Source organism: Heterodontus francisci, chromosome 30 (genome assembly GCF_036365525.1).
Source record: "Heterodontus francisci isolate sHetFra1 chromosome 30, sHetFra1.hap1, whole genome shotgun sequence".
In the NCBI taxonomy this organism is placed as follows: domain Eukaryota; kingdom Metazoa; phylum Chordata; class Chondrichthyes; order Heterodontiformes; family Heterodontidae; genus Heterodontus; species Heterodontus francisci.
The window spans coordinates 24,704,494-24,848,672 of NC_090400.1; the positions used below are offsets into that span (position 1 = coordinate 24,704,494).

Consider the following 144,179-nt stretch of genomic DNA (forward strand, 5'->3'; position numbering starts at 1 on the left):
CTATGACCTCTACCACCCAGAAGAACAAGGGCTGCAGGTGCATGGGAACACCACCATCTGTAAGTTCCAATCTATGTCGCACACCATCCTGCCTTGGAAATATATTGGTATTCCTTCATCATTACTGAATCAAAATCCTGGAACTCTCTATCTAACAGCACTGTTGGTGTAGCTACACCACACAAACTGCTGTGGTTCAAAAGTTGGCTCATCATCAGCTTCTCAAGGGCAATTAGGGATGCGCAATAAATGCTGGCCTTGCCAATTGTGACTACATCTTGTGAATTAATAAAAAATGGCTAACCTTACAGAGTGCAGTTTCTTAAGATTTAAAAAGCAATCAAACTTATCCAGAAAAATAATTTCTTGACCTCAAAAGGCTTCCACCGTCTCAATATTGACTTGATGGCATCAGGGTCTCGATAAAACAAAAGAAAAGAGAGTGCATTAACAGTATAAAATGCCTTTCAGGGCATCTCAAATGTTTTACAGCCAAGCACTGTTGTAATGTAGGAAATATGGCAGCCAATTTGAGTGGATAATCTGTTTTAGTGATGTTGGTTGAGATTAGATTAGATTAGAGATACAGCACTGAAACAGGCCCTTCGGCCCACCGAGTCTGTGCCGACCATCAACCACCCATTTATACTAATCCTACACTAATCCCATATTCCTACCAAATATCCCCACCTGTCCCTATATTTCCCTACCACCTACCTACTAGTGACAATTTATAATGGCCAATTTACCTATCAACCTGCAAGTCTTTTGGCTTGTGGGAGGAAACCGGAGCACCCGGAGAAAACCCACGCAGACACAGGGAGAACTTGCAAACTCCACACAGGCAGTACCCAGAATCGAACCCGGGTCCCTGGAGCTGTGAGGCTGCAGTGCTAACCACTGCGCCACTGTGCCGCCCATATTGGCCAGGACACTGTGGCGAATTCCCTTGCTCTTTGAACAGTGCAGTGGATCCTTAATGTCCACCTGAAAGGGCTGGCAGGGCCTCAGTTTAACCTCTCATCCAAAAGCCAGCATCTCCGACTGTACAGCACTGCTTTGAAGTGTCAGCCTAGATTTTGTGCTCAAGTTTCTGGACTGGGACTTGATTCTACAATTTTCTGACTCAGAGGCAAGACTGCCAATACTGAACTATAGTTAATATCTGAACAGGAACATATCCACAAGGGCACAGTAGCTCCTGGCAGCACAATGATGAGGATGACATCGTGGGATAAGGTTAGTCTCCTGATCAGCTTATGCTTACTGAATAAAAAGGGGGCTTCCTTCAGTGAGGTGCTGTCCAGTCATTGGGCATTATCTATGGCAAATTTGTTTTCTGCCAAGTACTTGGATTTTGTCCAGGATATTGATCTTGGTAAGCAATATTTGGTAGAGTTTCTATTTCTGAAAAGGTGTTATTACGCCACATGCCTACATTTAGAACAGCCTTAACCTAGTAGATGCCCTCACGTTCAATACAGGATAAATTTTTCAAGAGCGATGCTTCCATCATTTCACTTAACAAATTAGGGAATAACACTGAATAACCCACTGCAGCTTTGCTATGTATCCAGATGACACTACTGTAATATCTTCTTCACCATCTCCTGTAGAGTCCAATAATTTGGGAACTGATCAAAGTTCCCTCCAATCTGCACAGCAACCTGAAAGTCCTCGGGCAGGCTGCACACAAGTCTGTCCCTTTGAATTACACGCTTGCACGGCCGCGCAAAAATAAATTAGGGTTCCAAGCACTTAAAGAAATCACCTGTATACCCCAAAAAATTAGAGGGAATGTTGGATCTGACCCTTTATGAGGTCTCCCAACCCAGTTACCTCTTGGCCTAGGCTTTAGAACAGCAGTCATACTACCTGTATTAAGGTCATCATGTGTTTTAAGTTGGCCAGCAGTATGTCTTTAAATTGACCCAGACCATAGAATCATCAGGAGTCCAATCTATCGAAGTTAGGGCTTTCTGTTGAGCAGAGGCCTGTATCCATAGGTCTTGCATTTCTTTCTTTAGAACTGTCAAACTATCCTTCGGGACGGCAAGTTAATGATTGGCAATGACCTGCCTGTGAAAAACAAAGACCCAATAGATGAATTCAGTTACTGCAAGGAGCCCTGTGGTTCTTTTGTCATGTTTTACTTCTGAACTAAACCAGTTGTACCATCAAGGTAACCTCTAACCTCACATACTCCATGTAATCCTGAAGTTACCATCACATTTTCACTGACAAGTTTAGAGCATCACTTCTTAGATACTGGCGAATGATTGATTGAGGGTCGCAATTAATGCAGGTTCATTTTGACGCTGCTCAGGAGTCAATAACGAACAGACCTGCTGTCTGTTGTACCATGACTCCAGCTGTCACAGTTGCTAACTGGAAAAGTTATTTGGGTAGATTGTAGATAGGAAGGGAAGCTAATATGCCAAGCAATTTCATCTGTATCAGAGATGACTTTGTTAACCTATCATCAACTTCTTGATTATCCAATCTGTTTCTTACAATGCATGACAGCCATCTACATACACCTTAGGTAATCCTACACACTTCCCTCCCTTATGGTTATAATGTTGATTTTCTTCTGTGACCTATCAATGTCAATCATTTAGGTGTTGTGCAATTTCCCTTCTTGTATCCTTAGCATATTAAACTTCCACAGGAAGTCCCTTCAGCAACACAGTCCATACAATGATTCTACTGCTGGACATATTGCCTTCATGAACCTCATTGATGTTTAAAAAGTTCACATCATGGTAGCAGATCACCAGGATTATTTTCTGCCTGTAGACTTAATTCCAGAAGCATTTAATGACCCAGACAATAAAAGAACATAAGAAATAAGAGCTGGAGTAGATAATTTAGCCCTTTGAGCCTTCTCCACCATTCAGTAAGATCTTTGCTGATCTTCTATCTCAACTCCACCTTCCCACACTATCCCATTTTCTAAATGATTCATTCATGGGATGTCTGTGTCACTGGCAAGGCCAGCATTTGTTCCCATCCCTAATTGCCCTTGAGAAGGGCTTAATTCCCTTAGTACTCAAAAAGCCATCTATCCCTGTCTTGAATATACTCAACAATTGAGCATCCTCAGCTCTCTGGGGTAGAGCATTCCAAAGATTCCCAACCCACTGACTGAAGTAATTTCTCCTCATCTCAGTCCTAAAAGGCCAAACTCTCATACTTAGATTGTGACCTTTAGTTGTAGATTCCTCACCAGGGGTAACATTTTTTCAGTATCAAGCCCCTTAAGAATTTTGTGTTTCAATTAGATCACCTCTCTCATTATTCTGAACTATAGTCTACTCAATCTCTCCTCACAGGGCAATCCTCGTGTCCCAGGAACCAGCCAAGTTAACCTTCTTTGCACTCCCTCTAGGGCAAGAATATCCTTCCTTAGACCAAAAGTTCACAGAGTACTCTAGGTGTGACCTCATCAATGCCTGTATAATTGTAGTCAGACTTCTTTACTCTTATATTCTTTTCAGCCTCCAGTAGCTGCCTGTGTCTTTGGTACAGGGGAAGAAGCTGATTGGTGAATAACTGGTAAGTTATTCTACTTCTCATTGTAATAACTAGATTTTAGAGTTAAGGTATGGCAGGGCAGCTCAGCCAAGTGGAATGTACATCCTACGGTATGTGGGAAGTCATGGAGGCACCACGTGTCCTAGACGAACACATCTGCAGGAAGTGTCACCGGCTGCAGAAGCTTGATCTCCGGGTTTCAGAACTTGAGCTGCAGCTGGAGTCACTGCTGTGCATCTGTGAGACAGAGAACTATGTGGACAGCAAGTTTAGGGAGGTGGTCACACCGCAGGTTAGGAGCATGCAGGCAGAGAGAGAATGGATGACTGCCAGGCAGTCTAGAAGAACCAGGCAGGCAGTGCAAGAGTCCCCTGAGCCTATCTTGCTTGCTAATCATGTTTTCATTTCAGATACTGGTGAGGGCGATGGTCCCTCAGGGGAGTGCAGCCAGAGCAAAGTCTGTGGCACCATTGGTGGCTCAACTGCACAGGAGGGGAGGAAGAAGAGTGGAAGAGCAATAGTGATAGGGATTTGATAGTCAGGGGATCATACAGGCATTTCTGTGGCAGTAAATGTGACTCCAGGATGGTGTGTTGCCTCCCTGGTGCCAGGATCAAGGATGTCATGGAGCAGCTGCAGGACATCCTTCTGGGGGATGGTGAACAGCCAGAGGTCATGGTCCACATTGGTACCAATGACATAGGTAGGAAGAGGGATGAGGTCCTGAAAGCAGATTTTAGGGAGTTAGGAAGTAAATTAAAAAGCAGGACCTCAAGAGCAGTAATCTCAGGATTACTCCCAGTGCCATGTGCTAGTGAGCATAGGAATAGGAGGATTGATCAATTGAACACGTGGCTGGAGAATTGGTGTAGGAGGGAGGGCATCAAATTTCTGAGGAATTGGGACCAGTTCTGGGGCCGGCGGGGCCTGTACAAGATGGACAGGCTACACCTTAACAGAACCTGAATGAATATCCTCGCAGGGAGATTTGCTAGTGCTGTTGGGGAGAGTTTAAACTAGCTTGTCAGGGGGATGGAAACCTAAGGGATAGTTCAAATTGGATGGAAGTAAAGCTGGTAACAGGAGGTAGAAAAGTAGCAAGTGACATTAGAAGGCAGGCAAAACAAGCATCAACTAGGTTTAGAATACAGAATAATGTCAAGAAGACAAGATTAAGGCCACTCTACCTGAATGCACGCAGCATTCGCAACAAGGTAGATGATTTAAAGGCACAAATAAAGGTAAATGGGTATGATCTAATTGCCATTATGGAAACGTGACCAAGACTGGGAACTGAATATTCAGGGATATTTGACATTTAGGAAGGACAGGAAAAAAGGAAAAGGAGGCGGTGTTGCACTGATAATAAGGGGTGGGATCAGTACATTAGTAAGGGAGGATCTCAGATTGGAAGAACAAAATGTGGAATCTGTTTGAGTGGAGCTAAGAAACAGCAAGGGGCAGCAAACATCGGTAGAAGTTGTTTATAGGCCACCAAACAATAGTGCTAGTGTGGGGCATGGTATTAATCAGGAGATTAGAGAAGCATGTAGTAAGGGTAATACAGTAATTATGGGTGACTTCAATATGCACATTGACTGGGTAAACCCAATGCGCACTAATGCTGTGGAGGAAGAGTTTCTGCAGTGTGTGAGGGATGGTTTTCTAGAGCAGTATGTAGAGGAACCGACTAGAGAACAGGCTATTTTAGATCTAGTATTATGTAATGAGAAAGGGCTAATTAATAATTTTGTTGTAATAGAACCTTTAGGGATGAGTGATAGAATTTTACATTATGTTTGAAAGTGAGGTAGTTCAATCTGAAGCCAAAGTGTTAAATTTGAACAAAGAAAATTATGAGGTATGAGGGGCAATTTAACTGAGGTGGATTGGGAAAATACATTAAAAGGTATGACAGTGCATAGACAATGGGTAGTCTTCAAAGAATTATTACATAGTTTACAGCAACTATACAATCCTTCAAGGCACAAAAACCCCAAAAGTAAAGGCAGTCAACCGTGGCGAACAAAGGAAGTTAAGGATTGTATAAGAGTAAAAGAAAAGGCCTATAAAGTTGCCAGAAATAGCAGGAAATCTGAGGATTGGGAGGATTTTAAAATACAACAAACGAGGACCAAGAAACTGATAAAGAAAGGGAGAATAGAATATGAATGTAAACTAGCAAAAAACATAAAAACAGACTGTAAAAGCTTCTATAGATATGTGAAAAGGAAACGTTTGGCTAAGACAAATGTGGGCTCATTACAGGCAGAGTCAGGTGAATTTATAATGGGGAATAGAGAAATGGCAGAGAAGCTAAATGATTACTTTCTGTCTGTCTTCATAAAGATGCAAGAAATCTCCCAAAATTAGAGATCCAAGGAACCAGGGAGAATGAGGAATTGAAGGAAAGTAATATTAGTAAGAAGGTTGTATTGGAGAAATTAATGGGGCAGAAGGTCGATAAGTCTCCAGGACCTGATATTCTACATCCCAGAGTGTTGAAAGAGGTAGCTAAAGAGATACTGGATGCATTGGTGATCATCTTCCAAAATTCTGTAGATTCAGGAACAGTTCCTGCAGATTGGAAGGTAGCAAATGTCACCCACTATTTAAGAAAGGAGGGAGAGAGAAAAAAGGGAATTACAGACCTGTTAGCCTTCCATCAGTAGTAAGGAAAATGTTAGAATCTATTCTAAAGGATGTGATAAATTGACACTTGGTTAGCAACTTGATCTGATTGGGCATAGTCAATATGGATTTATGAATGAGAAATCATGTTTGATGAACCGGTTGGAGTTTTTTGAGGATGTTACTAACAGAATTGATAAAGGGGAGTCGGTGGACATAGTATACTTGGATTTTCAAAAGGCTTTTGATAAAGTCCCCCACAGGAGGTTGGTTAGCAAAATTAAAGCACATGGGATAGGAGGTAATATACTAGCATGGATTAAGGATTGGTTAGCAGGCAGAAAACAGAGTAGGAATAAATGGGTGATTCTCATGTTGGCAGGCTGCGAACAGTGGGGTACCACAAGGATCAGTACTTGGGCCCCAGCTGTTCACAATATATATCAATGATTTGGATGTGAGGACCAAATGTAATATTTCCAAGTTCGCAGATGTCACAAAACTAGGTGGGAATGTATGTTGTGAGGAAGATGCAAAGCGGCTTCAAGGGGATTTGGACAGACTTAGTGAGTGGGCAAGAATGTGGCAGATGGAATATAACGTGGAAAAATGTGAGGTTATCCATTTTGGTAGGAGGAAGAGATGTGCAGAGTATTTCTTAAATGGTAAGAGATTAGAAAGTGTAGATGTACAAAGGGACCTGGGTGTCCTCATCAATAAGTCACTGAAAGCTAACATGCAGGTGCAGCAAGCAATTCGGAAGGCTAATGGTATGTTAGCCTTTATCGCAAGAGGATTTGAGTACAGGAGTAGTGAAGTCTTTTTTCAATTGTACAGTAACTTGGTTAGACCGCACCTGGAGTACTGTGTGCAATTTGGTCCCCTTACCTTTGGAAGGATATTATTGCCATAAAGGGAGTGCAACGAAGATTCACCAGACTTGTTCCTGGGATGGCGGGACTGTCCTATGAAGAGAGATTGGGGAAACTGGGCTTGTATTCTCCAGAGTTTCGAAGAATGAGAGGTGATCTCATTGAAACCTACAAAATACTGAAATGGATAGACAGGGTAGAAGCAGCGAAGATGTTTCCCCTGGTTGGGGAGTCTAGAACCAGGGTACACCATTTCAAAATAAGGGGGAAGCCACTGATGACAGAGATGAGGAGAAATTTCTATACTCTGAGGGTTGTGAATCTTTGGAATTCTCTATCCCCAGAGGGCTGCGGAAGCTCAGTCATTGAGTATGTTTAAAGTAGAGATTGACAGATTTCTAAATCTTCTTTGGCCTCCTTATCTCGAGAGACAATGGGTAAATGCCTGGAGGTGGTCAGTGGTGTGTGGAGCAGCGCCTGGAGTGGCTATAAAGGCCAATTCTAGAGTGACAGGCTCTTCCACAGGTGCTGCAGAAAAATTTGTTTGTCGGGGCTGTTACACAGTTGGCTCTAGCCTTGCGCCTCTGTCTTTTTTCCTGCCAACTGCTAAGTCTCTTCGACTCACCACACTTTAGCCCCGCCTTTATGGCTGCCCGCCAGCTCTGGCGAATGCTGGCAACTGACTCCCATGACTTGTGATCAATGTCACAGGACTTCATGTCGCGTTTGCAGATGTCTTTAAAGCGGAGACATGGATGGCCGGTGGGTCTGATACCAGTGGCGAGCTTGCTGTACAATGTGTCTTTGGGGATCCTGCCATCTTCCATGCGGCTCACATGGCCAAGCCATCTCAAACGCCGCTGACTCAGTAGTGTGTATAAGCTGGGGATGTTGGCCGCCTCGAGGACTTCTGTGTTGGAGATACGGTCCTGCCACCTGATGCCAAGTATTCTCCGGAGGCAGCGAAGATGGAATGAATTGAGACGTCGCTCTTGGCTGACATATGTTGTCCAGGTCTCGCTGCCATCGAGCAAGGTACTGAGGACACAGGCTTGATACACTCAGACTTTTGTGTTCTGTGTCAGTGCGCCATTTTCCCACACTCTCTTGGCTAGTCTGGACATAGCAGTGGAAGCCTTTCCCATGCGCTTGTTGATTTCTGCATCTAGAGACAGGTTACTGGTGATAGTTGAGCCTCGGTAGGTGAACTCTTGAACCACTTCCAGAGCGTGATCGCCAATATCTAAATACTGATGACATAAAGGGATATGGGGATAGTGTGGGAAAAAGGCATTGAAGTGGATGAATTGCAGAGCAGGCTCGATGGGCTGAATTGCCTAATCCTGTTCCTATGTCCCTATACGCCAATCCTTTTGTAACAAAAGCTAACATATCATTTGCCTTGCTGTACCTACATGTTAACTTTCTGTGATTCATGCTCAAGGACACCTAAATCTCTCTGAATGCAAACATTTTCCCGTCTCGCATCATTCACAAAATATTCTGCTTTTTTATTTTTCCTACCAAAGTGGATAACTTCACACTTCACCACATTGTATTCCATCTGTCATGTTCTTGTCCATTCACCCAACCCATCTATTTCCCTCTGCAGCCTCTTTGCATGCTCCTCACCATTTACTTTCCTACCTAAATTTGTGTCATCAGCAAATTTGGATATGTTACACTCAGTCCCCTCAGCTAAGTCATTAATAAAAATTGTAAATAGCAAGGGCCTAAGTACTGATCCTTGAAGTACCCTGCCAGTTACAGCCTGCCATCCCGAAATGTCCTGTTTATTGTTACAACTGAGGTGGACGGAGTGCACTGTCTTTTCACTCCCTGCATCACCAATGCACAGTGGCAGCAGTGTGTACCATCTACAGATGCACTGCAGCAAATCACCAAGGCTCCTTAAACAACACCTTCCAAACCCGAAACCTCTACCACCTACAAGGACAAGGGCAGCAGATGGATGGGAACATCAACAAGTTCCCCTCCAAGCCACACACCATCCTGACTTGGAACTTTATCACCATTCCTTCCTGTCGCTCGGTCAAAATCCTGGAACTCCTTTCCTAACAGCACTGTGGGTGTACCTACCCCACATGGACTGCAGCGGTTCAAGAAAGCAGCTCACCACCACCTTCTCAAGGGCAATTAGGGATGGGCAATAAATGTTGGCCTTACCAGCAACGCCCACATCGCATGCACGAATAAAAAAAGTTACTGATTCAGTCAATCATATACTCTACTCTTTATCCCAGAATCAAATACAATAACCAGGTTTATTTAATAGACAACAAAATTATCAATTTATTATCAAACAAGAATTAGCCAGTACTGAAGCAAAGCATTAACACACAGATTGAAATATGAAATTTCCCTTTTTAAGTTCCCCACACACATACACACAGACTGAAAAAATACAAAAATTCTCTCTGCAGAGATATGTTACAAAAAAATGCAAAAAAATAGACTACTCTAGCCAAATACTTGCTAATTCTTGAAGCAAAAAAGAGAAGATATGGAAGGATGTCAGTCATCCCTTTTGGTCTGGTGTCCGGGTGTGTGGTGACAGGTCACCGTGATCTGTTCTAAAGCAGTTCTTTTCAGGCGGTGTTGAGAATTAATCTGGTAGGTTTTTTCAGCTTCTCAGGAGAGATGCAGCACCAGGGATTTTAGCTCTCCCACACTGGATCTTTGCAGGGTTTCTTCAAAGAGGTAGAGAAAGAGGTGGGCCGGGTGTTCCTTGGCAGGCAAAACACCAACTGTCTTCAAAACAGTTCACACCCCGACTGACTTGAAAACAATATTCAAACCCCAAAACAAAAAGTCAACTACCTGATTTCCATAAATCTTGATATGTGGCTTCTCTGTAAACATTTTCCCCAGGTCACCAAGGTTTTTGTTGTTTACTGAGCTTAAAGCTCATGATTTCCAGCACAGGTTGTTTTCAAACAACATCTCAGTGTTCTTTCAATGAACTGCCAACAACAAAGCCAAGTCCAGCATTTATAAAATCTTCAGCCTTCCAATGAATCCACCTCCACAATTTAAATATGAGTCCTCAAAAAAAATATAGAAGCATCTTCATAACATTATTCTTACTCTCTGTTTTTTGTCCATTAATCAATCCTCAGTTCATGCTAATATATTTTCCCCAATCCTATGAGCCCTAACTTTGTGCAATAACCTCTTGTGTGGCACCTTGTTGAATAATATTTGAAAACCCAAATACACTTCATCCACAGGTTCCCTCTTAAGTATCAGGAATAGCCTGAGACAGGAAGAGATTAAACCCCTTTGGGAAGTTTGTACTGGCTCGTAAACAAAAGAGCCAGTTTATGCTGGTCTTTGGGGTGGACACTGATATGCCAGAAACCATTAGCTACATCCAGGGTAGTGGAATACTACACTTCCCTTAACCTAGTTAAATATAGATTCAACTACAACAACTTGTATTTATACAACACCGTTAATGTAATAAAACATCCCAAGGAGCATTTGGAAGTTAAATTTGACACCAAGCCACATATCGCGATATTAGGGCAAATTACCAAAATCTTGGGCAAAGAGGTTGGTTTTAAGGAGTGTCTTAAAGGAGGAAAGAGAGATAGAGAGGCAGAGAGGTTTAGGAAGGGAATTCCAGAGTTTAGGGCCTAGGCAGTTGAAGGCGTGGGCACCAATGGTGGAGCAATTAAAATTGGAGATGCTCAAGCTGCCAGCCTTAGATGAACACAAATATCTCAGAGGATTGTGGGGCTGGAGGGGATTAAAGAGATGGGGAGGAGAGATTTGAAAATAAGGATTAGAATTTTAAAATCGAGGCATTGCTTAATGCAGAGCCAATGTAGGTCAACCAGCACAGGGGTGATGACTAAATGGAACTTGTTGGGAGTAAGAAGCAGCAGAGATTTGGATGACCTCAAGTTTACCAAGGGTAGAACGTGGCAGGCCAGCCAGAAGTGTATTGGAATAGTCAGGTCTAGAGATAACAGAGGCATGGATAAGGTTTTCAACAATCGAGGCAGGGGCAGAGGTGGGCAAATTTTATGGAGGTGGAAATAGGCGTTCTTAGTGATGCACTGATATGTGGTCAGAAGCTCATCTTGATTTCAAATATGACACCAAAGAGTCAAAGCATCAAAGAGTTGCCAGGGAGGGAGATGGAGATGGAGTTTATAACAGGGTCGAAGACAATGGCTTTAATCTTTCCAATGTTTTACTGGAGGAAATTCCTGCTCATCCGGTATTGGATGGCATACACGTGTCAGGAGGAGACGAGAGAAGTGGTGGTGAGGTAGAGCTAGGTGTCATTGGCTTACAGGTAAAAACTAATGCTGTGCTTTCCCGTGATCTCGCCAAGGAGGTGCATGTAGATGAGAAATAGAAGGGGGTTCAGGGTAGATTCTTGGGGGACACCAGAGATAACTGTGCAGGAATGGGAAGAGAAGCCATTACAGGTAATGCCCTGCTGCGATTAGATGGATAGGAATGGAACCAGGCAATTGCAGGCCCACCCAGCCGGACGACAGTGGGGAGGTAATTTGAGGAGTATGGTGTGATCAACCACATCAAAGCTTGCAAATAAGTCGAGTATGGCTAGGAGGCAAGGTTTACCTTTGTCATGGTCACATAGGATGTCATTTGTGACTTTGATAAGAGCCTTTTTTGATACTGTGGCAGGTGCAAAAACCTGACAGGAGGAATTCAAACATGGAGTTCCGGGAAAGATGGGCACAGATTTGGGAGATGACAACGCATTCTCGAACGTTGGAAAGGAAAGGGAGGTTGGAGATGGGGCAGTAGTTTGCAAAGATGATGGCAAGAAGGGTAGGGGTGATGATGGTAGTTTTGAAAGAGAGAGGGGTAATGTCAAAAGGGAGAGAACCGTTAGCACTATCAGCTAACATGGGGACCAGGAAAGGAAGTTGGGTTGTCAGCATTTTAGTGGGAATAGGGTCAAGGGAGCATGTGGTGGGTCTCATAGACAAGCTGAGATCAGAGAAGAGAAACTAGAGAAAGGTGTGGGTTCAGGGATAGGGCAGGGGTAGTTTTAGAGGAGGTCTGGCTGGGTGGGTTAGCAGAAGAGAGGAAAGTGGCAGAGGAAGCTGATTGGATGGACTCAATTTAAGTGACAAATAAGTCCATGAGCTTTCTTGCACTTATTGTTGGAGATGAGGGTTGAGGAGACAGGGGTGAGGGGTTCAAGAAGATAGGTTGCAGTAGGGAAAAGAAACCAGGGTTATCTTTGCATTTCAGGGTGAACCTGGAATGATGAGCAGTTTTAGCAGATGAGCTCGACCCAATAGTGCTGTATGTGGTCTAGCCAGATCTGGCGGTGAATGGCCGCCATATCCATTCAAGTCTGTATCCCTTGGATTTAAGGGAGTGGAGTTTAGAGTCATACCGGGGAAAGGCGTCGATGAGAGAGAGTAATGGTTTTAGTGGGGACTGTAGCATCAAAGGTGTAGGTGAGATTGTGGTGGAGCAAATCAGTTGCTAGACAGTTAGGATTTTGAAAGTGCAGTTGTAAATAAATTTGGGCTAGTTTTTCCTGGCTGTACACAGAAGGAAGGAGGGTTGGGATGTGTAAGGTCGATGTGAGTGGAGAGTGATCAAAGATCATAGATGACCTTATTTGTGATTGATACGAAGGGCGTAGTGAGGCCACATGACATGGCAAAGTCATGCAGGTGGCCATGAATATGGGTTGGGGAATTTACATGGAAGGATAAGGGACAGTGAACTCAGAGGAGAGAGAGCTGGATTAGTTATTATTGAAATCTCCAAAGATGAGAAGTTGCTCGATGCAGAGGTTGAGTGGAAAGCAGTGAAGATAGCTTGGTGAGAACATTTGTATGGTAGTTGGGTGGGCCATAACAGAGGAACATAGCAATTGAATTGTCTTTTGTCTACTACAATTCTCCACTTGACATTTAACATTAATATAGGCCAAAGGGGGGAGTTGTAAGTGGAATTGCACAGGCAAATAGTGTGGTTTGAAATGCTTTCTGAGCACCTTGAAATATTTCATACTGCCTTACATATGTGAATGGGCTTTCAGATCTGTGGAAGTTCAAACTTTGTGTATGTTGGTCTTCCCATAATTATCAGAATTCTTAGCAAATATACCAGAGAAATTAATTAGTAGGCACAGGTCCTAACACTACTCTATAGTTGTTAGTGAGTTTTCATTTTGGACCTGTTCTTCTGCTTGATCTTCAAACCCAGGTTACAGGGCTGTACTCTGTTCAGGTTTCATACCCAATTTGTCTTTCTTTACCCAATTTTGACAATTATGGATTCTATTCCCCCTCGTCACCTTCTGCTCACTATAACTGTGATCTATGGACTGCATAATCCTCAGGAGTCTCTGTATTACAGAATATGCGAAGGGGTATTTCATCCCCTTTGCTTTGATGATCTGGCTTTGGAGACATACATTTTCTTATCACTGTATAGAATGTTAGTTGACCTGGAACAATCAAATTAATAATCTGTTCCTGGGATACAGAAATATGGGTGTTGATGAGCTCAGTTGGCTAGATGGTTGGTGTGTAGTATAGAATAACATCAACAGTATGGGTTCAATCCCTATACTGGCTGAGGTAGTTCTTGGGGCCTGCCTCCTTGCCTTGCCCCATAGTAATAACATGGCATGAGTCATGATTAGCAACCCTTGGACAACAAGTATCCTACATAGAGAGATAGCTACAGAATTAAGGTTCTGCCATTTCTGGAAGAGGGCCAACTCACTGCGATCTCCTATCAGAGGTATTACATGGTTCACTTCAGACAAGAATCACACTCTCAACAGTAACCTTTCCTTTTTCAGTTTCTCCCTTACGACAATGGGAGACCAAACCTTTGTCCACAGGGCAGGGTCTCCTTCACAGGGCCTCATTAATAATCCAGTAGGGGGTGAAATCTCATACGACATTTATTTTCAAATATTTCTTCTCCTTAGCAGTGGGTAACATACACTGTGTGGTGTACCTCTACATGGCTATTCATATCTCAAGCATCCCTATTTTATGCCACCATAACCAATGAAGCAGAAACTAGCAGGAAACAGATTTAAGGTGCTTCCAAGCACAGATATCTTGTAAAGTAACCAATGTAATAGGGCTTCTGTGCTTAGAATTATTTTGGACCCCAAGTCCATGAGGTCCTTGCAATCCATAAAAGCCCTGAAGAGCTATATTCACATGGAACCTTCCTGCAGTCCCTTTCAAGGTAAGGGTTAGCAGATAAAGATAATCCAGATTTGCAAGGCCTTACCAGCTAAACCTTTCTTTATTTCTCTGAAAAAGGGACCATTGGGTTTTTTTATCATCCTTCTGACCATAAACATTGGGCAGGAGGGTGTGGAGTTTGACAGCATCAGGTTCTACTCCATTGAAAATAACGTGCATTAACTAATGGATTTATATGTTCTATCATTACAACCTCCTTTATACTTAAGTAGTGTGAATCAAGAAAACAAACATCATGGGACAGGACGTCAGAAATGGTCCATCCATCAATATTGGCGACCACGCTCTGGAGGTGGTTCAAGAGTTCACCTACCTAGGCTCAACTATCACCAGTAACCTGTCTCTCGATGCAGAAATCAACAAGCGCATAGGAAAGGCGTCTGCTGCTATGTCCAGACTGGCCAAGAGAGTGTGGGAAAATGGGGCACTGACATGGAACACAAAAGTCCGAGTTTATCAAACCTGTGTCCTCAGTACCGTGCTCTACGCCAGTGAGGCCTGGACAACGTATATCAGCCAAGAGCGACGTCTCAATTCATTCCATCTTCGCTGCCTCTGGAGAATTCTTGGCATCAGGTAGCAGGACCGTATCTCCAACACAGAAGTCCTTGAGGCAGCCGACATCCCCAGCATATACGCCCTACTGAGCCAGCGGCGCTTGAGATGGCTTGGCCATGTGAGCCAGATGGCAGGATCCCCAAGGACACATTGTACAGCGAGCTCATCACTGGTATCAGACCCACCGGCCGTCCATGTTTCCACTTTAAAGACGTCTGCAAACACGACATGAAGTCCTGTGACATTGACCACAAGTCATGCGAGTCAGTTGCCAGTGATCGCCTGAGCTGGTGGACATCCATAAAGGCGGGGCTAAAGAGCGGTGAGTCAAACAGACTTAGCTGTTGGCAGGAAACAAGACAGAAGCGCAAGGAGCGAGCCAGCTGTGTAACAGCCCCGACAACCAATTTTATCTGCAGCGCCTGTGGAAGAGCCTGTCACTCTAGAATTGGCCTTGATAGCCACTCCAGGCGCAGCTTCAAACCACTGACCACCTCCCAGGCGCTTATCCATTGTCTCTCGAGATAAGGAGGCCAAAGAAGTGTGCACCGTCTAGCTCAGTGGCATTTCCTGTCCAAGCAGGATTCTCTTGGTCTTGGTTGAACATGGCAACCACTTTCAGTACTCCCAACCTCAACACTACTACTGTTTCTGTCAGGAGTGCTGAAAGTGGTTGCCATGTCCTGTACAAAGGCGACACCCACATTTGCACTCTGATTTTGTTGCACCATACCCACTTTTTGGTTCATGCTTTGGTTCATCTTTCCTAGTTTCTCTTCCATTAACTTTAATTTCCTCAAGTAAACCTGAGTTGTCTTTATCTGAAATTTAAAAAAGCAGAAATGCTGGAAATACTCAGTAGGTGAGGCAGTGTCTTTGGAGTTAAAGTTTCAGGTCAATGACCTTTGGTGAGAACTGGAAAAAGTTAGAGATTTAACAGGTTATAAGCATGTATAAAGCCAGGGAAAGAAAGGGGTGTGGGGAGGGTGGAGTGGGGGGGGGGGTGGGGGGGGGGGTGGTAACGATGGGAGGAAACAACAAAATATAAATGTCTGTGATAGGCTGGAGGGCAGGACTCATTAAATGAGAAAAGAGATGATGCTATAAGGTAAAAAGGGATGGTAATGGGACAAGAATAGAAATGTGTCTAGAGCAGCTGGAAATGGCAACAGCAGAATCATTATCTGGACCTGCTGCCTGTAAAAATGGGACCAGTGGTTATGATTTGAAGTTGTTGGAATCAACATCGAGTCCAGAAGGTTGTAAAGTACCTTTTGAAAGATGAGGTGCTGTTCCTCAAGCTTCTGTTGAGCTTCATTAGCACAGTGTAGGAGGCCAAGGACATGGAAGTGAAGCGAAGAATTAAATTAGCAAGTGACCAGAAACTCAGGGTCATGCTTGTGGACTGAACAGAGGTATTCAGCAAAACGATCACCCAATCTAGGTATGGTCACTCCATCATGAGCAGTGAGTGCAGTATTGTAAATTAAAAGAAGTTAAAATAAATCGCTGTTTTATCTGGAAGTAATGTGTGGGGCCTGAATGGTGGGGAGAAAGGAGGTGAAAGGGCAGGTTTTGCATCTCCTGTGCTTGTATAGGAAGGTGCTGGTGGAAATTTGAATAGTGACTAAACGTTGGGTTAAAGAGATGAATTTTAATCAGGGTCATAAAGGAGGAGAGAGAGGTGGAGAGGCAAAGGGATTTAATGAGAGAATTCCAATGTTGGCTTAGGTGGCCGAAAGCACAGCACCAATGGTGGGATTGAAGGAGGGAAGTCATGCAAAAGAAGCAAAAGTCAAAGGAACAGAAAGCTTGGGAGAGGGGAGGAATGGTTGTAATTTTGTAGGAGTTTGTAGAGATATGGAGATGCGAAGCCATGAAGGCATTTAAACACAAGGAAGTGAATTTAAAATTTGAGCCATTAGGGTCAGAGACCACTCCCGCCCCCACCCCCCCCTCCCCCCCCCCCACCCCCGCTGTAGCTATTATGCCTTCCCCATTAGAGTTGTCATTTTGGATTTTGTAACATAATCGTCAGAATTGATATTATGTGGCCCCTTCTTCAATGAAGTGCTGGGACCTTTGCTGCTGTTTGTAGTATATATAAATGATTTGGAGGAAAATGTAGCTGGTCTGATTAGTAAGTTTGTGGACGACACAAAGGTTGGTGGAGTTGCGGATAATGATGAGGATTGTCAGAGGATACAGCAGGATATAGATCGGTTGGAGACTTGGGCGGAGAAATGGCAGATGGAGTTTAATCCGGACAAATGTGAGGTAATGCATTTTGGAAGGTCTAATGCAGTTGGGAGGTATACAGTAAATGGCAGAACCCTTAGGAGTATTGACAGGCAGAGAGATCTGGGCGTACAGGTCCACAGGTCACTGAAAGTGGCAACGCAGGTGGATAAGGTAGTCAAGAAGGCATTCGGCATGCTTGCCTTCATCGGTTGGGGCATAGAGTATAAAAATTGGCAAGTCATGTTGCAGCTGTACAGAACCTTAGTTAGGCCACACTTAGAATATTGCGTGCAATTCTGGTCGCCACACTACCAGAAGGACGTGGAGGCTTTGGAGAGGGTACAGAAGAGGTATACCAGGATGTTGCCTGGTCTGGAGGGCATTAGCTATGAGGAGAGGTTGGATAAACTCGGATTGTTTTCACTGGAACGACGGAGGTGGAGGGGCGACATGATAGAAGTTTACAAAGTTATGAGCGGCATGGACAGAGTGGATAGTCAGAAGCTTTTTCCCAGGGTGGAAGAGTCAGTTACTAGGGGACATAGGTTTAAGGTGCGAGGGGCAAAGTTTAGAGGGGATGTGCGAGGCAAGTTTTTTACACAGAGGGTGGTGAGTGCCTGGAACTTGCTGCCAGGGGAGGTGGTGGAAGCAGATACGATAGCGACATTTAAGAGACATCTTGACAAATATATGAATAGGAAGGGAATAGAGGGATATGGGTCCCGGAAGTGCAGAAGGTGTTAGTTTCGGCAGGCATCAAGATCGGCGCAGGCTTGGAGGGCCGAATGGCCTGTTCCTGTGCCCTGTGCTGTACTGTTCTTTGTTCTTTGAAGCTGTGGCCGCCACAACAGATAGACTTTTCCTCCACTGAGTGGATTCAGCTATATCCTGAGAGTGGTCATACCTCTCTCATGAGCTGCTTTATGAGCTGGAGCTAGTGCATTGAGGTTTTTAATTGCTAAATTTCAAGTCCATTTGCAGCATACAGTTATTTTATCACCTGCAGCTCTGTTTCCCTGTTCTGGTGGTTTAATTCCCTTTGATATAATTGCTGTTCCTGAGCAATTGTTTCTCGTTTAATGAGTTTCCGACTGTGTGGACTTAGGTGACAACTTTTCCTCCCTCCATAGGGACTGTAGCCATCTTGAGAGCTACGGAAATGGTTGTTTCTGGATTGGAGTTGTGAAAAAGGTGGCCATTGGGTGGTACAGTGGTGCAGTGGTTAGCACCACAGCCTCACAGCTCCAGCGACCTGGGTTCAATTCTGATACTGCCTGTGCGGAGTTTGCAAGTTCTCCCTGTGACCGTGTGGGTTTCTGCTGGGTGCTCTGGTTTCCTCCCACAGCCAAAGACTTGCAGGTTGATAGGTAAATTGGCCATTGTAAATTTCCCCTAGTGTAGGTAGATGGTAGGAGAATTGTGGGGATGTGGTCGGGAATATGGGATTAATGTAGGATTAGTATAAATGGGTGGTTGATGGTCGGCACAGACTCAGTGGGCTGAAGGGCCTGTTTCAGTGCTGTATCTTTCTATGACTCCTGCTGAGAGTGATTACCTTCATGATCATCATCTTGGGCTTCCTCCTGTAAGAAGTTTTCTTTGGAAAAGTGGAAGCCTTCTCATGAGAATCTAGCTCACCTGTCCTGTAAGAGCCACTAGAAAGCTGTTGTTCTTCGTTCCCTGGACATGTTTTAGCCAGCTCTGATCTCATTCATAATTGGCCCATGATCGTTGTGAATCCTTGCCCTTTTTGCTATTTTTGCAGCTTCTGCTTTGTGGTAGTGGAAATCATCTTCCTTCTGTGCTCTTGAACTCCTGGATCTCAGTTTGGAATCTCTTACTCCTTTCTTCAATGTCACTCAACTTTTGCTTAAGGCAGTTATTTCCAAGGTCTGAGTCCTCAATTATTTAACAATACTCTTGTGCTGTTGCTGACTTGATTCATGAATTCCTTGTGTACAGAGATAGTTTTATTCTAAATTGAGCTGTTCTTTTTGACTCCATGTTTTACCCAGCTCCTTTTCTTTCCCATTTAACTCTTATTGTGTGTTGTTGCCTTTTTCTATTTGACTTTTTTATTTACAGCAATCTGTAACCCAATTTGGGTTTTCATTAAAATCTGCTGATACTATTTACATTCTGTATCTTGTTCAGCTAAGCTTAGCTTGACTTCTTGTACAATCATACCATTGTATGTTAACTGTGACCTTATCTCTTGCATGGCTAATTCTCTTTAGCTCACACATTACGTATGCTCTAACTTATCTGCTGTGACAGTTACGTAAGATCTGGTTCTTTCTGACTTTTTTTCCGAAATTCTGCCTCCCTGTTAGCTCGGCAGCTTCTGTAACCAAGGGCTGGATTTTTAGGTCCCACCGGGAGCGGGAACAGAGGCTAACGAGTGATGAAAATAGCAAGCCGCTAACTGGTTTCTGTGAGTGACTTACAGCTACCAGGAAAAGAAGCTCAATATTTTGCATCTTCGCTGTCTGTGATGCATTGTGGGTATATCATTGCAGGACAAAATCACAAATGTGGCAGTCTTCTCAAAGGCAGAGCTCTCAAGTGTGTTGGCACTAATCAAACAGAGGCGGCTTCGGTTTATCGGACACGTCTGCAGGATGGAAGATGGTCACGTACCCAAGGACCTTTTATATGGTGAGGTAGCTGGAGCCAGACAACAAGTGGGGCTCCCAAAGCTCCGCTTCAAGAATGCTTGTAAGCATGACATGAAGGCGCTAAACGTTGACTATCGCACCTGGGAGTCACTAGCTGTTGAAAGAGGGAAATGGCAACATATCCTGTGGACCGGTGTGCACTACCACGATGATCAATTGCTACAGCAGCTTGGCAACAGGCACCAAAGTCAAAAACAACAACTCACAGCATCACTTGGCAGCTTCATGTGGCAGAACCTGCCTCTCAATGATTAGCCTTCACAGCCATCAGCAAACGTGCACCAAGAGAAGACACCCCACCTAAATGGATTGTTTGCTGCGTATCCATCATCTTTCATAGATGGAAGCAGGCCAACCAATTGGTTTCCCATCACTGTTCCCGCCGCTGACAAGTTTCATCAGGGCAGGGGAGAGGGCGACCCTGAGAACCCGTCCAATCACTAATGAGTCTAATTAAGGTTGTTAAAGAGCTCATTGAGAACTTGTAGAGGGACATGTTGAGATTTTGGTGGGGCACATGGGCTGCTTGCTGAGTCAGGGGCAGACAAGGTGCATGGAGTCAGCAACAAAGCTGGGAGACAGTCATGGCTGTCCCAAGAAATTAGATGGGTGCCTAAAATGGAGAATGGCTCAGAGGGTGACTCAGCCATAGGGTACACAGGTGCCAGCATGTCTGCAAAGTTTGTGGGAGAGTGTTCTACTTGCGCTCAGGCAGTGCAAGGAGTTGTCACCCTTCTGGCATTGTGGAGAAATAAAAAGGGGGACAAGGGATAACCCTGGAAGAGGGAGTCCACCTGAGCACAAGGAAAGCATCAGCTGGCGATGGAAGCATGACTCTCAGATTTCAGGTCCTATGGCAATGAGGAGTAACATCCTCCGCAGGAAGGGAGAGCACTGGGTATCAGGAGGCAGAGGAGATGGACAAGGGGCAGGAAGGTAACCGAAACCATACCCTCAGCATAGGATGTACCACCAAAGATGGAACATTTGGACATGTCAGAGAACCGCATGAGAGACTACAACTCTCCAGGCAGTTGGCCACAGAGATTCATGCCCTCGCTGCAGAAGACCTCATACCTCGCAGCACTGCTCGCCCTGCCCTGCCAAAGGCTATCAAAGTCACTGTGGCCTTGAACTTCTTTGCCTCTGGGTCCTTCCAAGGATGAGCAAGGTGGCATCTCGTAAACGCTGGGCACCATTGCATCTCTAGGTTACTGCTGCCCTATTTGAGAGAGCTGAACAGTACATTCAATTCCAGACAGAAGGGGCCTCATTGACACAGAGGGCAGTTGGTTTCGCACTCATGTGGCCATCAAGGCGCCAACTAACCAACCAGTGAGATTCATCAACAGTAAAGGCTTCAACCACAACAACAGCTTCCTCCATGTGTGCGCTCACTTTCCTGGCAGCTGCCAAACATCCTTCATCTTCTGTCAGTCCCGGTTGCCACAGCTCTTCATTCCAGCCCCCAAACTCTGTGATTGGATTTGAGGGGACAAGGGATAACCCTTGAAGAGATGGCTACTCACCCCTTCACAAGAACCCAAGACAGAGGCACAGAGGCGAATGGAAAATGGTTTCTAGTGGCGTTCCACAGGGCTCAGTGTTGGGTCCCTTTCTGTATGTATATAGGTGGTAAATATCAATGATTTGGGAGGCATGATTGGGAAATTTGCTGATGACACAAAAATTGGCCATGTAGTTGCTAGTGAAAAGGATAGTTGTAGACTCCAGAAGATATCAATTGTTTGGTTGAGTGGGTGGAAAAGTGGCAAATGGAATTCAATCCGGAGGTAATGCATTTGGGGAGGGCAAACAAAGCGAGGGATTACATAATTAACAGGAGGATATGGAGAGGGGTGGAAGAGGTGAGAGATCTTGGAGTGCATGTCCACAGGTCCCTGAAGGTGGCAGGACAGGTAGATAGAGTGGTGAAGAAGGCATATGGAATGCTTTCCTTTATTGGCTGAGGTATAGAATACAAAAGCAGGGATGTAATGCTGGAACTGTATAAAACGCTGGTTAGGCCACAGCTGCAGTATTGCATATAGTTCTAGTCACCACATTACAGAAAGGACAAAATTGCTCTGGAGAGAGTACAGAGGAGATTTATAAGAATGTTGCCAGGGCTTGAAAGTTGCAACTGTGAGGAAAGATTGGATCGGCTAGGGTTGTTTTTCTTAGAACAGAGGAGGCTGAGGGGTGACTTAATTGAGGTGTACAAAATTATGAGGGGCTTAGGTAGAGGAGACAGGAAGAACCTGTTTCCCCTCGCAGAGTGGGATTACCAGGGGGAACAGATTTAAGGTGAATGTAGAAGGATTAGAGGGAACATGAGGAAAAACGTTTTCACCCAGAGGGTGGTAGGTGTCTGGAATTCACTGCCAGGAATGGTGGTGGAGACAGAAACCCTCAACTCATTTAAAAGGTACCTGGACATGCACCTGAAGTGCTGTAACCTGCAAGGCTATGGAACAGGTGCTGGAAGGAGGAATTAGATTGGGTGGCGGGTTTTTTCGGCTGGCACAGACGCAATGGATTGAATGGTCTCCTTCTGTGCCGTAATTTTTCTGTGGTTCTCTGGTTCTAGGCACTACAACCGAAGACATCTGCTCACTAGGACCATTATTGAGCTGACCTTCGATTTCTGAAGATGCAGTTCCAATGCCTGGACCGGTTCGATGGCACCCTGCAGTACACTACTACAAACGTCTCACACGTAATATGCACTCTCCATAATATGGCCCTCTGCAGAAATGTTGTCCTTGAAGACAGTGATGTGCTAGATTGACACAGCTTATTGAGGAAGAGAAAGAGGAGGAGCAGGAGGTGGAAGAGGAGGAGGAAGATGCAGAACTGCAGAAGCAGCTTCCATCATGGGACTCTGCTGCACAGATACTCCCTCTGTCAGAGGGGCGAAGGAGCAAATGATGATGATGGTGTCCCATGAAGGGTAGCACCTTTATCCTCCTCAGTGACTGCCTCAGTCCTTGCCTGGCATTCCAAATGGCTGGAGGGAAGCTGAGGCCCTCCAGACAAACCTATGCCATCAGTGCCACTGACTGGTCAAGGCTACATTGTGTGGCATGAATTCTGTGAATGTCAGTGCGCAGTTCTGGTGTGCGCTCAGAGTGCTGCTGGAGATGGCTTTCCTTGAGGTTAGCCCTCTCTCAATGGAGGAGCTCATGTGGTCAAAGCTCTGAGCCATTGTGACACATATGACCTGAATTGACCCCTCCATTCTCAGCCTAATACCCAGTACTGTCTCAGGGAACTCTCACATGTGGGAACACATCTGCTGCTGCTGGTCTAAATAGAGTCTCCGGAGGCCCTGCATCTGTGTCCATCTGAGCAGGGCTGTGTCTTTCCTCCATTCTCTGAGGGAGACTGCCCACAGCTGCCTTAGCCTCTGTCACCTCCTCCTGCACACTAGCGCTGTGCTCATTATCCAGTGCCACCCTTTCTATACATGCTTGAGGACCCACCAAGGTGACTGTATCTGAGCTGGTGGAGGGTGTGCTTGTAAGGTGTGACAGTGCTTGTTCTGAAGTCTCCACTGGCAGCGCTTGCCTGGGTGCAGACACAGTAATCTGTCCTTCCACCTTGATGTTTGAAGTTGTGTGTGACACAATAAATCACGAAAACTAGCTTTGGAGAACAGAAACCTCTGCAGTGCTGAGGCTTCCCAATGCAGCTGAGTCTCTGGCATGCTGTCAAAACATGCACCCCCTCAATCTATGTATTCTAGTTTCTAGTCACCCTCTCCAGCAGAGATGCTCATCACACCTTCTCTGACTTGCTCAGTCACCCTGGCAATCTCCATAGCTCCTGCTTCCACAGTGATGATGTGAAAGATGGCAACCCCTCCTCTGGTCTGGGTCCTTTCACAGGCATTGTGAGCCGTTTCTCCCAAAAAGATAAAAGAGAGAGAGAGATAAGGCACTGCTGGCCTCATGGCCAATGCCAATGGCTCATTGACATAAGATGTTGCATGTATCTGTGCTGGCAGGCCCTCAGCAGTAATATGGCCAGAATTTCACGACCCCACAGGAATGGGCTGAAGCAGTTGGAGGGGGCGGGGGTGAGGCAGGTGGAGGAAGTCTATGAAGATGTTAGATAATGTACAAAAAAACAGATTTACGAGTATAGTTCCAGGGATGAGGAACTTAGGTTACATGGATAGATTGGAGAAGCTGGGCTGTTCTCTTTACAGAAGCTTGAGAGAAGATTTGATAGAGGTGTTCAAAATCATGCAGGGTCTTGTCAGAGCAGATATGGAGAAACTGTTCCCATTGGCGGAAAGGTCGAGAACCAGAGAACACTGATTTAAGGTGAATGGCAAAAGAACCAACTGCGACTTGAGGAAAAACTTTTTTAGGCAGTGAGTGGTTAGGATCTGGACTACCTGAGAGTGTGGAGGAGACAGACTGAATTGTGGCTTTCAAAGGGGATTAACCTGAAAAGAAAAAATTTGCAGTGCAATGGGGAAAAGTCTGGGCATGTGAATAGCTGAGTTTATCTTGCAGAGAGCCGGCACAGACACAGTGGGCTGAATGGCCTCCTCCTCTGCTGTGACAATTCAATCATTCTATCTCCATTTCCCTTCAGCCAGGGCTTTAAAGAAAGAAAAACTTACCTTTATATAACGCGTAATGCAGGCCCCCATTTGCCAAGAATGAGACACATTAATTTCGCCACGTGAACATCGATTTTTAAACTGTTACTGGAGTAAAGAAAGAACTTGTTTTTTTTTTAAAAACACCAGACCCTTGATTGGAAAGACATTTGCACAGTAACATACAGTACTTGGAAAAGACAAAGGGGCAACTCCCTGCTCCAATTTAATCCACAATGGACTTTTGATTACCAGATGTTGAAGGTGGAGAAGCTAGCATTCTAGTTAACTGCTAAGATGGTTGAATACACAAACAGACGTGGTCAAACCAGTTTAGTCACATGACTAACTGGCTGCTGGAGCTTTTTGAATTTGAACTTGTCACAGAGTTTTAAAATTCAGAAAGCTGCTTGCTCCTGGACTGGAAAAGACCTCTCTCCTGTCTGCTCTCATCTTATTATCACCAGCTTCTGAATCCATTGAAGACATATAAACCCCGAGAGAGAAAAGTCTCCTACAGTGAACAAGGTTTAAGAAGAATACTGGGCCCCAACGAAAAGCAAGATCTACCTACAAGCAAGGACGACAGCGAGCTTGAAGCACAGTAACAAAAACCCCTCTTCAGATATTGCCTCAAACCTCTCCATTATTTTTCTTCTGTTCTTTTCTGTCTCTATTTGCATGTGTGTATCGCGTATGCATGCTAGCGTCGGTCACAGCGTGTATCTGTAGGCGTCAAGCAAATTAGAGTTTAAGTTTTAATAAATTTCACTTTTCTTGTTTAAACCTAAGAAGGCCTGTTTGTGTTCATTTCTTTGCCTTATAATTGGAAAGCGGTGAACAAGGATTCACCAAGTGGGAGCTCAAAACGCAGTGTGTTTAGAAATGAAATCTTGTTACAATAAGACCAGGTGAAGGCTAAAAGGGACCCCTAGACACCTTTCTCACCTGGTCGTAAAAGAAATTTGGGTGCTAGCATCTGGAATTTTACCCACAGACAAATGAGTGAAATTGGAAGTGGAAAGCCAAATTGTTCCCAATCAAAAAGAGCAATATTAATACAGGTTTTCTTGTGGTTGTGTGTGGTTGAATACTAACATGTCTGCAACTGAAACTAGTAGCTCCCCAAGCCAGGGTGAAGTAACTTGGGATAAGTTAAAAGCACTGTCTATGGAGGAGTTGAGAAAAATGGTTGAGCAGTGGGCGATCACTGTACATGGCAAGGCTAGGAAGTTTGAATGCCTAAGGCTAGTGGCCAGCCACTTTTCCCTTGAATCTGAAGAATCAGAAGCAGTGTTCGAAACAGATTCTGACAGGGTATTGTTAGCAAAGATACAATTGGAACAAAGGAAACTTGAAATAGAGGAAAGAGAAAAAGAGAGAGACAGGAGAAGGAGAAAGAGAGAGCCTTCCAAAAGGAACATGAAGAGAATGAAAGGCAGGAGCGAGAGAGAGAAAGAATATTCTGGAAAGAATCCGAAGAAAAAGAGTTGAAGCAGCTTGAGTTAACTAGGAGGTGACAGAATGACCCCAGTGAAAGTATCGCCAATAGGGAGGAGCATAATTCAGGGCTGGGGATAAAATTGCTAAAACTCACTCAACTAATCCCAAAATTCAATGAGGAAGATGTGGAAGAATTTTTTGTGTCTTTTGACAAACTGGCAAGGTAGTGAAAATGGCCAGCTGAGACCTGGTCTCTTTTACTACAAAGCAAGCTGACTGGAAAAGCCCAGGAGGTTTATTCCTTGTTGGCAGATAAGAGTTCATCAAATTATGAACTGACCAAAAATGCTATCCTTGGGGCATATGAATGCCTATCGCCAAAAATTTAGAACCCTCAAAAAACAAGCTAATCGAACTTATTTGGAGTTTGAAAGAAGTAAACAGCTGGCTTTTGACCAGTGGCTGAGGGCTCTTAAAATACAGTTCAGCTATGAGAATCTCAGAGAAGTAATTCTGTTAGAGGAATTTAAACACTCTCTCCCACTCTCCATGTGGAGGAGCAGCGGGTTCAGTGAGCCATTCTGGTTGATGAATTTGCTTTAATGTATAAGTCAGTTTCCCAGGGGAGAACCTTTCCTAATCACCCCCACAAATCTGAAAAGGACAAAGGGTGGGAAGGTGATATCCGCCCAGGCAGTCCTGGGAGAGAAAGGAAAGCAGGAGACACAGGGGGCCCTCCTCCATCCAAAAAGGAAGAAAAGCTGACTGCTGGAAACTAAACGGGAAACCAGTAGGGTTAATCAGGGCACACCCACTCAGTGAAGCCGGGAATCTGATAGAAAGCACAGAACACGCTGTGGCTTTAACTGCAGTAAAAGTGCAACCCAGGAAGCTTACGATGGCCAGTGCAGGAAAAGTGAATAGGATTCCTGAAGGTTATAAGGTTTATGTATTTGAAGGGAAAGTAACCCCATATCCCTCAAGTGGGGCAAGCAAGCCCATAGTAATTCTCAGGGACACAGGGATCATTAGATCCCACTTACTGGGAAAAGGCCTGACCTTTCCCCCAGAGAGTGCAGTGAACAGCAAAATGGTGGTGAATGGTATTGGAGGGCAGTGTATGCCTGTGTACACCAGGTGCACTTGGAGTGCGACCTAGTTTCGGTACCAGTGACCGTAGGGATTGTCCCTAGTTTGCCTGTGGACGGGGTTGACTTGCTCCTAGGTAATGATCTGACGGCAGTGAAGGTGGTAGTCTCCCCGCACCCCCCCCCCCCCACCCCCCCACTCCCCACCGCTGTAATTAAAGAAAGACAGCAGGAGGTCAGGGAGTCAGGGCAGTTTCCCTGAATGTGTAGTGGATCAGGCCATAATCAAACCAGCTCCCCCAGAGGAGACTGCGTTGGCACTGCAGGCAGATGACCATGTGGTCTGCCTGTCTGAGACTTTCTTTGGAAAGTTAGGAGACTCAGGGAATGAATTCAATGGAATTTCCCTGGCTGAGGCTCAGAGAGCCCACCCAGTATTGAGAGAGTTAGCACAGGCTGCCCAGTCTGAAAGTGAAGCAGAGGGAGTCCCTGATTGCTACTATTTATAGAATGAAGTACTGACGAAGAAATGCAGTTCTCCTCACAGACCTGAGAGCAAGGAGTGGACAGTAATTCACCAGTTAGTGGTGCCACAGAGGTACCGGGGAGAAGTATTAAGATGAGACTACAGTGGCTGTACATGCCGGTATACGAAAGACCAAAGCCCGCATAAGACAGCAGTTTGATTGGCCAAAACTCCACAAAGACGTGGTGGAGTACTGTAGGAGTTGCCACATGTGCCAGGTTGAGGGGAAACCCCAACCTACAGTGAAACCTGCACCCCTAAGTCCTGTACTGGTGTTAGGAGGACCCTCCAGCAAAGGATTGGTGAACTGTAATAGTAACAGGAAATGCAGAGATTATAGAAAGAGAGGAACTTAGAACAATCATCATCACTAGGGAAAAAGTACTAAGCAAACTATTGGGATTGAAGGCAGACAAGTCCCCAGAGCCTGATGGCCTACATCCTAGGGTCTTAAAGGAAGTGGCAGCAGAGAATATTCCAAAATTCCCTGGATGCAGAAAAGGTTCCAATGGATTGGAAAAAAGCTAATATAATGCCCTTATTCAAAAAAGGAAGGAGGCAGAAAGTAGGAAACTACAAACCAGTTAGTTTGACATCTGTCCTTGGGAAATTGTTAGCATCCATTATTAAGGAAGTAATAACAGGACATTTAGAAAGTCAAAACGCAATCCATTAGAGTCAGCATGGTAGTATGAAGGGTAAATCGTGTTTGACTAATTTGCTAGAGTTCTTCGAAGCTGTAATAAGCAAAGTGGATAATGGGGATCCTGTAGATGTAGTTTATCTGGACTTCCAGAAAGCATTTGATAAGGTGCCGCACAAAAGGTTAATTAATAAACAAGGTAAGATCACATAGGGTTAGGGGCAATTTATTAGCTTGGATAGAGGATTGGCTAACCAACAGAAAACAGAGAGTCAGGATAAATGGGTCTTTTTCTGGTTGGCAAGATGTATCTAGTGGGGTGCCACAGGGTTCGGTCCCTGGGCCCCAACTATTTACAATCTATATTAATGATTTGGATGCAGGGATAGAAGGTACTATAGCCAAATTTGTGGATGACACTAAAATAGGTGGGATAGTAAGTTGCAATAAATAAATAAGAAATTTACAAATGGATATGGATAGGTAGCTGAATGAGCCAAAATTTGGCAGATGAAGTTTAATGTGGATAAGTGTGAGGTTATCCACATTGGTCAGAAGAATAGAAAGGCAAATTATTATCTAAATGGAGAGAAACTTCAGAATGCTTTGGTGCAGAGGGATCTGGGTGTCCTCATGCATGAATCGCAGAAAACTAGTATGCAGGTACAGCAGGTAATAAGGAAGGCAAATGGAATTTTGGCATTTATTGCTAAAGGAATAAAATATAAAAGTAGGGAAGTGTTGCTGCAACTGTACAAGGCATTAGTGAGACCGCACCTGGAGTATTGCGTTCAGTTTTGGTCCCCTTACTTGAGGAGGGATGGAGTTGCATTGGAGGCAGTTCAGAGGAGGTTCACTAGATTGATTCCAGAGATGAGGGGTTTGTCTTATGAAGAGAGATTGAGCAGTTTAGGCCTTTACTCTCTAGAGTTTAGAAGAATGAGAGGAGATCTAATTGAGGTATATAAGATGATTAAGGGGATTGACAAAGTAGACATAGAGAGGATGTTTCCTTTGGTGGGGCAATCTAGAACGAGAGGTCATAGTTTTAGGATAAGGATTTAAAACAGAGATGAGGAGAAATTACTTCTGTCAAAAGGTCGTGAGTCTGTGGAATTCACTACTCCAGAGTGCGGTGGATGCCGGGACATTGAGTAAATTTAAGGAGGAGATAGACAGATTTTTAATTAGTAAAGGGTTGAAGGGTTGTGGAGAACGGGCAGGAAAGTAGAGTTGAGGCCGAGATGAGATCAGCCATGATCGTATTGAATGGTGGAGCAGGTTCGAGGGGCTGAATTGCCTACTCCTGCTCCTAGTTCTTATGCTGTTATGTAAGGAACCCCTGCTGAGCACAAAAGGGGACAGGCAGGCAAAAGTTTAGAAAGAGAAGGGGAAAAAGTGACCAAGAGGGTAGGTTAAAGGAAGTCCGGGAGGAATCCCGGATGAAAACCCCTACTGTCTGGTCAGCCAACCCTGAAAAATGTGAAAAGTTAGAGCCCACATCCTCCTATGTAAATGCAGACACTAGAAGCACCTCACCAGAGTTGCTAACAGCATTTACAGGAACCTGCAGAGACAAAGACAGACCTCTAGGGGGCAGAGACACCATGAGGGTGGTGCCTCACCTAGTCAAAGTGCCACAGGAGAGTGCAGTCAAGTCTGCACAAAAACCTGCAGGTAGGATTGTCCCAGAGAACAAAGGGGAGATTAACAAAGATCCTCCCCCACAGTCAGAGAAAAAGGGAACCACCCATCACCTGAAGTCAAAAGTCTTGACATGACTCAGCAAAGCACTGAGAGTACAGGACAGACCCGCCCACTACTAACTCTCCTGGGAAAAAAAATTACCTCAACAGGAACAAAACCCTAGGCAGTCATGGCAATGGGCAAACTGAAGAAAAGCTTCCCCAAAGAACTACATGGCTACTGGGATGATAAAAAGGGGAAATTAAAGCAGCACTGGCACCCAGAAAAGATAATTCTAATGGGCTTTAAGATTGATGAATGAATGGAAATGAATGAGAGAAATGCATGGTTTTTCTTTCTATATTTTATATTTCTCTCAAACCTTTTAATGAAATGCACCGCTTTTTTTCAAATTGCATTTCATTCCCCTGGGTGTGGAGGTGTCATGCAGGCCCCCATCTGCCAAGAATGAGACACATTAATTTTGCCACGTGAACATTGATTCTTAAACTGTAACTGGCGTAAAGAAAGAACTTTTTTTTAAAAAAAACACCAGACCCTTGACTGGAAAGACATTTGTACAGTAACAGACAGTACTTGGAAAGGACAAAGGGGCAACTCCCTGCTTCAATTTAATCCAATAGATTTTTGACTACCAGATGTTGAAGGTAGAGAAGCTAGCATTCCAGGTTAAGTGCTAAGATGGCCAAATACACAAATAGACGTGGTCAGACCAGTTTAGTCACATGACTAACTGGCTGCTGGAGTTGTTTGAATTTGAACTTGCCACTGAGTTTTAAAATTCAGAAAGCTGCTTGCTCCTGGACTGGAAAAGACCTCTCTCCTGTCTGCTCCCATCTTGTTCTCACCAGCTTCTGAATCCATTGACAACGTAAGAACTCCGAGAGAGAAAAGTCTCCTACAGTGAGAAAGGTTTAAGAAGAATACTGGGCCTCAACGAAAAGCAAGATCTACCTACAAGCAAGGACTACAGTGAGCTTGAAGCACAGTAACAAAAACCCCTCTTCAGAGATTTCCTCAAACCTCTCCACTATTTTTCTTCTGCTCTTTTCTGTCTCTATTTGCATGTGCGTATCGCATATGCAAGCTAATGTGGGGGCGTGGCGTGTATCCGTAGGCTTTAACCGAACTAGAGTTTAAGTTTTAATAAATTTCACGTTTCTTGTTTAAACCTAAGGAGGCCTGTTTGTGTTCATTTTTTTGCCTTGTAATTGAAAAGCAGTGAACAAGGATTTGCCAAGGGGGAGCTCAAAACACAGTGTGTTTAGAAATAAAACCCTGTTACAATAAGACCAGATGAAGGTTAAAAGGGACCCCTAGACACTTTTCTCACCTGGTTGTAACAAACGTCTTTCACGACATCGGGACGTCCCAAGCACTTGCAGCCAATGAAGTACTTTTGAAGTGACATCGCAGAAAAAATGGATGAAACACAGCAGCCAATTTGCAAAAAACAAGCTCCCAGAAGCACAATGAGATAATGAGATAAAAACAAGAAATGATGGAAATACTCAGCAGGTCTGGCAGCATCTGTGGAGACAGAAACAGAGTTAACATTTCAGATCAGTGACCCTTCTTCAGAACTGGCAAATATTAGAAATGTGAAAGGTTATAAGCAAGTAAAGTGGGGGTGGGGCAAGAGATAACAAAGGAGAAGGTGTAGGACAAGGTCACAGAATAGCTGACCAGAAGGTCATGGAGCAAAGGCAAACAATATGTTAATGGTGTGTTGAAAGACAAAGCATTAGTACAAATAGGGTGTTAATGTAACTGAAAATTGAACAGCCGCAAGTACAAACATGAAAAAAAACATGAAAAAAAAATTTGTACTTGCGGCTGTTCAATTTTCAGTCCATTAACCCCCTATCTGTAGTAATGCTTTGTCTTACAACACACCATTAACATATTGTTTGCCTTTGCTCCATGACCTTCTGGTCAGCTATTCTGTGACCTTGTCCTACACCTTCTCCTTTGTTATCTCTTGCCCCACCCCCACTTTACTTGCTCATAACCTTTCACATTTCTAATATTTGCCAGTTCTGAAGAAGGGTCACTGACCTGAAACGTTAACTCTGCTTCTCTCTCCAGATGCTGCCAGACCTGCTGAGTATTTCCAGCATTTCTTGTTTTTATTTCAGATTTCCAGCATCCGCAGTATTTTGCTTTTATTTGAGATAATGAGATAACCTGTTTTCATGCTGTTGATTGCAGGATAAACAATGGGTTCCCCAGCCTCCCGTATTCAACAGATCATCCTCTGTCAGTTCCGCCATCTCCAGCGCGACGCCATCACTGAATACATCTTCCCCTCCCCTTTCAACTTTCCAAAGGGACCACTCGCTCTGCGACACTCTGGTCCATTCCGCGGTCATCACCAATACTTCCCCTCTTTCCTATGGCACCTTTCCTTGCAAGCGACGGAGATGCAACACCTGTCCTTTTACCTCCTCCCTTCTCACCATCCAGGGCCCCAAACACTCCTCCAAGTGAAACAGCAACTTACTTGTACTTCTTTCAATTTAGTATATTGTATTCGCTGCACGAAATGTCCTCAAGGGAAAAAGGAGATGGTGGATCCTGTCAGATGGTTCCCTGAGCAGACTGCCAAAGTCATTTGGCAGAATGCCTCATTACCAGAACTTTCAAACAAGCACCAAGACGTAGCTTGACTAGTGGTGAGAAGATGCTCTCCCCATCAGATCCTTCCTGCACGCCCAGAGTCTCACTGCCTCCACACACTGCCCTCAAGGTGACTGTGGTGGGGAAGAGACTGTTGCCCACCTCCATCTGGAATGTGTCTTTGGAAAGCAGGTGTGGAAAGAGATGCAGTGGTTTTTGTCGAGGTTCATCCCGAACAGCTCTGTAACACAGGGGTCTGTTCTCTATGAGCTGTTCCCAGGGATGCACACCGAGATAAATATAACTGCTGCTGGAGGATATCAACTTGGCAAAGGACGCTCTTTGGTCTGCCGGAGATTTTCTGGTGTTCCAGTGCAAAGTGTTGCCCCGGTCAGATCATTGCAGACTAGCACAGCCGAAGGTCCAGGACTACATACTGAGGGAACGCACTAAAGCTTGGGGCAGTCACCGCAAAGGCTCAATGGGGAAAGACCAGTATGTAAAGTCCTTCTGCCATAGTAACAGAGGGGCTGGAACCGGTGTAAAGCCCCTTGGGCTGTATGCAACAAAACATGGTTTTGCTGTGTAATGCAAATGTACATTGTACATAAAATGGAATGCAATGGTTGTGAGGCAACTCATGTTCTGTATTGAAGAAACTGATTTCTTTTGCACTTTCTGGAAAGTTAATTTGGAACTGTTTTGTAATGTAAGTTTTATAGATTTTTACAAATAAAGTATATTTTTGGAAAAAAGCCAGCTTCTGATTGGTCAACAGCTCTCAGCAGGCAGGACTTTCATCATGGGAGTCCTTGATCCAGGGAAAGGTCCACCACCATTCACTTCAAGTGCCAATGAGGCACTTGATTTGTCAGGCCCATCCCACAGGAGGCAACTCCATCTCAAATACAAAATCCCAGCCAGGGGTGGGACCTATCTAGCATTTCCTGCAAGAAAATCTATGTGTACAAAACATTAACTCTTTCTCTCTCCTCAGATGCTGCCTGACTTGCGTATTTCCAGCGTTTTCGGTTTTTGTGTCAGATTTCCAGCATCAGCAGTATTTTGCTTTTTAATCTGCGTCTGTTGTTGTTTGGGGGGAGGAGGAGGAGGGTGATGTTGTGCCAGGACAGAGCAGGCTCAGGTGAGATACCCTCCATTGTCAGTTTACCGATCTTCACAGGAGTAATACGGTCAGTAGCAGAAAGTAACAACGGCCATGGAATTATACCCCAAAAGTAGCACTTGCAAGAGAAAATGGAACCAAAAAAAAACCAGAAATCTAACTAATCTCTTTTAAACCTTGATGTCTCTTGCACTATAAAAGGTTTACCATTCACCTCAGTCTCTCAGAAACGGTCCAGCATAAAGACAGACTCACGACGTTCTGAGTTCAGGCTACTTAATTACCACATACGATTTGGTCATCTGATATCTTGAGCATTACCTTTGACTAGTTACTGGTGTTAGGCAAATACTCGACATATACCATGGCAACTTTAACCCTACCATTCCCGGAGCACGGAGTAATTATCGATTTCCTAGAGAGATTTAAACTTAATCAGAGGATTGGTTCAAATCACTAGCTGAAACATTACTTAAGGAAGCAAACTGGCTATTTATTTATTTTAGAAACATGTACACTGTAACTTATGTCGAAAATGTTGTAAACCAACATAGTGCGGAAAAGGAAAAATGCAGTGACATATTTCAAGTAATTACATTATAAAAGCAAACAAGTTTTTAAAAAATGAAATTTTTATATAAAAGAGACCGGCTTGTAGGACGTATTCATTCAACTGACAAAAACAGCTGCAAAACTCCGTGGATCCAATCGCTGTACATAATCCTAATTTCTCGTGCATTCAGAAGTCTTCACGTAAACTCTAACCGAAGCAAGATTTTTTTTTAAATTACCAAACCCATTGCAAGAACTAAACCCCACAATTACGACGATTCTAGTTTAAGCAGTTGACAATGTTCAGGAATTAACATTTCGCCAAAAGTTACTATAATTCATGATTAGATTTCACTTAACGGAGGAAAAGCCGCCACTACAGTTAAGAAAATAGTTGTGTAGCAAGTCCATGCTCAAAAGAGCTCATCACAGTCCAAATATACTATGTGCCTTGAACGCTGAGAGAAGGATAAAGTTTTTTCAAAAGACTTTGACCTGACTCATTATTCCGTTCCTTTACACATAGTTCTTGCTCGGAGCTGTAGACCTGGGCGCAGAATATTTTGCCGAGTAGGAATTATCATCTTTAGGAGGGCAGGAACAGCAGAGCAGAGCCCCTCCGAGAATCAGCAGACCCGCGGTTCCCCAACCGATGTACAAGGAGGCTCCAAGTTCTCTCCTCTGGGCGTCTGTCACCAGCGGGTTGTAGAAATCCTTGATGATGGTGTTCGCTGACCAGGATACTGGGATCAGGATCAATACTCCAGTCAGGATGAAGGCAATTCCCGATATAATTGTGACCTTAGCCTTTGTCGCCTCGTTTTCTATGCAGTTGGTGCATTTTCCTCCCACAATAGAGACGAGGATGCCCAGGACTCCCACCACAATGGCAATAACGGTCAAAGCTCTGGAAGCCTGGAGATCTTGGGAGAGAGCTAACAGGGAGTCGTACACCTTACATTGCATCTGCCCAGTGCTCTGAACAATACAGTTCATCCACAGACCTTCCCAGATAATCTGCGCCACCACAATGTTGTTTCCAATGAAAGCGGTCACTCTCCACATGGGAAGGACACAGGTTATGATGGCTCCCAGCCACCCGATCACACACAGGGCTATGCCCAGAATCTGGAGTCCCATTGATGCCATTCTCGATTACTGTTCTGCAAATTGTGGACGACAAACGTGCAAGATGTTGCCTTCCTCTGTACTGAGAGCTGGGAGACAAACGCAACGGTACTTATTGAAGTGCACGTGGGCGGGAGGTTTTGGCGTCGCACCTTTCCGCCTCCCCCAATTAGCTCGAAACTGGAAGTACGGGTTTCATTTCCATTTTAGTTTCCTTCGCTTAGTTTCACTGGTTTACGGGACGTACATCTGCTTCATTTTAAGGGATGCTGAAAGATATTTTCCAAATCATTGAGATTAAAAAATATATTGAGCAATGGTTCACATTCAGAATGCGTTTATGTAGCTTGAAAGTATTTTCTCAGCCATTGGTGGTCAGGTTTGCCATCCACCTAGTTTGCTGTTTACAATACATCCCAGTCCAATCTCAGTTCATGACGGAGTTACACCCTCAACGGCTCCTAGCAACAAACAATGATCTATTTAAAATGCAAAACAAAATTTCAAATGCTGGACATCTAAACCCAAACTAAAAATGCTGGAAATAGTAAGGTTAAATCTATAAAGAGAAACATTTAAAAAGAGGAAATACAGCGTCATTTGTGGTTTTCTGTTCATTTTTATTTTTCACAAATAAAAACTGCTTTCACCCAGTTTCAACAAAAGATAATTTTGGACGCGAGCAGGTGACTTGGGACCTAAGTATCTCGTGACTCTTCCTCACTGGGATTTTCCTCACCACATGTCTGACTGTTGCAGACTAATTGATAAAAAAAACAAGCTTGCTGTGATTAGTCAATAATTCCAGTAAGATTGTGTCATGCGACTGCCGCGATGGTGGCAGTAAACTAGATGGAACTCGGTCTTTTTTTGTCCAGTAAATCCTATTTTCCTATGAACATGAGTAGGCCATTAGCAAATGTGGGGAAATAACTTTTTTTCATTTTAGTAGTATCTTTCACATCTTGAAGCACTTCACTGAATTATTTTTGAAGTGTTAAGTTGTTAAGTAGGAAAACACTGCAGCCAATTTGTGCACTGTAAGACCCTATAACAGCAAATAACCAGATTTTTGTTTGATGGATTCCTGTTATTCCTTGAATAGTGTCATGGATTCTTTTCCTTTCAATAGAACAGGCAAGCCATGGTTTATTGAGGTGAATTTTCACCTTTAATGCCAATGGTAGTGAATCGGTTGCTCTTTTACTCCCAGCTTAATTTTGTTTCAATTGAAGTCAATGGAAGTGAAAATCGGGCAGTGTGTAAAATGGGCGGCAGATTGCCAGTGTTCATTTTCCATCCAGCCATAAAAGTGGAAAATCACCCAGCCATGTCTGACAATCAGTTATTATCACTGATGCTCTCAAGTTCTGGAGTGAGCTTTGAACCCACAACATTCCAGATGGACAACAAAATACATCTTTGATTGGTACCACTTCCAATTATTTTTGAGACAATTCCTTGTTCTGATCTCACATGCCTGCCGTTAATACATTTGCAACATTGTCATTCTGGCCGAGACCTTTTCCTTGTACTAGGGAATGGCCGTACATAAATGCAGAGTAAAAAGTCAAATAAGACACCAATGTTCACACAGAGGTTCCGTCTCCTCACAAATCAATGCTAAATCTTCTATCAAAGACCTCACCATTCTCTGTGAAGAATCGGAGGAAGATCACTCAGAAGACAGAAGAAAGTATGAAAAGAAACGCTTGCATTAATATGACGCCTTACAGAACCTCAGGATTCCCAAAGCACGTTACCGCCAATTAATTATTTTAAAAGCGCAGTATCCCTTCATCAGATACAGGAGAAATGCCGTGAACAACAGATGCCCCTCTACATTGCTTTCATTGATCTCACCAAAGCCTTTGACCTCGTCAGCAGACGTGGTCTCTTCAGACTACTAGAAAAGATTGGATGTCCACCAAAGCTACTAAGTATCATCACCTCATTCCATGACAATAGGAAAGGCACAATTCAACATGGTGGCTCCTCATCAGAGCCCTTTCCTATCCTGAGTGGCGTGAAACAGGGCTGTGTTCTCGCACCCACACTTTTTGGGATTTTCTTCTCCCTGCTGCTTTCACATGCGTTCAAGTCCTCTGAAGAAGGAATTTTCCTCCACACAAGATCAGGGGGCAGGTTGTTCAACCTTGCCCGTCTAAGAGTGAAGTCCAAAGTACGGAAAGTCCTCATCAGGGAACTCCTCTTTGCTGACGATGCTGCTTTAACATCTCACACTGAAGAGTGCCTGCAGAGTCTCATCGACAGGTTTGCAGCTGCCTGCAATGAATTTGGCCTAACCATCAGCCTCAAGAAAACGAACATCATGGGACAGGACGTCAGAAATGCTCCATCCATCAATATTGGCGACCACGCTCTGGAAGTGGTTCAAGAGTTCACCTACCTAGGCTCAACTATCACCAGTAACCTGTCTCTAGATGCAGAAATCAACAAGCGCATGGGAAAGGCTTCCACTGCTATGTCCAGACTGGACAAGAGAGTGTGGGAAAATGGCACACTGACACGGAACACAAAAGTCCGAGTGTATCAGGCCTGTGTCCTCAGTACCTTGCTCTATGGCAGCGAGGCCTGGACAACGTATGTCAGCCAAGAGCGACGTCTCAATTCATTCCATCTTCGCTGCCTCTGGAGAATACCTGGCATCAGGTGCAGGACCGTATCTCCAACACAGAAGTCCTCGAGGCGGCCAACATCCCCAGCTTATACACACTACTGAGTCAGCGGCACTTGAGCTGGCTTGGCCATGTGAGCCGCATGGAAGATGGCAGGATCCCCAAAGACACATTGTACAGCGAGCTCGCCACTGGTATCAGACCCACCGGCCGTCCATGTCTCCGCTTTAAAGATGTCTGCAAACGCGACATGAAATCCTGTGACATTGATCAAGTCGTGGGAGTCAGTTGCCAGCGTTCGCCAGAGCTGGCGGGCAGCCATAAAGACGGGGCTAAAGTGTGGCGAGTCGAAGAGACTTAGTAGTTGGCAGGAAAAAAGACAGAGGCGCAAGGGGAGAGCCAACTGTGTAACAGCCCCGACAAACAAATTTCTCTGCAGCACCTGTGGAAGAGCCTGTCACTCTAGAATTGGCCTTTATAGCCACTCCAGGCGCTGCTTCACAAACCACTGACCACCTCCAGGCGCTTATCCATTGTCTCTCAAGATAAGGAGGCCAAAGAAGTATAGGAAACGCAATAGCCAACTTGCATACAGCAAACTTTCACAAACAGCAATGAGTCAATCACCAGGACATCGATGTCTATCCACTCCGCCCTCTGATACTGTGTTGCTCCCATTCTGCCCTCTGATTGTTGGTGTGCATTGTACCAAACTGCGTTCTATTTGTATTTACGCATTGTACCCACTCTGCTTCCTGACTGCTATTGTGTGGGGTGCCCACTTATTTTCCGATTGTTACCGTATAGTCTCGCATGTGCACGTATATTGGCTGTACAGTCCACATCCATGATCCCACTGAGGGAGTTTGAGTTTTAGAGTCCTAAACGCCTCATCTTCCCATGCAAAATCTCTGGGCTGTACATGGTTAAGTTCCCTGTGAATCAGAAATTTTACTCAATGATAGGTGGGGTTGAAACAAAGTTGAAACCAGCCAGAGTCCGTGTTGAGGGTCTATTTGAGCTACAGGCAATCATCATGCTGCATAATGACACTGAAGCTTAGTTATTAATCCTTTATACAATTGAGCCACACCTGAGTAGCCTGCAAACTAGAAAATAGACAATTCATGGCTATGTTGTGTCACAGTAACAACATGAATACTACAATTGTACAATACTACATTTAGTTTTGAGAGGAAAGGTTTGCCTTCCTGTCTGTAAATGTCAACACTCACTGCCAAAGGTGGCAAATGAATAATACCCATTTGGATAGGGTACTGGAGGGCAACCAGCAGGTGTGGACCCCAGGCAAGGTTCCTGGAAACACCTTCTGAAGAGGAAGGAAGGAGCAATATTGATGAGAAAATCTTACCGCCAAGCAAGTACAGAATTTGATGGGGCTGTCAACAATCTGAGTTATAGTTACAAATTCAATATGTGCTGGTATGTGTGTATGTGCTCATGTGTGTATGTATATATGTGTGTGTGTTATTGTGTTTCAACGACACCATCACTGCCAAAGACACAGGAAATTCCATCAACTTCAAAAGAACACTGAAAGAATTTAGGAACAGCATGGAATGAGAAAAGATTATTTTGCCCATTGAACCAGCTCCTTCCACAAACCATACTGTAAACTGCCCTATCACGAACCCTACTCAATGCACCCAAATCCTGAAGGATACAACTGGCTGCAAATATAAATCTCCAAAGGGTAGAATTCAGTGATTTCAGTAACTAACATGTCAGCACTCCATTCCTCTGATATTTCAATAGAGGCATTAACCAGTTTAAAATAGCTGTGATCATACACTGGGAAAATTTTCACCAAACACCTCCCCCACAGACAGTCAAGTGATGTTAAGCTACTCTTTGGAGCCTGACTTGTGTACAATACATTGTGTACAAGAATGACTCATCCATGGTCCTGTATGGCAATACCTCAGGTCCCTCTGCTTTGTTTCTCATTATATCTTGTGACATATTCAGCAGAACTAGATAAAAAAGTGGTTATGTTTTTGGTTACATTTACCTTTTTGGCTTCCATATTTCTGGTTATTTCCATAGCTGTGCCCTACCTTTCTAATCCCAAAGACTACATCTAGATAAAATTTATCGTGTACCCTTGTAATTAGTTTAGTTTAGAGATACAGCACTGAAACAGGCCCTTCGGCCCACCGAGTCTGTGCCGACCATCAACCACCCATTTATACTAATCCTACATTCCTACCACATCCCCACCTGTCCCTATATTTCCCTACCACCTACCCACACTAGGAGCAATTTATAATGTCCAATTAACCTATCAACCAGCAAGTCTTTGGCATGTGGGAGGAAACCGGAGCACCCGGAGGAAACCCACGCAGACACAGGGAGAACTTAAAAACTCTACACAGGCAGTACCCAGAATTGAACCCGGGTCGCTGGAGCTGTGAGGCTGCAGTGCTAACCACTGCGCCACTGTGCCGCCCTATGAACAGTTTATTTCAGCTACTGCTTCTATACAACTGCTTTATGGATTTTCCTATCTTCAGAGGTTAGCAAACTTTTCGCTTCGGTTTAAATTGCTGAAAACATTTATTAGACAGTAAAAGAACAAGTGAATAATAGCAGCAATACACCTTTTTAACAGTGCAGTTAATTTAGCTAGTCTCTCATGTAGTAAAAATAATAAATAGTTAATAACTACTGTCTTAAGTTAATTAAAAAGTAATTTTCTCACATATGGTTCTTTCCTCTCTTTAAAGGTTTCACACAGACTCACTGATACAGAACAGTGATCAGGACACAGTGAACTTAAATATCGGTCTGTCAAATTCAAAAGCATCTGCAAATCAAACATCCATTTGAGTAAATCACACAGGATGTTTGTATTTGAATTGAATTATTTGCTCCTCCCTCTGGCAACTATTTGACAGCAACCAACTAATTGTTGTAACAAATTTATCAAGTTAAGCTGGTATATGATTTCATGTCAGTGAAGCCCCTTTTGAACCATTACGTACTGTGAAAGAATTGAAGAAGGTAATATCAAGTTAAATCTTAGAAAAAAGTATTTAATTTTTGTCACTGTTATCGGCAGTATTGAATGAGGTTTATTTCAAGAAGTCATCAGCTGCAACATAGGCTAAAACATTATTCAGAGTTGTCCCTACTTCGCTTCACATCACCTTAATCTTCAGCTCAGTTCTTGCTCTCTCTCTGCTGGGAATTCAACACCCTCCTGTCTTATCTCCATCTCACCTTTTAACATAACCTTCCCTGCCCACATTCTTGACAACCGCTTTGACCTCACCATTATGAGGCTCATGATACCTGTTGTAGTCTTAATCACCAAAAAATCTATCTTTGACCACTTTCTCATCTCCTTTACTACCCATATCCTTATTCCCTCCTACAGTCCCACTAATTTGACCTATCAATGAAAAATAGCAGGACCCTTGCATTCACATTGTTAAAGTCCCCACCTCTGGCTCCACTATTCAATAAGGCTTTTCTGCTGCAGGTGATCTGCTAACCCAAGTGGTCAACTCTATTTTTGATGCCTTTATTCCCAGCAAACTATCACAGTCTGCCATCTCTGCTATTCCCCCTGGTTCAGGTCCCATCTTTGCATACTCAAATCTGAGGGCCATAAACTCATTATGTTCCGTGAAAACAGTGTAGGGCTGGAAGAGAAGCCATTGTCGGAGATGATCTGGCTATATTTGGATAGATGGGAATGGAATTATGCATTATGAATTATGCAAAGAGCTGAACAGCATAGGATGGTGTGATTTACTTTGTCAAATACTGCAATGAGGTCAAGGAGAGATAAAGCACCAATCCCACAGTCCCACCAGTTATTGTTTGCAACTTTGTTTAGGGCTGTTTTGGTACTGTGGGAAGGGTGGAACCCAACTGGAGTGATCCAAAATGGGAATTATGGGAGAGGTGGCTAATGGCTGGGTGCTGATGACATGTTCAAGGACCACAGAGAAGGAAGGCTGGAGATGGGCAATGATCGGTGAATCAGCTGCACAGACAGTCTCAATCATAGTGACAAAGAAGTCTATAAGCACCTTGCACTTGTTCTTGGAGGTGAAGGTGAATGGGACAGGGGAGAGGTGTAGTCGAGGAAAGAAGCCGGGTTATATTCGCATTGCAGAACGATCCTGGAATAGTGAGCAGTTTTGAAGAGAAGAGCAAGGCCCAATAATACTTGATGTGATCCAGCCAGATCTAGTGATGCATGGCTAAACAGTGTGTCAGAGGTGTTCAGGTCTGCATCTGTTGAGTTTGAGGGAGCAAAGATAGAGGGGGGTGGGAGAGAGTAAAGGGTTTTAAGGGCAAGGACCTTGAATATGGAGGTAAGGGAATGAAAGCGCAGATCAAGAGCTGCAAATGTGTTGTGAATAATGGAGGGCCAAAAGACTAGACAGTTTGAAAATGCAGTTTTAAGACTTGGGGTGGATGCAGTAGGAAGAGAGGTTGGAAGGGGTAAGAGATGCAAGTGTTGAGAGATCAGAAATGGCTTTGATTTGATCGAGATGTTGGAAATAGAGAAAAGTCAAGGATGAGTGCCTGGCCATGAAAATAGGCAGGAGAGTTTAAAGGAGGACAGGACAGAAGTGAAATCAGAGATGAAAGGGCAAGATGCCATGAGAGGGAGGTGAAATCACTAAGGATGATGAGTCACTTGGTACAGAAGTTGAGGGAGGAAAGGAGAAGGGGAAAAAACACAGTGAGAATTAGTGATGAGTTAAACAGTGTCTCTGTTGCTATATAGGCTGGGCAGGTGGTGGATGGCATAGCCAGGTGGGAAGGCTTCAGTTAGGGGCAATCTGGAGGGCAATTGTAGAGTGGCAATGATTATTGATATACTGCAGAGTCTAAGAGGTCACCAGTGGGTGCAGTGAGCAAGATGGGATGGAAGTTGGCAAGATTAGGCTCCAATAGGTGGCAAAAGAGTAGGATAAAGTAATGCCTTGCTGCTGATAAGGAGGCAATGATAGATGCCTCAATGATCTCTTTGCAGAATGGCAATTGGGCTACAGAGGGCAGCTGTGGGCTTATCCAAAGGTGATTCAAGTCTGAGGAATCAGCAGACAAATAAGAAGGCAGAGGAATCATGAAGGATTAGCATTAGGGATTTGGGGGTGGGCAAAGTATCAGAAAGGTTAGAGAAAGGAAAAGTGATATGATTGGGTGACAGGAAGGGACAGGAGCGAGGAACTGAAGAGTGGTTAAAAGTAGATTAAAAATAAAAACAGAAGTAATGGACTCAGGTCTATAGTGGCAGCTAAAATACCCACACAAACGGACACTGAAGAAAGACAAGAAGAGCAAGGAGAGGACACGAGAAGTCATTGGTGGATAGGATCAGGGAAAACCCTAAGGCTTTCTATAGGTATATCAGGAATAAAAGAATGACTAGAGTTAGATAAGGGCCAATCAAGGATAGTAGTGGGAAGTTGTGTGTGGAATCAGAGGAGATAGGGGAAGCGTTAAATGAATATTTGTCGTCAGTATTTACAGTAGAGAAAGAAAATGTTGTTGAGGAGAATACTGAGATTCAGACTACTAGGCTAGATGGGATTGAGGTTCACAAGGAGGAGGTGTTAGCAATTTTGGAAAGTGTGAAAATAGATAAGTCCCCTGGGCCAGATGGGATTTATCCTAGGATTCTCTGGGAAGCCAGGGAGGAGATTGCAGAGCCTTTGTCCTTGATCTTTATGTCGTCATTGTCGACAGGAATAGTGCCGGAAGACTGGAGGATAGCAAATGTTGTCCCCTTGTTCAAGAAGGGGAGTAGAGACAGCCCTGGTAATTATAGACCTGTGAGCCTTACTTCGGTTGTGGGTAAAATGTTGGAAAAGGTTATAAGAAACAGGATTTATAATCATCTTGAAAAGAATAAGTTCATTAGCGATAGTCAGCACGGTTTTGTGAAGGGTAGGTCGTGCCTCACAAACCTTATTGAGTTTTTCGAGAAGGTGACCAAACAGGTGGATGAGGGTAAAGCAGTGGATGTGGTGTATATGGATTTCAGTAAGGCGTTTGATAAGGTTCCCCACGGTAGGCTATTGCAGAAAATACGGAAGTATGGGGTTGAAGGTGATTTAGAGCTTTGGATCAGAAATTGGCTAGCTGAAAGAAGACAGAGGGTGGTGGTTGATGGCAAATGTTCATCCTGGAGTTTAGTTACTAGTGGTGTACCGCAAGGATCTGTTTTGGGGCCACTGCTGTTTGTCATTTTTATAAATGACCTAGAAGAGGGTGTAGAAGGGTGGGTTAGTAAATTTGCGGATGACACTAAGGTCGGTGGAGTTGTGGATAGTGCCGAAGGATGTTGTAGGGTACAGAGGGACATAGATAGGCTGCAGAGCTGGGCTGAGAGTTGGCAAATGGAGTTTAATGCGGAAAGGTGTGAGGTGATTCACTTTGGAAGGAGTAACAAGAATGCAGAGTACTGGGCTAATGGGAAGATTCTTGGTAGTGTAGATGAACAGAGAGATCTTGGTGTCCAGGTACATAAATCCCTGAAAGTTGCTACCCAGGTTAATAGGGCTGTTAAGAAGGCATATGGTGTGTTAGCTTTTATTAGTAGGGGGATCGAGTTTCGGAGCCACGAGGTCATGCTGCAGCTGTACAAAACTCTGGTGAGACCGCACCTGGAGTATTGTGTGCAGTTCTGGTCACCGCATTATAGGAAGGATGTGGAAGCTTTGGAAAGGGTGCAGAGGAGATTTACTAGGATGTTGCCTGGTATGGAAGGAAGGTCTTACGAGGAAAGGCTGAGGGACTTGAGGTTGTTTTCGTTGGAGAGAAGGAGGAGGAGAGGTGACTTAATAGAGACATATAAGATAATCAGAGGGTTAGATAGGGTGGATAGTGAGAGTCTTTTTCCTCGGATGGTGATGGCAAACACGAGGGGACATAGCTTTAAGTTGAGGGGTGATAGATATAGGACAGATGTTAGAGGTTTACTCAGAGTGTAGTCGAGGCGTAGAACGCCCTGCCTGCAGCAGTAGTAGACTCGCCAACTTTAAGGGCATTTAAGTGGTCATTGGATAGACATATGGATGAAAATGGAATAGTGTAGGTCAGATGGTTTCACAGGTCGGCACAACATCGAGGGCCGAAGGGCCTGTACTGCGCTGTAATGTTCTACTCTATTCTAAGTTCCATAGACACGACAAAGATTAGGATGGATATGTCCTGGTTTTAAACAGAGGACTGGAAAGAAATTATATGAGAGAGTCTACTGATAAAATCAGAGGGTCTCATGATGAGATCATTAACTTGTAGATAGTGTGGAGTCAGCTTGTAGCATCAATGAATGACTGTCCAGGTTCAAAGACAGTTGTGGAGGGCCATGCAATTAAGCATCAGTTTGAGGGGCAGCATATAAGTAGACACATTGCTGGAGGTTCTACCTTGGAAAATGGAGAGCCAAGGAGGCATGGATTTTTGACCATGAACCAGCATCAATTGATGTGGGGATCCAGAAAAGCAGATTTAGTGTTCAGTAGCTCACACCAAGCAATCTAGGTTACCAGCAGAGGGATGAGTGGAGTTAGCAGTCACGGGAAGTAAAGGGAAAGCAGAAAAGCAGCGGTCCTTCAACTACAATTAATCCAGAACCAGATAGAAATCAGAAGGAACAGATCAGAGATTTGTAAACATAACGTGAAAAATTCCTAGCAGAGAATCAGAAAACTGAGGATGTAGGAGCAGGTCAGGTACTAGAATACAGACAACCGGACAGAGTATACAACCTCCGAATAAAGGGGTGGTGACAGTGATGATCACTATAAGGTCCAGAAACGAGTGGAGAAATGGACCTTCTGTTCAGGACACATAGCAGAAAAATAAGCTAAGAAGCCAGCTCCGTACTTAAACTCATCTGATCACATCAACAGATGGGAGATGGGTTGTCAGATGGAAATGGTTACCTTAAAACTTAAAGCATCTGAGTAACAGAGCAGAGTCACAGTAGCTGAATCTTATAGTGTAGACCAGTACAGCAGAGTAGCCTTGTGGCAGGGGAATCCAAGAGTCCAGAAAATCAAAATTTGAGCTGAGTCCCAGCCATTAAAAAACAGAAAAGGCAGGGTTGGAAGATGGGAAATGAGCTCTGTACTGGTAGGCTTTAAACTTGTATTTTAAAGGTGCAGTTTGGTCTAAAATCCACCCAATATTTGGGCCAGGGAATATTAAGCAATGACAGAGAGGAAACTGAGGAGGAAAGGCAAATAGCAAAGGATTGGACATGAATGGAGTTGCAAAGGAGAGGAGATCACATAAGAATCTGCCAGCCTGGAAGCCAACTTAACAGACTAGTCTTGGATAAGCCTTAACTTCCTTCAGCGCAACATTGGGAAGATCAATGCCATCATCTTCGGTCCCCATCTCAAACCCTGCTCATTTTCCATCCTCCTCCATGGCCACTCTATCAGGTTAACTGTTCACAAACATGGTGTCCTGTTTGACCCTGAGCTCAGCTTCAGACCACATATCATCTCCAACATAAAGAGTGCTCACTTCCACCTCTAAAATATCACCCAGCTCCCTCACTGGTACTTCAGCCACTCCACCACTGAAACCCTCGTGCCTTGGCTCAGTGGTAACATTCTCACCTCTGAGGCAGAGGGGAGCCCGACTCAAAAGACTTAAGCACATAATTTTTGCTGTCTTTTGGCTAAGGCCATGTTTGCCCTCTCAGATGGATGTAAGGGATCCCATTGAATACATGATTAATGGGAAAATATTGAGAAGTGTAGAGGAAGTAAAGGACCTTAGCATGAATGTGCACAGATCCCTGAAGGTAGCAGGACAGGTCAATAAGGTGGTTAAGAAGGCATCTGGAATCCTTTCAGCAGGAGGAGTCAATCCCGTCCCATTGTGATCCAAGCTCCGCCACCGATACTTACCTGGCAGGGGAGAAACCACGATCAGTGGCCTTTGATCCTGTTCTAGGTAGGTTTTAGAGTAAAATGGCTGTAAACAATTCTAGAGCTTCAGGCCAGGGAGTGTGTAACACCGTTCGGGTGGTGGTGAAGGATAATGAAGGAGGTGCACCTGTGGACCATACCTTCTTCATTAAGAAAATTCTTACTGAATGGTGTGGATTCCAAGCTGTGGACATCTTCTGCCTGCAGGACTTCCCCAGCAGTGGATATTTTGACGTGACGCTCAAGAATGTGGCGGGATGCATCAAGTTCCTGAAGGTGTTCAAGGAGAAGGGAAGCCAGGCTCCACTGTCGATCCTCACAGTGGAGCCACTCTTCACGCTACCATCACAACGTGACCTGGTGGTGACAATTCACCTCTATAAACCCCATGTTCCTGTCATTGATGTACTCACCTTCCTCGCCAGGTACGTCGAGGTGGCCAGGAGCAGCACTGAGGTCAAGGACCCATTTGGGATTTGGACCAGTAAGCGGCAGGTCAAGGTGACCTTGAAGGTCGATGCCAATGGAGCTATCATCCATCCTCCCTCCAGCTTCGCTATCGGGGGAAGTCGAGGCTTCTTGGTCTATGTGGGGCAGCCCAGAGTTTGTCGTACCTGTGGCAAATCTGGTCACGTGGCAACCAACTGCAGCACAGTCGTCTGCAAGAACTGAAAGAAGGAAGGCCATCAGACCAAGGACTATAAACAGAATAAGTGCTGCAACCTGTGCGGTGCGGCAGGCCACCTCTACAAAACCTGCCCCAAACACTGCCTCAGTTATGCTCAGGCGGCAAGGTCCAAGGAAAGGCCAGAAGAAGGAACAGCAAATGCGCCTGGTGCTGGGAAGGAGACAAACAACCCTCTCCGCAGCGAGGAAAGTCTATCTGAGACGGAGAAGAAAGGGGAAGCAGCTGCAACCAGCGACCCAACACCTACCCCGTGCCCGGAAACCCCTCCTCTACAGACAGAATCAGTGGAGGAGGAGGCAGCAGATGGACAAACATGTCAGTGGCAGGTAGTATAAAGGAAAACCACAAAGCAGAAACCTCTAAAAATGGAACAGGCCACCAATCAAACCAGTGGCAAGAGGAGGCTACTGTCTGTGACAGAGTACAGCAGCTCCTCCTCATTGGACGAGAAAGGGCCAGAACGATGGCGCCGACAAAAGAAGTGGCAGAACTTAAAGGAGCTAGAAGATAAAGCCTTCAGCTCCAGGGGACTGGAAGCTGTGACTGGCCCAGCGCGCCTCAAATCCAAAGCGCCGAACCCAGCCACATGCCCAGTGCACCCCAGCTCCGGGCCACCGAGAGCAATGAAGCGTCTGGCGCACTCCAGCTCCGGGAAGCCGGGAGCAATGATGTCTTTGAGGAGGAACAGAAGGGAAAGACACCAACAGCAGAGGACAACCCAATCGTTGCTGCCTACAAGATCCCCCCGATGTCACCCCAGTGGAACAAACCCTCCATGAGTAACCAGGAGGAGTTTCTGAGCCCAACGAATGTGAAGCAGCTGATGTACACCATGGGTATGCAGAAACAAACCCTCAACTCATTCAAAAGGAGTCTGGATATGCACCTCAAGTGCCTTAATCTGCAGGGCTACGAACCAAACGCTGGAAGATGGGATTAGAATAGGTGGATCTTTTTTTAGCCGGCACAGACATGATGGGCCAAATGGCCTCTTTCTGTGCTTTAAACTTTCTATGATTCAATGGTACTATTCAAAGGCGACAAGAGGGAGTTCTCCCACTGTCCTGGCTATCATTTATTCCTCAGCCTATATTGGTAAAACAGATTATTCTAGTTGTTTATTTCATTGCTGCTTGTGGGATCTTGCTGTGCCAAAATTTGACACATTTTCCTTCATTACTACTGTGGCTACACTTCAAAAGTATTTCATTGGCACTATATGAATGCAAAACGCACACTGCAATCTGAAATGTAAACAGAAAATGCTAGAAAAACACAGCAGATCAGGCATCATCTGTGGAGAAAGGAAGGTAAGGTTAACATTTCAGGTCTATGCCCCTTCCTGAAAACTGGAAAATGTTACTGATGAACAGCTTACAAGACAGAGCAAGGGAAAAGGGTGCACAGAGAAAATAATGACCATATACACAAGAAAAAAAACCCAAAATGATCTGCAAAGTGATTGGCCCAGAGGTTCGAATGCAATGCACCATTTTTCAGGTGCAAAATGGGCACCACATTTGTTCATTACTCACTACATTGTCAAAAATCAGAAAAAGAGGTGACCAGGGCCAGTGCCTGAAACAAGCTTTAGGCCCTTTGCAATTGCAAATAGAAGGCCTAACACCTACTTAAAACTCCCTTTATAAAATCAGCTGGCTGCATTCAGGAAAACATGCTCCATATGTGGCCTAAACAGTTGTCCTTACAGGGACTGCTGGAGGCCGCCACCAAAAAGTTGTGTTTTAAAAAAAAATACTTACCTGAATGTGGAACCAGGGAGTGCAGGAATGCCATTGCTGATGCTGTTTGGCCCCTTCTGATTGCCTTCCAGAACCCTAATGCTGTCCCCTTTCCTCTCTCAATTGGTATATCCCTCTATCTACTGGTTGCTTCTCCCTCTCCCCTGATCATCGCACATCCCCCCACATCCTGATTACATCCCCTCCTTCCCAATTACTTCCTCCCCCTCTCCTAGTTCCTCCCCGCCCCAAATCCAATTGCTTTTCTCTTCTTATTGTCACCCTACCCTACCCTCCCCTCCCTTCCGCTTTCCTCCATTCCCTTCCAATCACTTCCCTCCTCTCACAGTCAACCCATTCCTTCCCAATTGCTTCACCCTCCCTCTCCAAGGACCTGCTGGCAATGCAGCGGCCAAAATTGAAATCTGCTTGGCCAGAAAACTGCCTGGGGGAAGCTTACCTGTTGTCTGTAACCTTTATGTAAATGAGATCCAAGGCCCAGTATAGGATGGGCCTTGGAGCTACCCATTTCGGTGGAAGGATTATTCCCTGCACTCAGATCAGTTAGAATTTCTGGACCATTAAGTGGAGACCAGGGGAGGATTAAATGACATAAGAGATAACAGTGTAAAACAAAGGGAGGCATGATGAGACAAATTAGTGAAATAAAAGATTTATACAATATCTTGTATTTATATAACATCTTTAACATAGGAAAACGGCCACAGGTGCTTCACAGGAGTGCAATCAGATAAAAATTGTTACTGAGTCAACGAAGGAGACACTGGGAGGGGTGATTAAATTCTTCGTCAAGCAGGTAGTTTTTAGGAGGGTCTTAAAGGAGAAGTGAAAGGTTTTGGAGGAACGCAGAGTTCTTGGAGGGTTATAGGAATTGAAAAACGTTACAGAGATTAGGAGGTCCAGATGATGTGCCTATGGTTAAAGCAGAATAGCGAAGAGGGAAGGAAGCATGGAAAAAAATCAAAGCCAAGCAGGTTGCGCAGCCCCAGATGTGTAGCAGAAAAACAATTCAGGTAGACACCAGACTCTCCTGCCAGCTGCATACTGATAGGGTATCCCCATCTCAAGCATGAACTCACAATCTTATCCATCACTGGATGCGCTGATACAAGCATCCTATATTACCAACACCCGCAGTCAGAAAGAAAATGGGAGCTGCAGTTAAGGTCTCTTCTGCCCTCATCTTTACATTTTTCATTGACATTACCCTACCCCATCGTTACACTTCCTTGCAGCCTTTTATCTACCCTGAATGTTCCCTCTGACTCTAGCATTCGTGTTTCCCATCTTCTCTTTACACTACCATTGTCCTTCATCCTAGGTGCCACTTCTTGAGTTCCCTCCCTATAGTCCTCTGTCTCACCACCTCCCTCTTTCCTCTTATTAAAACCACCTCAAAATTGATGTCTTAAACCAAGTTTTTAGACGCTGCTCCTGTTTGTTTTCCAAATATCTATCTCTGAAGCATCTTGAGATGTGCCTTTCTGTTAAAGGTGCTGTATTCATACAACTTTCTGTTATCATATTTTTGTTTGTCCTTATGGTTTTTTGATCTGAAAGTGTGCACAAGGAAATCAAGGCTCTTGAACAATTTAATCTGAGAGCATAGGGACTGGATTGCATGAGGTCTGTCCAGTGTCAGGTCCACCTCAACACCAAGATCAAGGAGGGAATTTAGGGTGTTCTAGATGAAGGGCATTGTTCTGCCTTTATTCGGGCCTTCAAGAATTCCACAGATGCTGATGTTATTGCTTCACCAGTTTTCTTACGTTAGTGCACATCTGATCTCATTCATGTCTGTGCATATAGGAGTCAACTTTTTCTAATTGCTTTATATTCATGATTACAGATTTGAACCTTGTTTACATGGTAACCTGCCTGTGCGCTTGCATCATAAAGTTCAGGAATCTGTGTGGTTGTGAAGCTCTCCCCATTGAGCTATGAACACTCCATGAATAAGGTATTGTGGTTGGGTGGAGCTGTTTCTTGCTCAAGAACTAAGTCCTGTTGTCTGTGGCTGTGGGTTGTTCGCAGATTGGGCAACACTGGGTGACTAAAAGTCTGTGCATTGCAGGGTTCACTGGGGTAAATTAGTGGTTGAATTAGTTGTGCACAGCACACCCCTGAATTTCTATTTTGCACCTCCAATAGAGAGGCTTCCTCCAGCAGTAGTCTGAAGTAGGAAAGTTACGGCTCTAATGTCTTCTCTCGTTCCTCGATCAGCAGATCACCTGTTTTCTTTAACACTCAGTCTGCTGGTGCTATGTTGAATGTTACCTGTTTTAAAGCATTCAATTGCCACTCTAGACCTGAAGTGGGAAGGAATACTCCTGGCAGCTTTTGACTGACTGAGTGGAGAATGTGTGGTGAACATTGGCCTCAAGCACAATTCCTGAAGTTTCTGTGAATCATTAGAGAGGCAAGCACTCTCCTGTCTTTTTAGTAGAGCTCAATGGGGGTCTGTGATAAAGGTTTCATTGAGGTCCACAAGGATTTCAGAGGCTGAGGTCAGAGGTTTGTCCTGCATCAGGTATCACCAAGGAAAAGGCTGCAGAGTTTCTATCGCCTTTGTTTTTAGTTTTGGAATTGTGGTCAGCATGGTGAGACTAAACGGCAACTTGCTTTCCGTTCAGTCTTCTCACGCTCTGGGGGGTGGGGTGGGCAGGTTGGGTTTTATTTGATTTATTTAAGAATTAATGTTTTGTCGCAGAGCCACTTCTTCAGTTTTCTGGTTGGACCATGAAGTCCAGCACTGTTGCTTTAAGGTACATGTACAGTGGGATCCATTTACATTGTCGCAGAGTGATGTCCTACAGTAACACAGCTAAAACTGGAGCTCTTTTCTGGAGGGCAGAATAACTTATAGTTAAACAAACTAAACTAGTGCCATTATAAAAGAAACTCAATCTGTGTTGTGTCACCATCTTTTTATTTCCTTATCCCTGTCACTCTGTTTCCCCATCTTTAAGTTCCCCTGTCTGTGTCACTTCCTGTTTCTCTGTGGCCATCTATCTCTGGCTATCTCTTTCCCTCTGTACCTCTCTCTTTGTCTCTATTACACATTGTCTCTCTTTGTTCCCTGTCTTTTTCTATACACCTCTCTCTCGCTCTCTTTTTCTGTTTCCCTGGCAATCTCTGTTCTGGTCTTTTTAAAAGTATGTTCTTTTCAGGCAGCATAATGATTTTTGATAAGACCCAAGAGCTCATCTGTGAGCAGCTAAAACTGACCAGGAGCGTTACCGGTTCGATTCCTGATCTTTGCTGATCTCAGCTCAGGCAACAGTTGGAGTGCTATAATTGGTCTCTCTTCTGCCCCAGATGTTAAACTGAGGCCCCGTCTGTCCTTTTAGATAGACTAAAAGTTCCCACGATTTGAAGAAAAGCAGGTGAGTTCTTCCAGTGTCCTGGCGAAACTTTATCCCTCAACCAGCACCAAAAGGAGATATTTATTTTTTATTTATTTATTTAGAGATACAGCACTGAAACAGGCCCTTCGGCCCACTGAGTCTGTGCCGACCATCAACCACCCATTTATACTAATCCTACACTAATCCCATATTCCTATCACATCCCCACCTGTTCTTATATTCCCCTACTAGGGGCAATTTATAATGGCCAATTTACCTATCAACCTGCAAGTCTTTTGGTGATGATCTGGTAAGTTATTTCACAGCTGTTGGTGGGAGTTTGTTGTAAGCAAATTGCCTGTCCTGTTTCCTAAACTACAACAGTGACTACACTTCAAAGGTATTTCATTGATTGTCAAATGCTATAACAGTCCTGAGCTCAAAAAAGGCATCAATATAAGTGTAGAAGTGAAATACCATGGATGCTGGAAATCTGAAATAAAAACAAAATGCTGGAAATACTCAGCAGGTTAGGCAGCTTCAGTGGAGAGAGAAACAGAGGGCTGAACTTTGTCAGCACTAACGATGTTCCACCATCGGGGCCGAAAGCCAAAGCTAACCTTGCTCCGGCAGGTGGCAGGACCCTGGGGTGGCATTTTATCGACAACAGTCAATTAAGAGGCCACTACTAGGGCCACCATCCGATTGAGAATGGTGGCCCACCCCCTACAGCTGCTGGTCCAATCAGAGGGCCGGCAGCTCAGCAGCTTCAGGAGTTCCACCACTAGTAGTGGCCACTGCTCAGGGTGCAGCATGAGGGAGAGGGTACATCAATGCTGAAGACGTGTCAGTTTTCCTGAGGAAGCTGGGGCCAGGCAGGCAGGCATGGAGATAGGGAGGGTGGGCGGACATTATTGCGACGGTGGTCACTTTGGCACAGGGACGTCCATTGCCACCAGGGGGCCCCTCCGTGGACCATGAACATCCATCAAGGAGGGTCCCCCGTGCCCCCCACCAGGAACCCACTGGGAGTGTTTACCTGGCAGTCTCCCAAGCGACGGTGGGCCCTTAATTAGACCCTTAAGTGGCTCACTTGGCCACCCAGCAGGCAGGCAGCCGTGCCGCTGAGGTTCCTGCAACTCACAATATGCTCCCCTCCTGCCACCATTCCCTGCCATATTGTCAGCCCTCCCACCTCCCAGGCCATCTCCATTTCTCTCACCACCTTTAAAAACCTTCTCAAAACTCATCTTTTCCACCAAACCATTGGTCTTCTATCGTAACTCTCTCACTTTGGCTCAGCAATTGCCTGGGATATTTTTCTATATTAGAAACACAAAGGGCTGGAAAAATTCAGCCCAGAGTTGACGTTTCAGGTTAATGACCTATCGTCAGAAGTTCTAACGATAGGCCATCAATCTGAAATGTTAACTGTTTCTCTCTTCACAGAAGCTCCCTGACCTGCTGAGTATTTCCAGTATTTTCTGTTTTTATTTCAGATTTCCAGCATCGACAGTGTTTCGTTTCTGTAGCTGGTTCTCTCATCCTGCTAGCAGAATTGGAGACCCGCATTTCAGTGAAGTCACTGTGACCTCTTTTCTGTGTTCCAATCCCCTCCCGCAGTGGTCAGGTTGCTGGGTGCTTTTCTGGGGTTTAACAATAAAATTTGTTTTTCAAAGTTTCGCATAATGCTTTGTTGGCTGTTTGCTTTCCTATTCTGTAATGACTCACTCTTGGGTGTGCTGTTTCAAAGAAGCCAATAAATAACAATTTAGCAGTGGGGTTGGAGCTTGAAATAGATGAACCTGAAACTGACAGAACCGGTTTGTCAGGTCTGTGGTTGACAATTAGGCTCTCGATGCCAAACAACACTGAGCAAGTCAGGAAAACATGGTGCAGTGTACGACAATAATGGCAAGTGATTTATATAGAAAGAAATTGAATCTAGGTTGTACTTTCAAATTATTAGGACATCCCAAAGTGCTTCATAGCCAATGAATTACTTTTGAACTGTAGTCACTGTTGTTATGTAGACAATATATAGTGTTTTTAGTACAGAAAAATATCCCAGGCATTTACAGAGGAAAGAGAGAGAAAATAAAGAACTGGTGCAGACTCGATGGGGTGAATACTCTCACACTGTCCTGTAAAATTCTATGATTCTAAGAGGAATAAAGGAATGGATTCTGAGCCAAAGTGGGAAAGTTATGATAGGAGACCAAAGGTTTGGTGTAAAAGAGGAGTTTTGGGAAGGTTTTTAAAGGTGGAGAGAGAAGTGGAGAGCCAGAGGGACTGCCTGAAAGGGTAGTTGAGGCAGAGACCCTCAACTCATTCAAAAAGAGTCTGGATATCCACCTCAGGTGCTGTAATTTGCAGGGCTATGGACCGAATGCTAGATGGTGGGATTAGAATTGGTGGATCATTTTTTTGCCGGCACAGACACGATGGGCCAAGTGGCCACTTTCCGTGCCTTAAACTTTCTTTGATTCTATGATGTAGGTAGCAAGTTCTAGAGAGCGGAGCCATGGCAGCTGAAGGATCAGACAAAGAGAGAATTCACAGGCCGGAGATGGAGGAACAAAGTGAACACAAAACTGGAGGTTAAGTGGAACAAGGCCATAAGGGATTTGAAGACATAGATAAGGATTTTAACTTCAATACTTGGTGGACAGGAATTAATATATGACAGTCAAATAGTTTTACACTGAATGAGTCGTATCACTGACACCCTGTAACATAAAGGACACCTGGAAATTAGTCATGGCACATATGCGGGTCCATAACCAGCGGTGCGCTGACAGCACACACTACCCTCCCACCACTGGTACTGGGAGAGCAGAAGCCAGCCTGAAATCTATTGCAGTAACTTCCTGGAGAAGTTTGCTAAACTAATACCTGGAATAGGCAGGTTGTCTTATGAGGAAAGGTTGGACAAGCCCAGTGGCTTATCTTTCTTCTTCTTCTTCTTTGGCCTCCTTGTCTCGAGAGACAATGGGTAAGTGCCTGAGGTGGTCAGTGGTTTGTGGAGCAGCGCCTGGAGTGGCTATAAAGGCCAATTCCAGAGTGACAGGCTCTTCCACAGGTGCTGCAGATAAAACACAGTTGGCTCTCTCCTTGCGCTTCTGTCTTTTTTCCTGCCAACTGCTATGTCTCTTCGACTCGCCACACTTCAGCCCCACCTTTATGGCTGCCCACCAGCTCTGGCGATCGCTGGCAACTGACTCCCACGACTTGTGATCAATGTCACAGGACTTCATGTCACATTTGCAGACATCTTTAAAGCGGAGACATGGACGGCCGGTGGGTCTGATACCAGTAACGAGCTCGCTGTACAATGTGTCTTTGGGGATCCTGCCATCTTCCATGCGGCTCACATGGCCAAACCATCTCAAGCTCCGCTGGCACAGTAGGGTGTATATTCTGGGGATGTTGGCCACCTCGAGAACTGCTGTGTTGGAGATACGATCCTGCCACCTGATGCCAAGGATTCTCCAGAGGCAGCGAAGATGGAATGAATTGAGACGTCGCTCTTGGCTGACATACGTTGTCTAGGCCTCGCTGCCATAGAGCAAGGTACTGAGGACACAAGCTTGATACACTCGGACTTTTGTGTTCCGTGTCAGTGCACCATTTTCCCACACTCTCTTGGCCAGTCTGGACATAGCAGTGGAAGCCTTTCCCATGCGCTTGTTGATTTCTGCATCGAGAGACAAGTTACTGGTGATAGTTGAGCCTCGGTAGGTGAAGTCTTGAACCAATTCCAGAGCATGGTCACCGATATTGATGGATGGAGCATTTCTGACGTCCTGTCCCATGATGTTCATTTTCTTGAGGCTGATGGTTAGGCCAAATTCGTTGCAGGCAGCCGCAAACCTGTCGATGAGTCTCTGCAGACACTCTTCTGTGTGAGATGTTAATGCAGCATCGTCAGCAAAGAGGAGTTCCCTGATGAGGACTTTCCTTACTTTGGTCTTTACTCTTAGACAGACAAAGTTGAACAAGCTGCCACCTGATCTTGTGTGGAGGAAAATTCCTTCTTCTGAAGACTTGAACGCATGTGAGAGCAGCAGGGAGAAGAAGATCCCAAACAGTGTAGGTGCGAGAACACAACCCTGTTTCACACCACTCAGGATAGGAAAGGGGTCTGATGAGGTGCCGCTATGCTGAATTGCGCGTTTCATATTGTCATGGCTTGAGGTGATGATACTTAGGAGCTTTGGTGGACATCCGATCTTTGCTAGTAGTCTGAAGAGACCACGTCTGCTGACGAGGTCAAAGGCTTTGGTGAGATCAACGAAAGCAACGTAGAGGGGCATCTGTTGTTCGCGGCATTTCTCCTGTAGCTGGCGAAGGGAGAACAGCATGTCAATGGTGGACCTCTCTGCTCGAAAGCCACACTGTGCCTCAGGATAGACATGCTCAGCCAGCTTCTGGAGCCTGTTTAAAGCGTCTCGAGCGAAGACTTTCCCCACTATGCTGAGCAGGGAGATTCCATGGTAGTTGATGCAGTCACCGCGGTCACCCTTGTTCTTATAGAGGGTGATGATATTGGCATCGCGCATGTCCTGTGATACTGCTCCCTCATCCCAGCACAGGCAAAGCAGTTCATGGAGTGCTGAAAGTATAGCAGGCTTGGCACTCTTGATTATTTCAGGGGTAATGCCGTCCTTTCCAGGCTTATATCTGCTGGAGATTAGAAGAGTAAGAGGCGACTTGATCGAAACAAATCGGATTCTGATTGGTTTGACAGGGTGAATGTGGAAAGGATGTTTCTTCTTGTGGGAGAATCTAGAACTGGGGATCATTGTTTAAGAATAAGGGGTCGTCCGTTTCAGACAGAGATGAGGAGAGATTTTTTTTCTCAGAGGGTCGTGAGTCTTTGGAACTCTCTTCCTCAAAAGGCAGTGGAAGCAGAATCCTTGAATATTTTTAAGGCAGAGGTAGATAGATTCTTGATAAGCAAGTGGGTGAAAGATTATTGGGGGTAGGCAGGAATGTGGACTTGAGGTTACAATCAGATCAGCAGTGGGCTGCCCACTGCTAGTTTGGAATTGTTCCACCTGTTTTACACCTGAAAATGTGCACAACACGTATCAATCTCTCACCCAAGTATATTCATGTATTTTATGAACTGTCATCAGTTCCCACTTTAAATCAAATCCAGAGAGCTACGTCCACCCCTATTAATCTTGTGAACTACAGATTTTTGGCTCCTGATGGGATTTGGTTGCAACTAGAAATATAAACGGGATTATGAATTAACTATATCCATGGGGGTTTTTGCACGCTAATGTTCCATGCACCTGCTGCCTGTATCTTAACTCGTACCTAGTCCTGTTTTCCCATTACCCCTGTGCTTGCTGCTCTACATTGGCTCCCTGTCCAGCAACACCTCAAATTTGAAAGCCTCATCCTCATGTTCAAATCTTTCCATGGTCTCACCCATTTCTGTAAGCATCTTCTGCTCTACAACCCTCTGAGAACTCTACCTTCCTCCATTTCTAGCCTTTTGCTCATCCCCAATTTCTTTGATGGCCATACTTCCAGCTGTCTCAAGCCCAGGTCTCAAGGTCTGGAATTCCCTCTATAAACCTCTTCGCCGCTTCACTACTCCACCTCTCTCTCCTCAAAGAACAAAGAACAAAGAACAGTACAGCACAGGAACAGGCCATTCAGCCCTCCAAGCCGGTGCCGATCTTGATGCCTGCCGAAACTAACACCTTCTGCACCTCCGGGGCCCATATCCCTCTATTCCCATCCTATTCATATATTTGTCAAGTTGTCTCTTATTCGTCACTATCGTATCTCCCCTGGCAGCAAGTTCCAGGCACTCACCACCCTCTGTGTAAAAAACTTGCCTCGCACATCCCCTCTAAACTTTGCCCCTCGCACCTTAAACCTATGTCCCCTAGTAACTGACTCTTCCACCCTGGGAAAAAGCTTCTGACTATCCACTCTGTCCATGCCGCTCATAACTTTGTAAACCTCTATCATGTCGCCCCTCCACCTCCGTCGTTCCAGTGAAAACAATCCGAGTTTTTCCAACCTCTCCTCATAGCTAATGCCCTCCAGACCAGGCAACATCCTGGTAAACCTTATCTGTACCCTCTCCAAAGCCTCCACATCCCTCTGGCAGTGTGGCGACCAGAATTACACGCAATATTCTAAGTGTGGCCTAACTAAGGTTCTGTACAGCTGCAACATGACTTGCCAATTTTTATACTCTATGCCCCGACCGATGAAGGCAAGCATGCCGTATGCCTTCTTGACTACCTTATCCACCTGCGTTGCCACTTTCAGTGACCTGTCGACCTGTACACCCAGATCTCTCTGCCTGTCAATACTCCTAAGGGTTCTGCCATTTACTGTATACCTCCCACCTGCATTAGACCTTCCAAAATGCATTACCTCACATTTGTCCGGATTAAAATCCATCTGCCATTTCTCCGCCCAAGTCTCCAACCGATCTATATCCTGCTGTATCCTCTGACAATCCTCATCATTATCCGCAACTCCACCAACCTTTGTGTCGTCCGCAAACTTACTAATCAGACCAGCTACATTTTCCTCCAAATCATTTATATATACTACAAACAGCAAAGGTCCCAGCACTGATCCCTGCGGAACACCACTAGTCACATCCCTCCATTCAGAAAAACACCCATCCACTGTTTCCCTGTGTCTTCTGTGACTGAGCCAGTGCAGTATCCATCTTGCCAGCTCACCTCTGATCCCGTGTGACTTCACCTGTTGCACCAGTCTGCCATGCGGGACCTTGTCAAAGGCTTTACTAAACTCCTTTGAACAAGCTTTTGGTCAGCTGTCCTAATATCTCCTTATGTGGCTCTGTGTCAAATGCTGTCTGGTAATGCTCTTGTGATGCACTTTGGAATGTTTTACAACATTGTACTACTTCAAGTTGTTGATGGTTTTGTATCTAATCCAGTATTGACAGCCTATACAGAGCTGAGCTAACTTTATAATTGGTATACATTTATAAAGTTTTACATATAACAGATGTTTTGTTTTGAGACTGGGAATTCTATTGATCAAACCAGAAGTTTAATGGGAATGATTGGTGACCATGCCTTCCTCTGCCTAGTCTGTAAGCTCTGGAACTTTTCTGTGTCTCTACCTCTCTTTTCTCCATGAAGATATTCCTAAGAATCTACCTCTTTGACGAAGTTTTTGATCATCTGCCCTCATCTCTCCTTATTTGACTCAGTGTCCAATTTTATTGGATAATGCACTTTGGGTCATTTTACTATGTTAAAAGGTACTATATGAATGCAAGTTGTTGTGATGGCAAAGTATTCACTCGGATGGTAGAACATAGCAGTATTGTGGACATGACACAAAATTTGAAAGTATTGTGAACTATGAGGGGGTTAGTGTTAGACTTCTAAAGGACATAGACAGGCTGGTGGAATGGATGGACATGTGGCAGATAAAATTTAATGCAGAGAAGTGTGAACTGATACATTTTGGTGGGAAGAACAAGAAGAGGAAATATAAAATAAAGGGTGAAATTCTAAAGCGGGTGCAGAAACAGAGACCTGCGGTTTTTTGTGCACAAACAGTTGAAAGTGGCAGGGCAGTCTGAGAAAGTGATTAAAAAGGCATACGGGATCCTCTAAATAGAGACATGGAGTACAAAAGCACAGAAGTTATGATGAACTTTATAAAACTCTAGTTTGGTCTCAACTGGAGTATTGTGTCCAATTCTGAACATTACACTTTTGGAAGGATGTGAAGGCTTTAGAGAGGGTGCAGAAAAGATTTACGAGAATGATTCCAGGAATGAGGGACTTCAGTTATGTGGATAGATTGGAGAAGCTGGGGTTGTTCTCCTTAGGAGAAAAGCTTGTGTGGAGATTGGATCAAGGTGTTCAAAATCATGAGGGGTCTGGACAGGGTAATTAGAAACTGTTCCCATTGGCAGAGGGCCAAGAACCAGAGGACATGGCAAAAGATATGAGGAAATGCAACGAGTGGTTAGGATCTGGGATGCACTGCCTGAGACTGCAGTGGAGGCAGATTCAATCAAGGCTTTCAAAAGGGAATTGGATAATTATCTGAAGAGAAAAAAGTACAGGGCTATCGGGAAAGGGCAGGAGAGCAGGACTAGCTGAGTTGATTTTGCAGTGAGCCAGCATAGACATAATGGGCCAAATGGCCTCCTTCTGTGCTGTAACCATTCAATGATTCTATAATTCATTAAAATGCTGGCACCACTCAACTGGGAGCACACAACAGGTCAGGCAGCAACTATGGAAATAGAGTTAACGTTTCAAATCTATGACCTTCCGTCAGAACTGGGATAGGTTGGAAAGCAGGAGAGATTAAATGACAAAAGTGATGATGGTGCACGGAAAAAGAAGATGCTAATGGAACAAGCAAAGAAACAAAAGATGGGTTTAGAGGAGGTGTAAATTGGAATGACAGAACGGAAAAAATGGGAATGAAAGAAGTAAGTACCTGTGAGATTGATTAATCCTCCTGCTCTGTTTGTCACCACACTGACTAATCAAACTCTCTGGCAGAGGTGTGAAAATTGTTAATGGCTTGAGATTGGTGTTTGATGGTTCCCATTCAGAGCACTCACTGGTTCCACTTATACTGACAGTTATAAAATTGAAAAGAAAAAGCTGCAAATGCTGGGATTCTGAAACAAAACCAAAAGATGTTGGAAATACATTAACAACTAAAAGACTGAAGAGGAATTCATGTGTCAGGGATAAACACTTTGTTGTAAAGTTTCAGGTGTGTATCTTTTGTTCTTACAAAGATCTATACTTAAAATGTTAATCCATTTTTACATAGTTCAATCCAAAAGGTATGGAATTGACAGAATAGCATCAATTTAACCTGAGGAGTAAAAACAAGAAATGCTGGAACCACTCAGCAGGTCTGGCAGCATCTGTGGAAAAAGAAGCGGAGTTAACATTTCGGGTCAGTGACCCTTCTTCGGAATCTGGGGAGTGCAGGGCTGGAGAGGAAATCTCCACGGAGAACTCCACGGGGTGGCACAGTGGCGCAGTGGTTAGCACTGCAGCCTCACAGCTCCAGCAACCTGGGTTCAATTCTGGGTACTGCCTGTGTGGAGTTTGCAAGTTCTCCCTGTGTCTGCGTGGGTTTCCTCCGGGTGCTCTGGTTTCCTCCCACAAGCCAAAAGACTTGCAGGTTGGTAGGTAAATTGGCCATTATAAATTGCCCCTAGTATAGGTAGGTGGTAGGGAAATATAGGGACAGATGGGGATGTGGTAGGAATATGGGATTAGTGTAGGATTAGTATAAATGGGTGGTTGATGGTCGGCACAGACTGGGTGGGCCGAAGGGCCTGTTTCAGTGCTGTATCTCTTAAAAAAAAAACTCAGCATGAAGCTGAGCCACTTTAGTTCCCAGGCCATATTTGAATAACGCAGGAAGTGCTGGAAATATTCAGCAGGCCTGGCAGCATCGACCTAAAACATTAACTCTGTTTCTCTCTCTGCAGATGCTGCCAGACCTGTTGAGTATTTCCAGCACTTTTCAATTTTATTTCATATTTCCAGCATCCGCAGTATTTTGCTTTTATTTGAATAAAGCAGCAATGATTCCTACCTAAATGCAGTGGGAGCCAGCAGGTGGAAGCAGGAATCAGGTCAGGAGACTGAGGACACCAGGGGACCGGTCTCTAGCACTAAGTTAACACTGGGAAGTGGTAAGACAGAGGTTGATTGTCAACTAGTAAAGACGCTCGGAGGGAGAGGCAGGAATAGTGTTATGGAGGCCCAAGGAATATTTGCAGGACCTGGAGGGTCCCAAAGAAAAGTTAAATATTTTAATTTACCTTGGCGTCTTCTAGCCACTTCACAACTCCTGTTGTGGTTTGGCTGTCAGGATCGATCCCCTGCAGACCGCTTGGATCCAGTAGATGTGACATTTGGCTCATCAAAATTCCAGCAGTTATTACACTGAAACAAAAGCAAAATACTATGGATGCTGGCAATCTGAAATAAAAACAGAAAGTGCTGGAAATACTGAGTAGGTCTGGCAACATCTGTGGAGAGAGAACAGAGTTAACATTTCAGGTTGATGACCATTCGTCAGAACTGGACAAAGTTAGAGATGTAATAGGTTTGAAGCAGGTACAGAGGCAGCGAAAGAGTGAAGGAGACAAAAAGAACAAAAGGGAAGGTCTTTGATAGGGTGCACCTCAGGAGAAATTAAATGACAAAAGAGATGATGCTGCAAGGTAAAAGGGGGTAGTAATGGGACAAGTGAAGAAAAAGATGTGCCTCAAGGAACTGTTAATGGAAAAGTACAAAATCATTACCAACAGCTGATACCTAAAACGCAAAAAAAAAAGGGAGCAGAGGATATGATTTATTGTTATTATACATAAGCTTATTGATGGAGCTGGATCAGGTTCAGTTCTAGGGATAGTTGTCTGTGAGTCAGTTCTCAATATTTACAATATTTACATTACTTCATCAGTAACTGGTTCCTGACACATGGGCACTGCAGTTAGTGGCTGCGCCATTGTAAACTTGTTGGGCTGACCAGAGACAGCAGCTAGGAGGGCTGCTTTTTTAGAGGTTACCAATCTGAGTGAATCTGGTAACGATTTTGGTTTGGTATTGCCACAGGTTGCACAAGACGAATGCACCAGGAGCCATCGGCAATAACTTGACATCATAATATAAAAGCAGCTCCAAGTTTTTATGAGTTTATGAATCCTTTTTATTCTTTCCTGGGATTAATTTATTGCCCATCCCTAATTGCCCTTGAGAAGGTGGTGGTGAGCTGCCTTCTTGAACCGCTGCAGTCCATGTGGGGTAGGTACACCCACAGTGCTGGTAGGAAGGGAGTTCCAGGATTTTGACCCAGTGACAATGAAGGAACATGATATTGTTCCAAGTCAGGATGGGGTGTGACTTGGAGGGGAACCTGTAGTTGGTGGTGTTCCCATGTATCTGCTGCCCTTGTCTTCTAGGTGGTAGAGGTTGCAGATTTGGAAGGTGCTATTGAAGAAGCCTTGGTGAGTTGCTGCAGTGCGTCATGTGTATGGTACATACTGCTGCCACTGTGCACCAGTGCCTAGGCAGTGAATGTTTAAGGTGGTGGATGGGGTGACAATCAAGTGGGCTGCTTTGTCCTGGATGGTGTTGAGTTTCTTGGGTATTGTTGCAGCTGCACCCATCCAGGCAAGTGGAGAGTGTTCCATCACACTCCTGACTTGTGTCTTTAGATAATGGACAGGTTTTGTGGGGGTCAGGAAATGAGTGACTCGCTGCAGAATTCTCTGCCTCTGACTGGCTCTTGTAGCCACAGTATTTATATGGCACGACCAATTCAGTGTCTGGTCAATGGTAACCCCCAAAATGTTGATAGTGGGGGATTCAGTGAAGGTAATGCCTTTGAACATAAAGGGGAGATGGTTAGATTCCCTCTTGTTGGAGATGGTCATTACCTGGCACTTGAGTGGCGTGCATGTTACTTGCCGCTTATCAGCCCAAGACTGAATGTTGTTCAGGACTTGCTGCTTGCAAGCATGGACTGTTTCATATCTGAGGAGTCATGAATGATAGTGAACACTGAGCAATCATCAGCAAACATCCCACTTCTGGCCTTATGATGGAGGGAAGGTCATTGATGTTCAAGAAATCTGCAAGCCTGTTTGTGAAGAAGACACTGAGACTAAGATGCTTTGGTGGAGATTGTTTATTGCTTGTCACAGAGCTTACTTCTGCTCTCCAATCAACACCACCAACCAGTGCTGCTGGCTCTTCGTTATATATACACACTTGAATACAATTAACTAATTTACACCCAACATCTGGTCACCCTATTATCTTGAACTACCAGGTATTTATCATCCATTAACAGAACTTCAGACCCTAACAATTGATGGAGCAGCTGAAGATGGTTGGGCCGAGGACACTACCCTGAGGAACACCTGCAGCAATGTCTGGGGCTGATGTGTTGGTCTTCAACAAGCACAACCATCTTCCTTTGTGCCAAGTATGACACCAATCAGTGGAGAGTTTTCCCCTGATTCTCATTGACTTCAATTTTGCTGGGGTTCCCTGATGCCATACTCAGTCAAATGCTGCCTTGATGTCAAGGACAGTCACTCTCGCATCACCTGCCACTGCGATAAGTAGGATTTCCAAACCTTCCAGGATTGGTCTGGAGTCTCCAGGAGTTAAGTACTAATCTCAAGGACACTGCTGCATTCAACCTAGGAAGAACTCCAATAGACAATAAAAATGTGTTTTTCTTATTTTCTTTGAAAACTTATGTTTATTTGTTCTAAAAATATTGACAATAAATGCTGTGAACTGGCGGTGACGATATATTCAATCAAGTAATACAAGTAATAAGTCTATGACTGTGAAATTGGGCAAGTCCCGAAAATGGGATTGCGATGCGGGATTACTTCATGCCTTTTGCTTCCAATGCAGGCAGCACTAAGTGTGCTGTTGTGGGCTGCACACCAGAGCAGGGTGGGGAAAATCGTGAGAGGCTAGCACGAGTTAAAGCAAGCTTCATCACTTAAAGCTACACTGTACCTCTTATAAGGGAGGTGCATTTTGGCTGGAGCAGATGCTGGCAGTCATTCCAAAAGTGATTTTGATATGGGAAACACTCAATAATGGCACAGCATGGCAGAGAGTGGATTCCAAGATTTTCCAACACTACACTGGAGGCCTTGGTGCAGGAGATGGAGAGTAGGAGAGATGTCATCTATCCACAGAAAGCCAGGAAACCCTCCAGACAAACTCAAGGCAGTGGGAGCTCTGGAGGTTAATGCCAGAGTCTCGTCCTGAGGATGTGCATGCAGTGCATTGACCTAACTCAAGTGGTCAAAGTCAGTGACTATCATGTTGAAGTGCTATATCCCACCAACTGCAGCACTACCCTCACACACTACTCAATGCACCACACACCCTCATCACTCACCTACCAACACTCTCTATCAGTCACGACTCATATCTAACATTCATAGCTTCACCTCACCCTCACATAATTAGCACTGCTGCAAGCCTCACACCCATATCTCACAGCTTGCCAACCATGACAGTTACATCAGCCAAACAGAATGCATCAAAGTCAATGACATAGGAACATAGGAAGATAGGAACAGGAGTAGGCCATTCAGCCCCTCGCCTGTCCCATCATTCAATGAGATCATGGCTGATCCGCGGCCTAACTCTATATACCTGCCTTTGGCCCATATCCCTTAATATATTTGCTTAACAGAAATCTATCTATCTCAGATTTAAAATTAACAACTGTTCTAGCTTCAACTGCTGTTTGTGGGAGAGAGTTCCAAACCTCTACCACCCTTTCTGTGAAGAAATGCTTCCTAACATCTCTCCTGAAAGGTCTGCTCCTAATTTTTAGACTATGCCCCTAGTTTTAGAATCTCCAACCAATTGGAAATGGTTTATCTTTATCTACCCTGTCTTTTCCTGTTAATATCTTGAAGACTTTGATCAGATCACCCCTTAACCTTCTAAATTTTAGCAAAAACAGGCCTAATTTGTGTAATCTCTCCACGTAACTTAACCCCTGTAGTCCAGGTATCATTCTTGTAAACCTACATTGTACTCCCACCAAGGCCAATATATCCTTCCTAAGGTGTGGTGCCCAGAACTGCTCACAGTACTCCAAGTGGGGTCTAACCAGGGTTTTGTACAGCTGCAGCATAACCTTTGTGTCTTTATACTCCAATCCTCTAGATATAAAGGCTAGCGTTCCATTAGCCTTTTTGATTATTTTCTGCACTTGCTCGTGGCATTTTAAAAATCTATGCACCTGAACCCCCAAGTCTCTTTGGACATCCATTGTACTTAACCTCTTCTCATTTAGAAAGTACCCTGCTCTATCCTTATTTGGTCCAAAATGGATAATCTCACACTTGCCTGCATTGAAATCCATCTGCCACAGTTTTGCCCACTCACCTAGTCTGTCAATATCTCTTTGCAATTTTATGCTATCATCTGGACTGTCTACAATACCGCCTAACTTTGTATCATCAGCAAATTTGGATATATGACTTACTATGCCATCATCCAAGTCGTTAATGAATAATGTGAATAATTGAGGCCCCAACACAGATCCCTGTGGGTTAACACTAGTTACATCCTGCCAATCGGAGTACTTACCCATTATCCCCACTCTCTGTCGCCTACCACTCAACCAACTTCCTAACCATGTCAATAATTTGCGCTCAACTCCATGAGCTTCTACCTTAGTTAACAGTCTCTTATGTGGGACTTTATCAGATGCTTTCTGGAAGTCCATATAAATAACATCCATAGACATTCCCCTGTCCACTACCTTAGACACCTCTTCAAAAAACTCAATGAGATTTGTCAGGCATGACCTTTCCGTCATGAATCCATGCTGGCTGTCCCTGATTAACTGAAGTTTTTCTAGGTTTTCAGTCACCCTATTCTTGATTATAGACTCCAGCAACTTGCCCACCAGAGACGTCAGGCTAACTGGTCTGTAATTTCCTTGGTTCCCCCTTTCACACTTCTTAAAAAGTGGAGTGACATGTGCAACTTTCCAATCCAGAGGGACCACTCCTGAATTTAGGGAACTCTGAAAGACTATAGTTAGGGCATCTACTATCTGTTCGCCTACTTCCTTTAACACCCTGGGATGGAAACCGTCAGGTCCTGGGGATTTCTCATTCTTTAGTTCCATTAATTTCCTTGTTACTGATGTTTTACTTACGTTAATTGTATTAAGTCCCTGTCCCCTATTGGCTATTAATTTTTTCGGGACTTCCGGCAAGTTATCCTCCTTTTCAACTGTACTGAGGCAAAGTAATTGTTCAACATGTCTGCCATTTCCCCATTATCAATGACAATATCTCCATTTTCAGCTTTTAGTGGGCCTACATTGTTCTTGACCACCCGTTTTCCCTTTATGTAACTATAAAATTTCTTCTTATTGATTTTGATGTCCCTTGCAAGTTTCCTTTCATAATCTCTTTTAGTAGCTCTTATAAGCTGCTTTGTGACCCTTTGCTGGTCTTTGTATCGATCCCATTCGGCCGGATCTGTGCTGCGTTTTGCATTTTTTGTCGGCCCTTTTTGTTTCATGCTATCCCTCATCTCTTTAGTTGTCCATGGCTGTTTTTTCTGTGAAGTGGAGCTTTTTCCTCTCGGGTATATACTCGCTCTGTATTTCGTTAAATGTTTCTTTAAATATTCTCCACTGTTCTTAAGTTGTTTGACCCATTAACAGATCTACCCAGTTTACTGTGGACAGTCTCTGTCTCATCCCGGTAAAGTCAGCCTTACCCAAGTCTAAAATTCTAGTAGCTGATTCGTGCTTTTCACTTTCAAACGCTACCTTGAATTCGACCATGTTGTGATCACTATTTAATAAATGTTCACGCACAGTTAGTTTACTAATTAAATTTGGCTCATTACTCAAAACTAAATCTAATATTGCCTGTTCCCTTGTTACATCTAGGACATATTGCTGTAGGAAACTATCCCGGACACATTCCGGAAATTCACTACCTTTCTGACAGGTGCTAGTCTGCCTCTCCCAATCTATGTGTAAGTTAAAATCCCCCATTAACACTACTCTGCCTTTGTTACACACTTGCCTAATTTGTGCATTTATACAATCTAACACCTCAGAACTGCTACCAGGGGTCTATACACAACACCCATTACAGTTTTAGATCCTTTTCTGTTCCTCAATTCCACCCATAAGGTCTCCACTGGATGCTTTCCCCTCATTATATTCTCCCTCACCAATGAGGTGATATTATTTCTAATCAATAAGGCTACTCCACCCCCTCTGCCATTTTCCCTGTCCCTCCTGTAAACTTTATAACCAGGTATATTTAGTTCCCAGTCCCAACCATCCTGCAACCACATCTCCGCAATGGCCACCACATCATAATTTTCCGTTTGAATTTGTGCCTGCAGCTCATCTAGTTTATTCCGTACACTCCGTGCATTTGTATATAGAACTCTTCTTTGGGCTATACCCACTAACCTGTCCCTCAGCACTCATGCTTTATTCATCTGTTTATTATTTCTCTCTTCTGGTTTAACCAGTATACTTCTTGCAGATTGGTTACAATCAATGACACAGCTCCCTTTCTCTTCGGGAAAAGGTGGCACCTAACCAGTGGAGGACAGGCACGGCTGCATGACCTTATCCCGATGGAGGAGACAGTAATTACTATCATTGGAGCTGAGGCTGTGGCCAAGGGTGAGGCTGAAACCATCGAAGATGACAGTATGTTCATACTTAATCCTCCTTCTCACATCCCACTTGACCCTCATCCCACAACCTCTTCTGATTTACAAGGTTCAGGTGGTATAAGCATGCACCTCCAACTTTCCCCCCTCCCTGTGCCACAAGCTTATCCTTGTGACTTTGTCCTTTCAGATTCCCAAGAACTGCAACCTGGCCAGGCAAAGCCACACAGAAGATAGGCAATAAGGGAATGCCCAAAGGTGATTTGCTGACTTTTGTATGCCGTATGGCATGATTTCATTTACAAATTTGGTTTGGAATGTTTATTTTGTTTCAGCATTATGGCCAAATGGATGCTATGGTCAGTGACAGAGGGAAGGAAAGGTTGGTGAATTGGGAATTGGGGTTGCGTTTACTAGTATCACAGTCAGATAAGTCAGATTGCCTGGAGACAAGCAGTCAGAAAGGATGTGGAAAAAGGAGAGGACAAAAGAAATGACCAGATGGTGGAAAAGAGAACCTGGTGGAAGGAATAAACATCAGTTGCTCTCGGGCCAACGTTACTCATCTGTGCCAGTTGGGTAAGGGGTTGCCACTCACGAATCGCATGTATATTTATAGACCAGGTCTCTCTGCTCCTGTATTTCTTTTAAAGTTGTACCATTTAGTTTATGGTCATTTATCTCACTGATGTATGTGGGACCTTGTTATACATTTGGGCCGCAGTGCCTGTCTTGTTATACATTTCCCTACAGTGCATTCGTGACTACATTTCAAAAGTATACCATGTGCTGTGGTTGTTTTTTCATGCTGGTTCGGGCCTTGGTGCCTGTCTTGTGAAGACTTTAAGCTATGGCTACAACCAAAATCTGAGCTCCAAGCCAAGGGGTGCGTAATATAGTTAGGGTGGCAGTGAAAAAACAGTGAAGTAGGTGCAACCTTCCTCATTAATCAAGTCCTTTTCGAATCCCTTGGATTTGAAGCTGTGGACTTGAAGCTGTGGACATCTTCCACCTGCGTGATATTTCGACGTGACGTATAAAAACATGGTGGGATGCGTGAAATTCCTGAAGGTGTTCAAGGCGAGAGGAAACTAGGCACCGCTATTGATCCTCCGCTCAGAGCTGCTGTTTACACTGTCGTCGCAACAAAACCGTGTTGTGACCATCCATCTCTACAACCTTCATATTCCTGTCGTGGATGTGCTCACTTTCCTCGCCAGGGACATCAAGGTGGCTGGGAACAGCACTGAGGTCAAAGTCCCATTCAAGATTTGGAACAGCTAGTGGCACGTCAAGGTGACCCTGAAGGTGGACACCAATGGAGCCATCCTCCACCCTCCCTCCAGCTTCGCTATCAGGGGAGGTCGGGGCTCCTTAGTCTATGCGGGGCCGCCCAGAGTGTGTCACACCTGCAGCAAATCTGGTCAACAGTGGCCAACTGCATCACAGTGCTCTGCAGGAACTGCAAGCAAGTTGGTCACCAGTCAAAGGACTACAAGCAGAGTAAGTGCTGAAACCTGTGTGGTGGAGCAGGCCACCTCTACAAACTCTGCCTCAGTTACACACAGCCAGAGAGAATCTAGGAGGGGCACAAGGCAGAAACACCAAACAGGACTGCTACAAAGGAGACCAGCAAACCTCCCCACACCAAGTCCCAGGCAAGGAAAACAAGATAAAGAAGGACACAGAGAGGGAAATGGAGAAGGAAAAGGGTGATGCAGCAAGCTGCCAGATGCCAGCAACGTGCCCTGAGCCTCCTCCTCAGCAGACAGAATCAATGGAAGAGGAGCCTGCAGAGAGACAACCGGGTGAGTGGCAAGTGGTTAAGAGGAAAACCACAAAGACAAAGGCCCAAAAAAGGGAGCAAACCACCAGCCAAACCAAGAAAAGCACCAAGTGTAGCGAGACAACCAGTGCACCCCAGCTCCGGGAAGCTGGGAGCAGCAACATCCTCAATGAAGAACAGAGGGAAAAGACAGCACCAGTGGAGAATGGTCCAAACCCCCTTGCTCGCACGACACCCACCCCCCCCACCGCCCACCACCCCCCGCTGTCACCCCGGCGGAACAACCTGTGGGTGACCAGGATGGTTTTCTCAGCCCAACAACAGTGCAACGATTCATGAATGCTATGGGAATGCAGGAACATACCCTAGTGCTGGAACTAGCACAGTCAACTGGAGTGATAAGCAATGAAATAAAAACAGAAAGTTTGGAAATACTCAGCAGGTCAGGAAGCATCTGTGGAGAGAGAAGCAGAGTTAACGTTTCAGGTTTGTAACCTTTCATCATAACTGGCAAAGGTTAGAAATGCCAGGCATGAGTGTTGAAGACTGGCACATTCCAAGGTCCAGAACTAGGCACTGAGGGACGTAATAATGCTTCAGGTAGCTGCACAAAGGCATAATGGGGCGAGGCCACTCTGTAAGGCCCTCCTGCCATAGTATATCGAGGGGTTGGAAACCTGTAAAACCTCTCAGGCTGAATGTACCAGTGAATCTTCGACATGAAATATAAATGTACATTGTAAATACAGCCTGTACTGACAAGTGTAGTGAGGGACCTCATGTAGTGAATTGAAAGAAACTGATCTGTATTGCACTTTATGCAATGTCAAATTTGAACTGTTATATAATGTATTTACTTGCTCGCGTTACTTCTTCCAAAAGGTACACAGAGAGAGCTCTGTTATCAGCAGCCTGAAGGAAGAGGATGGCTCGGTAACGTCTTCGCAGTCCGACATACTAAGGATCAGCAAATCCTTTTATGCTGGGCTGTATGATGCGAAGCCCACAGACAGCAGAGCCTCCCGGTCCTTCCTGTCATCTATCACAGAGGTCTGTATTGAACCCTTTGCTGAGTCTATTAGGAGGGATGTGAGCATAAGAGGGGTGACAATCCCAGGCAGCGGAGGCACTCAGGTGAAAACCTCCCTGTACATGGATGACGTCGCCGTCTTCTGCTCGGATCCGCTGTCCGTGCGCAGACTGATGAGCATCTGCGACCAGTTCGAACTGGCCTCGGGAGCCAAAGTTAACCACGGCAAGAGCGAGGCCATGTTCTTTGGGGACTGGGCTGACCGATCCTTTGTCCCCTTCACCGTCAGGTCAGACTACCTGAAGGTGCTGGGGATATGGTTCGGAAGGGCCGGAGCGTGCACCAAAACCTGGAAGGAGCGAGTAGCCAAGGTACAACCAAAGTTGAGCATGTGGGGGCAGCGATCTCTCTCCATTGTGGGTAAGAACCTGGTCATCAGGTGCGAGGTGCTCACGTTGTTGCTGTACGTGGCGCAGGTCTGGCCCATATCCCACTCCTGCGCTGTGGCGGTCACCCGAGCCATTTTCCGCTTCATCTGGGGATCTAAAATGGACCGGGTCCGGAGGGACACGATGTTCAAATCTCTGGATAAGGGCGGGAAAAATGTACCCAACGTGGCCCTCATCCTGATCCCACCTTCGTGTGCGGCTGCATCAAGCTGTGTGTAGACCTCCAGTACGCAAACTCCAAGTGTCACTACGTGCTAAGGTTCTATCTATCCCCGGTGTTGCGAAGAATGGGCCTGGTCACAGTGCCGCGGAACGCTCCATGCAGTTGGACCGTGCCGTACCATCTATCCTTCGTGGAGCAGTTTCTGCGGGAAAACACCTTTGACCACCGATCCATCAGGCAGTGATCTGCACGGAATGTCCTCAAGCACCTACAGGAAAAGGAGACAGGGGATCCTGTCGGATGGTTCCCCAAGCAGACCGCCAAAGTCATTTGGCGGAATGCCTCATCACCAGAACTTTCAAACAAGCACCAAGATGTAGCTTGGCTGGTGGTGAGAAGGGCCCTCCCCGTCAGATCCTTCCTGCACGCCCGAAGTCTAGCCCCCTCCACGCAATGCCCCCGCGGTGGCTGTGGTGGGGAAGAGACGGTTGCCCACCTCCTCCTGGAATGTGTCTTTGCAAAGCAGGTGTGGAACGAGATGCAGTGGTTTTTGTTGAAGTTCATCCCAAGCAGCTCTGTAACACAGGATTCCGTGCACTACGGGCTGTTCCCAGGGACGCACACCGAGAAAAACATCAACTGCTGCTGGAGGACTATCAATTTGGTGAAAGTTTGGTCTGCCTGAAACTTGCTGGTCTTCCAGCGCAAAGAGTTGTCCACGACTGAATGTTGCAGACTGGCACATTCCAAGGTCCAGGACTACATGCTGAGGGACGCACTAAAGCTTGGGGCAGCCGCAGCAAAGGCCCAATGGGGAAAGACCACAGTGTAAGGTCCCCCCACCAAGCTGAACTGAGGCGCTGGACCCATGGGAAACCCCTCGAGCTGTATCGGGAAAATTTTCATTTGCTGTAAATATAAAAATGTAATTGGCATGACAAATGTGAAATGGAAGGGTTGTGAAGCAACTCATGATTGTAATGAAGGAAACTGATCTCCCTTGCAATGTCTGTTTTTTTTGGTGCTGTTTGAAACTGTTTGGCAATGTAATTTTTACAGATTTTTATGAATAAAGTATATTTTGGAAATAAAAAAAAAATGTAATGTATTTTTACAAATGCTATGCATAAAGTATATTTTGGGGAAAAAACATTCCTTTTCTGTGAACCTTGACAGTCAGCAGCAAAGCCAAATATGGAAGGCATCAGAATTGAACCCTAAATAAAAACAGAAAGGGCTGGAAATACTCAGCAGCTGAACCCCTTCCTGCCCACATACATGCGCTTTTCAGCTGTGATTACTGGATAACTAACAATCAGGAACCCTGGTAAATCTTTCCCCGCACTAGCCGGGGGGTTGAGGGTTGTTGTATTGCTCCTATCTCCACATAAGGTGATATCAACTGACTCTTAAAGTTACGTAGCCACATAGGTGTATTGTTTCACACAATAATTTTGAAGAAAAAGTAATAGCTGGGTTTTAAAACTGTGGATCTGCACAGATTATAAAAGGTAGTCTGCAAGCATTCGTCAAATGTGTATGAAAGGTAAATTGTTACTCAGGACAATCAGAAAGCATAGGGACTCCCAACAGGTATTCATACTGTGGGGGAGGTGAATTTTCCCTTCTGATGAGCGTTAGATGAAGTTAGTTTCAAAGGGAAAGGAACAAGTTTGGTTAGCAGCTTTTTTGGCCAACTACTGGACGGGGGAGGGGATTAGAAACCAAGCACCAGCTTCCTGTAGGATCAGGAATGTGACATCATTTCAAAGTTTGCAAATGACACAAAACTCAGAAATGTAGTAAACAATGAGGAGGATAGGAACAGACTTCAGGAGGACAAACAGACCGGTGAAATGATCAGACAAGTGGCAGATGAAATTTAACACAGAGAAGTGTGAACTGATACATTTTAGCAGGGAAAATGAAGAGATGCAATACACAATAAATGGTACAATTTTAAACAGAGTGCAGGAACAGAGAGATTGAGGGATGTATGTACACAAACCTTTGAAGTCTGTTGATAAAACAATATGGCATCATTTGTTTTATTAATAGAGGCAGAGAGTACAAAAGTAAGGAAGTCATGCTAAAATTTATAAAACACCGGTGGACAATTCTGGCTTTAGAAAGGATGTCAAGGCCTGAGAGAGAGTGCAAAAGATATTTAATGAATGGTGTCACGACAGAGGAACTTCAGTTATGTGGAAAGACTGGAGAAGCTGAGGGCTGTTCTCTTAGCAAAGTAGGTGAAGAAGAAATTTGATAGAGGTGTTCAAAATCAAGAACAGTTTTGATAGAATAAATGATTGTTTCCAGTGGCAGAAGTGTTGATAACCAGAGGACACAAATTTAAGGTGATTGGCAAAAGATCTAGGGATGACCTGAGAAAAAAAAATTATGCAGTTAGTTGTGATCTGGAATGCATTGCTTGAAAGGGTGGTGGAAGCAAATTCAATAGTAACTTTCAAAAGAGAATTGAATAAATATTCCTTCTATGTTGTATGATTCTATATTTCTGACATTACAACTTCAAAAAAATTATCTGTTATCTGTAAAGTGCTTTGGGACCTCATGAGGTCAGAAAAGGCACTATATAAATTATAAACGTGGGCCTTCCTTCCTTCTTTCTATATTTTTTTTCCAAAAATATACTTTATTCATAAAAATCTGTTAAAAAAATTACAAAACAGTTCAAAACAGTTCCAAGTTGACATTCCAGAAAGTGCAAAAGAAATCAGTTTTCTTCAATATAGAATGTGAGTTGCCTCACAACCATTCCATTCCATTTCACATGCAATGTACATTTGCATTACACAGAAAAACCATAATTTGGTGCATACAGCCGAGGGGTTTTACACAGGTTCCAGCTCCTCAGTTCACTATGGCAGGAGCACCTTACACCATGGTCTTTCCCCATTGAACCTTCGCAGCGTTTGCCCCAAGCTTTAGTGCATCCCTCAGCACGTAGTCCTGGACCTTGGAATGTGCCAGTCTGCAACACTCGGTCATGGACAACTCTTTGCACTGGAAGACCAGCAAGTTTCCGGTAGACCAAAGAGCGTCTTTCACCGAGTTGATGTCCTCCAGTCACTGTTGATGTTTGTCTCGGTGTGCGTCCCTGGGAACATCCCATACAGCACAGACTCCTGTGTTACCGAGCTGCTCGGGATGAACCTTGACAAAAACCACTGCATCTCTTTCCACACCTGCTTTGCAAAGGCACATTCCAGAAGGAGGTGGGCAACAGTTTCTTCCCCACCACAGCAACCTCGAGGGCACCGTGCAGAGGCGGTGAGATTCCCTGAGCAGTCTGCTCGGGGAACCATTCAACAGGATCCACCATCTCCTTATCCCGTAGAGCCTTGAGGACATTCCGTGCAGACCACTGCCTGATGGATTGGTGGTCAAAGGTGATTTTCTGCACAAACTTTTCCATTAAGGATAGGTGATACGGCACGGTCCAACTGGATGGAGTGTTCCGCAGCAACGTGGCCAGATCCACCTTTCGCAACATCGGGGACAGATAGAACCTCAGCACGTAATGATACTTGGCGTTTGAGTACTGGGGTTCTACACACAGCTTGATGCAGCTGCACACAATGGTGGCCATCAGGATGAGGGCGACGTTGTGTATGTTTTTCCCCCTTTATCTAGAGGTTTGAACATCGTGTTCCACTGGACACAGTCCATTTTCATCTCAGATAAAGCGGAAGATATCTTGGGTGACTACTACAGCGCAGGAGTGGGGTATGGGCCAGACCTAAGCCACGTATGGTAACAACATGAGCGCCTCGTACCTAATGACCAGGTTCTTACCCGCAATGGAGAGAGAATGCTGCTCCCACATGCACAGTTTATGTTTTCCCATGGCCACTCGCTCCTTCCAGGTTTTGGTGCACGCCCCGACCTCTCAGAACCATATCTCCAGCACCGTCAGGTAGTCTGACCTGACGGTGAAGGGGACAAAGGATCGGTCGGCCCAGTTCCCAAAGAGTATGGCCTCGCTCTTGCCGCAATTTACTTTGGCTCCCGAGGTCAGATCAAACTGGTCGCAGATGCTCATCAGTCTGCGAACGGACAGCGGATTCGAGCAGAAGACAGCGACATCGTCCGTGTACAGGGAGGCTTTGACCTGAGTGCCTCCGCTGCCTGGGATTGTCACCCCTCTTATGCCCGCATCCTTCCTAATGAACTCAGCAAAAGGTTCTATACAGCAAACAAAGAAGCCAGGGGAGAGAACAGCCCTGTCTAACTCCAGATTGGATCGGGAAACTTTCTGATTCCCACCCCTTGATTGAGATTGCACTACTGATGTTTGTGTGGAGCAGCTGGATCCAATTGCAGATTCCCTCCCCAAACACCAAATCATTTCCCCCTGACCAGATCGGTGGCCCGTGGGACCACCATCACAGCCATTGCCTGTAAGTGCTGAGGTCTGGTATTCCACACTCCTGCAGATACAGCAGGTCGGCTTTGACCGTGGTAAGGTAAGCCAAGGTCGAAACACATCACTTAGTGGATTTAACGCTACGCACATTCATGGAAGCAATCTTTATTCCCATTTAAAGCTGGATGTTACTTACCACACCAGGTGTCCTTACTAGTCCTTACTAGTATGCTCCTGCATACCCATAGTGTGCACAAGATGTTGCACATGTGTTGGGTTCAGAAAACCCTTCTGGACACTCATGGGGGGTTTGTTCCACTGGGGTGACATCGGGGGAGTCTTGTAGGCAGCATGGTTTGGACTGTCCTCTGCTCGTGGTGTATTTCCCCTCTGTTCCTCCTTGAGGACGTTTCCGCTCCCGGCTTCCCAGAGCTGGAGGGCGCTGGATGCTTCGCTGCTCTCCATCTCCTGGAGCTGGGCTGCACTGGGCATCTCGCTGGGTTCAGTGCTTAGGGGTTTGGGTGGGTTGGGCCCATCGCTGCTTCCAGTGCCCTGGAGCTGGGGGGCTTTCTCCACCAGCTTCTTTTCGTTCTGCCACTTCTTTTGCATGTGCCATCTTTCCGGCTCTTCCTTATCCGATGTGGGACAGCTGCTATAGTCCGTCTCAGACCTTAGCCTCCTACTGCCACTGGTTTGTGTGGAGGCCTGTTCCTTTTTTGGGTATTGTTCTTTGTGGTTTTCCTTTTTCCCACTGCTGCCTCCTATTCCATGGATTCTCTGTGTTGAGGAGAAGTTTCCGGGCACAGGGTAGGTGTTGAGTCACTGGTTGCAGCTGCCTCCCCTTTCTTCTCCTTCTTAGATGGATTTCACTGGGGGGAGGGTTGCGGGTCTCCTTCGCAGAATGATGTGCATTCATCGTTCCTTCCCCCAGCCTTTCCTTGGACCTTGCTGCCTGTGCATAACTGAGGCAGTGTTTGGGGCAGGCCTTGTAGTGGTGGCCTGCCTCACCATACAGTTTGCAGCACTTACTCTATTTACAGTCCTTTGTGTGATGGCCTTCCTGTTTGCAGTTCTGGCAGACGACTGTGCTGCAGTTGGCCGCCACATGACTAGATTTGCCACAGGTACAATAAACTCTGGGCTGCCCCGTGTAGACCAGGAAGCCTCAACTTCCCCCGATAGCAAAGCTGGAGGGAGGATAGATGATAGCTCCGTTGGCATCCACCTTCAAGGTGACATTGACCTGCCGCTTGCTGGTCCAAATCCCAAACGGTTCCTTGACCTCAGTGCTGTTCCCAGCCACCTTGACGTACCTGGCGAGGAAAGTGAGCAGATCCATGGCAGGAACATGGGGGTCGTAGAGGTGGATTGTCACCACCAGGTTCCATTGCAACAGCAGCGTGAAGAGTGGCTCCGCAGTGCAAATTGACAGCAGCGCCGAGTTTCCTCTCTCCTTGAAGACCTTCAGGAACTTGATGCATTCCGCCACATTCTTGAACGTCACATCGAAATAGCCACTGCTGGGGAAGTCCTGCAGGCAGAAAATGTCCGCAGTTTGGAATCCACAGCATTCAATCAGGATTTTCTTAATGAAGAAGGCACGTTCGATGGGTGCACTTCCTTTGCTATCTTTCACTACCACCCTAACGGTGTTACCACCCCCTGGCCTGGAGCTCTGGTGTTGGCTGCAGCCATTTTTTGCTTGAAGCTTTCCTGGAACAAGCACTAAAACCCCAACCAATAGGAAAACAACAACCACGGTAGATCTCCAATCCCAAAGGGCAAAATGCCGTAAAAACGGTGCTGAAACGCCATTAAAAAAAACTCAAATAACCACAAAAACACCACCTGCAGGATTAAAGCCCACTGATCATGCTCTCTCCCCTGCCAGGGTAAGTCCTTCTTTCTATAAGAACGGTTAGTTTGTTTTTGAAAGAGGTGTGAGGGCTTTTACTGAAGCAAGTTCAGAAATTCTGGAATACTTTAAGGTAAGTTGCAGTAATTTAACTAGGTGAAGCTAATCATAACATATCCCATGTGTTCATATTATAGTGAAATAAAGCATCTGAACAACACATATCCAGCTTTAATAATTTAATAAAAGCAAAATACTGCAGATGCTGGAAATCTGAAATAAAAACAAGAAATGCTGGAAATACTCAGCAGGTCTGGCAGCAGCTGTGCAGAGAGAAGCAGAGTTAACATTTCAGGTCAGTGACCCTTCATCAAAACTGGCAAAGGTTAGAAATGTAATAGGTTTTAAGCAAATAAAGTGGGGGTGGGGCAAGAGATAACAAAAGGGAAGGTGTTGATAGGACAGGGTCACAGAGAATAACAGACCAGAAGGTCATGGAGCAAAGGCAAATGGTATGCTAATGGTGTGGTGAAAGACAAAGCGTTAGTGCAGAGAGGGTGTTAATTGACAGAAAAATGAACAGCCCTGGCCCAAAGCACAAACATGAAAAAAAACAGTCGGCAGGCACATGGTGAAAAAAAATGAAATAAACAAATAAAAAATAAAAAATAATGATAATAAAAAGGGAGGCCCGTCATGCTCTGAAATTATTGAACTCAATGTTCAGTCCAGCAGTCTGTAGCGTGCCAAATGGGTAAATGAGATGCTGTTCCTCGAGCTCACTGGAATACTGCAGCAATCACAGGACAGATATGTGGGTATGAGAGTCGGGGGGTGTATTGAAATGGCAAGCAACCGGAAGTTCGGGGTTATGTTTTTGGACTGAGCGGAGGTGTTCTGCAAAGCGGTCACCCAATCTGCGTTTGGTCTTTCCAATATAGAGGAGACCACATATCCAGCTTTGCCTTATTTAGGACCAACTTGATCTGCCTTTGGACAGATTGAAGAAGCATTCATATACCAGATATAATTATGCGTCCAGATCACAATGCTATTGTCCTTTGGTTATACTTCCATACAAGTAAATATAGGATGGTGTAGACCACTCAGAACACTTATGGATGTTCTTGATGCCACTGAACCAGAATTGTTACCTGAGTTTGTAACAATGGCAGAAGGGGTTGCAAAAATTCTGCAGACTTTAAAAAGCATTCAAGTTTTTGTCAGCCTTTCCAAAGTGGTTGGATTGTTAACGCTGGTTCAAGACATTCCTGGAAGTTTAATCATGTGATATTCTGATCACATGACACTGATCATATAACTTCCATAAACATTATTGTATTTAGAGTCATAGAGAGATACAGCACTGAAACAGGCCCTTCAGCCCACCGAGTCTGTGCTGACCATTAACCACCCATTTATACTAATCCTACATTAATCCCATATTCCCTACCACATCCCTACCATTCTCCTACCACCTATCTACACTAGGGGCAATTTATAATGGCCAATTTACCTATCAACCTGCAAGTCTTTGGCTGTGGGAGGAAACCAGAGCACCTGGTGGAAACCCACACAGTCACAGGGTTAACTTGCAAACTCCACACAGGCAGTACCTAGAACTGAACCCGGGTCGTGGGAGCTGTGAGGCTGCGGTGCTAACCACTGCGTCACTGTGCCGCCCTTAGTTTATAAAGGTTGGGTCCCCTGGAGTTGAGTATCTTTGCTGATAGTTTCATGCAGCAGCTGTTATATACCAAGTCCCATGAGCAAACGAAATGAGGAAACTGAGAGCGGGAAGAGAGGAAACTAAGGCCAGGATTTTATCCAGGCGTTGGGGGTCTCGCCGCCCAGCAAAAGCAATGCCAAGAACCCCGCGCCGCCCCTTCTCTGGGGGGCCCATCGAATCAAGTGCCAATTAGGCACTTAAATGGACAGCAGTGGGCCTTCCATGGAATCAAGGACTCCAGTAACAGTAGTCCCGCCCTCTGAGAGCTGCCGGCGAATCAGAAGCTGGCAGCTCTTTAACTGAGCAACGCCACTGCAGAGGCGGTGGCTGCTGCCGGTGGAGTACCTAGCTGAGGCCTAGGACCGGCGCTGGACCCATGCCACAGGTAGGTCAGGGCGGGAGGAGTCCTGCAGGGTTCTGGTCATGAGGGACTGGGGGTGTAGGGTGGTCAGCAGCAAGGGCAGGGGGTGGCTCTCAGCAGGACCCCCTCCCCACTTCCCGATGCTGGGTCTCTCATTCAGGCACTAAAATGCCTTTTAACAAGAGAATGCCCACCCTCCCCCACCCTGGAGTCAGCAAGCAGGTTTTCCTGCCGTGCTTCCCGTGTGGCGACTGGGCTGCCCGCTGCTCGACTAATTGCGGTGATGGGAAGAGGCCCTTAATTGGGCATTAATTGCCCCGTTAAGGGCCTCAATTGGTAACAGGGCAGGTAGGTCATTCACAGGCCTTCCCGTTCTGCACTTAATTTTGGCAGAGGCGGGAAGGTGGCGGGGTCCCCCCACCATCATCTCTCCCCGCCTCCAAACCCACCACAGGGGACAGCATAAAATACCCTCCCTGGGAGTGGGGAAGAGGATAATTTGGGACTGGGGAATCCTGAAGGTGGGAGTGTGATTAGGAGATGGGAAACCAGAGATGGAAGGAACTTTGATTCCACCAGTAGCGTAGGGAACCTCACTGAGACTGCATTGGTAACTAGAAGTAAAGTGGTAACCAACAGTAATACAATAACTCACTGCTAGTTTATATGTAACTGGTAATAATAGGTATAATGCCCTGATATCCTACCTGTAACTAGTAATAATCCTATAACACTTCTAACAGGCCCAATCTCTCTCCCTGTCTCCTTGGACTCTGGTTTGGACTCTAGTTCATGTTAAAGTGCCAACTATGAACTCGGAACTTTGTCAGAGCCGATCTGTACTTGGACATCATATGTCAAAACCACCCTGCACAGACCGACCTGAACTAAACCACGAGATTGCACATAGGGCAGCAGCCTCAATGTTTGCAGCATTTCTCAGAAAGCATATTATACTACATTTGGCTCAGCGTCAATATTTCTAAACCACTTCTAGATACTGTGACACTGGAGGAAGCCATTTGGTGCGAATGCTCTCTCCTGTTCCTTGCTCCCACCGCTGAACAATCTCTTTATATTCCTCCTTTTCAAATATATATCCCATTCCCTTTGAGATGAAGCTTTACCACATGTGGTGAGTATCCCATAGCCTAATAACCTCAGCTCAAAAAATTCCTCCTTCCTTTCCCTTTGTTTCTTCCATGAGAATCCTAGCTTCTGTTCTTTAGTTCCCCATTTGCCCACCAATGGAAACAATCTTCCACTATTTACCTACAGTAAGGTCCCAGATTTCACTCACTCCTTTACCTGCTGCTCCCACTCACAACTTTGATGCTGATTCCACCCAGTAGAAAATGATGATCCTCACTGCCACCCCCACACGATTCCAACAGCGTTTCACTCGCTTGAGCCCCAGTTCCCCAAACGCTAGTCCCCTCTCACCCACAAACTCTCATCCCCTAATTCTCCATCTCCTCCCACTGAGCTGACATTCCCCAGTTTCCATCTCTCCCCCGAGCCCCCATTTACCAGTCTCCAACTCTCCCCCGAGCCCCCATTCCCCAGTCTCCATCTCTCCCCCAAGCCCCCATTCCCCAGTCTCCCTCTCTCCCCCAAGACCCCATTCCCCAGACTTCCTCTCTCCCCCAAGACTCATTCCCCAGTCTCCCTCTCTCCCCTCAGCCCCCATTCCCCAGTTTCCATCTCTCCCCCGAGCCCCCACTCCCCAGTTTCCCTGTTCCCTCTTTCCCACGAGTCTCCATTCCCCAGTCTCCCTCTCTCCCCGAGACCCATTCCCCAGTCTCCCTCTCTCCCCCAAGACCCCATTCCCCAGTCTCCCTCTCTCCCCCAAGACTCCATTCCCCAGTCTCCCTCTCTCCCCCAAGACCCCATTCCCTAGTCTCCCTCTCTCCCCCAAGACCCCATTCCCCAGTCTCCCTCTCTCCCCTGAGACCCATTCCCCAGTCTCCCTCTCTGCCCCCAAGCTCCATTTGTCAGTCTCTGTCTTTCTCCCTGATCCCCATTCCCTATCTTTGTCCTCGAAACCCAGTCTCCTTCTCACCCTCCATTTTCAGACATCTCCCTGATTTCACAAACTCCCGAATGCCGACAATTGCAATTCCCAATCCTTCAGCCCCCTGCGGTCCACGTGACCATGGTTCTCTGCTGTGATGTCACCAAGGCTGTGACTGTAACAGGACCTGATGATGTCACAGAGTGGAGGGGTACACTGCGGCAGGAAATTTAAGTAGCTGATCTCCCGGACTGTTGAAAACAGTTCTGAAGAGGTACCCTCCACTCCAAGAAATGCCTGGGTTTTGGAACTCTAGTGAGAAAAGGAAGAAGTGGCAGGCAAAAAGGAAGGCCAAGGAAAAGCCAATTGATCTTAGAGTAGGTTAAAGGTTCGGCACAACATCGTGGGCCGAAGGGCCTGTACTGTGCTGTACTGTTCTATGTTCTATGTTTTAAAGGCACAAAGTGGATCTCTTGAACAAATGGCAGTGCCGTCCATTCCCATGCCCATGTGAGTAGCTGGGGAAGTTAACATGCTGATATGTGAGGTGAGTGCAGGGAAGCCTGTCTTAGTTGATCCTCAGTGTACCTTCTCCAAGGAACAGCAGTACACCATATCTGTTAAAACCCGTGGAATGACTGTAGTTCCCTCCAGAAACCTGAACACATCCAAAACTCAGGTAACCTTATGCCACCTCGTCCATCACTCCTGTGGTTACTGACCTACATTGGCTCCCGGTTTGGCAACACCTTGATTTTAAAATTCCCATCCTTGTTTACAAATCCTTCCATGGACACTTGCCCCTCCTATCTCTGTAACCTCCTCAAGCCTTAAAACCCTCCAAGATCTCACTACTCCTCCAATTCTGGCCTGTTGTGCATCACTGATTTTCACGCTGCACAATTGGTGGCCGTGTTTTCAGCTGCTAAGGCCTTAAGCTCTAAATTCCCTCCCTGAACTTCTCTATCTGTCTCTTTTCTTTAGCCAAGCTTTTGATCATCTGTCCTAATATCTCCTTACTTGTTTTGGTGCCAAATTTTGTTTGCTAACACTCCTTTGAATTGCCTTGTGACATTCTTTTACATTAAAAGTGCTACATAAATGCAAGTTTTTGTTGTAGTAATACTTGGAAATAGAATTGGGAGAAGATAGTAAACTTTATGGGAGATGGCACAGTAAGACGAGCAAGCAGGGCTACATACCAGGTAGGAGGCATGTGCTGTAAAGTGTAGGCTCTCAACCCTCTTCACAATTAGGAGCCCTTGAACAGCCAGATGTTCCCAATTGTGTGGACCTCCTAGTTGGTTGCTCCCTGCACAAGTCTCAAACTGCTCAGGGGGTATAAGATTATTTAATTTGGCTGACCTTGCCAGGTCAGGGGAAATCAATGGTCCATTCAACAGTGCAGAGATTACAGATGCCTCTCACCCCTCCTCCCCTCTCCCCCCCCCCCCCCCCCCCCTCTCCAATCAGGCTTAGGCCACTTGGATTGAAATGCCAGAGGGAACCTAGGGTCTGTGAAAAGAAAGACAGACCTGTATTTATATAGCACCTTACACAATCTCAGGATGTCCTAAAGTGCTTTGCAGTCAATTAATTACTTTTGAAGTGTAGTCACACTGGAAGAACCCCAGGAGCCAATTTGCACACAGCAAATTCCCACAAACAGCAATGAGATAATGACTAGATAATTTTTTTTTATGATGTTGGTTAAATATAAACATTTTCCAGGAAGTGGGGACGAGCTTCCCTTCTCTTTTTCAAAGTAGTGTCATGGTATCTTTTATGACCAATGACAATGACAAGTTATATTTCTATAGTGCCTTTAATGTAATAAAACATCTCAAGGTGCTTCATAGAAGCATTATAAAACAAAATATGACACCAAGCCGTATAAGGAGATATTAGGTCAGTTGACCAAAAGCTTGGTCAAAGAGGTCGATTTTAAGGAGTGTCCTAAAGGAGGAAAGTGAGGTGGAGAGGCGGAGAAGCATAGGGAGGGTATTCCAGAGCTTAGGGCCCAGGCAACTGAAAGTGGGGCCACCAATGGTGGAGTGATTAAAATCAGGGATGCACAAGAGGCCAGAATTAGAGGAGCACAGATATCTCGGAAGGCTGGAGGAGATTACAGACCTAGGGAGGGGTGAGGCCATGAAGGGATTTGACCGGGAGTCAATGTAAGTCAACGAGCACAGGGTTGATAGGGGAACAGGACTTGGTGCAAATTAAGCAACGGGAAGATGTATTTTGGATGACGTTAAGTTTACAGAGGGTAGAATGTGGGAGACCAGCCAGGAGTGCTTTAGAATAAAAGCAAAATACTGCAGATGCTGGAAATCTGAAATAAAAACAAGAAATGCTGGAAATACTCAGCAGCTCTGGCAGCATCTGTGGAGAGAGAAGCAGAGTTAACGTTTCAGGTCAGTGACCCTTCGTCAGAACTGCTTTGGAATAGTGAAGTCTCGGGGTAACAAAAGAATGAATGAAGGTTTCAGCAGCAGATGAGGTCGGCAGCTCATCTCAGGGTCAAATGTGACACCAAGGTTGCAAACAGACTGGCTTCCTCTTCGAATGTTGTCAGGGAGAGGGAACTAGGGAATGGAGTTTGGAGCACAAACCGAAAACAATGCAATCACCATTTAATTGGAAGAAATTTCTGCTCATCCAGTACTGGATGTCGGATAAGAAGTCTGGCCATTTATCAACAGTGGATGAGTCAAGAGAGGTGGTGCTGAGGTAGAGCTGGGTGTTGTCAACAAGCATGTGAAAACTAATAAAATAAAAGCAAAATACTGTTGATGCTGGAAATCTGAAATATAAACAGAAAGTGCTGGAAATACTCAGCAGGTCTGGTTGCATCTGTGGAGAGAGAAGCAGAGTTAACGTCTCAGGTCTGTGACCTTTCATCAGAACACTATGTGAAAACTAATGTGCTTTTGGATGATGTCACCAAGGGGCAGCATGTAGATGAGAAATGGGGAGGGGGGGGGCAAGGATGGATTCTTGGGGGCATCAGAGGTAATCACCTGAGAGAGCAGACAGGGTCTCAGTTTAATGGCTCATCTAAAAAACATTTCTGACAGTGCAGCACTTTCTTTGTATTACACTGGAGCACCAGCCAAATCTCTGACCTGTAACTAAAACCCACAACCTTCTGACTCAGAGGCAAATGTGCTACCAGCAAGCCACAACTGACACCCAAAATTAATACATCTAAGCAAAAAGTCAGTGCCTTCAGGCAAGGAGTGGGAAAACTGTTTGTTTTAAAAAAAGAACATATTCAGTTGCTGGGAACATTCCAGGACTTGTTCATTTCTCACGGAGTGGGGAAAACCCAAATTTAATTTGCACTTTGCCTTGTAAACAAGCTGTTGAGCAGTTCTGAAGGATCAGTAGTAAATGCACTGTCCAGTATATAGAGACCAGGGAGTCTCCGGTTATGTTTTTGAAAATTCTTTACTTCCTTTGTCTTCTGAAGGTGCTGCCTTAATCTGGGGAAAATCAATGGACAATAGACATTTACACATACTTCCCCAAGATGATCGTTTTTCAACGTCAGCTTAGACAGTGAGTTCAGCAGGCTGGGTGTGGGCGGGGGGCTGGTGTGGGGTAGGGTGGGGGGGAGGGTGGCATTATTGCCATGCCTGATTCTGTCTGAACTTAACATCCACACTCATGCATCTCACAGCAGCAATCACTGAAACTTTTTCCTTCAATTACTTCCCCCTTCCCCCCACCCCCTCCCCCCGCACCATCTTCCCCTCGCACCCACTTCCCCTGCATCCCCTCCCCTACCCCCCTGCACCCCCCTTCCCAGCTCCCCCTCGCACCCCCTCCCCCGCACCCCACCCCCTCCTCCTCGTGCCCACTTCCCCTGCACCCCCTCCCCTACCCCCCTGCACCCCCCCCTTCCCAGCTCCCCCTCGCACCCCCTTCCCCCCGCACCCCTCCCCCTCGCACCCCCTCCCCCCTCGCATTCCCATCCCCCCACCTCCTCCCCCGGGCATCCACCGCACCCCGTTCACCCCGCACCCCCTTCCCCCCCCCTCCACGAAATCACACAGCTTACTTGTTAGCTCCTATCCCTGAGCAGGGGTCCTAACAACCCCACTGCCTTGTGGGCATCTCGGGAGAGACCAAGGCTAAGGGTGTAAACCCGAACAGAAAATCCGGAGCTGAACCACGAGGGCAGTCATGTGTCACCTTTGGCATGTTTCCGACAGTTCCTGCAGCCATACCGGTGCCAAAGGTCGCGCTCAGCACTCCTTTGGACCCCACCAGAAGGGCCGAGGGGGGGCGGTTTTGACGCGTGGGCAACTCACAACCTCCATACATCCGTCCAGGCATGCACCATGGAGAGGTCACTCCATAGTCGCTTCACAGCAACCGAAACAACACGGAAGGCAGCAGATACAGGTTATATGTCCAGCTCAATTGGCATAGACATTGGGCGCCACGGGTTGCCTTTGTCAGTGGGAGAGGTCATCGCATCTCACTGGACAGCTACCGCCCGCCTCAAACCAGGCAGCCCCCGGTCAGTAAGGTTCTGTCCCACCACAGTCCACCTGCTTCAATGGGTGCTTGGAGCTCAGGGTCATTGCCCGACAAGTGGATTGTAACACCGCACCAAACAGCAAGACAAAAAAAGGAAAGAAGGTACCAGCCCTTCGTTTTGCAAGCTGGAATGTCAGAACTATATGTCCTGGCCTGTCGGAAGACCTTACACAAATCAATGATTCTCGGAAGACCGCCATCGTTAACAACAAGCTCAGTAGACTCAATGTGGACATCGTAGCACTTCAGGAGACACGCCTCCCTGCGAGTGGATCTCTAGCAGAGCAAGACTACACCTTCTTCTGGCAGGGTAGGGATCCTGAAGAACCAAGACAGCACGGAGTGGGCTTCACCATCAGAAACTCTTTGCTTAGCATGATAGAGCCACCTTCAAATGGCTTGGAACGCATACTATCCATCCGACTGCTCACCACCTCTGGTCCAGTACACCTACTCAGCATATATGCTCCAACACCCCACTCCCTACCTGACGTTAAAGACCAGTTCTACGAGGAACTCCAGAATATCATTAGTAGAATTCCCAATACCCAATACCGAACACCTGTTCCTGCTGGGGGACTTTAACGCCAGGGTTGGGGCTGACCATGACTCATGGCCCTCCTGCCTTGGGCGCTATGGCATTGGAAGGAAGAATGAGAATGGACAGAGACTGCTGGAGTTGTGTACCTATCACAACCTCTGCATCACCAACTCGTTCTTTCATACTAAACCTGTAACCAGGTTTCATGGAGACACCCAAGATCATGTCGTTGGCACCAGCTGGACCTCATCATCACAAGGTGAGCCTCTTTAAACAGTGTTCAAATCACATGTAGCTTCCAGAGTGTGGACTGCGACACCGACCACTCCCTGGTGTGCAGCAAGGTTACACTCAAACCAAAGAAGCTGCATCACTCCAAGCAGAAGGGCCGCCTGTGCATCAACACTAACAGAATTTCTTATCCACAGCTGTTGCATAAGTTTCTAAATTCACTTGAAAAAGCCCTTCAAAACACTCCCACAGGGGATGCTGAGACCATCAGAGACGCCATCCATGACTCAGCAATGACCACCTATGGCAAACGTGTGAAGCAGAATGCAGACTGGTTTCAATCTCACTTTGAAGAGCTGGAACCTGTCATAGCCGCTAAGTGCACTGCACGGTTGAACTACAAGAAAGCCCTCAGTGAGTTACCATCCGCAGCACTTAAAGTAGCCAGAAGCACTGCACAAAGAACAGCCAGGCGCTGCGCAAATGACTACTGGCAACACCTATGCAGTCGTATTCAGCTGGCCTCTGACACCAGAAACATCAGAGGAATGTATGATGGCATTAAGAGAGCTTTTGGGCCGACTATCAAGAAGATCGTCCCCCTCAAGTCTAAATCAGGGGACACAATCACTGACCAACGCAAGCAAATGGACCGCTGGGTGGAGCACTACCTAGAACTGTACTCCAGGGAGAATGTTGTCACTGAGACCGCCCTCAATGCAGCCCAGTCTCTGCCAGTCACGGATGAGCTGGATGAACAGCCAACAAAATCAAAACTCAGTGATGCCATTGATTCTCTAGCCAGCGGAAAAGCCCCTGGAAAGGACGGCGTTACCCCTGAAATAATCAAGAGTGCCAAGCCTGCTATATTCTCAGCGCTCCATGAACTGCTTTGCCTGTGCTGGGATGAGGGAGCAGTACCACAGGGCATGTGTGATGCCAATACAATCACCCTCTATAAGAACAAGGGTGACCGTGGTGACTGCAACAACTGCCGTGGAATCTCCCTGCTCAGCATAGTGGGGAAAGTCTTTGCTCGAGACGCTTTAAACAGGCTCCAGAAGCTGGCCGAGCATGTCTACCCTGAGGCACAGTGTGGCTTTCGAGCAGAGAGATCGACCGTTGACATGCTGTTCTCCCTTCGCCAGCTACAGGAGAAATGCTGCGAACAACAGATGCCCCTCTACGTTGCTTTAATAGATCTCACCAAAGCCTTTGACCTCGTCAGCAGACATGGTCTCTTCAGACTACTGGCAAAGATTGGATGTCCACCAAAGCTACTAAGTATCATCACCTCATTCCATGACAATATGAAAGGCACAATTCAGCATAGCGGCACCTCATCAGAGCCCTTTCCTATCCTGAGTGGTATGAAACAGGGCTTTGCTCTCGCACCTACACTGTTTGGGATCTTCTCACTGCTGCTCTCACATGAATTCAAGTCTTCAGAAGAAGGAACTTTCCTCCACACAAGATCAGATGGCAGGTTGTTCAACCTTGCCCGTCTAAGAGCGAAGACCAAAGTACGAAAGGTCCTCATCAGGGAACTCCTCTTTGCTGACAATGCTGCATTAACATCCCACACAGAGGAGTGTCTGCAGAGACTCATCGACAGGATTGCGGCTGCCTGCAACGAATTTAGCCTAACCAGCAGCCTCAAGAAAATAAACATCATGGGACAGGACGTCAGAAATGCTCCATCCAGGACCGTATCTCCAACGCAGAAGTCCTCAAGGTGGCCAACATCCCCAGCATATACACCCTACTGAGCCAGCAGCGCTTGAGATGGTTTGGCCATGTGAGCCGCATGGAAGTTGGCAGGATCCCCAAGGACACATTGTACAGCGAGCTCGTCACTGGTATCAGACCCACCGGCCGTCCATGTCTCTGCATTAAAGACATCTGCAAACGACACATGAAGTCCTGTGATATTGATCACAAGTCATGGGAGTCAGTTGCCAGCGATCGCCAGAGCTGGCAGACAGCCATAAAGGCAGGGCTAAAGAGTGGCGAGTCAAAGAGACTTAGCAGTTGACAGGAAAAAAAGACAGAAGCGCAAGGAGAGAGCCAACTGTGTAACAGCCCCAACAACCAATTTTATCTGCATCACCTGTGGAAGAGTCTGTCACTCTAGAATTGGCCTGCTTCACAAACCATTGACCACCTCAGGCACTTACCCATTGTCTCTCGAGACAAGGAGGCCAAAGAATAATAATAAGAAGAAGAAGAAGAAAATCAGTGTGATACATTCCAGATTGGCTTCAGTTCTTAATAGTGTAGTGTTTGCTGCTCTCAGCTTGGATTTGTGCTTCGTGTCCTATACTTGAGGGGTTTCTGTTCCTGATTACTTTACAGTGACATCAGCTGGAAAAGTGTGTGTGTGTCTGCTTAGAATGAGGATGCAGTCAGACTTGGCTTTTATGTCCTTCATGGTGGTACTGCCTCCCAAGCTCACTGTCCAGGTTCACATTTGAAGAACAATCTCTTCAGTGAGGTAGGAACATAGGAACAGGAGTTGGCCATTCAGCCCCTCGAGACTGTTCCATCATTCATTAGTTCTTGGCTCATCTGTACCTTAACTCCACCTACTGCCTTGGTACAGTAATAGGAGGTAGAGGGCTTTGGTAGCATAGTTGTTATGTTACTGGACTTGTAATGTAGAGCCATGAGTTCAAATCCCATCATAGCAGCTGGGAATTTAATCTTAGTTAATTGAATAAATTTGGGAAAAAATGCTGGTGTCAGTAATGATGACCATGAAACTACCAGTCTGTTGCAAAAACCCATCTGGTTCACAAATGTCCTTGACGGGGGGAACTCTGCCAGCCTTGCCTGGTCTGGCCTATATGTGACTCCAGACCCAGGGTAGTGTGGTTGATTCTTAGCTGCAATCTGAAATGGTCTAGCAAGCCACTCAGTTGTCCCAGTAGCCATTTGGAATGGGTAATGAATACTGACCTTGGCAATGATGTCCCCATCTTGTGAATGAATAAATAAAAAACTTCCTTTGCCTAACAAAAATCTATCAATCAGTTTTGAAATGTTCAATCGACCTCACCACAACAGCTTTAGGGGGAGAGAATTCCCGATTTCCACCGGCCTGTGTGTGAGAACGTTCCTCCTAACATCACCTTGAATGGTCTAGTTCTAATTTTAAAGTTATGCCCAATTGTTTTGGACTCCCCCATCAAAAGAAACAGTTTCTCTCTATCCACACTACCAAATCTTTTCATCGTACAATGCAAATGTCCCCAACAAGTGTCAGCATGTTCCGGAAAGGACGTGGGAACATGACAAGAAAAGTACCTTGCAGTGTACTTAACGACACAGAGGTGTGGCTTTTCTGTTTTTACTTTTTTTGGGTGGGGTGGGGGTTTCATTTACCAGTCATCAGTAAACAACGTGCAATTGGCAGCAATCTACTCTGATTGGTAATTGGTTGCATTTCCTTGTTAACGTTTGTTTTTTTTTTCTACTCTCCTCCCTCATGAAGGTATCAATTCCTTCCTGGATGGAATACAGTGCCACGGGGATCAGTTACCTTTCTAACATTTGTACATGAACTGATACCATGAGTATTACAATGAGAGTTGTAGAGACAGATGGACTGAATTGACGTCTGACATGTTCTACAACTGAAATATCTACTTGTCTGTTCTCTACTTCGATGTTGCCTAGTATCCTGAGTGTTTCCGGCATTTTCTGTTTCTGTTTTGCTCAGTCAGGTTGCGCATAATAGATCTCAGTCTCTTTCTGTCTCTCTCTCTTTCCAACCCCTGGTCAGTTCACTGCTAAGGAAACAATATCCAAATGTATTCGAGGACCTCTGACAGGCAGCAAGCTGGAACTTAGCACTTATTGTGCAGTCCAAGTTCTAAAAACGTCCCTCCCTCTCTCTCCATCACATACTGAGTAAATTGCAATGTTCCATTGGATCGGGGAGAGTAGAGCCAGGAGCTTAGGTGCCAAGCCCATCCCTTAACAATCTGAGTAATTGCTGTTTTTCCAGTTTAAAAAAAAACAAAACACACCTCATTGCTTCACTGAGCTCTTCACTCTCTTCAGCCCAACTGAGGAATAAGTGAGTATGTGCAATAACCTAATAGGAGACTGGAATATTTTGATAATTAATTTGGAAAGTTTAGCTCAACTGAAACCAAGAATCACAAGGCAATCCTCAGGCACTGAATGCCAATCACCCAGCGTCAGTTTCGATAACATTCTTGGCTGTAAGCGCATTGTATTGTAATGAGGTCAGTTCCAACACAAAAAATGTCATGGGGCTTCAGCTTCCCCCGCCCCATTTGTTCCCATAGAAATACTGTTCTGTAATTTCCTGTTCTTGCCTGTTGCCGTGACCCTGCCCCATTTTCCTGGGTTGGGGCTGCTTATGTACGCAGGGCACGGCCGCCACCAGCAAGCAGCAGCCCACCACCGCCAACCACCAAGGAAATTCCAACAGCTCTGCTGTGGCTCAGTTGGTCTGTTATCTCTGAGTCAGAAGGTGGGGGTTCAAGTCCCACTCCAAAGACTTAAGTGCAAAAATCTAGGTTGACACTTCAGTGCAGTGTCACACTGTTGCAGGTGTGGTCTTTGTCTGCCATCTCAGGTGGAAGTAAAAGATACCATGGCATTATTTTTGAAGGAGAACAGGGGAGGTATCCCCAGTGTCTTAGCCAACCTTCAATCAACAGCACTAAAACAGATTATCTGGTCATTATCACATTGTTGTTTATGGGAGCATCCTGTGTGAAAACTGGCCGTCACCTTTCCTACATTACAACGGTGACTGCACTTCAAAATTACTTTATTGGCTGCAAAGTGCTTTGAGAGGTCATGAAAGGTGATATATATATATATATATATATATATAGGAGAATGGTGGGGATGTGGTAGGGAATATGGGGTTAGTGTAGGGTTTGTATAAATGGGTTGGTCGGCACAGACTCGGTGGGCTGAAGGGCCTGTTTCAGTGCTGTATCTCTAAATAAAATTAAAATAAATAAATATAAATACAAGTCTTTCTTTCTTCTTTCTGACATAACCTGAGGATATACAGAACAGGTTAAAGGGGGCACAAGGACCCAAAGATCAGAGGGAGATTTTACAGTTAAGCCATGGTCTATGTCAAGACCCTCTCAGGTTCTCTCCCCAAAAAAGGCATCATGGGTCTTCTGTTGCTGCCCCAGGGATTAACGTTACTTTCTGCCAATTCTTGACAGTGGCAGTGGCACAGGTCAAAGGCAGGGAAATGGGACGTTATGGTAGGGTCCACCTCCTTGCCATAGCAAACATGTGGTAGGAAAGGAAAAGACATCTGACATCCTGTGGGGAAAAGCAAGGAAATTTAAAGTCAGAGCAGGGAGACTGATTTAGGTGGTAAAGCAGAGGAAAATGTTGCTGTTCAGATTCTACCTCTCTCTACCTCAGCTCTCAGCTCTACTCTCTATGGTCCAATTAAACAATATAATTTACTGCAATACAGTATCACCTGACTGAGGGACTAGTTTAGTCCAGCCTCTTAGTTCAGTCTCTCAGTTTGTTTCTCACTCTTATTTTTCTACCCTTTTCACATCTACAAATGTTCAGGACTGTGCTCTACGGGCTGTTCCCAGGGACGCACACCGAGACAAACATCAACTGCTGCTGGAGGACTATCAATTCGGTGAAAGACGCCCTTTGGTCTGCCCGAAACTTGCTGGTCTTCCAGCGCTAAGAGTTGTCCACCACCGAATGTTGCAGACTGGCACATTCCAAGGTCCAGGACTACGTGCTGAGGGACGCACTAAAGCTTGGGGCAGCCGCAGCAAAGGCTCAATGGGGAAAGACCACAGTGTAAGGTTCCCCCACCAAGCTAGACTGAGGGGCTGGATCCATGGGAAACCCCTCGAACTGTATCGTTAATATTCTGAATTGCTGTAAATGTAAAACTGTAATTGACATGACAATTGTGAAACGGAAGGGTTGGGAAGAAACTCATGACAGTATTGAAGGAAACTGATCTCCCTTGCAATGTTTGTATTTTTTGGTGCTGTTTGGAAACTGTTTGGCAATGTAATTTTTACAGATTTTTATGAATAAAGTATATTTTGGAAATTTAAAAAAAAAATGTTCAGGACGTGCCTGTCAGACACAGAGCTGTACCCTAGCAAAGTGTTAATGGCTTCCAGGAGAGGCAAAGAGGGTGGAAAACTGTAAACAAATAAATGTTAATGAGGAAACAAGCCTGATTATTCATAGCGTAATGATGTTACTCTCACATTGCTCCCCGATGATTAACAAATAAAATCCCCGTAGCAGCCAATAAAGAAAAAGGAAAAACCGGAAAAACTAGGGTTGAGATCACACAGTATTTTAGTATCTGACCCACCCCATTTCTTTTATTCGTTCACGTTATTCATACACACATGATTCCTTCTTTTCTTTCACAGAGGCTCTGTAGTCTCACACCGCCAGTTTCTCTAAGATACAGCAAAGCTGCATACCTGCAGCTTCCCACAGACCTAGCAGAACTGCCCATAGACTTTCAACACCTCCCTAACAGCCAACAGCCTCTTTAAACTGTCAGACTAACAGCTTCCCTCCAATGACATACAACTTTTTACACTCTCACCCCAGCATCTTCTCTTCTCTCGGGCCTGGCAGTGAGTGGTTTCTCTTTCAATCCAACTCAATTTCAAGATGAGACATTGAAAAGAGTCAGTCCTTCCATGATAGCCTCAGATAACAAAGATGTGAAGTTCTCTAGGACACTTGCTAATTGGCCAGCTGGCCTGGTGCATTGATGAGACCTGGAGGATTAGACCATTACTGAGGACTGGGGTACTTCTCACATGGCTCCAAGTATTCTGAAATCCTGTGCCCTAATGGGTAGGGTGGTCCTGGCTGAACAAACAGCAGTAAGTTACCAGGTTCTGTGCTGGTAAACTCTGATTTTAGCTGCTTAAGCTCTGCATACACTTTGGTACTTGCTAAGCTGCGCTGAAGCTCTCTTATGTATTTTTATGGAAGTAAAATATATCCCTATGAGTAAAATGTGTGAACTCCATATCTGCCAAACAGAAACCTTGCTTATGTGGGTTTCTCATTAGTTTGGTTTGTTCATTCTTGGTTCCACAGCCGAATTCTCAATATTTGAAACTCTGCTCTCCATGAAATGAGCTGTGCCCTGTGTGAACACAACCGTACGTGGGAAGAGGTTCTTAGTGGATAAATGCACTACCCATGTGGTATCGAGCTATACTGAACAGGAAGGTCCCAGGCTTCAATTTGTGGTCTGTGTTGAGGTGCAAATCTAAATCAGGGCAGCCATTGGCAGTGATGACTACTTTCGGCTTTGGTGGTGGGGGGGGGGGGGTGCGCAGGAGTTGGGAATCAGCCTTTTTCACTATGCTTCTCTATCTTGTTCTGTGAATGTCGTTAAATGGCCTAACAGATAGTGTTACCACTGGAGGATATTATTATGGGAGTGTCATGCAGGCCCCCACCTGCCAAGAATGATGCATATTAATTTTGCCACATGGACATTAAATTTCAAATTGTTGCTGGGAAGAAGAGAAGGCCTGTGACAAGGGGTTGCCAGGCCCCAGGTTGGAAAGACATTTTTGCATATTAACAGACAGTGCTTGTAGATAAAGGAGCTATTCCCTGCTCCAATTCAATCCACAAACAGATGAGGTCAGACCAGTCTGTCACATGACCAACTGGCTGTTGCAGTCTGAACTGAGTTTTTTGGGCAGAAATCTTTTTGCTCCTAGATTGAAGAGACATCTCCCGGCTGGCTCGCCACAGCCACTCCTGTCTGCTCCCATCTCTTTCTCACGGAACTCCAAAAACCGACTGAAGACACATGAATCCCAAGAGAGAAAAGTCTCCTACAGTGTACAAGGTTTAAGAAGAATTCTGAACCCTAATGAAAATCAAGAATCTACCTACAAAAGGACACTATAGTGAGCTCGTAGAACCGTAACAACAACTCTTCAGATATTGCCTCAAACCTTTCCACTTTAATTTTTTCTTCTGTTCTTTTCTGTCTCTATTTTCATGTATGTATCGCGTATGCGTGCTAGCATGGGTGCATCGTGTATCCGTTGGCGTCAACCGAATAAGAGTTTAAGTTTCATAAAATTTCACCTTTCTTCTTTAAACCTAAGAAAGCCTGTTTGTGCTTGTTTCTTTACCTTATAATTGGAAAGCGGTGAACAAGGATTCACCAAGAGGCAGCTAAATACACAGTGTGTTTGAAAATAAAACCCAGTTACAGTAAGACCAGGTGATGGCTGAAAGGGAACCCTAGACCTCTTTCTCATCTGGTCGTAAAAGGGAGCTTAACAGGCTTCATATGAGGAAGCACCTTACAGTGTAGAGGACTGTGGAAATAGCTTTCCATCAGATATCCTTATACATTGTTAAGTTGAAAATTATTAGAATATCTCTGTGTCTTGTGGTACAAGAGCACCTACACATTTTTGTTTAACAAAATGAATTCATGAAAATACTATTGGGAATTTTAAATGGCCCCTGGTGATTGGAAGAACATAATTAGTCAAAATACTTCTCACCTCTGCTTCCTACATTTTCTGTCCATGTCTATTATTTCTGATGTCTATAAAATCACCTCCACCATCTCCCTCAGATTAGATGGGATTATCAGTTGTCAGATCATAATTGCCCACTCTTTTGCCTCAAGATCATGATTCCACTCCTCCTCTGTCCCAGTATTCCCTGCTTCTTCTGACTGGATAGCAACGGTTAAAGTCCTCAATTACAACAAATCAGCCTTTATAGCTTAGTTGGTGAAGGGAGCATTAAACAGAACCATATTGACCAGAATATCTCAGATTCAATTCCTTGTCTATCTTGAGTTAGTAGAGGGACATTACATTTGGACTCAGTGCCTCTAGGGCAGGGAGGAGAAACTTAGCTAGGCTTCCTGCCTCTCACTATGATGCTGAGAGATCCCTACTGTCACCCCGGTGGAGATTAACTCAGCACCCAGCAGTGCTGAAACTGGGATTTCCTGAGTTATACATATCTGTTGAATATTAGTCCTCGAGGCGACCAACATCCCCAGCTTATACACACTACTGAGTCAGCGGCGCTTGAGATGGCTTGGCCATGTGCGCCGCATGGAAGATGGCAGGATCCCCAAAGACACATTGTACAGCGAGCTCGCCACTGGTATCAGACCCACTGGCCGTCCATGTCGCCGCTATAAAGACGTCTGCAAACGCGACATGAAATCCTGTGACATTGATCACAAGTCATGGGAGTCAGTTGCCAGCGTTCGCCAGAGCTGGCGGGCAGCCATAAAGACGGGGCTAAAATGTGGCGAGTCGAAGAGACTTAGTAGTTGGCAGGAAAAAAGACAGAGGTGCAAGGGGAGAGCCAACTGTGCAACAGCCCCGACAAATAAATTTCTCTGCAGCACCTGTGGAAAAGCCTGTCACTCTAGAATTGGCCTTTATAGCCACTCCAGGCACTGCTTCACAAACCACTGACCACCTCCAGGCGCGTATCCATTGTCTCTCGAGATAAGGAGGCCCAAAGAATATATCTGTTGAATATTGAGCAGCGCTTGACTATTTAAGCAAGCAGAGTGGCTTTTATAACTGCATCAAGGAACCCAAGTAAAAATACTCAGGTAGTGTAGATTTTAGGGGCAATAGTAAAGAATGACTAAGTCAGGTTAACTTGACATGAGCAGTTAAATTTCATAGGTTAATTAGTATTGATAGTATAGATAATTAGTATGTGTCTAAAACATTGCAGAATAGACAGGCACGTCACTGCAGACAGGTCACCAAGGCAACAATGATAAGACAGACCTCTGGACAGGCTAGCTGAACTGATAAGGGGGACGAAATGTCATCTGTCTGTTATTAACCACAATATGTGCTTAAGCAATAGATTACATTATTATGTGTATTTTTTACATAAGTCTGTCTCAGAAAGGCCAAAGGATGTAAGAAATGACTATGTAGCACTGGGAGGAGCAGTGTTAGGATTATGCAACCTACGTAATTCCACTGGGCCTCAAGCAGATCCAGTCATAAATCTAACAGGAATAAAAGCCGAGGGACGCACTAAAGCTTGGGACAGCCACTGCAAAGGCCAGTCTAAGCCGCTCCCACCATAGTACACCGAGGGGCTGAAACCCCTGTAAAACCCCGCAGGCTATATGCACCAGGGAACATTTGATATGAAATGTAAATGTATATTATAAATATAACCTGTAATTGTAAGTGTTGTGGCATCAAGGAGCCCTAGCAAAACTGGAGTCAATGGGAATCAGGGGGAAAACTGTCCACTGGCTGGAGTCATACCTAGCACAAAGGAAGATGGTTGTGGTTGTTAGAGGTCAATCATCTCAGCTCCAGGACATCACTGCAGGAGTTCCTTAGGGTAGTGTCCTATACCCAAACCATCTTCAGCTGCCTCATCAATGATCTTCCTTCAATCGTAAGGTCAGAAGTGGGGATGTTTGCTGATGATTTCACAATGTTCAACACCATTCACAACTCGTCAGATACTGAAGCAGTCCGTGTAGAAATGCAGCAAGACCTGGACAATATCCAGGCTTGGGCTGATAAGTGACAAGTAACATTCGGACCACACAAATGCCAGATTTCATGCTAGGCCCTCAGCTGCCAAGAATGAGGCACATTAATTTTGTCATGAACATTGATTTTGAACTGTTACTGGAGTGAAGAATAAACTTGTTAAACAGATCAGCCGTGGCTGGAAAAGGCATTTGCATATTAACAGATGGTGATTGGAAGGACAAAGGACCATTCCTTGGCACATTCAACCCACAATGGACCTTGATCACCAAGTGTTGTGTGTAAGAGGAGCATTCCAGAGACTGCTAAGGTGATACAATCCAAGACGTGACCAGACCAGTTCGTCACATGACTAACCTGCTGGGCAACCTGGGTTTTTCTGAATTGCACAAACAGTTTGAAAAGAAAGTCTGTTTGCTCCTGAACTGAGATCTCTCTCCTGTCTGCTCCCATCTCTTTCTCACAAACCTCTGAATCCACTGAAGACACATGAACCCCAAGAGAGAAAAGTCTCCTACAGCGAACAAGGTTTAAGAAGAATACTGGACCCCTACGAAAAGCAAGATCTACCTACAACCAAGGACTCTACAGTGAGCTCGAAGAACCATAACAAAAACTCTTTCAGATATTGCCTCAAACTTTTCCACTTTATTTTTCTTCTGCTCTTTACTGTCTCTATTTGCATGTGTGTATTGTGTATGCATGCTAGTGTGGGCATGTTGTGTATCCGTAGGTGTCAACCAAATTAGAATTTCAGTTTAAGTTTTCATAAATTTCAATCTTTCTTCTTTAACCTAAGAAAACCTGTTTGTGCTGATTTATTTGCCTTATAATTGGAAAGCAGTGAACAAGGATTCACCAAGGGGGAGGCTAAAAACACGGTGTGTTTAAAATTAATCTCTGTTACGGTAGGACCACGTGAAGGCTAAAAGGGAACCCGAGACCTCTTTCTCACCTGTTCGTAACACAGGCAGTGACTATCTCCAACAAGAGAAAATCTAACCATCTCCCGTTGATATTCAATGGCATTACAATCGCTGAATCCTCCACTATCAACATCCTGGGGGTTAGTATTGACCAGAAACTGAACTGGAGTAACGGTATAAATACCATGGCTACAAGAGCAGATCAGAGGCTAAGAATCCTGTGGCGAGTAACTCACCTCCTGACTCCCAAAGCCTGTCCACCATCTACAAGGCACAAGTCAGGAGTGTGATGGAATACTGTCCATTTGCCTGGATGGGTGCAGCTCCAATAACACTCAAGAAGCTTGACACCATCCAGGACAAAGCAGCCCGCTTGATGGGCACCCTATCCACAAACATTCACTCCCTCCACCACCGATGCACAGTGGCAGCAGTGTGTACCATCTACAAGATGCACTGCAGCAACACACCAAGGCTCCTTAGACAGCACCTTCCAAACCCGCAACCTCTACCACCTAGAAGGACAAGGGCAGCAAATGCATGGGAACACCACCACCTGCAAGTTCCCCTCCAAGCCACACACCATCTGACTTGGAACTATATCACCGTTCCTTCACTGTCACTGGGTCAAAATCCTGGAACTCCCTTCCTAATAGCACTGTGGGTGTACCTACCCCACATGGACTGCAGCGCTTCAAGAAGACTGCTCACCACCACCTTCTCCATGGCAATTAGGGATGGGCAACAAATGCTGGCCAAGCCAGTGATGCCCACATCTCAGGAATGAATAAAAAACCCTCAGAATGCCACATACTGTATTGAAAGAAATTGAACTGTATTGCACTTTTGTAATGTCAAATTTGAACTGTTATGTAATGTACTTGTACAAATTTTATGAATAAAGAATATTATTTGAAAAAAAGTTTAACAGTCTTATTTTATCAGCTGAACCGACCATTGCACAGAGTGCCACAAGATAAACACTGCTTCTGAACAGAGCGGACTTCTGCGGCTAGGATTAAGACACATTAGGAAATGTAGATAATTCTTTATACTGCTACTCCTGACCAGGGAGTGTTTGATGGAACAATGTAAAGGGATCTTTGCTGTTTACCACAAGGTGTGAATTTTCATGTTTCTTATTTTATTGTCCATCAGCCACCTTTATGGTGGAACTCCATCTCCCAGCATTTCTACCTTGTCACCTTTCTCTGTATTATCCGAAAACCTCCATAAGACCCTCCTTTTTGGCGAGTACTTTAGCTCCCTTAATCCTCTCCCCACTCCAGTTCTATGTCCAGTCCAGTTGCTTTACATACAACACAGCAGTGGCTAGTATAGGGTTAAATAAAAACAGGGCTTTCAGCTGACTTGTCAGATGTGTGGTTCAGTGCGTCACTATGAAGCAATGTTAATACAGAGCTTCAAATCTAAATAACACTAATTGTTCTTAAAAAAAAGGTTTTTGTAACAGATAATAAACAAAAAAACTGCAAATTCTGGAAATCTGAAACAAAAACAAAATGTGCATAAAGTAGATCAGTTAGCAGCTGCAGTAAAAACAGTTAACTTTTCAAGTGTACCTTTTACAAAATATTATGTGTATAGTGTGTCCCTTATGTTAGGGTTTTATTAATTTTGTTCAGGGGTTTGTGATGTAATTAATCCAGGTAAATTAATTACCTTTTTGTAATTACCTGGATGCATTGAAAAGCTGGAACAAAACCAGGACCACATTAAAGCGGAATGGGAGTACTGGATTGGGCAGTGTACAAAGAGCTTTACTCCCCAACAAACCCATGCACTACTTGACCAGGAAATGCTTGATGAAGCATTGTAGAGGAAGTTTTACACGGTATCAAGCCAATGCTGTATTAAGCAACTTTTCTAACCATCAGAACTTGCCCTACCTTTTTGATGAGCTTGATTCTTTAAGAGCTGATCGCTCCCCGGATTTTGCAATTCCCAGCCAACTGTGCTGCAGGCCTATCTCCCTGGGAAGCTTTTCCTTTGTCCTTATCCCAATCAATTGAGGGGCTGGGTCTTGTATTGCAAAATCCAGTGTGACCTGAATCCCATGATACAGGCACAGATGTATCTGCAATGTGAGAGCGTACACATACAAAATTTTCAGAACTTGAGCTAATATTTAACTCTCTCAATTGGAAGTGTATGTTACGTCCCAGTGAGAAAGGTGTCTAGGGGTCCCACTCAGCCTTCACATGGTCTTACCGTAACAGGGTTTAATTTTAAACACACCGTTTTGTTTTAGCTGCCCCTTAGTGAATCCTCGTTCACTGCTTTCCAATTGTAAGGCAAAGAAACCTGCCAAACAGGTTTTCTTAGGTTTAAAGAAAAATGGTTGAACTGTATTAAACTTAAACTCTAATTTGGTTAACGCCTAAGGATTCATCCATGTTAGCATGCATACATGATACACACATGCAAATAGAGACAGAAAAGAGCAGAAGAAATAAAGTAAAAAATTTGAGGCAATATGTGAAGATGGTTTTGGTTACGGTTCTTTGAGCTCGCTGTAGGGTCCTTGATTGTAGGTAGGTCTTGCTTTTCGTTGGGGCCCAGTATTCGTCTTAAACGTTGTTCGATGTAGGAGTCTTTTCTCTCTTGTAGTTCATGTGTCCTCAGTGGGTCCAGAGGCTTGTGAAAAAGAAATGGGAGCAGACAGGAGAGGTTTTCTCAATCCAGGGGCAAAAAGTCTTTCTCTCTCAAACTGTCTGTACAATTCAGAAAACTCAGGCTGCCCAGCAGGTTAGTCATGTGGCAAACTGGTTTGACCATGTCTGTTTGTGGATTCAGCCATGTTAGCAGTCATCCTGGAATGTGAGCTTTCTCACCTTCGATGTCTGATTATCAAAATCCATTGTGGGCTCAATGTGTCAGTGAATGGTCCTTTGTCTCCACAAGCACTGTCTGTTATTATGTAAATGTTTTTTCCAGCCACAGCTAATCTGTTTAACAAGTCATTCCCTTGCTCCAGCAACAGTTTAAAAACAATGTTTATATGACAAAATTAATATGCCTCATTCTTGGCCGGTGGGGGTCTGCATGACAAGGACGCAGCACACCACCACAAACATGGAGACCCTCTCGGGCATGTACTACAGAGATCCCCATGAGTGATCTAAGCAGCAAATTCATTGCTGGAGGAGGCCGATGGCTTGCTCCACAGTGTTCCAGGTGATTCCATGGCTTTTGTTGAAGACGTCCTGACCTCGTATGATGGGATGGAAACGGGGTTCATGAGCCATGCATGGAGGCCCTCGTCACTGAGGCAGCCATCCTGTGTTGTGTCTTAGAGGCCTGAAGACAGTCGGCATTGCAGACTGCAGCGGGATAAAAGCATTGTGGGTGCTGCCAGCATAGCGATCACTGAAATGAACTACTTGCACACCAATTGCGTGTTCAGAGAGTGGTAGCCCTTGCTGTTGTGATATCACTCGCTATTGACGTAGGGGGCCCACTGACCCATGTGCGTGCAGTAAATGGCACCCTGCACCATCTTGATTAACACATGCCTTTCCAACTGAGAGTTCATATTGTCCCTGATAATGGTTTCCAATCATTTCCCCACCACTGATGTTGGGCTGATTTCCCTGTAGTTTTCTCGTTTACCCCACTCCCCTTTCTTGAATTGTTGCATAACATTAGCAACTCTCTAATTCTCCAGCACTACTCTATCTAATGAGAATTGAAAGATTGTGACCAATGCCTCAACTATTTCTACTTTTGCTTCTTTCAGCAACCTCGGCTTCATTTCATCCAGACTAGGTGACTTTCCAATTTTCAGTGATGCTATCTTTTTAGTACATCTTCTCTATCTATTACTATCTTAATTCATTTGCCCTAATATATGTTTCTGTGACTTGGTGTCAAATTTTGTCCTGTGAAGCGCCTTGGGACGTTTTACTATGTTGGTGCGATATAAATACAAGTTTTGTTTTGTGGTGAAGTCAAATGCAAAGCACTGATTTAATACCTTAATACTTCATCTAATACAAGTAGACCAAAGGCAGGATTTTATTCTGCCCTGGGAGGCAGGCACAGGGCGGGGAGGCAACAAAATGGCAGGGGACACCATTCCCAACATTGCCCAGGCCCCATGCCATTTTGTATGGGGCGGGGAAGGCCAACGAAGGCATTCCCACCCTAGGCCAATTGAGGTCCCAATTAATGGCCACTTAAGGGCCTCTTCCCACCTCCTCCTTAATTTTTAGAAGGCGGAAGGGCCCACCGCTGGAGGGAAATGATGCCAGGTAAAGCCTGGTGGCCTTCTAGTGGGCTCGGGCGCTCCCTCCTTTTGGGGCCAATCCAAGGCCCCTGGAGGGTCCCCCTCACGGCGATCACTGCCCCGCCATGGGAAGACCCATCCTCACCAACCCCCAACCCCACCCCATCGCCAGGGTGCCTGAGTGGCCTCAGCAACCCCAATGCCACATACCTCTCCTGGAGTCGCCTCTCTCCTCGATGCTGCACATCCTCCTACAGAACTAACAGTGGCCATCGCTCCACTTGGCATTGCCAGTAATGCAGAGCAGCCAGCCTTCCAATTAGCCAGTAGCGCGGGAGTTCGTCCCTTAAAGGGACAGCATCCCTGACGGCAGACTTTTAATTGCATGCCTGCTGTCAAATGGCTTCGGGGGTCTGACGGAGGGCTGAGGCGGGTTCTCCCCCCAACTTCCGGCCTTCTGCTAGAACCATCGTCTCCAAAATAAAATGCAGACCCAAATATCTGTGGGGTAACAGTTTGGTAAGGTTTAGGTTAGTAATGGAGAACAGCAAGGAGCAACCTAAAGTAGGACGTCAATGGGATGAGAGGGGATCTAGCCAGGATAAAATGGAACCAAAGACTGATAGAAGGAACTGTAATGAAACAATAGGTGATCTTGAAGAAGGATATGTTTCAGGTACAGGTTTGTCACATTCCAACACAGGCAAAAGGTAGGGGAACCAAAGCCAGGGGTCCTTGGATGATGAGGAAGATAGGGAATATCAGAAAACTACTGATGAAGCTACTGATTTGCTCAATCACACCCTGACCTCCACCTTTAATGCCCTTGTTCCTAATAAAAAGATCAGTCTCTCTCACCCCAGCAGTTCCCTCATCTCTGCTCCCTTAAGTACAAGGGATGCAGACCTGAAAGGATATGGTGGAATACTGGTTTAGCCATTCACCTCCAGATCTGGCTGGACCACTTATAACATTATCAGGTCCTGCTCTTGTCTGGTAAAACTGCTCACTATTCCAAGATCATCTTAGAATGCAAAGATAACCCCTGGCTTCTTTTCTCTACCTCAAACCGTCTTCTTAAACCAGTCTCCTCTGTCCCCTCAACCCTCAGCCCCAACAATAATTGCGACGAGCTCATGGATTTTTTGTCACTAAGATTGAGACCATCCAATCAGCAGCCTCTGCCGTGTCCCTCCTTTCCACTCGCCCACTTGGCCAAACTTCCTATAATGCTCCCCACTCCCCTTGTCCTGAACCCACACATCTTTTTCTAGCTTCTTTCCTATCTCTCCTCATGTCCTCTCTGAGCTCATTTTGTCCATAAGATCTACCTCCTGTTCCCTCGATCCTATTCCCACTAAACTGCTGATCACTCAATTTCCCCTCCAGTCCACATGTTAGCCGATATTGTAAATGGTTCTGTCTCTTCAGGTGTTGTCCCTCTCTCCTTTAAATCTGTCACCCCTCCACCTCAAGAACCAATCCTTGACCTCACCACCTTGGAAACTACCACCCAGCTCCAACCTCCCTTTCCTCTCCAACGTCCTTGAAAGTGATGTCGCCTCCCAAATCCATTCCCATAACTCCATGTTTGAATCCCTCCAATCAGGTTTCCATCCCTGCCACAGTACCAAAACAGCTCTTATCAAAGTTACAAATGACATCCTGTGTGACTGTGACAAGGGTAAACTTTCCCTCCTCATCCTTATCGAACTGTCTGCAGCCTTTGACATGGTTGACCACATCATCCTCCTCCAACGCTTCTCCACTTTCACCCAGCTGGGTGGGACTGCTCTCACCTGGTTCCATTCTTATCTATCTAATCATAGCCGGAGAATCACTTGCAATGGCTTCTCTTCCTGCTCCCACACTGTTACCTCTGAATGCACATGTATGCTGATGACACCCAACTCTACCTCACTACCATTTCTCTTGACTCTTCCACTGTTGCTAAATTATCAGACTGCTTATGCAGAAATTTCCTCCATAGATCCATGGAAAAATTACGGCACAGAAGGAGGCCATTCAGCCCACCGTGTCCGAGCCGACCAAAAAAACTGCAAAATCTAATTCCTCCTTCCAGCACCTGGGCCATAGCCTTGCAGGTTACAGCACTTCAGGTGCATGTCCAGGTACCTTTTAAAAGAATTGAGGGTTTCTGTCTCCACCACCATTCCTGGCAGTGAATTCCAGACACCCACCACCCTCTGGATGAAAAAGATTTTCCTCATGTCCCCTCTAATCCTTCCACCAATCACCTTAAATCTGATAATTGACCTCTCTGCTCGGGGAAACAGGTTCTTCCTATCTACCCTATCTAGGCCCCTCATAATTTTGTACACCTCAACTAAGTCACCCCTCAGCCTTCTCTGTTCTCAGGAAAACAACCCTAGCCTATCCAATCTTTCCTGATAGCTGCAACTTTCAAGCCCTTGTAACATTCTTGTAAATCTCCTCTGTACTCTTTCCAGAGCAATTATATCCTTCTTGTAATGCGGTGAACAGAACTGTACGCAAAAGTCCAGCTGTGGCCTAACCAGTGTTTTATACAGTTCCAGCATTACATCCCTGCTTTTGTATTCTTTACCTTGGCCAATAAAGGAAAGCATTCCATATGCCTTCTTCACCACTCTATCTACCTGTCCTGCCACCTTTAGGGACCTGTGGACATGCACTCCAAGGTCTCTCACTTCTTCTACCCCTCTCAATATCCTCCTGTTTATTGTGTATTCCCTTGCTTTGTTTGCCCTCCCCAAATGCATTACCTCACACTTCTCTGGATTGAATTCCATTTGCCACTTTTCCACCCACTCAACCAAACCATTGATATCTTTCTGGAGTCTACAGCTATCCTCTTCACTATCAACTACATGGCCAAATTTTGTGTCATCAGCAAATTTCCCAATCATGCCTCCCACATTTAAGGACAAATCATTAATATATACCACAAACAGCAAGGGACCCAATACTGAGCCCTGTATTAAATATTGGGAAAACTGATGAAAACTGGCAACAGCCAGTACAACACAGAGTCCTGCGTTACAGAGCTGCTCAGCTTGAAACTCAACAAAAACGACTGCATCCCTTTCCATGCCTTCTTTGCAAAGACACATTCCAGAAGGAAGTGGACGACGGTCTCTTCCCCACTGCAGCCACCTCGGGGGCAGAGTGCGGAGGCGGTGAGATTCTGGGCGTGCAGGAAGGATCTGACAGGGAAGGGCCCTTCTCACCACCAGCCAAGCTACATCTTGGTGCTTGTTTGAAAGTTTCGGCGATGAGGCATTCTGCCAAATGAGTTTGACAGTCTGCTCGGGGAACCATCCGACAGGATCCACCATCTCCTTTTCCTGCAGGGCCTCCAGGATGTTAAGTCTAAACTACTGCCTGATGGACTTGTGGTCAAAGATGTTTTTCTGCACATACTTTTGCACAAGGGACAGGTGGTACGGGATGGTCCAACTGAATGGAGCTATTGACTCCATCCCGCTCCCTGGCAACAGTCTGAGATTAAGCCAGTCTGTTTACATTTGACCCAGAGACGAGCTTCCAACCTCATATTTGTGCCATCACTAAGACCACCTCCATAGCGTCGCCTGACTTTACCCTTTCTCAGCTCGTCAATTATTGAAACCCTCATTCATGCCTTTGTTACCTCTAGACTTGACTATTCCTGGCTGGTCTCCCACATTCTACTTTCTCTAAACTTGGGGTCAATCAAATCTCTGCCTGTGTCTCGACTCAAACCAAGCCCTGTTCCCCTATCACCCCCATGTTCACTGGCCTACAATGGCTCCCAGTCAAGCAATATTTTGATTTTAAAATTCTCACCCTTGTTTTTAAATCACCCCATGGCCTCGCCACTTCCTATCTCTGTAATCACCTCCAGCCCACAACCCTCCAAAATATTCCTCTAATTCTGGCTTCTTGTGCATCCCTGATATTAATCGCTCCCCTATTGCTGGCCACGCCTTCAGTTGTTTAGGGCCCAAGCTCTGGAATTCCCTGCCTATACCTTTCCGCCTCTTCACCTCGCTTTCCTCCTTTAAGACACTCCTTAAAACTCTCTTTGACCAAGATTTTGGTCATCTGACCTAATATCTCCTTCTGTGACTTGGTGTCATACTTTATTTTATAATACACCTGTAGGACGTTTTATTACTATAAAAATATAAGTTGTTGCTGTTGTTGAGACAAAACAAAGGTATATGATGCATGTCAGGTGAATACTTCAAGCGAGATCCAGGTCAAATACAATAAGTTGAGAGGGGAAGTGAAGAGGAAAATAAGATTGGCAAAAAGAGGATATGAGAACAGAATGATAGTTAACATAAAAGAGAACCCTAAAGTCTTCTACCAGCATATAAATAGTACACTGGTAGTGAGAGGCAGGGTGGGCCCAATTAGGAACATAGAGGGTGATATTGGCTCAGAGGCACAGGGCAAGTTTAGAATGCTTAATGAGTACTTTGTATCAGAGTTTAGTAAGGAAGAGGATACTGACAAAATGTCAGTAGAAATGGAGAGGGTAGAGGTAATGGATGGGGTAAAAAATTGATAATTCTGATAAATAAAAACAGAAAGTGCCGGAAATACTCAGCAGATCTGGCAGCATCTGTGGAGAGAGAAGCAGAGTTAACGTTTCAGGTCTTTCAGAGTTAACATTTCAGATCTTTCAGAGTTAACATTTCATTATTTTGCTTTTATTTTATTGTTTAATTCACTGCCACTTCTCTTCCAGGAATGGCTACCTTGAAGAAGCTCTGCTCTTCTCTCCGATGGGGCCCCACCCCAGCTTTACTTGCTTAAAACCTTTTACATTTCTAATATTTACCAGTTCTGATGAAGGGTCACTGACCTGAAACGTTAGCTCTGCTTCTCTTGCCACAGATGCTGGCAAACCTGAGTATTTCCAGCATTTCTTGTTTTTATTTCAGATTTCCAGCATCTGCAGTATTTTGCTTTTATTTTAATGTTTAATTCACTGCCACTTCTCTTCCAGGGAAGTCTACCTTGAAGAAGTTCTGCTGTTCTCTCTGACAGGATTTTCATTTGTCTCTTTTACCTTGTTCACCTGCATTGCTTTCTATTCCCCTCCTGGTGTTTGATAAAGTGTCTACCAAAACTCATTTTCACAGCCACATCGCCTTCCTCAGTGACTGTTTATTCCACGTGGATTCAAACTAAAGTTTCATCCTTCATGTTTTGACTCCACCCAGGATGATAGGTATCTCCGAGAATTACAACATTCCTCGGACTGCTGTTCTCGCCGCATCCTGAGATCCACACTCAGTGCCATGCGCCGCCATGTGTACACACTGGACCTCTCTCTCCAGAAGCACTGCCTCACCCTATCTCAAAGCTGTTCTACTCCGCAGTTTCATTTCATCCTTCGTCTTATCCGACACATTAACAAAAACGTTTTTTCTTCCTTTCAGGTGTTAAGGAACGCAAGCTCCAACAGCTGATGGGGACTAATGCCCCTCCAGATCCTTCTTCCCCTTCACTTCCCTCTGACCCCACCCCTTCTAATCTGACCCCTTGCCGTGTATTCACTATAATCTCTGACCTTCCCTTCTCTGATGCTGAACGATCTGTACTCAGCAAAGGACTCAGTTTTATCCCCTTAAACCCCCCACCTCAATGAGTTTCGCACTCGACAAGACATTGAACACTTCTTCCATCGCCTTCGCCTCAGGGCTCACTTCTTTGAGCAGGAGTCCTACCCCCGACCAGCAGAGCAAGTCATCTGCCTCCAGCATTCTCCCTCTACCTGGACCCCTCCCTCTGGCCTCTTACCCACTCTTGAACTTTTCATTGAAAACTGTCAGCAAGACATCGGCCGTCTCAATTTCTCTGCCCCCCCCTCACTCACTCTAACCTGTCCCCCTCTGAACTTGCCGCACTCTGTTCTCTCAGGTCTAACCCCGACATTGTCATCAAACCTGCAGACAAGGATGGTGCTGTCATTATATGGCGTACCGACCTCTACCTTGCAGAGGCTCAGCGCCAACTCTCAGACACTTCTTCCTACTTCCCCCTGGACCATGACCCCACCACCGAACATCAAGATACAGTCCACAGGATTGTCACTGACCTCATCTCCTCGGGAGATCTTCCTTCTACAGCTTCCAACCTCATAGTCCCGCAACCCCAGGCAGCCTGCTTCTACCTCCTTCCCAAAATCCACAAACAAAACTGTCCCGTCAGACCCTTTGTTTCAGCCTGCTCCAGCCCCACTGAACTTATTTCTTCCTATCTTGACACTATCTTTTCTCCCCTGGTCCAGTCTCTTCCCACCTACATCCGTGACTCTTCTGACACTCGACATTATTTTGACAATTTCCAGTTTCCTGGCTCTAACCGCCTTCTCTTCACTATGGACGTCCAATCTCTCTACGCCTCCATTCCCCACCAGGACAGTTTGAGGGCTCTCCGCTTCTTCCTTGAACAGAGGCCCAACCAGTCCCCATCCACCACCACACTGCTCCGCCTGGCTGAACGTGTTCTCACATTGAACAACTTCTCCTTCAACTCTAATCACTTCCTTGTTGCTATGGGTACCCACATGTGTCTTAGTTATGCCTGTCTTTTTGTGGGATATGTTGAACATTCCTTGTTCCTACTCAGGTCCTCTCCCCCCCACTCTTTTTCTGGTACATTGATGACTGTATCGGTGCTGTTTCCTGCTCCTGCCTGGAACTAGAAAACTTTATCAACTTTGCTTCTAATTTCCACCCTTCTCTTACCTTTACATGATCCATCTCCGACACTTCCCTTCCCTTCCTTGACTTCTCTGTCTCCATCTCTGGGGACAGGCTGTCTACCAATATTCATTATAAGCCCACTGACTCCCACAGCTACCACGACTACACTTCTTTACACCCTGCCTCCTGTAAGGACTCCATTCCATTCTCCCAGTTTCTCCGTTTCCGATGCATCTGCTCTGGGGTGATGCAACCTTCCATGACAGCGCTTCTGATATGTCTTCCTTTTTCCTCAACTGAGGAATCTCCCCCCCCCCCCCTTCCTCCACTGTGGTTGACAGGGCCCTCGCCCATGTCCCGCCCATCTCCCGCACCTCTACCCTCACCCCTTCCCCTCCCTCCCAGAACTGCAACAGTGTTCCCCTTGTTCTCACTTTCCACCCCACCAGCCTCCACATCTAAAGGATCATCCTCTGCCATTTCCACCACGTCCAGCATGATGCCCCTACCAAACGCATCTTCCCCTCCCTTCCCCTGTCAGCATTCCAAAGGGATCATTCCCTCCATGACACCCTGGTCCACTCCTCCATTACACCCAGCACCTCGTCCCCTTCCCATGGCACCTTCCCCTGCAATCGCAGGAGGTATAATCACTGCCCTTTTACCTCCTCTGTCCTCACTATCAAAGGCCCCAAACACTCCTTTCAGGTGAAGCAGCAATTTACTTGTACTTCTTTCAATTTAGTATTCGCTGCTCACAATGTGGTCGCCTCTACATTGGGGAGACCAAATGCAGACTGGGTGACCGCTTTGCGGAACATCTCTGCTCAGTCCAAAAGCATGACCCCGAGCTTCCGGTTGCTGCCATTTCAACGCACCCCCCTGCTCTCATGCCCACATCCCTGTCCAGGGATTGCTGCAGTGTTCCAGCGAACATCAACGCAAGCTAGAGGAACAGCACTTCATTTACTGATTAAGCATGCTACAGCCTGCCAGACTGAACATTGAGTTCAGTATTGCCTTTTTTTTTTTCTTTTTTCTTTTTTCTTTTTTCTTTGTTTGTTTTATTTTAGTTTGTTTAGTTTGTTTCTACTGTGCCTACCCACTTTTTTTTCATGTTTGTGCTTGGGGCCAGGGCTGTTCATTTTTCTGTCAATTAACACGCTCTCTGTGCTAACGTTTTGTCTTTCACTACACCATTAACATACCATTTGCCTTTGCTCCATGATCTTCTGGTCAGTTATTTTCTGTGACCCTGTCCTATCAACACCTCCTTTGTTACCTCTTGCCCCACCCCTGTTTTACTTGCTTAAAATCTTTCACATTTCTAATTTTTGCCAGTTCTGATGAAGGGTCACTGACCTGAAACGTAAACTCTACTTCTCTCTCCTCTGATGCTGCCAGACCTGCTGAGTATTACCAGCATTTCTTGTTTTTATTTAACATTTCAGGTCAGTGACCTTTCATCAGAATTCTGATAAATAGTTGTTTGTCAGACTGGAGGATGTTCCCCAAGGATTAGTGCTAGGACCACTGCTTTTTTGATATATATAAATAACTTGGACCTTGGAATACAGAGTAAAATTTCAAAATTTGCCAATGATACCAAACTTGGAGGTGTGGCAGAAATTGAGGATGATACTAATCAACTGCAACAGGACATAGATAGGCTAGTAGAATGGTCAGACAAGTGGCAGATGGAATTTAATATAGGGAAGTGTGAACTGATGTATTTTGGCAGGGAGAGGCAATATAGATTAAATGGCACAGTTCTAAAGAATGTACAGGAACAGAAGGACCTGGGGGTCCATGTTTGCATATCTTTGAAGGTGGCAAGGCATAATGAGAGAGTAATTAGCAAAGCATATGGGATCTTGGACTTCATGAATAGATTATGACAGGTTTAGATAAGGTAAAGAAAGACTGGTCCCATTAGCTGATTGTACAAGTATGAGGGATGCAGGGGGAATGTGAGGAAGAACGTTTTTACACAGTGAGTGATAATGACCTGGAACTCGCTGCCTACGAGGGTGGTGAAAGCAGAGGCGATCTATGACTTCAAAAGAAAATTGGGTTGGCATTTGAGGGAAATATATTTGCAGGGCTATGGGGATAGAGTAGGGGATGGGACCATTTGGATTACTCTTTTGAGACCTGGCATGGACTTGATGGGCCAAATGGCCTCCTTCTGTGCTGTAATGACTCTATAATACCCTAACTATAACCACTGCCACTACACGAAAATTTCCTTTAGCTAACTTCCACGAGCTAACCTCTTACACTTTATCGGCATGAAATTTGGATCCAGAGTACTGCTGGAGATGGTGCTGTGGAAGCTATTTGCCCACCTGGGAGTGCGCACTACAGCACCTGCCATTTCCAGGGTGGCCCGTGCAGCACACAATCTTGAGAAGCATGTTCATGCAGGCATCCCCTGAGATGTGATGCCCATTTTCCAAATCTGGATCACATTGATCCATTCCATGAATTAGCACAAAAGATCAAGCGTTCAGCTGCAAAAGTGGCCCAGTACTAGTGTTACGTAAAGGGCCAGGCCTAACTTTTCAGGTTAGGTGATTTTAAAGAGCTTCTGCTACTGTGAAGTGCCTGAAAGTACCCTGGAGTTTTTTGGACCTGTGGTGTTGAGTTCCTGGATTTGGCAGGGAGTGTTGCTGCATCCTCACAGAGAGAGCAGAGGAGTAAGTGACCTGTCCACAGAAAGGCTGTAGCTGGTATGGGGGATGCATTTGCAGTGCCTATGGGTCTGCAGCATGACAGTGGGATTGAGCAGAGAATGCGAGAATATAAGATCATTAGAAATAGGAGCAGCAGTAGACCATATGGCCCCCCAAGCATGCTCCGCCATTCAATACGCTCATGGCTGATCATCTGTCTCAACTCCACTTTCTCGCCCGCTCCACATATCCCTTGATTCCCTGAGAGACCAAAAATCTGTCTTTCTCAGCCTTAAATATATTCACTGATATATTCACCCTCTAGGGTAGAGAATTCCAAACATTTACAACTCTCTAAGTAAAGAAACCTTTCATCTCAGTCTTAAATGATTGACCCCTAGCCTGAGACTGTACCCCAATGTTCTAGTTCCCCAGCCAAAGGAAACAACCTCTCGGTGTTTACCCTGTCAAACCCCTTCAGAATCTTGTATGTTTCAATTAGATCACCTCTCATTTTTCAAAACTCCAGAGAGGCCCAATTTACTCAGCCTCTGATCATAGGATTACCCTCTCATCCCAGGTTTCTGCTAACCATCTCTCTGGTGCATTTCCTTCAAACTCTGCTGCTTTCATCTCAGCTCCTTTACTTTCCTCTGGCTCTTTCTGGGTCTCTTGTGGGATTTTTGTGACTTCCCCAGCCCTCTGTATCTATGCAGAATTTTCCTTGTTCCCCTCAGTTCCCCAGTCTCTGTGGATGAGAGGATGAGATAGATTGGGACCTGAATATTGAAGGGTACATGACATTGAGAAAGGGCAGGAATCTAGGAAAAGGTGGAGGGATGGCTCTGTTAATTAATGGTGATATTAGCACAATAGAGAGGGATGACTAATTTCAGGAAACCAGGATGTAGAAATGGTTTGGGTAGACATGAGAAATGATATCGGCAAGAAGTTTCTTGTGGAAGTGGTGTGCAGGCCCCCTAACAGTAACCACACGGTAGGACGGGGTATAAAGGAAGAAATACTGCGAGCTTGTCAGAAAGGTATAGCGATAATCATGGGGGATTTTAATCTACATTTGACTGGAAAAATCAGATGGGCAAAGGTAGCCTAGATGAGGAGTTCATTGAATGTTTTCAGGATCGTTTCTTAGAACAGCACATTCTGGAGCCAACCAGAGAGCAGGCGATACTAGACCTGGTATTGTGCAACGAGATAGGATTAATTAATGACCTCATAGCGAAGGCACATCTAGGCAGGAGCGATCATAGTATGATTGAATTTTACATTCAGTTTGAGGGAGCGAAGAGTGGATCTAAGACTAGTATTTTAAACTTAAATAAAGGCAATTATGAGGGCATGAAAGCTGAGCTACCAAAAGTGAACTGGCAAAGTAGGTTAAGGGATAGGTCAATAGAGATGCAGTGACAGAATTCTATTACGCTATTATTTCAGAGTATACACAATAGATACATTCCAATGAGAAAAAAATCCAAGGGGAGGACACACCATTCGTCGTTAACAAAAAAAGTTAAAGATACTAACAACTTAAAGAAAAAGCATATAATTGTGCAAAGATGGGTGGCAGGTCAGAAGATTGGACAGAATGTTAAAAGCAGCAAAGGGCAACTAAAAGATTAATGAGGGAAAAATTAAAGTATGGAGAGAAAGCTGGCTAGAAATATAAAAACAGATAGTAACAGTTTCTATAGACATTTAAAAAAGAAAACAGTTAACAAAGTGAGCATTGGTCCTATAGAAAGTGAGTCTGGGGAATTAATAAAGGAAAATAAGGAGATGGCACATGACTTTTTAAAACAGGTATTTTGCATCGCTCTTCACCTTAGAGGATGCAAGTAACATCCCAGAAATAGGTATAAATCAGGAAATGGAAGGGAGGGAGAAACTCAAGAAAATTACAATCACGAGGGAAGTAGTACTGTGCAAATTGTCGGAGCTGCGGGCCGACAAGTCCCAGGTTCCTGATGGACTTCATCCTAGGGTCTTAAAAGAAATGGCTAGTGAGATAGTTGATGCGTTGGTTTTAATTTTCCAAAATTCCCTAGATTTCTATTAGATTGGAAAATAGCCTATTTAAATCCTTCATTCAAAGAGGGAGGGAGACACAAAGCAAGAAACTACAGGCCAGTTAGTTAAACATCTGTCAGAGGGAAAATATTAGAAGCTATTATTAAAGATGTTATAGCAGGGCACTTGGAAAAATTTAAGGTAATCAGACAGAGTCAACATGGTTTTGTAAAAGGGAAATCATGTTTAACCAATTTATTGGAGTTCTTTGAAGAAGTAACATGTGCTGTGGATAAAGGGGAACCGGTGGATGTATTGCACTTAGATTTCCAGAAGGCATTTGATAAGGTGCCACATCAAAGGTTATTGCTAAAAATAAAAGCTCATGGTGTAGGGGGTAACATATTGGCATGGATAGAAGATTGACTAGATAACAGGAAACAGAGAGTAGTCACAAATGGGTCGTTTTCTGGTTGGCAAGATGTAACGAGTGGTGTGCCACAGGGATCAGTGCTGGGGCCTCAACTTTTTACAATTTATATCAATAACTTGGATGAAGGGACCAAAGGTATGGTTGCTATATTTGCTGATGACACAAAGATAGGTAGGAAAGTAAATTGTGAAGAGGATATGAGGAGGCTACAAAGGGATATAGGTAGGTTAAGTGAATGGGCAAAGATCTGGCAAATTGATTATAGTGTGGGAAAATGTGAAATTGTCCATTTTGGCAGGAAGAATAAAAAAGCATATTATCTAAATGGTGAGAGATTGCAGAGCTGTGAGATGCAGAGGGATCTGGGTGTCCTCGTGCATGAATCACAAAATTTTTGTATGCAGGTACAGCAAGTAATTAGGAAAGTTAATAGAATGTTATCGTTTATTGCGAGGGAAATTGAATACAAAAGTAGGGAGGTTATGCTTCAGTTGCATAGGGCATTGGTGAGACCACATCTGGAGTACTGTGTACAGTATTGGTCTCTTTATTTAAGGAAGGATGTAAATGCATTGGAAGCTGGTCAGAGAAGGTTTAATAGACTAATACCTGGAATGGGCAGGTTGTCTTATGAGGAAAGGTTGGACAGGCTAGGCTTGTATCTGCTGGAGTTTGGAAGGGTAAGAGGCAATTTGACTGAAATGTGTAAGATTCTGAGGGGTCTTGACAGAATGGATGTGGAAAGGATGTTTCCTCTTATCGGAGAATCTGGAATTCGGGGTCACTGTTTAAAAATAAGGGGCCACCCATTTAAGACAGAGATGAGGATTTTTTTCTCTCAGAAGGTTGTGAATCTTTGGAAGTCTCTTTCTCAAAAGGAGGTGGAAGCAGAGTCTTTGAATATTTTTAAGGCAGAGGTAGATAGATTCTTGATAAGCAAGGGGGTGAAAGGTTATTGGGGGTAGGCAGGAATGTGGAGTTGAGGTTACAATCAGATCAGCCATGATCTTGTTGAATAACAGAGCAGGCTCAAAGGGCAAGTGCTTGGGCTTTTCCTGTTAACTGGTCTTGTAGCGAGAGAGTCCAAATTCCTTCAGGCCACTTTAACTGATCAGCAAGCTTCTCAAATGATATGAAGAAGGGTTCAATATCATCCTCTTCAAAGTTGGGTACTAACCTGGAATACTTTAAGAAACCAAAGCTTTTCTCTGGATTACAGTTATTTGGATTACCAGTGGCTGCTCTGCTACATAAAGACAATTTGTCCCTAACCAATGCAATCTGGCTCATTTCACTGTCTTCTGTGCTTCTCAAACGTTTCCCTCTGGAAGGCTCACTCTCTCTCTCCTGAAATTCCAATTCTAGCTTCCGCTCTTCCAGGTGAATTTTTGCTAAGGTAACCTGATCTGTTTCAGGTTCTATATCTTCTGCCTGTTCCAATCCTGGGGTGAGGGAAAAATGCTCAGCCAGCACCTCGGGTCTTTTTGCCCTTTTCCGCACACTAAGTTCCACCTGGTCAGCTATTGCTCTGAGCTGTTCAATGTTTAAGGTAGCTAACTGACGGCAAGTTAAATCCTCCTGTTCTACAAATGGCTCCACGTTAAAGTCAGCCATTCTATTTTCTACCGTTAATATACATGAAGCCTGCTGCTGTAGTCCTTTATTGAAAAAAATTATTTCAGCTATTGAACTTTTCCCTCTTGCTTCCAATTTAGTCTTTTAAGGTCAGATTCAACTCATGATAGTCCAATTGGTTCAGATCCCAGATGCAGCTCCCAATTCTGTTGCAGAAAGAACTGAGAGAGAAGTGAAACCCCAGTTCTTCCCTTTTCAGTCCGCAATCAGTGTGTTTTTGACAAGAAAGTGTTTCTTAAGCCCTGAGTGGATGGGGTCAATTTGAATAACCAGCAGCAGGCTTTTCATGGGTTTAAATAAAGAGGATTTTTTTATTCACCTGTTCAACCCGTAAATCTAACGCTACATCACTCGCACACCATTCACACACACACAAAGAAAGAAAGCCGTTAAAAAGATAATATACTTCTACAGATTGCAAACAAAGGAAAAGTTTGTAAGTCACATGATGTGGCTCGCCTTGGGGAAAAGGCATGCATTGCGGGTCCAGTGAAGAAAGTGTTTTCACTCCTGAAGGGTAGTTAGGTGGATTTGATAGCCGGAGTGATATATCGAAGTCATTGCAGGATTCTCTCAAAGAGGTGGACTTTCAGCAGGTCATGAAGTCAGTTGCTTGTAGACTTATTACTAGGAGTTTGGTTTTCTGTATTGGTGTCTTGAAAAGGAAGAGGTTCAGAGACTTTAAGATGTTATCGTCTCTAATTCTTTTAAGGCACGATGGTACTGCCTGGCAACTCACTCCTGCATTGAAGGAAACTGATCTCTTTTGCACTCTTTGTATTGTTTGACTTGGTGCTGTTTGGAAATGTTTTGTAATGTATTTTTTTTACAGATTTTTATGAATGAAGTATATTTTGGAAATAAAAAAAACGATGGTACTGCCTGGTGGGCTAGCTGCTTTTTCTGCAGTCTGTATTTTAAAGATTTTTAAAAGCAGACCAACATGATTGCCCCACCATGTGACTTCTCACAGTCCTTTTCCAAATATGGTGGGGATCTAGGTTGATTAGCCTCATCCAGGTTTATTGTTCTAAGACATTCATCCTGAGGAGGGTTAAGACAATCCCCTTCTTTGTTTCAGGAGACAACCATTCAATTGAGGAATGCCTCCCTATGGTTTTCGGATGGACATTGATTTCACTTCTCAGTCTGGAAGGTAGTCTTTTGTCCTTTCAGACAGTGAGTCAGTTCTTGAATACAGCAGCTGAAAGTCAGCTGACCTTCGGCAGCCATCTTTGCAGCCCATGTCCACTTTTAATGCCCATTATGGTTCATTTAAAACAAAAAGAAAATTCATTTCCAGTAGATGCTATGCTGAATATAGATAGTCCATGTTTAAAGTTATGAATAGAACATGCCCGCACTGGGCATGACACATTATTCACCTTAAGCTGTTTGTGAGTATCATTCAGCAAGTACCTGAAGGACTTTGTTGTCCCAGTTTTGCAATATCACTTTCAGATAGAAACAAAATGTTTCACTGCTCAAACACAAAATGTTGCCACTTAAGCTCGTGTACAGACAGTTTTATAGCTGGGGTGCTTTTATAACTAATCACAGAAGATATACATTCATGCACCGGCTCCTGCATTTACATTACCAAAATAAAACTCCTTATTCCAGCGACAGAACCAGCGATCCACATTTTCATGGTCCTACCTTCACTGGGTTTTAACAGTGTACACGCAGAGAGCCAGAGAACAGAAATTGCTCTCCCACGATCCAATTACAGAAATATCAACAGTAAAAGTGCCTATAAAAAGTCCATGAAATCTTATTTAAGTGCTTACTTGGCTATTTCTGTTATGATCCCAGGTTAATGGTGGGATTCTAGTCCTGGAGGGAGGCCGTGCTAACACACATTTATCTATCATTTCTTTTGGGCCTCCTTATCTCGAGAGACAATGGATACGCGCCTGGAGGTGGTCAGTGGTTTGTGAAGCAGCGCCTGGAGTGGCTATAAAGGCCAATTCTGGAGTGACAGGCTCTTCCACAGGTGCTGCAGAGAAATTTGTTTGTTGGGGCTGTTGCACAGTTGGCTCTCCCCTTGCGCCTCTGTCTTTTTTCCTGCCAACTACTAAGTCTCTTCGACTCACATTTATCTATCATTTACCAGTCAACATTGTACACAAGTTCGGTGTAGTCTTCAGCAAAAAGGGCTGGAGGGCAGAAGCTATTTGGACCAGAGCTGACATAAGTTTTTAAATAAGATAATGTGGAGGCAAAATTGGATAGTCCCTGAAAATAGATGCAGAGATCGCAATGCGTGATTAAACTGCATCCATTGCTTCGAATGAAGGCAGCACAGAAATGTCATGCTGCCTGCTCATTTAAATGATTATAACATGCCACTAGCGCTGTTGAGGCTGCAGGGGGCTCAATTTTGTGTGAGGCTAGCACCACAAAGCTAGCCTGCACCTCTTAAAGGTAAGGTGCATTCTGGTTGGAATAGGTGCTGGAAGTGGCTCAGAAGGAGTGTCTTACCTGCAAGAAATGTGACTAATGGTGCAACAGGGGAGAAGGTATGCTCCATGTTTCTGTGACACTGCACTGGAGGCCTTGTTGCAGGAGGTGGAGAGGAGGAGAAATGTCCTCTATCCAAAGTGGTCCAGCAGACATACATTACAAAGGCAGTGGGAACAGATAGCCATTGCAGTCAATGCCAACAGTCCAGCCCGGGGGCTGGATGCAGTGCCACAAGATGTTCAATATCCTCAGTAATAGGTCCCTTGCTTTTTGTGGTATTTATCGATGCTTTGGACTTGAATCTCGGGGGTATGATAAAGAAGTTTGCAGACGACACAAAAATTGGCCGTGTGACTGATAATGAAGAAGAAAGCTGTAGACTGCAGGATGACATCAATGGACTAGTCAGTTGGGTGGAACAGTAGCAAATGGAGTTCAATCCGGAGAAGTGTGAGATAATGTATTTGGGGAAGACTAACAAGGCAAGGGAATACACAATAGATGCTGAGAAGCGTGGAGGAACAGAGAGACCTTGGAGTGCATGTCCACAGATCCATGAAGGTGGCTGGACAGGTGGTCAAGAAGGCATACGGGATACTTTCCTTTATTAGCTGAGGCATAGAATATAAGAGCTGGGAGGGTTATGGCAGAACTGCATAAAACACTGGTTAGGCCACAGCTGGAGTACTGCATGCAGTTCTGGTCTCTGCACTATAGGAAAGATGTGACGTCACTAGAGAGGGTACAGAGAAAATTTACAAGGATGTTGCCTGGACTGGAGAATTTTGGTTATGAAGAACAATTGGATAGGCTAGGGTTGTTTTCTTTGGAACAGAGGAGGCTGAGGAGATACCTAATTGAAGTGTATAAAATTATGAGGGGTCTAGATAAAGTGGATAAGAAGGCCCTATTCTCCTTGGTTGAGGAGTCCATAATGAGGGCATAGATTTAGGGTAAGAGGTAGGAGGTTTAGAGGGGATTCAAGGGGAAATGTTTTCACCTTGAGGGTGGTGGGGATCTGGAACTCACTGCCTGAACCATGTGATAGAGGCAAAAAACCCTCATAACATTTAAAAAGTACTTGGATATGCACTTGAAGTGCCATAAACTACAAGGATATGAACCAATGGCTGGAAAGTGTGATTAGGCTGGATGGTTACTTGTCGACCAGTGCGGACACTATGTAAATTTCTATGATCTGTCACAAGTGGTAATGGTCAATGAATGCATTTTCAAATGCCATACCCCACCAACTGAACCACTAACCTCAGAGACTGCTTGAATTATCACACCCCATCATTCATTTACCAACAAGCATGAACCATCCTCTCCCAGGATGACAATATTCATCCTTCCACTCAGCCAGAGGCATTGCTATTGCCTGTCAACCAGCGAACCTAGGCTGCTGCCACTCATACCGCGAATGTGCAGCCTGAAGAGGACAATATTGGGCCAGAGCAATGAGAGGTCATCCTGCAAGGTCATCTGCAGTCTTCCACACTGAAATTCAGCAGACTTCCACCAGCCACTAAGGTAGCATTGCGTAGGATAGGGTGTCCAACCTATGGCCCACGGGCCAGGATCCGGCCCGCCAAAGATTTCCATCCAGCTAACAGATGTATTTCAGAGATGAGAAATTTTCCACTGGTTTCACAGCCGACAGGTGCTGACATCGGTAGCAGAGACAGAGAGAGAAAGGGGGGGGCAGACAGAGAGAGAAAGGGGGGGGGGCAGACAGAGAGAGAAAGGGGGGACCAGACAGAGAGAGAAAGGTGGGGGGGCCAGACAGAGAGAGAAAGTGGGGCCAGACAGAGAGAGAAAGGGGGGGCCAGACAGAGAGAGAAAGGGGGGGGCAGACAGAGAGAGAAAGGGGGGGGCCAGACAGAGAGAGAAAGGGGGGGGTGCAGAGAGAGAAAGGGGGGGGCCAGACAGAGAGAGAAAGTGGGGGGCAGACAGAGAGAAAGGGGGGGGGACAGACAGAGAGAGAAAGGAGGGGCAGACAGAGAGAGAAAGGGGGGGGACAGACAGAGAGAGAAAGGGGGGGCCAGACAGAGAGAGAAAGGGGGGGGGGGCAGACAGAGAGAGAAAGGGGAGGCCAGACAGAGAAAAGGGGGGGGGCAGACAGAGAGAAAGGGGGGGTGCAGACAGAGAGAGAAAGGGGGGGCCAGACAGAGAGAGAAGGGGGGGCAGACAGAGAGAGAAAGGGGGGGCCAGACAGAGAGCGAAAGGGGGGGGGCAGACAGAGAGAGAAAGGGGGGGCCAGACAGAGAGAGAAAGGGGGGGGCAGACAGAGTGAGAAAGGGGGGGCCAGAGAGAGAGAAAGGGGGGGCCAGACAGAGAGAAGGGGGGGGGGCAGACAGAGAGAGAAAGGGGGGGCCAGACAGAGAGCGAAAGGGGGGGGGCAGACAGAGAGAGAAAGGGGGGGCCAGACAGAGAGAGAAGGGGGGGGGCAGACAGAGTGAGAAAGGGGGGGCCAGAGAGAGAGAAAGGGGGGGCCAGAGAGAGAGAGAAAGGGGGGCCAGACAGAGAGAAAGGGGGGGCAGACAGAGAGAGAAAGGGGAGGCCAGACAGACAGAGAAAGGGGGGGGCAGACAGAGAGAAAGGGGGGGGGTGCAGACAGAGAGAGAAAGGGGGGGCCAGACAGAGAGAAAGGGGGGGGCAGACAGAGAGAGAAAGGGGGAGCCAGACAGAGAGAAGGGGGGGGGGGGGACAGACAGAGTGTGAAAGGGGGGGGCAGACAGAGAGAGAAAGGGGGGGCAGACAGAGAGAGAAAGGGGGGGGCAGACAGAGAGTGAAAGGGCGTGGGCAGACAGAGAGAGAAAGGGGGGGCAGACAGAGAGAGAAAGGGGGGGCCACACAGAGAGAGAAAGGGGGGGCCAGACAGAGAGAGAAAGGGGGGGGCAGACAGTGAGAAAGTGGGGGGGCAGACAGAGAGAGAAAGGGGGGGGCAGACAGAGAGAGTAAGGGGGAGCCAGACAGAGAGAGAAAGGGGGGGGGGCAGACAGAGTGTGAAAGGGGGGGGGTGCAGACAGAGAGAGAAAGGGGGGGCAGACAGAGAGAGAAAGGGGGGGCAGACAGAGAGAGAAAGGGCGTGGGCAGACAGAGAGAGAAAGGGGGGGGGCAGACAGAGAGAGAAAGGGGGGGCCAGACAGAGAGAGGAAGGTGGGGGGGGGGCAGACAGAGAGAGAAAGGGGGGGCCAAACAGAGAGAGAAAGGAGGGACCAGACAGAGAGACATAGAAACACAGAAAATAGGAGTAGGCCATTCAGCCCTTCGAGCCTGCTCCGCCATTCATTATGATGATGGCTGATCATCCAACTCAGTAACCTGTTTCCACCTTCGCCCATATCCTTTGATCCCTTTAAACATAGGAGCAATATCTAACTCCTTCTTGAAAACATACAATGTTTTGGCCTCAACTGCTTTCTGTGGTAACAAATTCCACAGGTTCACCACTCTCTGGGTGAAGAAATTTCTCCTCATCTCAGTCTGAATGGTTACCCTGTATCCTTAGATTATGACCCCTGGTTCTGGACTCCCCCACCATCAGGAAAATCCATCCAGCATCTACCCTGTCAAGTCCTGTTAGAATTTTATAGGTTTCTATGAGATCCCCCCTCACTCTTCTGAACTCCAGCCAATATAATCCTAACCGACTCAATCTCTCCTCATACGTCAGTCCCGCCATCCCAGGAATCAGTCTGGTAAACCTTCGCTGCACTCCCTCTATAGCAAGAACATCCTTCCTCAGATAAAGGAGACCAAAACTGCACACAATATTCCAGGTGTGGCCTCACCAAGGCCCTGTATAACTGCAGCAAGACATCCCTGCTTCTGTATTTGAATCTTCTCACTATGAAGGCCAACATACCATTTGCCTTTTTTACCGCCTGTTGCACCTGCATGCTTACCTTCAGTGACTGGTGTACGAGAACACCCAGGTCTCATTGCATATTCCCCTCTCTCAGTTTATAGCCGTTCAGATAATAATCTGCCTTCCTGTTTTTGCTACCAAAGTGGATAACCTCACATTTATCCACATTATACTGCATCTGCCATGCATTTGCCCACTCACTCAACTTGTCCAACTCACCCGGAAGCCTCTCTGCATCCTCCTCACAACTCACCCTCCCACCCAGTTTTGTGTCATCTGCAAATTTGGAGATATTACATTTAGTTCCCTCATCTAAATCATTAATATATATTGTGAATAGCTGGGGTCCGAGCACCGATCCCTGTGGTACCCCACTGGTCACAGCCTGCCATTCGGAAAAAGATCCATTTATCCCTACTCTTTGTTTCCTATCTGCCAAACAATTTTCTATCCATCGCAATACACTACCCCCCATCCCATGCGCTTTAATTTTACACGCTAATCTCTTATGTGGGACTTTGTCGAAAGCCTTCTGAAAGTCCAAATAAACCACATCCACTGGCTCCCCCTCATCAACTCTACTGGTTACATCCTCGAAGAATTCTAGTAGATTTGTCAAGCATGATTTCCCTTTTGTAAATCCATGCTGACTCTGTCCGATTCTACCACTGTTCCTCAAGTGCTCGGCTATAAAATCTTTGATAATGGACTCTAGAATTTTCCCCACTATTGATGTCAGGCTGACAGGTCTATAATTCCCTGTTTTCTCTCTACCTCCCTTTTTAAATAGTGGGGTTACATTAGCGACCCTCCAATCTGTAGGAACTGTTCCAGAGTCTTTAGAATCTTGGAAGGTGACCACCAATGCATCCACTATTTCTAGGGCCACTTCCTTAAGTACTCTGGGATGCATACCATCAGGCCCTAGGGATTTATCAGCCTTCAATCCCATCAATTTCTCCAACACCATTTCTCTACTAATACTGATTTCCTTCAGTTCCTCTCTCTCACTAAACCCTGTGTTTCCCAACATTTCTGGTATGTTATTTGTGTCCTCCTTTGTGAAGACAGAACCAAAGTATGCATTTAGTTTTCAGCCATTTCTTTGTTCCCCATAATAAATTCCCCTGTTTCTGACTGTAAGGGACCTACATTTTTCTTCACTAATCTTTTTCTCTTCACATACCTATAGAAACTTTTACAGTCAGTTTTTATGTTCCCCGCAAGCTTGCTCTCATTCTCTATTTTCCCCTTCTTAAACAATCCCTTGGTCCTCCTTTACTGAATTCTAAACTGCTTCCAATCCTTAGGTCTGTTGTTTTTTCCAGCAAATTTATATGCCTCTTTCTTGGATCTAATACTATCTCTAATTTCCCTTGTAAGCCATGCTTTGACTACCTTTCCAGTTTTACTTTTGCGCCAGACAGGAACAAACAATTGTTGCAGTTCATCTCTGCGCACTTTGAATGTTTGCCATTGCCTTTCCACCGTCGTCCCTTTAAGTAACATTTCCCAATCCATCATAGCCAACTCGCGCCTCATACCTTTGTAGTTTCCTTTACTAAGATTCAGGACCCTAGTCTCAGAATCAACTGTGTCACTCTCCATCTTGATGAAGAATTCTATCATATTATGGTCGCTCTTCCCCAAGAGGTCTCGCACAACTAGATTGTCAATTATTCCTCTCTCATTACACAATACCCAGTCTAGGATGGCCTGTTCTCTAGTTGGTTCCTCAACGTATTGGTCCAGAAAACCATCCCATATACACTCCAAGAATTCCTCCTCTATGGTATTGTGACTAATTTGGTTTGCCCAATATATATGCAGATTAAGATCACCCATAATTACAGATATTCCTTTACTGCATGCATCTCTAATTTCCTGTTTAATGCCATTCCCAACATCACCACAATGGTTTGGGGATATATACAACCCCCACTTACGTTTTTTGCCCCTTGGTGCTTCTCAGCTCTTCTTTTCTTTTTTGGCCTCCTTGACTCGAGAGACAATGGGTAAGCGCCTGGAGGTGGTCAGTGGTTTGTGAAGCAGCGCCTGGAGTGGCTATAAAGGCCAATTCTAGAGTGACAGACTCTTCCACAGGCGCTGCAGATAAAATTGGTTGTCAGGGCTATTACATAGTTGGCTTTCCCCTTGCGCTTCTTTCTTTTTTCCTGCCAACTGCTCAGTATCTTCGACTTGCCACACTTTAGCCTCACCTTTATGGCTGCCCGCCAGCTCTGGCGATCACTGGCAACTGACTCCCACGATTTGTGACCAATGTCACAGGACTTCATGTCGCGTTTGCAGATGTCTTTAAAACGGAGACATGGACGGCAGGTGGGTCTGATACCAGTGACGAGCTCGCTGTATAATGTGTCCTTGGGGATCCTGCCACCTTCCATGCGGCTCATGTGGCCAAGGCATCGCAAGCGCTGCTGGCTCAGTAGGGTGTTTATCCTGGGGATGTTGGCCGCCTCCAGGACTTCTGTTTTGGAGATACGGTCCTGCCACCTGATGCCAAGGATTCTCCGGAGGCAGCGAAGATGGAATGAATTGAGACGTCGCTCTTGGCTGACATACGTTGTCCAGGCCTCGCTGCCATAGAGCAAGGTACTGAGGACACAGGCTTGCTACACTCGGACTTTTGTGTTCCGTATCAGTGCGCCATTTTCCCACACTCTCTTGGCCAGTCTGGACATAGCAGTGGACGCCTTTCCCATGCGCTTGTTGATTTCTGCATCGAGAGACAGGTTACTGGTGATAGTTGAGCCTCGGTAGGTGAACTCCTGAACCACTTCCAGAGCGTGGTCGCCGATATTGCTGGATGGAGCATTTCTGACTTCCTATCCCATGATGTTCGTTTTCTTAAGGCTGATGGTTAGGCCAAATTCGTTGCAGGCAGCCGCAATCCTGTCGATGAGTCTCTGCAGACACTCTTCTGTGTTGGATGTTAATGCAGCATCGTCATTGTCAGCCCTACCCATACACATTCCACATCATCAGACAGAGAAAGGGGGGTGGGGGGCAGAGAGCGAGAGAGTGAGAGCGAGAGAGGAGAGAGAGTGATCAAGATCACTCCTGACGGATGGACATCTATCCGGAATTCTCGGCATCACTACAAGAAGTGTGCAGGCAAACACTGGCTATCTGTACAAGCAAAAAAATTCCAAGTATCTCACTAAATCAGTGTCCAACATTGTGACGAGAAAATAAGTCAATAAATTAATCTTCTCATTTAAAGCTTCTTCACACAAATACACATTTATTGTTTTGATGACTAGTAAAATACATTTTTAATGCCTTTATCTTTCTGAAATTTTCTCACCAATGTAAGACAAAAATTGTAATATGGCCCCCCACACGAAAAGGTTGGACAACTCTGGCAAAGGAGCACTAAGCCAGGCAAAGACACATGGAAGACAGTCAGTCATCGGCATCCTTCCATCTATATAAGATGATGGACATGCAGCAAATACACTGGCAATGGGTTAGTTTCACTTTTGCTGACGGCTAAAAATACCAATCCATGAGAGACAGATTCTGCCACAAGTGTCGCATATGAGGTGCTTATCAGGTGTCATGGTGCGGTGCTGTTTTCAGCATTGGCGCCTCCTGTCAAGCTGCTATAGCCACTAATCATCATTGTGGCACACTCTTGTCCCCAGTGAATGTTGCCATTTTCCTCTGTTGTTGGCTAGTGTCTCCCGAATGTGAAAATTGATGTTTAGGGCCATGTCATGCTTGCAAACATCCTTGAAGCAGAGCTTTGGCTGTCCTATTGGTCTTCTGGCTCCGGCTACCTCTCCATACAGAATATCCTTGAGAATGCATCAGTCTTCCCTCCTGCATACATGCCCGAGCTAGTGAAGTCGCCTCTGCTTGATGAGAGCTAGTACACTTGGGAGATTTGCCTTTGAGAGGACTGTTGCATTCATGATTTTGCCCTTCCATGAAATGATGAGAATGCACCATAGACATCGAAGATGAAAATTGTTGAGTTTCTTTTCTTCGTAGCTGTAAGCATCCGTGCTTCACAGCCATGCAACAAGGTGCTGAGAATACAGGCCTCATAAACTAGTATCTTGGTCCTAAGGATCAGCTTGTTTTTCCACGCACGTTTCATGAGTCAGCCAAAGGTTGTAGCTGCTTTCCCTATGCATGTGTCAGATTTTGCATGGAAGACAGGCACTAAGGAAATGCACCTGGGCAATTAATTGACTTCTGTATGGAATATTGGATCGTTTGATTTCTAAAGTTGGATTGGAATGTTTGTTTTGTGGTGGCTTTTATTTCAGTTGCATGTCTAAGATGGTCCGTAACAGAGGGAAGGGAAGGTGTGGGACTGTTGATGAATAAGGAATTCGAGTTGAGCTCACTAGTACCACTGACAGATGAGTCAATCATGGACAGCCCAGCAAGAAAGAGAATGCTGAGCGTTCTGTACTCAGCAAAGGTCTCAGTTTTATCCCCTTACGCCCCCACCACAATGAATTTCGCGCTCGGCATGACGTTGAGCTCTTCTTCCGTCGCCTCCGCCTCCAGGCTCACTTCTTTGACCAGGAGTCCTCCCGCCGACCAGCAGACCCATTCACCCGCCTCCAGCATTCTCCCTCTACCTGGACCCCTCCCCCTGGCCTCTTACCCGCTCTTGATCTCTTCATTGAAAACTGTCGGCAAGACATTGGTCGTCTCAATTTCTCTGCCCCCCTCACTCTCTCTAGCCTGTCCCCCTCTGAACTTGAGGCACTCCGTTCTCTCAGGTCTAACCCCGACATGGTCATCAAACCTGCAGACAAGGGTGGTGCTGTTGTCGTATGGCGTACCGACCTCTACCTTGCAGAAGCTCAACGCTAACTCACGGACACTTCTTCCTACCTCCCTCTGGACCATGGCCCCACCACGGAACATCAAGCCACCGTCCAAAGGACTGTCACTGACCTCATCTCCTCTGGAGATCTTCCCTCTACAGCTTCCAACCTCATAGTCCCACAACCCCGGACAGCCCGCTTCTACCTCCTTCCCAAAATCCACAATCGGGACTGTCCCGGCAGACCCATTGTTTCAGCCTGCTCCTGCCCCACTGAACTTACTTCTTCCTATCTAGACTCTATCTTTTCTCCGCTGGTCCAGTCTCTTCCCACCTACATCCATGACTCTTCTGACGCCCTACGTCATTTTGACAATTTCCAGTTTCCTGGTCCCAACCGCATCCTCTTCACTATGGATGTCCAATCGCTCTACACCTCCATCCCCCACCAGGATGGTTTGAGGGCTCTCCGCTTCTTCCTGGAACAGAGGCCCAACCAGTCCCCATCCACCACCACCCTCCTCCGCCTGGCTGAACTTGTTCTCACATTGAACAACTTCTCCTTCAACTCCACGCACTTCCTTCAAGTAAAAGGTGTCGCTATGGGTACCCGCATGGGTCCTAGTTATGCCTGTCTTTTTGTGGGATATGTCGAGCATTCTTTGTTCCAGTCCTACTCAGGCCCCCTCCCCCAACTCTTTTTCCGGTACATTGATGACTGTATCGGTGCCGTTTCCTGCTCCCGCCCCGAACTGGAAAACTTTATCAACTTTGCTTCCAATTTCCACCCTTCTCTCACCTTTACATGGTCCATCTCTGACACTTCCCTTCCTCGACTTCTCTGTCTCCATCTCTGGGGATAGGTTGTCTGCTAATATCCATTATAAGCCCACCGACTCCCACAGCTACTTCGACTACACTTCTTCACACCCTACCTCCTATAAGGACTCCATTCCATTCTCCCAGTTTCTCCGTCTCCAACGCATCTGCTCTGATGATGCTACCTTCCATGACGGTGCTTCTGATATGACCTCCTTTTTCCTCAACCGAGGATTTCCCCCCACTGTGGTTGACAGGGCCCTCAACCGTGTCCGACCCATTCCCCGCACCTCTACCCTCACCCCTTCCCCTCCCTCCCAGACCGCGACAGGGTTCCCCTTGTCCTCACTTTTCACCCCACCAGCCTCCAGATCCAAAGGATCATCCTCCGCCATTTCCGCCACCTCCAGCGTGATGCCACTACCAGTCGCATCTTCCCCTCCCTTCCCCTGTCAGCATTCCGAAGGGATCGTTCCCTCCATGACACCCTGGTCCACTCCCCCGTTACCCCCACCACCTCGTCCCCATCCCAGGGCACCTTCCCCTGCAATCGCAGGAGGTGTAATACCTGCCCATTTACCTCCTCTCTCCTCACTATCCCAGGCCCCAAACACTCCTTTCAGGTGAAGCAGCGATTTACTTGTACTTCTTTCAATGTAATATACTGTATTCGCTGCTCACAGTGTGGTCTCCTCTACATTGGGGAGACCAAGCGCAGACTGGGTGACCGCTTTTCGGAACATCTCCGCTCAGTCCGCAAGCAGGACCCTGAGCTTCTGGTTGCTTGCCATTTCAACACTCCCCCCTGCTCTCATGCTCACATCTCTGTCCTGGGATTGCTGCAGTGTTCCAGTGAACATCAACGCAAGCTCGAGGAACAGCATCTCATTTACCGATTAGGCACACGACAGCCTGCCGGACTGAACATTGAGTTCAATCATTTCAGAGCATGACAGCCCCCCATTTTACTTTCATTTTTAGTTATTTTTTCTTCCTTTTTTTTTTACATTCTTTTTTACATTTTTTACAACCTTTTTTTTTTTGCATTTATTTCATTTCATCTTAGTTTGTTCAGTTTGCTTACCCACTGGTTTTTTTCAGGTTTGCACTTGCTGCTGTTCAATATTCAGTGTATTTACACCTAATCTGTACTAATGCTTTGTCTTTCAACACACCATTAACATATTGTTTGCCTTTGCTCCGTGACCTTTTGGTCAGCTATGTGGCCTGGTCCAATCTAGACCTCCTTTGTTATCTCTTGCCCCACCCCCACCTCACTTGCTTATAACCTGTGACTTTTCTAATATTTGTCAGTTCCGATGAAGGGTCACTGACCCGAAACGTTAACTCTGCTTCTCTTTCCACAGATGCTGCCAGACCTGCTGAGTGGTTCCAGCATTTCTTGTTTTTATTATATAAGAAAGAGAATGTGTTGATTGGTTCCTCCTCCTTCTCAGCTGATGGCAAGAGCAGTGCCCTCATACTGATGAGGTTGTGTAGCATTCAGCAGAGCACCACAAATTGTGAAACATACTTTGACGAGCACTTGCAGGGCTCCTCTAGAGTGGTCCGGACAGCGGAAGTGTTTTTTAAGCATCCCAGTGATCTGTTCAATGACATTTTGTGTGGTAGCATAGTTCTTGTTTTTGAATGTTGCCCATGTATGCGTGGCTTGTGCACCAGAGTCATGAGCTCTGTGATTAGTGGCTCGCCCTCACCAACTAGTAGCCAACCTCTGGTTTGTCTTGATGGCTCAAATGCAGATGGTACAGAAGACTGCCGCAGATTGAAGGCATCATGACTGCTTCCTGGATACTGGGCAGTGATCTTCATGATATGCAGGATTTTCCCATGGGCTTCAAGACCCTGACGCAGAAACAAATGGGTCTCAAGCCCGCACTTACTGGCAGTGAGACCAGGGGAGCTATTTTCCCAGAGGCGGCCTCCTAATGGGCCACCTCTGATCTTGCCATCCAATTAAGGATGGCAGGCGGGTTCCCAATGCTGCCAGCCTAATCGCAGCACCAGCAACAGCTCTGAAGCCTCGGCAGCCCCATTGGGAGAGGTGGGCGCTGCTGAGGCAGATCAGAGATTGAGAGGACGCCTCAACATGGAGGTGCCCAGAGGGGTAATTTTAAAATAAAGTTTCAAAGTGGCCAAGGGAGGCCTCTTCAATTAAGCTGGCAGCTTCCACACAAGGTGGGGGTGCCACTCTGCCACTGGCAAAATGTCAGGGAGCTGGTAATATTGCCCCTAATTGGGGTCTTAAGCATGCAAATTGGCTGCATACCTCTGTTCAGCGTCTCTCTGCCCACTGCTAGGAAACTTCCCCAGCAGCGGGAATGTGTCAGGGAGCATTCAGACGCAGCACCCGGCTGTTTTCCTGGCCCTGAAAATTCTGCCCTACATGCCTGAACTCAGTTACCTTTCTCATCAGACACTGTGCAGCTGCTCCTGGGCCTGGGCACTGTTTTGCATCTGCTGGTATTGAATTACAATTGCGCTGTTGCAATTGTAGAAGAATGAAAGTTGTGCAAAGGTTACAGGAGGTGGCACCCTGTATTGCTGAAACAGGAAAACAAAATGGAGGCATTTTTCTCTGACAAGCCTTGAGCAGGGTCTTGTGGATTGAGTGGGCTCTGGCAATGAATGGCCTCATTGTTTTAAATGTGACAGTGGTCCTCTAAATACATGTGAGCGACCTTATTCTAATGCTCCATTTGTACTTGCTATAACCACACACTAGCATGTGCTGAGTAGTGTAACTGGACACTGCTTATTCTGCGATGCTAGTTAATAAATGTCAAGCAGTGCTTTAGGAGGGAAGACCTGGACTAATTTAATTTCCCCCCCCCCCAATCTTTTCAGCAACCAGCTTTAGCCAAGCCCGTAAATTTACTTTGGGCTTGTCACTGACTGTGCAAGCTCCACATGTTGGAAACCTGCAGCATTGGTGCTCCACTAAACTGAGGATAAAAGCAGCTAGAAATACTGAACAGAGGAAATTTTCATAAACACGTTTAAAATGTCATGACGCACGGCAACCAGGGATTCCTTACCTCTTGGTGTGATAAGGAAAAACCCATCACCCAATCAATGAGAGTCCGTGCCTTCAGGAAAGGAAAGGAGAAAAAGGGAAAGGGAGCAGAAATGGATCTCTATTTACAAATGGAGGTCTTTTTTTGCAGCGTCCTCCCCTACCCTGCCCGAAGACACTAGGGTAGATCTTTGTGCGAATGTAAAATGGATTATAACGAGTCAACTGCCCCCTTTACACCTCTTCTGCTTTTTATTTCTATTGAAGTTAAGATCTATTCCACTGACTCTTGTTGGAGTACAGTTCCACAAGGTGCCATCCGCCCTATGGTATCTCAACCAAGTGGCCATTCATCATGTTTGCTCGATCCTAAGCAGTGAGCATTGGCGGACAATTCAACCAGGGAGCTGAGCTCGATCCTGTCCCCTCCCGCATATTTTCCACCAAAGGGTCACTGGATAGCGCAATCAGTGGTGGGAAATCTCCATAATCCAAGAGCATTAAACAGGGTTTCCAATCCTCCTGGATAGTTCTGGAGTTTCCAGGAATTAAAGATTAATCCCCTGGATACTGTTGCAAGCAACCCAGCAGTAAAGTCATAGAAATGTTAAAAAAGTGGTATGCTTTTGTTTGAATACTTTCATTTATTGGAGATGGGCAAACAGGCTGTTTGACTAACAGTCAGGAATCATCCAAATGGATAATCAAGAGTTTGTTCACTTAATATTTGGCCTGGGTAGATGTTGCACCAAGAGGATGGGCATGTCAGGTGACCAATAGCACCGAGATAAATTATAAGACTCCAAATCGTGCTCAAACTGAGATCTGAAAACACAGCATGACTGGAGATTACCTTTGTCCCATTATAGGAAACACAGCCCTTTCTCTGTGGCTAGCCTGACAACAGGCTTGAACACTAATCCTGCTGACTGCTTTTGGTGATGTTTCTGTGTTTTGTGCCATTGCAGGGAGAAGGTAGTAGCTATCTGTAACGCGCAGCCTTCCTGGCTGCCTGATGTAACTAAATAAAAACAGAAAAATGCTGGTCAGTCAACATCTGCAAAGAAAAAAGATGTTAACATTTCAGGTACAAGATTCTATTTTGGAACATATTGCACACAGCGACCGTAGAGCACACTGTTACAGAGCTGCTTGGCATGAACCTCGACAAAAACCACTACATCTCTTTCTACACCTGCTTTGCAAAGGCACATTCCAGAAGGAAGTGGGCAACAGTCTCTTCCCCACCACAGCCACCTCGAGGGCAGCGTGCGGAGCAGGACAGTCTCCAGGCGTGCAGAAAGGATCTGAAGAGGAGGGTCTTTCTCACCACCAGCCAAGCTACGTCTTGATGCTTGTTTGAAAGTTCTGGTGATGAGGCATTCTGCCAAATGACTGATAGTCTGCTCAGTGAACCATCCGACAGCATCCATCTCATCTCGTTTTCCCATACGGCCTTGAGGACATACCATGCAGACCACTGCCTGATGGATTGGTGGTCAAAGGTGTTTTTCTGCACAAACTTTTCCATGAAGGATAGGTGGTAGGGCACGGTCCAACTAGAGCGTTCCGAAGCAATATGTCCAGACCCATCCTTCGTAACACCAGGGACAGAGAGAATCTCAATATGTAGTGATATTTGATGTTTGTGTACTGGGGTTCTACGCACAGCTTGATGCAGCTGCACACAAAAGTGGCCATCAGGATGAGGGCGACGTTGGGTACGTTTTTCCCCCCATTATCCAGAGGTTTGAACATCGTGTAACTTGTGACACGGTCCATTTTGGATCTCCAAATAAAGCGGAAAATGTTTCAGGTAACCACCACAGTGCAGGAGTGGGGTTTATCCAATCTCTCCCGCATGCTGTCATCTAAAACCTCCGTGATAGATGACAGGAAGGACTGGGAGGACCGTGCTGTCATCAGGAATCTGGAGCAGGTTTTTTTTATTTCCAAAATATACTTTATTCATAAAAATCTGTAAAAAATACATTACCAAACAGTTTCAAACAGCACCAAGTCAAAAAATACAAACAGTGCAAAGGAGATCAATTTCCTTCAATACAATCATGAGTTGCCTCACAACCCTTCCATTTCATTTGTCATGCCATATACATTTTAACATTTTACAGCACACGAAATCTTCCCGATACAGTTCGAGGGGTTTCCCATGGATCCAGCCCCTCAGTTCAGCTTGGTGGGGGGACCTTATACTGTGGTCTTTCCCCATTGAGCCTTTGCTGCGGCTGCCCCAAGCTTTAGTGCGTCCCTCAGCACGTAGTCCTGGACCTTGGAATGTGCCAGTCTGCAACATTCGGTCATGCACAACTCTTTGCGCTGGAAGACCAGCAGGTTTCGGGCAGACCAAAGGGCGTCTTTCATCGAATCGATAGTCCTCCAGTAACAGTTGATGTTTATCTCGGTGTGCGTCCCTGGGAACAGCCCGTAGAGCACAGACTCCTGTGTTACAGAGCTGCTTGGGATGAACCTTGACAAAAACCACTGCATCTCTTTCCACACCTGCTTTGCAAAGACACATTCCAGGAGGAGGTGGGCAACCATCTCTTCCCCACCACAGCCACCGCAGGGACATTGTGCGGAGGAGGTGAGACTTCAGGCGTGCAGGAAGGATCTGACGGGGAGGGCTCTTCTCACCACCAGCTAAGCTACATCTTGGTGCTTGTTTGAAAGTTCTGGTGATGAGGCATTCCGCCAAATGACTTTGGCAGTCTGCTCGGGGAACCATCCGACAGGATCCCCCGTCTCCTTTTCCCGTAGGGCCTTAGGACATTCCGTGCAGACCACTGCCTGATGAATCGGTGGTCAAAGGTGTTTTCCCGCAGAAACTGCTCCATGAAGGATAGGTGGTACGGCACAGTCCAACTGGATGGAGCGTTCCGCGGCACTGTGACCAGGCCCATCCTTCGCAACACCGGGGACAGATAGAACCTCAGCACGTAGTGACACTTGGAGTTTGCGTACTGGAGGTCTACACACAGCTTGATGCAGCCGCACACGAAGGTAGTCATCAGGATGAGGGCCACATTGGGTACATTTTTCCCGCCCTTATCCAGAGGTTTGAACATCGTGTCCCACTGGACCCGGTCCATTTTGGATCCCCAGATGAAGCGAAAAATGGCTCGGGTGACCGCCATAGCGCAGGAGTGGGGTATGGGCCAGACCTGTGCCACGTACAGCAACAACGTGAGCGCCTTGCACCTGATGACCAGGTTCTTACCCACAATGGAGAGAGATCGCTGCCCCCACATGCTCAGCTTGTGTTGTACCTTGGCTACTCGCTCCTCCCAGGTTTTGGTGCACGCCCCGGCCCTTCCGAACCATATCCCCAGCACCTTCAGGTAGTCTGACCTGACGGTGAAGGGGACAAAGGATCAGTCAGCCCAGTTCCCAAAGAACATGGCCTTGCTCTTGCCGTGGTTAATTTTGGCTTCTGAGGCCAGTTCAAACTGGTCGCAGATGCTCATCAGTTTGCGCACAGACAGCGGATCTGAGCAGAAGATGGCGACGCAAGTACCAAATCCAAGGTTAATCAAACCCAACAGTTTAGATTCAGGACTCGGCAAGAACAAGGTCCCAGAGGAAATCTCAGACACCTCACAGGGGCTAAAACAAAATTTATCACCCACTGTCACTATTGAGATAAGAATTATCATGGTGCAGGAACCTTATTGGTTAAAGCCATGAGTTGTGGAAACAGCAGTTAAGGGATTAAAGCTTGTACATACAGGAGAACTTGCTACAAGCAGTAATGGCAGTTTGCATACTACAAGCTTCACCAGCAACCACATATGTTTGTTGAGGGGAACATTCCCAGAGTACTACAGATTGTTGCTAGAGAAACTTTAACCCCATTTGACAACACGTAAACCAAAAGAAATGCAATTCTTTCAAAGTACGTTATCCAAAGGAAGGATAATGACAAAACTCCAGAAAATTAAACCAGAGCCTTGCTAGGGCAGTGTGAGTTTGAGAAGTGAGTGTTTGAGAATATGTGTTTTTTTCCCCTGCAACCTTGTAATGAAATGTTCCTGTCATTACATTTCATTCCGTGTGGGAAGAGGTCTCAAGAAAACATGCTATGCCAAATGAGGATTTTTAATTCATTTGGAAACCTACATTAAACTTTTAAAACGGAAAGCTGGGATTCTACATTAAATGTTTAAAAAGGAAAGATGGGATCCTACATTTAACGATTAAAAAGGAAAGCTGGGATCCTACATTTAACTTTTAAAAAAGCTGGCAGCCAAGATGGCCACCACAGTTTGCATCTGAATACCTTACACAAGGTATCAAAGGAGAGATGGATGTCTGAGTTAACCACCACTAGAACAATACCTTGTGAATTTGGAATCAACTAACAGCTTCACTATTAATGGCAAAACATTCAAAGCCATCTTGGAACATTAACAGTGGAGATGTACCTCCAGTGTACAAACATTGAAACAATGAGACCCAAGAGAGATTGAGAATTACTAGACTTGAATCTAATTAAATTGCAAACAAGGACACTGGACAATCATGTGACCACCTCTCCATCTGTGATAAACTAGCAGTCTTTCACAAAAGGACAGGTTCCCGAGTCTTTGAAGCAGATAAACTTCGATTACTAACCAGACAAGACTTCAGTGGGGCTGTGTGTGTGTCTCTCTCTATCTCTCTCCAGATAACATCGCAAGTTTGAAACCTGTCTATGACTATGGAACATCCAAGTCTACCATTGCTACAGACAGAGACCCCAAGGAAAAGAGCCACCTAAGTCACTGTCTCCAAGAAAATCCCAAACCAGGTGGGCCAGCTGCAAAGTACTTCTCCCAGCCAGAGACTTCGGAATCACAACTTCAGCCAGAAGACAACTGAATTACCAGATCCCGGCAGACTGTATATTATTTTAACTTGTTCTGGACTCTAATCCAAACCAAACAGTTCCTCATCACTCTGTAACCTGTTTGTGTGTGTGATTCTCATTTGTGTGTATGAGTAAAAGTGTAGCATAGTTTTATTATTTTATCTAGATTGGGTTTAGATTTTTTTTTAAATACAATAATCTAACCTCTTGTTTAAACTCAAGAAAACCTGTCTGATTGGTTCTTTTACGATCACAACAAAGGTACAAGGTTAAGCACTCACTGAAGTGGTAAGCACATCCACTGTTTTGAAAAGAATAATCCCTGTTGCAGTCAAACAAGGAGAAAGACAAAAGGGGAGCCATGTGACCCTTCCTCGCCTGATTGTAACATCATCAAAAATTGGATGTTGGACAAGCTGACTGACAGCACTGAGCTAGTGGAAATGTCAAAAGAATTGGTGGGGCGATAACATTGGATGTCATCAGTGTGCATTGTGGAAGCTGATCCCATGCTGCTAATGATGTTGCCAGGAGATGTAGAAGAGGAAGAATCAAGGATGGACCCTTGGGGGACTAGAATTAATGATGCAGAGATGAGATGAAAAGCCATTGGTAGAGATACTTTGACTATGATTAAATAGTATTACGCCCATGCAATCTGAATTTATGAACTATAAAATGAATTTATGCAATAAACCCGCAACAGGCACTTTTCTTGTAAAACAAAGTGTGGTTAAGAGGTCAGATGACCTTTCCTTTCCTGTCAATGCACATAGAACTACAAGAACCCTCAGCTAATATTTCCTGTCTGGACAAGTCTTGGAGAAATCATCAAAATGCAAATGACCCTTTCTGTGGTAATGGCTGCTTCTCTCTAACTGAGTGGGATAACAATACTGCCGCAGACCTTTTTGACCCCAAACTCAAATTCTAAAGAATGAGTGCAAAAAGTCCTACTTCATCTAACAATGGCTCACCATCAGAAAACCTTTCTGAGGACACTGGAAAGAGAAACTATGGTCACATGACAAACTCAGTTTCTGATTAGGAGCTTTCATAAAAGTAAATTCTGGGCAGACAAAGGAGATCCATCTACGTCATCGAAGAATAAAGAGCCTGCCTAAGATTACTAGCTTTGAACTACATTTAGGCAGAAACTGGAGTTTGGCCTTAAACTCCATACCTGAGAAATCGTATCAGGACTTCGCCATTGACCACTGGCTGGAATATAACAAGAGCAGTCTGTAACAGGTTTTCCTGAACCTCCCAAGCCTTTCTTCAGTGAACAAGGGAAAAGATTACAGGCCTGCACCGTTCTAAGCCTTCACCCCAGGGAAAAGCAAGTTTAACAGAGGACTCTTTAAAATCATCAGACCTAAGTTGGTCGGCACAGACTCGGTGGGCCGAAGGGCCTGTTTCAGTGCTGTATCTCTAAATAAATAAATGCATGGTATCATTATAATTTCTATCTTTTCTTGAGTATGTGTGTGTATCTGTATGAGTGTGAGAGTGGGTGTTGTGTCTATTTCGGGTGTTGTATAATAAACATTTATCTTTCTTTTAAACTTATGAGAAAAGCTGTCATTGTCTGTTCTTGATAATTAAAGCATTCAGGGGTTTAAAAAACCACATTTTTTTTAAAAACACACCATCTTCGGTCAGTCAAGAGATGGAAAGAGGGAACCATTCCTATCATCTCTCACCTGTAACTATAGGTTCAAATGGAACCAAGTGAGTGCAGTCCCACTGAGATGGACAATGGAGAAGAGGCATTGGAGAAGGATGGCATGTCAAAAGCTGCAGAGAGGTTGAGAAGGACAAGGAAGGATAACGCACCCTAGCCATAGTTACAAAGAATATTGTTTATGAATTTGGCTTGGCCCACTCCAGTAGTTTAGAAATGAAACCAGGAGTTATCTTTGCTTTCAAGGATAATCCTAGAACAGTGGGGGATGGGTAGGAGGGAGTTAGATAGAGCAGGTTGAGGCCCAGTAGACTTTGTAATAGTACAACCAGATCTAACTATGGATGGCTGAGCAGCTGTGTGCTTGATATGCACACATTTGTACCCACAGATGAGAGTAGACTGATGGGTGCAGGAGAGAATAATTGGTATGGGAAATAATGAAGGTTTTGCTGGGGGAGAAGGCTTCAAAAGGATGAGATGAGGCAGAGTTGAGCAAATCAAGAACTGCAGAGGTATTGTAAAGAATGAAAGGGCAAATAGTCGGCAGTTGGGAACTTGAGCTTTAAGTGACTTGGGGGGAAGAGATATTTTCTCCTGGGTGGAGGCAGGCAGCAGAGAGTGAAGGGACAGGACCGGTGCAGCAGAGAGTGAAGGGACAGACTGGTGCAGCAGAGAGTAAAGGACAGACCGGCGCAGCAGAGAGTGAAGGGACAGACCGGTGCAGCAGGGAGTGAAGGGACAGACTCATGCAGGGAGCAGACTTTGGCAAGAAAATCTTTATTATGAAGCACAAAGAAAAAAAATTAACGAGTAAACTAATAGTAATTATATTGCAAATAAATGAATGAAAATGTTCATTCTGTTCTACAATCAGTTTATTGATATAAGCTTTTTTTAAATACAAGATGGCAGCAAAGTTAGAAGAAAAACTCCAAAAGCTGAGCCAGCAGAATAACTTAGTGGCCATTATGTTGTGACAACTGATATTGAGAAATTGGATGGGAAATGGTCACATAGCAATTTACAGTCATAAATCTTGTCAAAATAATGTGACCAACAATCATGACAACTGGAAGTAAGATTTGTAGACAGAACTTGTATGCCCTTTGGAAGATTAGGTAATTGTTTCGAAATTATACTCTCAGCTTGATCGCATTCCCACCTCTTCTGTCAGATAGATGTGGGTTGAAGCCTCAATTTAGGACCGGAATATGGTGCCGTTTCAGAATTATTGACCAGCACGTGATTAGAGTCATAGAGTCATTACGGCACAGAAAGAGGCTATTTGGCCCATCGAGTCTATGCCGTCAAGCAATTCAGGCAGTCCTATTCCCCAACTCTAACCCCATAGCCCTGCAAGGTTATTTCACTCAAGTGCTTATCCAATTTCCTTTTGAAATCATTGGTCGTCTGTGCTTCCACTACCCCCTCGGCAGCAAGTTCCAGCATTTTAAGCATTTGTATCAGATCAGCCCAAACTAACCAAATGGTATTCATTCTCTCAGAGCTCAGTCCTTTTGCCCCAAGTACCATCCTGATGAACTGTTGCTTGACTTTCTCCAGGGCCTGTACATCTTTCCTAATGTTGGATGCCCTTAGGAAGTAGGTGGTATGCCTTTTAATGCAAGAAGTGCTACCACCATAGCCAAGCATTCCCTGTACCTTTTTGTTCCAGCAATAGGCAGAATGGAAGAATGCTTTATTACAGCGTAGAGGGATATGGCGTCAGTTCTGATGTTTGAGAGAGACTCATACATTCTTCCATTCTGCCTGTTGTTTATTTTGCATTGTTTCTCATTCAGCACACAATGCATCAGTCTATTGCAGCAGACTAGCTTATGGTCTTCAGAGTTTATAATTGTGTAGGAATGTACAAACCAGCAAACACCATTATCTTCTTTCTTGCAGTTAGCTTTGAGAATTTGTAATCAGGTTATGCATTTCTCAGCACATTGGGTCAGCAGTTATCTACATTGGCACGTATACGTGTTTGCAAGAATAACAATCTCTTTCAACACGACTGTTGGTTAAGGTACAATTCATTTTGAAGTGTTACTTTGAGCCAAGGGAGGCTACTACAAAGGTTTAAAATCCAGCATGAAGCCATACTGAAGGTGGGGGTGGGGGGGGTGGTGGGGGAGCGGGGGAAGGGTAGGAGATATGTCATCAAGGATGATGAACTGTTCAATGGAATGTTGGTTATCTTCCACTTTACAATGGGGGGAGGTGCTAAGCCTTTCCTGTGAACTCTCCAGGCTCATTGTGTTGGGAAAAGACTATTCATTCTGAAATCAGCAGGAGTTAGATTCAATGAGCCTACATGGTGATTGGGGGCGGAGGGGGGGGGGAGGGATAGTAGCAGGGTTATTGTCAGCTCTACTTGTCAACCCCTTGACAAAGAATGAGTCAAGAGTTGAAGTGAAGAAGTGCCTGTCTTGTGGACAGCACAAAGATCTGCTCGAAACTTACTGGTCTTCCAGCGCAAAGAGTTGTCCACGACCGAATGTTGCAGACTGGCACATTCCAAGGTCCAGGACTACGTGCTGAGAGACGCACTTAAGCTTGGGGCAGCCGCTGCAAAAGCTCAATGGGGAAAGACCACTGTGTAAGGTCCCCCCACCAAGCTGAACGGAGGGGCTGGATCCATGGGAAACCCCTTAATCTGTATCCAGAAAATATTTGTTTGCTGTAAACTGTATATGGCATGAAAAATGAAATGGAAGGGTGGTGAGGCAACTCACTCCTGTGTTGAAGGAAACTGACCTCTTTGGCACTGTTTGTATTTTTTGACTTGGTGCTGTTTGGAATTGTTATGTAATGTTTTTTCTTTATAGATTTTTATGAATAAAATATATTTAGGGGGAAAAAACCAAACCAGATGAACATATAGTCTAGATTCTGAAGAAAGGTCGTCAACCATAAACCCCAACTCTGTTTCTCTCTCCACAGATGCTGCCAGACCTGCTGAGTGATTTCCAGCATTTTCTATTTTTATTACATATTACAGATAGTGTGTTCAACTGAGAATGGCAGGTAAGATCTAGTCCAGACTTGCTTAGGAAGAGAACTAACACACCCAAAGCAAATCTGGGCCATTTTCAGCGAAAGGTTCATCAAAGAAAAGTGAATGTATCTATCCCACGAAGGGAGCCAGAGTGGTGCATTTTAAATAGAGTCACAAAAGGGGGGGGGGAGGAGAGAAGGGGGGGGGGGGGAGAGAGTGGGGGGGGGGAGGAGAGAGTGGGGGGGGGGAGGAGAGAGTGGGGGGGGGGAGGAGAGAGTGGGGGGGGGAGGAGAGAGAGGGGGGGAGGAGAGAGTGGGGGGAGGAGAGAGTGGGGGGCGAGGAGAGAGAGGGGGGAGGAGAGAGTGGGGGGAGGAGAGAGTGGGGGGAGGAGAGAGTGGGGGGCGAGGAGAGAATGGGGGGGAGGAGAGAATGGGGGGGAGGAGAGAATGGGGGGGAGGAGAGGGAGGGGAGGCGAGGGGGGGAGGAGGAGGAGGAGGAGAGGGGGGAGGAGGAGGAGGAGAGGGGGGAGGAGGAGGGGGGAGGGAGAGAGGGGGGAGGAGAGAGGGGGGAAAGAGAGGGGGGGAAAGAGAGGGGGGAGACAAGGGGGGTGTGAATGAGGGGAGATGAGGGGGGAGGGAGTGGCAGTGGGTGAGGAGGGAGGGAGTGGTGGGAGGGGGGAGATGGGGGGAAGGAGTGGGGGGGACGAGTGGGGGAAAGAGCAGCAGGGGTATGAGGGGGGAATGGGGGTGACGAAGGGGGATGGAGTAGGGCGAGTGGGACAAGGGGGAAGGAATGGAGGGGTGGGATGAGGAGTGAGAGGGACTAGGGAGTGGGAGAGGGGAATGAGGGATGGGGAGGGAGTGGGCGTGAGACGAAGGAGGAGGGAGGGAGTAAGGCGGGGACGGGAGGGACTGGGCGGGGAGGGAGTGGGAGGGGGGACGAGGGGGTGATGGAGGGAGTGGGAGGGGGGACGAGGGGGTGAGGGAGGGGGGAGAAGGGGGAGGGAGGTGAGGGAGGGGGTAGAGGGGGTTAAGCGAGGGTGGTAGGAGAGGGAGGGGGGAGGAAGGGGGGGTGGGAGGAAGGAGGGTGGGAAGGGGGAGAGAGAGAGAGAGGGGGTGGGAGGGGGGAGAGAAGGGGGGTGGGGAGGGGGGAGAGAAGGGGGGGTGGGAGGGGTGAAAGACAGAGTGGGTGGGAGGGGGGGAGAGAGAGAGAGGGGTTGGGAGGGGGGAGGGAGAGAGAGAGAGGGGGTGGGAGGTGGGGAGAGAGGGGCTGGGAGGGGGTAGAGAGGGGGGGGGACGGAGGGGGTGAGGGTGGAGGGAGGGGGAGGGAGGTGAGGGAGGGGGTTAGGCGAGGGAGTAGGAGAGGGGAGGGGGGAGAGAGAGGGGGGTGGGAGGGAGGAGGGGGGAGAGAGAGAGGGGGTGGGAGGGGTGTGAGAGAGGGGGTGGGAGTGGGGAGAGAGAGAGGGGGAGGAGATAGGGGGGAGGAGAGAGGGGGGGGAGGAGAGAGGGGTGGAGAGAGGGGGACGAGAGAGAGGGGGGAGGAGAGGGGGGGAGGAGAGTGGGGGTGGTGAGGGGGGAGGAGAGAGGGGGGAGAGAGGGGGGAAGATGAGAGGGGGGGAAGAGAGAGGGGGGAGAAGAGAGGGGGAGAAGAGAGGGGGAGACAAGGGGGGTGTGAATGTGAGGGGGGAGGGAGTGGCAGGGGGTGGACGAGGGGGAGGGAGTGCAGGGGGGTGAGGAGGGAGGGAGTGGTGGGTGGGGGAGTTGGGTGGAATGGGGGGGGTCAAGGGGGGGAAAGAGTGGCAGGGGTATGAGGGGGGAATGGGGGGTGACGAGGGGGGAGGGTGTAGGGCGACTGGGACAAGGGGGGAAGGAGTGGAGGGGTGGGACGAGGAGTGAGAGGGACTAGGAGTGGGAGGGGGGAATGAGGGATGGGGAGGGAGTGGGCGTGAGACGATGGGGGAGGGAGGGAGTAGGGCGGGGACGGGAGGGACTGGGTGGGGAGGGAGTGCGAGGGGGGACGAGGGGTGTGAGGGAGGGGGAGAGGGGGAGGGAGGTGAGGGAGTAGGAGAGGGAAGGGGAGGGAGGAGAGGGAGAGGGGGGTGGGAGGAGGGACAGAAGGGGGGTGGGTGGGGGGAGAGAGAGAGAGAGGGGGTGGGGGGGAGAGAGAGAGGGGGGTTGGGAAGGGGGAGAGAGACAGAGGGGGTGGAGGGGAGAGGGAGTGGTGGGTGGGAGGGGGAGAGAGAGAGAGTGGGTGGGAGGGGGGAGAGAGATGAGAGAGAGAGGGGGTGGGAGGGGGGAGAAGAGAGGGGATGGGGTGGAGAGATAGGGGGGGGGGAGAGAGAAAGAGGGAAGAGGGGAGGCAGAGAGGGGGGAAGGTAGAGAGGGGGGAAGAGAGAGGGGAGGGAAGAGAGGGGGATGGAAGAGAGGGGGATGGAAGAGAGGGGGGATGGAAGAGACGGGGATGGAAGAGACGGGGATG

The 144,179-nt window shown here is 45.7% G+C and overlaps 2 protein-coding genes across 4 annotated transcripts in view; both read right to left on the reverse strand.

The window, feature by feature from the left end:
• The window catches only part of LOC137346628 (claudin-4-like), a 12,992-nt gene extending 11,108 nt beyond the window's left edge, over window positions 1-1,884 (reverse strand). Inside the window, exon 1 of the mRNA XM_068010232.1 lies at window positions 1,876-1,884. The gene's annotated coding sequence lies outside the window, so the exon portion shown is untranslated. The remainder of the gene's footprint in view (window positions 1-1,875) is intronic.
• A 32,131-nt stretch (window positions 1,885-34,015) lies between these two features.
• LOC137346626 (claudin-4-like) lies at window positions 34,016-101,428 on the reverse strand. 3 transcript variants are annotated; one of them, XM_068010229.1, is made up of 3 exons: window positions 101,324-101,428; window positions 62,429-62,552; window positions 34,016-35,492 (listed from the first exon to the last, which is right to left on the reverse strand). In XM_068010229.1, exon 3 carries the CDS (start codon window positions 35,242-35,244, stop codon window positions 34,612-34,614), a length of 633 nt encoding a protein of 210 aa, XP_067866330.1. In that variant the 5' UTR covers window positions 35,245-35,492; window positions 62,429-62,552; window positions 101,324-101,428; the 3' UTR covers window positions 34,016-34,611. The 3 variants fall into 3 exon arrangements, with proteins under 3 accessions (XP_067866330.1, XP_067866331.1, XP_067866332.1); XM_068010230.1 differs by having other exon boundaries at window positions 34,016-35,684; XM_068010231.1 differs by lacking the exon at window positions 62,429-62,552 and having other exon boundaries at window positions 101,324-101,421.
• Window positions 101,429-144,179: the final 42,751 nt, after the last annotated feature.

Coding starts and splice junctions, on each gene's coding strand:
- LOC137346626 (XM_068010229.1), bottom strand. CDS start 35,244: ATGGCATCAATGGGACTCCAGATTCTGGGCATAGCCCTGTGTGTGATC.